The 144,179-nt window shown below is 40.6% G+C and overlaps 1 protein-coding gene across 1 annotated transcript; it reads left to right on the forward strand.

The window, feature by feature from the left end:
- Positions 1–28,285: 28,285 nt before the first annotated feature.
- On the forward strand, positions 28,286–95,182 carry LOC126418664 (rhomboid-related protein 2-like). The gene is made up of 8 exons (XM_050085549.1): positions 28,286–28,536; positions 28,682–28,756; positions 28,845–29,033; positions 34,318–34,497; positions 47,447–47,583; positions 58,420–58,633; positions 58,758–58,871; positions 84,401–95,182. Exons 2-8 carry the CDS (start codon positions 28,691–28,693, stop codon positions 84,599–84,601), a joined length of 1,101 nt encoding a protein of 366 aa, XP_049941506.1. The 5' UTR covers positions 28,286–28,536; positions 28,682–28,690; the 3' UTR covers positions 84,602–95,182.
- Positions 95,183–144,179: the final 48,997 nt, after the last annotated feature.

Here is a 144,179-nt window from a genome sequence, read left to right on the forward strand (position 1 = left end):
TTCTGAAACAACACCACGTTACTGAGCTGGGGGCGCAAGAACATTCATTATCATATGGCGGGAAAATTTTGCAAGTCTCCATCCCATCAATAGGCATTAAAATCCGAACTTTTCATAGATACACGAGTTTAACATGCATATTTTATGTAACTCACTTTATTATAAGAAAATCAAATAGTTATCATAGGGGGCGCAAGAAACATTTACTAATTATCACCTTGATGCTAGTTCACACACATGGCCAAGTTGGGATAGCCAACAGAAATGTAACAATTCTGACACACAAGATTATATCTTTCCTATCTTACACCCACTCAATACCGTATAATTATTCACTTGTACCTTATATCTATTGATGTGACCCACCGTTCTATTAACGACCATTGACACAGTTTCAGGCCAAAGTGAATACGCGCACATATCATGAATCAGAGTCCTTATTCTCCACACAAATTTACTACTTCGGAATAGAGCTGTATGAAACTGTAATGAAGGTACTGTACGTTTTTGGAATGAAAATGCACTTTACTAATGTAGTGGTGGCCCCAACCGACCACGGGGCGGGAAACCAAGTACACAAAGAAAACATATCAGAAATTAAAAAAATATATATCACTGTGAAAGAAACACCACATTAAAATACATTAAATGGCTTAAGACCCATGGTGCATACCTGAGCAAGGCATAAACGCAAAGTTCTTACTGAAATTTAATCAAATTACGAAAATAAACTCCCTTATGGGGGTTTCGTGGTCATCTCACACTTGATCTCAACGTCTGGACCGTAGTAACTATCAGATTTGAAACGTTCTAATACCTTTGATAATATTACCATAAAATCGCGAGCTAAGTCTTCAGTGTCTGCCCAGCGCCTCTACCCAGGAACGAGTGACCTGTGGGCCACATCGCCTAACCTTTGCACGTTGAAAAGCGGTGGTGGAGGGGTGTTTCGCCAACCTGCCGGAGCCTATACTCGTGCCTTCGCGACCTCTCTGACCTGACTTGCACACTTTGTCTTTGCCAAACATGTTCGCGTTTAGGGGTTGGTACTACACTACCACAGAACAAATCTACTCATGCAATGCTACAACCTCTGACTAAAGCTTTCTGCTACTTCAAATAATTTCTTATTCATACAGCCCAGGTTGCACAAGGGAAATGATGTAGGGAAACGTGGCACACACTAAATAAAATCAATAACTAAATAAACAAACGCCGTTTGGTCCATTCTCTCCTGCTTGTTACCAAATGATTTATTTCTGCAGATTAAAACACTCTCCCTATCGATTCCCTTGTACCAGAAATTTATTGAGAAAGTATGGAACGGTACAAGAAGTTCTGTTTCAATATAAAGGGGAAACAGAGCAAAAATCTCGAAAAGTACTCTACCGATTTACTTCAAATTTCTAAACGCGACTCTACATAAACGTTTGGATGGATATATAGCATGTCATTTTTAATACAAATGTTATACAGTGTGTCCCTTCCAAGAGTCGTCAGGCGAATTTCATCTGGGGTTTCAGTAGATATTAGCAATTTCGTTTTTGCATTGTCTAGCTTGAATCAACCCATACAAATTCTCCGATATTGGTTTTATCGAATTGTATTAAGAGGGATAAGAATAACCAGTGCTGTAGCAGCGACATCACCGCCCGACTACCGCCGCAGCGCTATTGTCAGTAAATCGCTCCTGGATTCCTTATTCTTCGTGTTTTACTCTCTCTGTTGACACATATCCACAAAAAGAAATATCGTACTAGATTAATTTGGGACCGCTCTATAATAGGCGTCAAAAAAATTCCGCTTTAAAGATCATTTTGTTTGTAACGGGAAAAAAAAAACGGCGCTTTCCGTTAACGCTGGGCTTCGTATGGAAGACATGATGATCAGTATTTGTTTCGACTGATACAAACTACACAGTAAAAAAACGAAATTGCAAATATCTGCTGAAGCACGACAGAAGATGCGCCTGACGACCCTTGGGAGAGGTACTCCATATACACTCCTGGAAATTGAAATAAGAACACCGTGAATTCATTGTCCCAGGAAGGGGAAACTTTATTGACACATTCCTGGGGTCAGATACATCACATGATCACACTGACAGAACCACAGGCACATAGACACAGGCAACAGAGCATGCACAATGTCGGCACTAGTACAGTGTATATCCACCTTTCGCAGCAATGCAGGCTGCTATTCTCCCATGGAGACGATCGTAGAGATGCTGAATGTAGTCCTGTGGAACGGCTTGCCATGCCATTTCCACCTGGTGCCTCAGTTGGACCAGCGTTCGTGCTGGACGTGCAGACCGCGTGAGACGACGCTTCATCCAGTCCCAAACATGCTCAATGGGAGACTGATCCGGAGATCTTGCTGGCCAGGGTAGTTGACTTACACCTTCTAGAGCACGTTGGGTGGCACGGGATACATGCGAACGTGCATTGTCCTTTTGGAACAGCAAGTTCCCTTGCCGGTCTAGGAATGGTAGAACGATGGGTTCGATGACGGTTTGGATGTACCGTGCACTATTCAGTGTCCCCTCGACGATCACCAGTGGTGTACGGCCAGTGTAGGAGATCGCTCCCCACACCATGATGCCGGGTGTTGGCCCTGTATGCCTCGGTCGTATGCAGTCCTGATTGTGGCACTCACCTGCACGGTGCCAAACATGCATACGACCATCATTGGCACCAAGGCAGAAGCGACTCTCATCGCTGAAGACGACACGTCTCCATTAGTCCCTCCATTCACGCCTGTCGCGACACCACTGGAGGCGGGCTGCACGATGTTGGGGCGTGAGCGGAAGACGGCCTAACGGTGTGCGGGACCGTAGCCCAGCTTCATGGAGACGGTTGCGAATGGTCCTCGCCGATACCCCAGGAGCAACAGTGTCCCTAATTTGCTGGGAAGTGGCGGTGCGGTCCCCTACGGCACTGCGTAGGATCCTACGGTCTTGGCGTGCATCCGTGCGCCGCTGCGGTCCGGTCCCAGGTCGACGGGCACGTGCACCTTCCGCCGACCACTGGCGACAACATCGATGTACTATGGAGACCTCACGCCCCACGTGTTGAGCAATTCGGCGGTACGTCCACCCGGCCTCCCGCATGCCCACTATACGCCCTCGCTCAAAGTCCGTCAACTGCACATACGGTTCACGTCCACGCTGTCGCGGCATGCTACCAGTGTTAAAGACTGCGATGGAGCTCCGTATGCCACGGCAAACTGGCTGACACTGACGGCGGCGGTGCACAAATGCTGCGTAGCTAGCGCCATTCGACGGCCAACACCGCGGTTCCTGGTGTGTCCGCTGTGCCGTGCGTGTGATCATTGCTTGTACAGCCCTCTCGCAGTGTCCGGAGCAAGTATGGTGGGTCTGACACACCGGTGTCAATGTGTTCTTTTTTCCATTTCCTGGAGTGTAATATGTATATTAAAAAAATTATATGTCCTATATTTCCTAACATTTGTTAGAGTAATGTTTAAAAATCTGAAGTAATTCAGTCGAATACTTTTTGAGATTTCTGCTAATGTTTCGCCATTGTATACACTGTTAAATTACACTGATTCGACCACCTGTCAAATGCCTAAATAACCACCTTCCGCAGCGCGGACCGCTGCGAAATGTGCAGGAAGAGAACCAATGATGTTCTGGAAGGTACTGACTACGACGTGCAGCCTGCAGACTCCAGTGCCATGCCGTGCTCCAGGTTTCTCGGTTGAGGGTCCATGGCACGACAGCCTGACCTTGATGGTCCGACAGATTCTCAGTTGGTTTTCCATTCGGGGAGTCTGGTGGCCAGGCGAGCACTGTAAACTCATCCTGGTGCTCTTCGAGCCATGCATACACACTGTGAGCTGTGACGCGTTGTATTGTCCTGTTCGTAGACGTCATCGTGCCGAGGAAAAGCAAACTGCATGCAGAGGTGGCATGTTCTTAAGAGTAAATGCACACTTGTGTTGATCCATTCTACCTTCTCGAATGACAAATCAGAATAATAGCTGGTTGACCAGGGAATGTCACGAAAGCATTCCATAGGCCAGAGAAGCTCAGCCTGTTGATCGAGATCAACCAGTCGATTGCTATACCTTTATGAGTCGATCTTTCAAACCGTTGACTTAAATCTGTGTAAATGAGTTGATTTTGTAAAATACTAGCTTACTGACTGTTAGTGTTTTGCAAAGTATTTGTAGGTGTTAAATCTTGCAATAATGTCTGAGCCTGTTTCTTCTCCATCTGCATTTCACTGGCTTTTAAAATCGCACCAAACAACAGTTTTCTCCTGCATGGCGAGGTTACTACTACAATCCGAAAGCAAAGTTACAGAAATTAGATGCAAAAATACTTTGCTCAAATACAGTCAGAACTGTCGGATCAAAAGACACCATTGGATCAAGTAGCTGCAAAGAAGAAAGAGAAGGCACAGTTAAGGCCTTTCTCATGCTAAAGACCTGAGCGTGAAGAGTAAGTATAAGGAGAAATAAGGATATCTGAAGATACAAAGCTAGTTCTTTTTGCTGATGATACAAATATAGTAATCACACCCAAGAAGCAAGAATCAGCTGAGGAAATTGCAAATAAAGTCTTTCAGAAAATTATTAAGTGGTTCTCTGCAAATGGACTCTCACTACATTTTGAGAAAACACAGTTTATAAAATTCTGTACAGTGACTGGCATAATACAATTGATAAATATAGACTATGAACGGAAATCTGTTGCTAAGGCAGAATACTCAAAATTTCTGGGTGTGTGCACAGACGAGAAATTGAATTGGAAGAAACACGTCGATGATCTGCTGAAACGGTTAGGTTCAGCTACTTATGCTATTAGGATTATTGCAAATTTTAGTGATAAACATATCAGTAAATTAGCCTACTATGCCTATTTTCATTCACTGCTTTCATATGACATCATATTTTGGGGCAATTCATCATTAAGAGAGAAAGTTTTCATTGCAGAAAAGCGTGTAATCAGAATAATAGCTGAAGCCCAACCAAGATCACCTTGCAGACATTTATTTAAGGAACTCGGGATATTCACAGGACCTTCGCAATACATATATTCACTAATTAAATTTGTCATTAATAAGTCATCCCAATTCAAAAATAACAGCAAAGTGCACAGTTACAGCACTAGAAGAAAGGATGATATTCACCATTCTGGATTAAATCTCACTTTGGCATAGAACGGGGTGAATTATGCTACCACGAAAAACTTTGGTCATTTGTCAAATAGTGTTAAACGTCTGACAGATAGTCAACCAACATTTAAAAGCAAATTAAAAGAATTTCTGAATCACAATTCCTTCTACTCAATAGACGAATTCTTAGATATGAAGTAGTAATTTAAAAAAAAATTAATTAATTAATTATTTTGTGTAAAGAAAACTTATGTTAAAGTGACACGTTTCATAACATTACGAAATATCGTATTCATGATCTATGGAACAAGGATTAGTGTATGTATGTATGTATGTATCATAAGCATATATAGATATACAAGTTATTGAAATTAGCAGAATATCACTTTGCAATCCCAAGCTATAATGCCAGGGTCTCTTTCATAAACGTCCAATGGACAAAGACTGCAATAAATTTGAAACCCTCACAATTACAAAGATGTTTTGACACTTAAAATTATCCTGCCAGTAGTTCCACATAGTGATTTCCAAGAGAAATAACTTTCTTGATAATGTGGATTCAAACGAGAAATATTAATACTTAAATACAGATTTATTTATTTCTTTATAAGTCCAATTGAAATGACAAAAATTGTTGAATATCTTTCTCTTCCTTCCCGAAGAATAGATAATTATTTTTGTTTAATGAAGCACTTGCCACCAAATCATAACGCTGTTTACCGGTCTTTTCTTAGCTTAGGCGTGTTTGAGGTAGTTCTCGCAAAAAACTGACTGTATCTGATTTTTAATAAACGACTAAAACATTATTTCTGTTTAAAAGAAGTAGATCGGCTTTTAGGGCAAAATGTCTGGCTAAATATAACGCCGAGCCAGGCTTCCGTATTTTTGGACGTGGCGACCCTACCTCGAACATCAGTTGTATTTCAGAGTGGTACCATTCCTCGTTTGGAAGCATTTTACGAAGTTCAGTCGATTTAATTATTGATGAGCTATAAACTTCGGTTTCTGTTGCTTAAAAAACTGATACCAACCGAAAATTACTATGCAGGGAAATTATCAACTTGTGACCTTGCGCTGTCGCTGTTGCCATACCTGTCTCCTTCACCTTCAGAATCTTCGCTGGCGACAGTGAGATCCAACTTCTGCTGCACCCGCAGCCTCATATCGATCGTGATCTCCTACTCCTTCACCTTCATTAGATTTTTTCAATATATGTCCGAAATAGACGTATATTATTGAAGGCAATAGCAATAAAAAAAACGAAAATCGGCGGTTTCAGAAACCGGTTGCCTTGCTGGTTGAAAAGTCAGGTTAAAATGGAGACGAAAAGAACCGGAGTAACCGAAAACTGGTTGTTTCAGTGATAACCGCCGTCCCTGACCCACTCCCCATGAGCATCAGTCAGCCATGTGTGTATGAACCAGGCGCCCGCTGCGGAGCCGTATACGTACCAACGTTCGCTGAGCGGTCGGCGAGGATGCGCTATCGGTAGCCCCTTGGTTCATCTGGGTGATCAGTTACTCAACAGTTGCACTCCTATTTGCTCACACACATCTCCACAGCCGTCGTTCACCCCTGTCATCTATGGCCCGTAGTGCACTTTAACTGCCTTGGCGCCGGTTTTGTACAGCTCCATTTTCACATTAACGGTATACCAAACATTAACCACGGTGGTACGCGAGTAGTTTACAAAGCTCGCCGTTTCGCAAATGCTTCTACCCTTGGCCCGAAAACCGATGATCATACGCTTTTTGGTAGATCGCTGCATATATACGAGGGCAGTTCAATAAGTAATGCAACACATTTTTTTTCTGAAACAGGGGTTGTTTTGTTCAGCATTGAAATACACCAGGTTATTCACCAATCTTTTAGCTACACAACACTATTTTTCAACGTAATCTCCATTCAATGCTACGGCCTTACGCCACCTTGAAATGAGGGCCTGTATGCCTGCACGGTACCATTCCACTGGTCGATGTCGGAGCCAACGTCGTACTGCATCAATAACTTCTTCATCATCCGCGTAGTGCGTCCCATGGATTGCGTCCTTCATTGGGCCAAACATATGGAAATCCGACGGTGCGAGATCGGGGCTGTACGGTGCATGAGGAAGAACAGTCCACTGAAGTTTTGTGAGGTCCTCTCGGGTGCGAAGACTTGTGTGAGGTGTTGCGTTGTCATGAAGAAGGAGAAGTTCGTTCTGATTTTTGTGCCTACGAACACGCTGAAGTCGTTTCTTCAATTTCTGAAGAGTAGCACAATACACTTCAGAGTTGATCGTTTGACCATGGGGAAGGACATCGAACAGAATAACTCCTTCAGCGTCCCAGAAGACTGTAACCATGACTTTACCGGCTGAGGGTATGGCTTTAAACTTTTTCTTGGTAGGGGAGTGGGTGTGGCGCCACTCCATTGATTGCCGTTTTGTTTCAGGTTCGAAGTGATGGACCCATGTTTCATCGCCTGTAACAATCTTTGACAAGAAATTGTCAACCTCAGCCACATGACGAGCAAGCAATTCCGCACAGATGGTTCTCCTTTGCTCTTTATGGTGTTCGGTTAGACAACGAGGGACCCAGCGGGAACAAACCTTTGAATATCCCAACTGGTGAACAATTGTGACAGCACTAGCAACAGAGATGTCAAGTTGAGCACTGAGTTGTTTGATGGTGATCCGTCGATCATCTCGAACGAGTGTGTTCGCACGCTCCGCCATTGCAGGAGTCACAGCTGTGCACAGCCGGCCCGCACGCGGGAGATCAGACAGTCTTGCTTGACCTTGCAGCGATGATGACACACGCTTTGCCCAACGACTCACCGTGCTTTTGTCCACTGCCAGATCACCGTAGACATTCTGCAAGCGCCTATGAATATCTGAGATGCCCTGGTTTTCCGCCAAAAGAAACTCGATCACTGCCCGTTGTTTGCAACGCACATCCGTTACAGACGCCATTTTAACAGCTCCGTACAGCGCTGCCACCTGTCGGAAGTCAATGAAACTATACGAGACGAAGCGGGAATGTTTGAAAATATTCCACAAGAAATTTCCGGTTTTTTCAACCAAAATTGGCCGAGAAAAAAAATGTGTTGCATTACTTATTGAACTGCCCTCGTATATATAACTGCAGCGCCAAAGAAACTGCTATTCAAAACTGCGTATTCAAATACAGAGACATGTACACAGGCAGAATACGGCGCTACGGTCGGCAACGCCTGTATGAGTCAACAAGTGTCTGGCGCAGTTGTTAGATCGGTTACAGCTGGTGTAACGGCAGGTTATCAAGATTTAAGTGAGTCTGAACGTGGTATTACAGTCGGGGCACGAGCGATGGGATACATCTCTGAGGTAGCGATTAAGTGGGGATTATCCCGTACGACCATTTCGCGAGTGTACAATGAACATCCAGAATCCGGTAAAACATCGAATGTCTGAGATCGCTTCGGCCGGAAAAAAATCTCTCAAGAATGGGGCCAACGACGTCTGAAGAGAATCATTCAAAGTGACAGATATGAATCCTTCCACAAATTGCTGCAGATTCCAATGCTGGGCCATCAATAAGGGCCAGTGTGCGAAACATTCAACGAAACATCATCGATATGGGCCTTCAGAGTCGAAGGCCCACTTGTGTACCCTTGATGACTGCACGACGCAAAGCTTTATGCCTCCCCTAAGCCCATCAACACCGACATTGGTCTGTTGACTGGAAACAAGTTGCCTGGTCCGACGAGTCTCATTTCAAATTGTATCAAGCGGATGGATGTGTACAGGTATGGAGACAACCTGATGAATCGATGGACCTGCATTCAGCAGCGGACTGTTCAAGCTGATCTGTAATGGTGTGGGGTGTGTGCGGTTGGAGTGATATAGGACCCCTGATACGTTTAAATACGACTGTGACAGGTGGCACGTACGAAAGCATCCTGTCTGATCACGTGTATCCATTCATGTCTAGTGTGCATTCCGACAGACTTGGGCAATTCCAGCAGGACAATGCGACATCCCACACATCCAGAACTGCTACAGAGTGGCTTCAGGAATCTTCTTCTGAGTTTAAACACTTCCGCTCGCCACCAAATTACTCAGACATGAACATTATTGAGTATATCTGGCATGCCTTGCAACGTGCTGCTCAGAAGAAATCTCCACCCCCTCGTACTCTTACTTATTTATGGTCAGCCCTGCAGGATACATGGTGATCTATACCAGCCATTTAGAAATATACTGTGGAAAACAAGTGGATGAGCCTTTTCCATTTCCGCGATATATATATATATATATACATATATATATATATAGGACGAATCACCTAAAACTAAAACTTGCACCACAAATATCGCGGTAATGGAAAGTGCTATTGATGAGCAGTTTCCACAGAATGGATTGGTAGTTATGGGCTCATATTCTTAGGCAATCAACAGAATGTCACAACAATAAAAAAGTTTATTTCTTGGAAAATGTGTGCAAATATACACTTTTTAAATGCAACAGTGCCTATTGACATTAATAAACCATAAGTAGTGTAAATTAGAATGTCAGTGGTGTGTTTTGCAGGATTGTAGTGTGAGTCGTGTATGAGGTATCGTATTTTGTGAAGTTCACCCAATGACACTTGTACGATACTTGTGGCAGCACACACTAAAGAACAACACAAATGTATACAATTGTTATGTGGATTATGACCAGTAATGAGTCAATTAACCATCAGAGGTTGTGTCCAAAATGATCACTGACAGAGACGGTTCACACATCCAATCTGTTAGGGAATGACTGCTGCACACATGCTAGCATTTCAGTGGGGATGTCTGACAGGCTGCAGTAATACGTCATTGCATATCATCGGGTGTAGTTGGTATGTCATTGTAGGTAGAGTCTTCCAGTTTTCCCCCCATAGAAATAAGTGAACAGACGTCAAATTCGGGGAACAGGCTGGCCAAGGTGCAGGTCCTCTGTATCTAATCCAACGATTTGGACACAATTGGTGAAGACATGCTGTAGTACTTCATACACTATGGGCTGGACAGCCATCAAGTTGGCACCATAGGTTCCTTCTAGTGTGCAGAGGATCTTCTTCTAGCATCTGTGGGAGATGGTCTTTTAGGAGGTTGCGACACTTCATGCACGTTCAGTGTTCAATCTTCGAAACACCGGCCTATGAACTGATGGTTCACTATCCCACACCACAGCTTTACACTCGATAGACAATGACGTTCCATCTCATGAAGTCAATGGGGATTGTCAACAGACCAATAGTGCTTGTTTTGGCAGTTTACCTGGTCATGATTAATAAATATGGCTCCATCACTATATGAGATACATGATACATCTGGAGTTCCTGTCTTAATGCCCATGAGGGGAAGTTAACACAATTCTCATAAGCGTTTCCATACAGTTCTAGATGGAGGGAGATTTGGTAGGGATGGAATCTACGTCGACGGAGAATGAATGGGACACTTGCCTGTCTCATACCACTTCCTCGTGTGGTAGCACGGCAGCTAATGTGCAGATCAACTGCAACAACAGCAAGAACATTAATTTCCCCCACTGTTATGTCGTCTAGTTGTTCCACTACCACTTCCATGTAATTGGTTGAAAAGGTTGATAAATAACTGCCGAGATGGTTGACGTCTACTGTGACATTTTGCCGCACAGATCGTACAAGAACGAACTGCATTCTTCCTACACTTAACCATACACCACGAGCATGTCCACTTTTTCTGCATTGGTAAATCACATTTCCAATCACGACCTACTGCTTGGACTGTCGCACACTAACTAAATAACAAGTCACAATGCACTCAAGGAAGCACTGTAAGCAAACATAACAAATGAGTGTGGGTGTGAGAACTTTTCAAAATATGATATCTCTTAAATGATTCGGACTAGAATTCTGCAGCAAACACCACTGCCATTCTAAAGTACCCTATTTTTAGTTTGTTGACATCAGTATGCATAGTTCCACTTAAAAAGTGTTCGTTTGCACAAAAAATACGCTTTTTATCACTACAACTGGTTTATAGGCTAGCAATAAGAGCTCCTGACCACCAATCCATCCTGTGAAAACCGCACTTCAGTAGCACTTTCCATTTCCACAATATTTGCAGAGAAAGGTTTGGATGATTCACCAATATATATATATATATATATATATATATATATATATATATATATATTGTACCCTCTACTGCTAGTGGAGCCACCTGGCGTCTGTGAGGGGTTATTGCATGTTGACGTCGAAAATAGGCAGTCGTCACATTATGGGATTGCATCGTGTGTTACATATATATTTTGGTATTATATACAAGTATATTATAAAAACATAGCCTGCTGTAGGTCTGAATGTTCATTAGAGTATTGTGTAAAATTTCGATTAAATCAGTCAAGAACGTTTCGAAATTTTTGGTAACAATAGTTCCGCTTTGCGTGTTACATATTTATTTAAAAATAAGTACATAAAAACATGCATTTATTCACATGAAAAACTGTAAAAAAATTTCAAAGCAATCTACCGAGTACTTGCATTTCTGCGAGCACAAACATACGCAGTCCCAACTTCTAAATACTCAATATAAAGAAAGATCACGGTCGGGCGGACACGCATCTCACCTGTTATTTCCGGCTCGACGTTTGCAACTAGTGGAAACTCAGAGTAATTGATTTTGTTATACTGTCAGGTTTTTTTCTTTACATTCTCCACCTCAAGTTGTGCAGCGGACTGTTTGAGGACCGACCAATTAATGACTGGCGGTTCCACGCAGCCAACACCTCATCAACCCTTTCGGTCATGGCGTCCTCATATAAGGACATACTAAATAAATGCTTAGTGTATTGAAATTCGTTAAATTATGATTGTTGTCCTCATATTGTCACACGCTGAGTGTTTATTTGAGAACAGTGTCGACATCTCCTGTTAATCTGTGGTACCACAAAACAAAACTGAATGTGCTCAGTCACATGGGTACTACGCAGTAATCTTTGTATCTCCAATCAGCCGGTTAATATCTTCTAAGTTTAGTTAAAAATATTTATATGTGCCTAGAAAGGTGTATTCTTGAACGAGAAAACTAAAGGTGCCTTTCAGAACGAAAGATAAGTGATATATTTATAACTTTATACTTGTCTCCAAATGAGGACATTGTGACTGAAAGGTTGTAATAGCATAGAAATTTAGGACATTATTTCACTGTATTTTTAGTCATCTTACGGTGATTTCACAACGCCCCGAGTCCAAGATACACGAAGGCCACTTACAGAAGAAGTTTTAGAGCTCCTTAATTCATCTGAAACTGACGATCTATTCGATGATCCTAGCGATAATTTTGAACAAGAGGACAATGAAGGAGATAATGTTAGACGTTTTATATCATACAGTATATTGTAAGCTGAGTAGCCTAGACGCAAAGCCCACTAACTAGATGATAAGTAACACTGAGATAATCACGAAACACTCGTCCCATTCAAACGACTATATATTGTCAGCGAGAATTTTATTGTTGTGTACGAATTTCTTTCAGCGCAGCCAACCTTAAGCTGAATAAGAAAAATATCCAGTATAATCCTAACAGACTGAAAGGTAACTTTGAATGTCCAGACTGGTAAGTCTATTGTCTGTTCACGTGCTTTGCATCCGGATATGGCAGGGCGACAGCCACGCCTACTGGGCATAGCGGGCTTTGCTCCCGAAGACAGCTGTCAGCTGCTTTTGAAACAGAACACGTTTTTCGACGGTTTATAGCCGGTTTTGCAACCTGAAACATATTCCATCACCTTCACGCTGAAAAAATTTATACGGCCGTGTGCCCACCTCAAAATCGACATAAAACGAATTTAGCGTCTTTCTCATCTGCGTTACCCAGATGTAGGTTTTTTATGAATTTTTCTTTTCGTAATAGTATTTTTTACTATAGGTTCTGGAAAATTGGTGTAATCGACAGGCCAGAAGTTATTCAAGTTTACACTCAGCATATGGGAGGGGTCGAAAAGATGGATCTTCCGATCACAATTTATCGCACAGTCATCAGATCTCGAAAGTGGAAGATTTGCATGTTTGCTCATGCAATTGATATTGCATGTGTAAATGCATGGATTAAGTACAAGATAAACGCATTAGAATCAGGTGTTCCTAAAAATAAGACCCTTGATTTGCTTCACTTTAGGTCATGTCTGGCCAAAGTACTGACAAAAATAGATAAGCCAACTGCCAGGAAAAGGGGGCGTCCCACTTGTGAGAGTCCAATGCCATCTCCAAGAGCCAGTGTGGAAGTTCGTCCAGAAACTGATGTTCGTTTGGACAACGTTGGGCATCTTCCAGTGGTCAGTGGCAAAAAATCATTTGACAGGTGCAGGAAACCGGGCTGCAGAGGCAAAACCACATTTTATTGTGTAACATGTAACATTCACTTATGTCTGGATAGAAAAAAAATTGTTTCTTTGATTATCATTCTTCACAATTGTAAAACCATAGTTTATGCATATAATCATTAAATGAGTTTTGTGTAATTTATGCATTTTGGTGAAATAAAATAAAATAAAATATTTTGACTTTTCGACTTATAGTGCACCCACTTGAACGCAATGTCCTCACTTAGCAACGCGTTGTATCCCCCCTTGGGGGGGGGGGGCACCTCGGAATATTTTATACAACTGAAAAATCATAATGTAATTCAAAGCATTGGATAGCAAAGCCATGATTTGTTTCAGCAAAAAAATAAATAAATAAATAAATAAATAAATCGTGACCGAAAGGGTTGATGAGTCATGGTTCTATTCAGCCAGTTATGAGATAAGCTTACAGTAGAGCAAATGGGGGATTCCAGTTTGGAATAAATGGAAGGGACTTAACAGTTCCGGCATTCACCTTAAAACCAAGGGAAACCTCCTGGAATCCTTTGTCGAAACTGGAGCATTGATACCATAATAATTTCTTTCTTTCGTTATGTTGTGTATGCATTAACTTTATTTATGTTGTATGTGTGTGTATACGTTGCTGAACGGTATGATGCGTGAGTTATACACTGATGGAAAAAATTGTAACACCAAGAGAGAGGTGTGCGACATAAACGAAAGTTGGTAAGCATGTTTCTACATCTGAAAAATGATGCCTATTCAAATTTCTCGCCAGTCGCATAACAGTGGCGCCACATTAAGGATGCAAATCAGGTTTTTTTCAATATATGTTGTAACGGTCGTCAACGTTAGTTACCTTTGAGTTTGGTCGTGGTGAGTTGATGTCAGTCAAGAAATGCCTTTAAGGCGACAAAGATGCCATTATCAACACTTCACTGAGTTTGGACGAGGTCGTGAATAGGGCTATGAGAAGTTGGATGTTCATTCTGCGCTATTGTAGAAGGACTTGGCAGGTATGTAGCCACTGTAAAAGATTGCCAGCAGCAGTGGTCATGAGAATGTTCGGCTGCTAGCAGATCAGGCTTTAGACAGCCATGTGGCACTACCGAGAGAGAAGACCATTGTGTTCGGAATATGGCTCTGGCACATCGTACTGCATCTGCAGCAGCAATGTGAACAGCATTTGGCACCACAGTGACACAAAGAAGTATCACAAATAGGTTACTTCAAGGTTCAAGGACAGCTCCAAGCCACATGCCCTGTACTGTGCATTCCACTGACTACAAACCACCGCCATTTGCGACTTCAGTGGTGTCAAGCGAGAGCTCATTGGGTGGGGGTGGGGTGGGGGGGGGGGGTAGGGTGGAGGTCTGTTGTATTTCCTGACAAAAGCTGGTTCTGCCTCGGTAGCACTCATGGCCATGTGTTGGTTAGAAGGAGGCCAGTTGAGGGCCTGTCTGCATGCTTGACATACTGGACCTACACCTGGAACTGTCGTCTGGGGTACAATTTCGTACGACAGCAGGTGCACTCTTGTGGTTATCCTATGCATTCTGAATGCAAATTTATACGTCATTCTGGTGATTCGACCTGCTGTACTGCCGTTCATGAACAACATACCAGGTGGTTTTTCCAACAAGATAACGCTCGCCCACATACTGCTCTTGTAACCCAATATGTCCTACTGAGTATCGACATTTTGCCTTTGGCCTTGTCAATCACAAAATCTGTCTTCAATCAAGAACATATGGAACATCATTGGACAACAACTCCAATGTCATCCACAGTCTGCCTTAACCGTCCCTGTATTGACTGACCAAGAGCAACAGGCATGAAAGTCCATCCCACAAACTGACATCTGGCACCTGTAAAAAACAATGCTTGCAAGTATGCATGCTTGGATTCAAAATTCAGACGGTTACTCAAGATATTAACCCCCTGCTACACGCGCGATTTTTCTACCTCTGCTACACGCGCGTGGACTGAGAGTCCGCATTGCGTTTTATACCATTTTCCTGAACAATTCTGACATTACAGTTGGCAAATATAATATATTCGAGTCTGGATAACATAAATAAAACAATTAATTCGTAAACACAATGTATTTTAGCAACAGTAGTGTACATAAAATATATTTAACTCATAATTTACCCGTAAGCCAAACAGAAAAATGATGGATTCCAAAGGACGATCTTTTGCTACTGTCATAAATGGAGGAATTTCACGTTTATTTTTTCGAATTGTTCCAACCATTGTCAGCTTGTCATTTTCCAACAAGTCAGCCGCAAGTGGAATTGATGTGAACCAATTATCACATGTTATATTTCTGCCAAATTTGGATATGCATTTCACCATTCTTTTGACAATAGCATGAGGTATGTTATCACAGAGATAAGGCTCATCCACTTGTTTTCCACAGTATATTTCTAAATGGCTGGTATAGAACATCCTTGCATCTGTAAGTGCAAACATTTTTATACCATATTCTGCCGGTTTTGATGGAATGTACTGTATTAATCCACATCTGCCCCTGAATGCATCCAACATTTCATCTACTGTAACTAGTTCTGATGAACTATAATGTTTCTTGCAGTTTTCATTGAACTGATCTATCAAGAAGCGGACAGCAGCTAATTTGTCTGTTTCCTTCCGATGAGCTCTGTTTCTGACGTTATCAAATCTCAGACATGTCAGCAAGAGACGAAAACGGTTTATGCACATTGAGAGTCTGATGTACTCCACTCCAGTACCATCTGCAGCCCAGAGATCTAGTAAATTTGTGTGTGACGTTCGTAGCGCACCCGCCAGGAAAAGGAGTCCTAAACAAGCTTTGATTTATGTAATGTTTCTGTCTGCAGTATCTCTTTCTCTGGAATATTTAGAACGGATGGTAGCAATGTTAATATTAGTGCAGCGAACAATTTCTTCTAAAATGTCGTATGTGAAGAAAAGTTGTAAACAATCAATTGAACGCTTGGCATTTTTTGCTTCGCCTATGACTCCAGGTAAATGCTTGACAATATTGTGTTGAGATCTTCTTACTCTTCTGTTTTGGATTAGAGGTCATGGCTCCATTGCATACCGTCTTTCCCAAAATACAAGTCAATTTTTTCGATAGAATCACTTTCGTCCAGCGACTGTTCACTATCTAAATAGTGATCGCTTTCGAATATTGACTCCAGATCACTACTACGTTCTTCATTACCAAGCTCTTCGTCCAACCACTGCAAACCTGATCGTCATCCACCGTTCTTCTGAAAAAAAGTGTGTAATTTGTTTCACTAATCGGTGTTGGTCAATGAAAAGGCTCATAATTGTATGACAGTGTGGATAATAAATAAATAAAAAAAGTTTATAAATCTAACTGTCTATGTTTTGTAATATTGTAAAGGAAGAAACCTCCTTACTTGCAATACATCGTAAAAGAACTGGTGATAGAACCGCGCCACACGAATGCACACACGCGGACTGACACTCCGCACCTCACGAGAATGCTGCTTCTGGCAACAATGACTAACTTCAATTGTTGCCAATAATTCGTTACGGAAGGAGGGTAAGGTAGAAAAAGCCGCTAATGGAAATCTTGAATTTATAAGTGATTGTTGATGGAAAGATAAAACTGCGGACTCAACAGTCCGCGGTGCGTGTATAGTCTGTCTGTAAACTGAAGAGCGAGCAGCGCCTTTGGTGGGGGAAGTGGCCTTTCCCGGAAGAACGCTGCCACTGGCCTACAGGGCCACCCAAAATCAGTTGCCCTGTTACCCGTCTAGCGGTGTAGTTCAGCGTGCAGTGATATACTGATATACGTCGTTTCTGTTTGTGGAATCTTTGTTGCCAGCGTCAGTCAGTTGACTTTGTGTACTCACTGATATACTTCAGTATCCCGAAGTGATGGATAATCGCCCTGCATTGCAAGAAAATGTGCGGAATACGAAGAAGAGGAGGTATTTGCGGAGTAACGAGCGTTCGATCGTCTCTAACGTTATTACAGCGTGTGTTAAGGAGGCAACACAAAAAGAACTGTTGGTTAACATTAACAGCCCCAATCAAAGGGCTGCAGTTTATGCAAACGTCAGCCTCGCCACTATAGGACGCATAAGGAAGGAACGTGAAAACAAGCCGCATGGTTTACTGGAATCGCCGCGAAGGAAAACTGATAATTTAGGGAGGAAACCCATCGTCATAGACAGTTTCACAAAATCAGTCATTCGACAAACGATGGAGGACTTTTACATAAACCAAAAAATAGTGCCGACATTACGGAAATTGCTTAATGCCGTGAAACAAAAAATACATTTTCCTTGGCAGAAAGATGTTTTACACAAGACATTGCGTGAAATGGGATTTACCTGGAAAAGATCTGTAAGTAAACGAAAGATTCTCGTAGAAAGAACGGATATAATTGACTGGCGATGTAAGTATCTGATCCAAGTGAGGAAATTAAGGGAGCTAGGCAGAAAATTCTTTTATATTGATGAAACTTGGGTGGACAATAACATTACTTACAGAAAATGTTGGCAGGGCCCTGGCGTTGAGGGCATTATGGACAATGTTAGCGGAAGCAATAGGATTATAGTGGTGAATATTGGATCAAAAGATGGGTTCTTACCCAACGCACAGTTGGTTTATAAAGCGGGTTGTGCAACAGGAGACTACCATGGGCAAATGAACTACGAAAATTTTTCTAATTGGATATCGAATAAAGTGATTCCGAATCTGCCACCGAACTGTGTTATTGTTATGGACAACGCTTCATATCACAACAAGGAACACAACAAAGCTCCAACTAGGTCCTCGAATAAAAGCGAAATGATTGAATGGTTATTAAAAAATAAGGTGGAAGCTGAGTTGACAATGAGAAAAACAAAATTATTTGATTTAATTAAACAACATAAGCCGGAAGACAAAGTATTTGAAATTAATAAAATACTTGAAGCCCATGGACACACTGTGCTGCGACTTCCACCATACAACTGTGACTTAAATCCAATCGAAATGGCGTGGGCAAAGCTCAAGAATTTCGTCAGAGGAAGAAATATTCTTGGAGATATTTGCATGACGAAGTTGCTGCAGTTGGTGAAAGAAGGTATGTAGACATTTTCTGAGCTTCCATGTTTTATTCCGAACTAAATTTTGCCGTAACCGAAAGAGAGCGTATACAAAAACTTGTCCCAATTGTTACAGGTTTTGAAACGATAAGTCAAGATGACTGGAGTGCATACTGCCTCCATGTGGAGAAACTTGAAAGAGAATATTGGGTTAAGGATGGGGTTATGGAAGACATAATAGACGCTATAGTTATTAATTTAGAAAGTGATGACGACGAGGACGACGACGACGACGACAGTAATGATAGTGACAATGTTGATGATGACCTCTAAAATACGATGTATGTAAACAGGCAATGAATATTTTTTTGAAAAATATGTTGTGTGTTCTTTCAAGCCTGACTCTGCTCATACACTATGAAATTTCTTTTGGTAGAAATGTAGTACATGGTAGTAAAAGATTTTCCAAGATAAATACAGTCAAATGTTGTCCAAAGCAATAAATACCATTATCACTTGTTGTACAAAACCAGGAATAACTTGAGAGCTTCATGGTAAAATCAATTAACGTTTCGCTAGCAGAACGTGATTCAATCACGTAATACATTTAATGCCTAGAGAACAGCAGCATTTGAATATACTCTGTCACTAAAACTCTATCTCGGTTACTATTCACATGATTCTAAGGAATATTGCTTAAAACATGTGTGCAATAGCTAATCTAAACACTACTGAAATTTCTTTCGAGACACGTATACCGATTCTGGACTTCTATGTAAAAAGCTTGACATACAAGGTGCGTTCACATATTAATTTTTATTTTTTGGTAAGAACTTTACTTGTTAATCTACAACAATGTTATCCTATTCAAAATATTCCCCAGTACATGCTATACACTTATGCCAGTGCTTTTTCCAATTCCCAAAACACTTTAGGAATTATTTCCTCGGGATAGTTCATAGGCCTTTTGACTGCATTTTTAATCTCACCCATTCTTGTAAAACTGCTGTCCTTTAAGGCCTGCTTTGAAATGTTTATACCACTTGTGTGTTCTGGGTTTACTCATAAGAGACTCACCAAAAGCAATATTTAACATTCCTAAAAATTTGATACACTTTATTCCATTCTTATAACAAAATTTAGTACAGATTCTCTAATCTATTTTTATACAAAACAAATAATAGTTGATGCTACCAAAACACATATAACTTTTTTGACAACTGAGAGCCGGCCGCGGTGGTCTAGCGGTTCTGGCGCTGCAGTTCGGAACCGCGGGACTGCTACGGTCGCAGGTTCGAATCCTGCCTCGGGCATGGGTGTGTGTGATGTCCTTAGGTTAGTTAGGTTTAAGTGGTTCTAAGTTCTAGGGGACTTATGACCTAAGATGTTGAGTCCCATAGTGCTCAGAGCCATTTGAACCATTTGACAACTGAGAACTGGGTAAATACCCAATATGCAAAACATTGCACAGATACTTTTCAGACATGTTTACGAAGAGAGTGGCAAAAAAAGCAGTGCAAACCGAACTAATACAAAACATGGAATTATAAATTTCTGCTTACTTTTTAAACACTCTTCGTGTTGCAAGAATTGTTAAGTTCCAATGCAGACCCTTTAAAGAAAACTTCTACATTTTAGTAAGAACAAGCCTTAAATTCTACAGGTTGATTGCACTATATCTGGTTCGTCTTACGAATAGAGGAACATACATTCACATGAAGAGGCATTCGGTTCTATGTTTGTAGTAGAATACTGACTTCCGTTCTTATCTTAATATTATTTACTCTATAATGTTTTGTTTCGAAGAAGCTATCGTCTTTTGTTTTCCTTATACTCTTAATGCATTTGTCTAAAAATAAACACAGCCGGGACGTATCTGTACGCGGCGTCGCCACAGATATGAAGCGCGCACCGCCGCAGGGCCGGTACTACGTTGTGAAACAGCCTGTAGAAGCGCCCTGTGACGTAGCAGGGTAGGCAGAGTGGGGACTCGCTCGCTCGCTCTTCAGTTTACAGACAGACTATAACGGAGGGTTAATGTGCCAGCATGTCACATTTGCATGGCTTATCTCTCTGTTACGTTAACCTGTGATTTTGCACTATCAACGAGAGGGACTTGCCAGTTCCAGCATTCGCCTTATAACCTAGGGAAACGTCCCAAAATCCTTTGTCGAAATCGGGGGATTGGAACCATATGCGAGGGTTGGAACTTTAATAGTGGCAACTATTTATTTACAGCTCGTACAAAATAGATACGTGTTTCAAAGTTTTACTGACCTTCAAATTAATCACCAGCATTGTTATAATCCATGGCCAGCGATGTGGAAGTCGTAGGGCACTCTTAGCAGTGCCAGTTGTGTTGACGGTTCTAGCAGCGCGGTCTATTGCCTGACGAATTTGTAGCAGTTCTGAAGCGAATGCCGTGAAGTGTTCCCTTCAGATTAGAAATCGAGTTGAACTCGCCAGAGCTTAAGTCAGGGGACTGCAGTAGGTGGTATAGCACTTAGCAGTCCCATCAGTCAATGAATCAGTAACAGCTTGCACTGTATGTGCTTGAGCATTGTCCTGCAAAATAATGGTCAGGTCCTGCAGAAAGTGTCATCACTTCTGTATCTATGCTGTTCATTTTTGGAACACAACCTAAGGCCAGCTTAGAGACAGAAGTATTGACATTATCTGAAGGACCTCACCACCATTTTGCACGACAGTGCTCAAGCACGTACAGTGCAGGCTGTTACTGATTTGTCTGACTAATGTGGCTGCTAAGTGCTATACCACCTACTGCAACTCGACTTCTAAACTGAAGGGAACGCTTCATGGCATTCGCTTCAGAACTGCTACAAATTCATCGGGCAACTGGCACTGCTAAGAGTATCCTACGACTTCCACATCTCTGGCAACAGGTTATACACAATGCTGGTGACTACTTTGAAGGTCAGTGAAACTTTGAAACACGTATCTATTTTGTACGATCTGTAAATAAATAGTTGCCACTGTTAAAGTTCCAACCCTCGTATGTTACCTAGACAAATGAACTCCTGAAATTGCATTGCTCTACATTATTTATTTTTTGGTGTCACGATTTTTGTCCTTCAATATATGTATGCGCCCATAAAAGTCCGCTTCTTGCATCACACACTGGTTATGCATAAGATTTTCTGACGCTGAACAAATAGGATTAATTAAGATTAATTATGACTAATTAAGATTAATCATAAGATATTTTGTAAAGAGCATGGCATTATTTGTTTTACTAATTACGCTGATCGCCGAATTGTGCTCGAAAACAATTCGCATCTGATGTCCTCATGCTTGCTTTGGTACACTGCTTTCAGCAGCAAATCTCGTGGTCGTGTTCTCGCTTCCCGAGCACAGGGTTCCGGGTTCGATTCCCGGCGGGGACAGGGATTTTCACCTGCCTCGAGATGACTGGGTGTTTGTGTTGTCCTCATCATTTCATCATCATTCATGAAAGTGGTGAGACTGGACTGAGCAAAGGTTGGGAATTTGTATCGGTGCTGATAACCGAGCAGTTGAGCGTCCCACAAACCACACATCATCACATCCAGCAGCAAAACAGAAAATAAAAGCTGTTTCTTCTTTCCAGGTATAGGCCTATAGTAAAATTCCAACCACATTTTGTTTTAATCACTGCTTCAATTCAGTATTAGAATTTTTAGATCTTTTCGAAAAACTTACAAGAAATAAGTGCAACATCAGCTAATCCAGTTAGACTAAGTTCTATTATTATTTGTATTATTATTATTATTAAATTTTCTATGCTTTATGTAATTTTAATTACGTGTATGCTCAATAGTTATAAAGAAACGATACATCCGACAAGCTGTAGATTTTTTGAACCAATAAAGAAATTAAACACATTGTGTAGCAGTATACATCTCTCCTGTAGACTGAGGTGCAAAAAGCTATGGGATACCTCAGAATATCATATCGGACCTGCTTTTGACTGATTTAGTGCAGCAGTGCGACGTAGCATGGACTCAATAGGTCGTTGGAAGTCCCCTGCAGAAATAATGACCCATGCTGCCTCTATAGCTGTCTATAATTGTGAAAGTAATTCCGGTGCAGGATTTTGTGCACGAACTAGCTTCTCGGTTATGTCCCATAACTGTGCAGTGGGATTCATGTTAGGCAGCGATCTCGGTGGCCAAATAATTCTCTCGTGTTGTCCAGAATGTTCTTCAAACTGGCCGTGAACAATAATGGCCCAGCGACATGGCGCATTGTCATCCATAAAAATTCCATTGTTGTTTGGGAACATGAAGTCCATGAATGGTTGCAAATGGTCTCCAATAATCCGAAAGTAAATATTTCCAGTCAATGATCGGTTCAGTTGGCCCAGAGGACCCAGTCAATTCCACGTAAACAGGGCGTTAGCATTATGGAGCCGCCACCAGCTCGCAAAGTGCCTTGTTGACAACTTGGGTCAACGGCTTCATGGGTCTGCATCACACTAGAACCTTACCATTAGCTCTTACCAACTGAAATCAGGACTCATCTGATCAGGTCACGGTTTTCCAGTCGTCTTGGTTCCAATCGATATGTTCACAAGCCCAGGAAGAGGCACTGCAGGTGATGTAGCGCTGTTAGCAAAAACACTCGTATCGATTGTCTGCTACCATAGCCCATTAACGCCAAATTTCGCTGCTCTGTGCTAATGGATACGTTCGTCATACGTCCCACTTTGATTTCTGCAGTTATTTCACGCACTGTTGCTTGTCTATTACCACTGACAACTCTATGCAAATGTCGCTGCTCTCAGTCGCTAAGTGAACACGGATTCAAACATGCATCTAATGCGGCGCCACTGCTTGTGGCCTTTTGTGGTGGCATCTTGAGCTACCATTCACACAGGACAACACAAATTCTATGTTGACAGCTTTCAACATGGCGCCAATTTTATCATTTGGTGGCATGAATGTTATAGTTCAGGTTACGGCATTGGAGCTGTGACAAGAGTTAAATACAAGGAAGATAAAACCCAAATGTAGTATCTGAAAACCGATTTTACACAAGGATAAATCAGAGGCTACAAACACATTTATTAAAAAAAGTAAAACATGGAGACAAAAATGCTGTCTGCAATTGCAAACTACCAACAGTTGGCATGTAAATATCATCTACAGACATGTCACTCTTCCAAGACTTTAGACTCTCATTGTATTCGCTGATTAGAGGCATTTTGAATAAATAATTTTTAGTTTAACAGCACCCACATCACACTCAGGAGCTATTTCCTGCATATAATACACAATTTATACAATGTTTGGTCTCACAAATCATGAAGTTTATACAACTTGCCTTTCTGATTATGGGTATTAAGTTGATTAATTTATTCATCCAAAAATCTTTCAAGGGTGTATGATAAGTCATTGATTTGCAAATATTGCACCTCCCTCCACCCCCCACCCCTCCCAACCAACCCACATTTGCTGGAGATAACCAACGTAAGTTGCTGTTCTTGTGATTCTAGAAGCTGCAAAAGTGTACATGCCAACCACTGCTTTCACTTTTTTCAGTAATAAAATGAAAACACATCGAAATCGAGTGGAGTACAGCAGCAATTACTACTCCATGATAACTGCGACAGAATGCCTGTGTTTTGAAATACTGCCGCCATGGAACAGTGGTAGATGGAAAGTGGCATAACCAAATAGAGTCTGTGGAGGATACAGTGGCTAATATTTAGTGACCAAATTTCGTCCAAAGCACTGGGTGAGTTCCAGGGCCGGCGCAAGAAGGCACGTGCGAAGCGTGTGGCCGCACGGGGCGGCGATTCTGCCGCTCCCCCCCCCCCCCTTTTTTTTAGGACAAACTCAACATTCATGCCCAAGAGGGGACTCGAAACCAAACCTCGGAGGGAGCGGCTTCGGGAACTGTGGCATGGCGCCTCGACTACCTACCGACCGCCCCTGTTGAACAAGGGCAGCACCGTCGTGTTTACGCCGGAGGGACAGAGAGGGGGAAGCAGTCTGGCGTAAACGCCAGTACTCTATTGAGTGGAGCGCTGCCAGCCTGTTACGCGCCGTGCGTTTACTCACAACTAATTTTGCTGAAGACGAAATCTAATTTGGAAATTCGAATGCACTGTTCGATACTGCGGTTACATGTTAAGCCTGAAGCAATTTTGCTAAGCCCTTCAATGGCAGTTTCCGAGTGTTTTATTCTTCCCGCATTATGGAAAAAAATGGTTGAACATTACTACGGTCAAACATGTCCAACACCTAAAATGGCTAGAAGTATTCCGAATGGGTAAATACGCTGCGAGTAATTACAAGGGACAAAGACATTGCTAATAAGCCTGGCAAAAGTTGGGTTTCGATTTATTTTTGAAAAATTTGCTATCTGTTCTTGAGTGATAGTCGGACGTTTTGGTTTTTGAGCCATGAAACACCTGTCTCCGCTTGCATGAACAACAATTAAACTCTGAAAGGCACTTTTGTTTGACAAAAAACTCGCACACTATCACTTTGTCAACATTTATTTACTGTATAATGCGTGTGAATACATGTTTCATCTTAGTCTTAGTAAACTACTGGTCGCTTTGATTCTGATGAAAACCTGAGAAAGTATGGTCTTTTAGCAACAATGTCCTCTCGTCCGCACAAAAAAAACGTTAATTTTGGCACCTTCTAAAATGAAAATCCATTGACAGAACATTGCTTCTAAGGGTTCCCTTGCTATCTTTGAATCTCTTTTCTGTTTGACAAAAGTTGTGCAGGTTTCGCAAATTTCGTATTTCTTTTATTGTTCGTAATGCCATAGAAATTGCTGCCTGATAATACATTTATCCATACCATCGGTCACATACTTATTGTGAACTTCTTGCTTCTTCTTCCTGGGCGCTAGTTTAACCGTAGCCTCGCTGTACCTCGTCAAGTGACCTAGTTCTTGGCACTGCCGCGTCACCACTTCGCCTTTCCAGACAATAGGTATTGTTGCGTTCTCTACAACGAAAACTACAGAATTCGTTTCCGTAGTTGGCCGAGGGAGTCAAGATTGATCAGAAGCACTTTCATTGCGTTTCGTAAGAAAAATTGGGACTGATTGCCGACATTTCCTACAGATTTGTTTAAATAAAAATCCACAAACGTTTTGTAAAAGAATTAATAAATAAAAGTATAAATAAAAAACGGGGGGGGGGGGGGCGGCAGCAATTTTGCAACTCGCACGGGGCGGCACTTAGGCTTGCGCCGGCCCTGGTGAGTTCATTGATTTGTTCTGAAGGAGAGGCCGCAGTGTTTGCCACCTTTCGGCAGGACCGTGATGACAGAATCGAGGTGCACAACCTACTATCAAACGCTTTTACGGGAACTATTTGCTGCAAAAATTTTGTTTTTGTATTACTGATAGCTTTATACATCAGGTTCATGATGTGGCCATCATTTCGTTAATGGCCATAGTTATAGTGATGTATTCACATGGAAGTAAGAGCCTGCGAGAAATTCGAAAAAGTTTGCAATGAAAAATAGGGATCGCTATGATTTTGTGTTTGGTGCATAATACATAATATATTGCTGCATATGTAATTTAGTTAACATACTTGATTTTTCTTTAGACTTGGGTGGAGGTCTCAACCTGTCACCAATCTCAAGAAAATTGATCTAATGTAGCACACTCATTTGCGATCGAGCCACGTCAGCAATAAAGCCAGTGTGAAATATCCACAACATTCCTCATATTTCATAAACAATTTGAGATATCGAAAAGAGATTTTGGCAAATGATAGCACACAAAGAAGCGAGTATTTTGCCGAATGTTTAGTATGCAAAGCTTCATTATCTGACATGTTATTCCACTAATTAAAGACTTTTTTAATGAAAGATTTAATTTTTAAGGGGCACCGAAAGCAGGTGAAACGAGAAATACTTTGGATATGGGAAAAACGTTTATTTTATGTGCCTTTTCTTAAGCTACTGACCTAACTTTTCCTCAGTTCCTCACTTAGTACACTGAATAAACTGCTGTTTCAGAATTCTCTCATTACTGTGTCTGCACAGATACTTCTGTGAAATCTACAAATGATTGACAAACCAGGCGAAAATAATCGCTGAATTTCCAACGGAATTCTTCTCAGATACTAATCAAAGTAGAGGTCATCATGCAAGTGTGGCCGTGGAAGGGCTGAATTACATATTTACAAAAAAATGTGAGCTTTACCTTAGAACGGCATTTCCCCTACAGCGCCTGCCCGTACCTGTCACCACTGCCGCTCACCCCACATGTGCCCTGCCGACTGCGCGTCTACTAGCCACGGTATTTTGCGCGGGCTCTACAATGTTGCTGAACTGTTTGTGGCATGACAAAAGTCGCGTCTCTTAAGTTAAGCCATTGAAAACTGGGAGTTCACATATGCAACTGCTCTACAACTGCGGTATGCCTCTATTGTGGCGACACTTTTATTGCGTGTGTGAACCCGGCTAGAAGGCCGTCGGCCACTACATTGTCTGTGGTGAAAGGTAATGCATGAATTTTTTGCATTCTCGGCACACGCTTGACTCTGTGGACCTCGGAATATTGAATTCTCCAAAGATTTCTGAAATGGAACGTCGCGTGCGCCTAGCTCCAACTACCGTTCCACGTGCCAAGTCTGTTAATTCCCGCCATGCAGATATAATCGCGGAGGAAACTTTTTCCGTGAACCACTTGAGTACAAACCACAGCTTCGCCAGTGCACTACCGTTTTATGCCTTGTGTACGCGATATTACCGCCTTTTGTATATGTGCATATCGCTATCCCATGACTTTTGTCATCTTATTGTAAATAACGTGTACAAGCTATCAGGTGCAACGACTTTGCATCCTGTATAATTCTGTGAACGGATTGTTGTAAGCTAATGCAAGCGTTGAGCCTGGTTCTCGTCACTGTGTACAGTTGCTATTGACTTAAATTGTTGCTATAAAATCTGATTTCTTTACGTCAATAAAAAACTTATTCTTTTTGATGATTAATTTCTTATGTCAAAGTACTCAACTTACAATCCTGTACCTAAAAGGTGGAATACTAGAATCTAACTGTGACCAATAATATCCACACGACATTTCTCTCAAAATAGCAGTTTGCCAAATGGGACTGAAGCTCAGAATTTTGTAGTCAGTATATTGGCCTAACTCAAATATTAGCTAGTATAGACTTATACGAGAATAGTTATATACATAACAGGTGCAACAACTGCTCACTTGCAGTATTATAAATCTGATGCAAATGACGAGAACCTTAATAGGCTTTCCCCTCTTTACGGAATACACAAACACTGCGCAGGGAAATTAGAAGACAAAACTGACTTTTTCACATAAATGAAGTAATTTAACTGCTGGATACTTCTGCAAACGCTTTCTTTTATTGATATTATTTTTACTGGAGTTCGTTTGTTTATTGTGTACTACTTCACTTAGCATTGCAAAAATCCCTTGCCTTTAGCCCCTTTATGAAGATAACGACGATACTCACGAAAAAGCGTGTAAGGCAAGTTTTACTGTGTGCAAGACCACCTACTAAAAGAAAAACCTACACACGCAAGTTGATACTCGTTACGATGGCTGTTGGGAGCGACCGTAAAGTCATTTCCCATTAGCAGTCGCTCCCTTCAACCACTGCGCCAGCCGCTGAATGTCAGCTTTGCGGCATACACTTCTCAAATCCTTGATTTCAAATAGGACGCGTGCGCAGCGCTGTCTGTAGGCGTATGTCAGTTTGTTTACTCAGCTGTTGGCGTCCTATTCAGTGAAGAGAAGACTGAGAGTGAAAGAAGAAGTGAGTCATCGGCTGAGTAGCGGTATTTCAGGGAATCGTGGTTACATTTTGTGACTGAGTAACGTGTAGTGGTCGCAGTAGTCAGTCATTATTTTCTTGGCTTTCAAGAGCAATCAGACCTACCGAGTAAGCGAATAATTTATCGTGCTTTGTTTCCTCCAAACGAAGGACTTTACTTTAAAGTACGGGACTCGAACGATTCGCCAAAGCATCATACTTCTTGTGCACGTGAGTGGCAACAATCTCTCGTTACTGTGGGTTGTCTCGATATACACAGAAATACTTCGTACATCCGCAGTGCAGTGCTAGTGTCAACACAACAGGTAGCTTACACGGTAGCTTTCAGAAATAATGGATACATTGTCTCTTTCAGTAAGCTGAAATGGCAGCTCTGCAAGGACCTGAACATAGACAGCATCCAGAACAGACAGTAGTTCCACTGTACCCGGTAAATATCCTTGTTAGTGTGTTCATAAGTCGGCTTACTGCCGACGACTCACAAGGAAATACTCATGCCCACAACGTTTCATTTCCAGCACTGGCGGGCAGTCTTCAACAAGTACGATCTGGATAACGATGGACGAATATCATTTTCAGAACTCAAGAATATCATCAATAGTGAATCATACGAGAAAGATATACCAGACTCTGCAGTCAGGGAAATCATGAGACGAGCGGATCAGGACCAGAGTGGATATCTGGAATGGAATGAATTTGAGAAGCTGGTAAAACTGCTTACATTTGTTTCATATTGTGTTGTGTGTACGAAAGTGACTTTTTGTGGCAATTTCATTGACTAGAATTGAAAGATGAAAACTCGAAATTATTAAGTAACCGTTGTACAGGTGACAATATATTCAAAAACATTATTGAGGGCTTTGGTATATGATGGTTGGTAGGAATAAATGGAGAAACTTGTGAATGTGCCATTCCCTCTTTTAGTTTATATACAGTTTACTGCTGTATATATCTGAGGAAAGGTTTTTGTTTTCATAAGTTCAGGAATCTGAATATATTTTCATTTTTTTCATAAAAATGCCTATTTCTCTTAACACCAGACTGTTTTGTGTGGGATGTGCACTGTAGTGGTGCTTGTTTACATTCATGTTTTCCTCTTTCTTCATCTGGCTTTTCCATCACTTCTCCAAGCATAGTGTGGCTACAGTGTCTGGCTATACTTGAGGACGTAGTGTTTTCTCATGTCTTCATATGTATTATTGCAAGAAAATGATTTACAGTTCCACTACATAAGAATTGTGAGGACAATAAGTTGTATTATGGCAATATATACATAGTGGTATTGATAATCAGGCGTGATTGTTAATATTAGTTTATGCATTCAAGGATCATTTTACAGTGCTATAGGATCTGTCAGATTAATACAATAAAATGTATTAGAGACATATGAATATTCAAACATCTTCAGTGAGTAGAGGGCAGATGTTCAACTAGGACCTTTTTGAAAGATCCATCCTGTCATTTGCCTGATGTGATTTAGGAAAACCTAAATCACAATGGCTGGTCACAGCATAAGCTTCTAGCCTTCTGAATCTAAGGTCGATGTCTGAACGAATGCACTACCTCATTTGGTTATGCCTAAAATAGATTTTTCATGTTTGTACATATGTGTAAAAGGTTTCTTAATGACAGGAAGTAATTATACACTGTTCGTATAGTCTCTGCACAATTTTGACTGCACACAACCAACACATTAACAGATGACTTAATGACCATGCATGCCATTCCTCTCTTACATTTCAATATCTTCCCCTGCACCTCTGAAAAACTGACTGATAATCCTTTAATGACGAGTGAGATATTGAACTCGGAAAAATGGCAGGGCATTACTGTAATCACCTAGTGATTACCTTTTTTTATATTGTTTTTAATAATCGCAGTTGTAAGCAATCTTTAACTATATTGTATGCAATATTTAAGAGGTACACGTTGACTATCAGTACCTTTTAAATAAATGTCTTTTAGTTATCTCTTTCATCTTATTTGGCAAATTATTATAAAATTTTAGTAATTGTAGAAATTGCTGTTTAGAGTTTTTAGTTTGTTTTTCTGTACTAAGTGTAAGACCTAACTGGCTCTTTGCCTGTAAACATGTGTAGAGCTCTTGAGCCCTACTTCTTTCTAATTTGGTAAGACTTTTATTTTAAATGAAGGTTGTTTTGAATAAATGATCTGTAGTACAGCCCAAGGTGTTACATGCAAGTTCGTAAAGCCAATAAATGTGTAAAGACAGTCTGCAGTGGAGTGTGTGCTGATATGAAACTTCCTGGCAGATTAAAGCTGTGTGCCAGACTGAGACTCTAACTCGGGACCTCTCTTTCTATCTAAGCAGATTTCCATTCCACAATTATGTGTCCTTAGAAAATTCGTATTTTCCCATTGTGTTAAGATACTGCTCAAGTTTTTAACATCTCTATAAGATAACACAGTCACTGTAGGGTCTATATACTGCTGAGAAACAGTGTTGTTGATAGTATTAATAGTTAAAGCTGTTGTTTTCTTTATTACTACCTCATACAGAGCTCCTGTTAGTGTGGCAAGGCTATGTATTACAACAATGTTAGCTGTGTGTGCAGGAAGGATATACCTTAGTTAAGGTTGTAGTCCATACTTTACGGTGGATGATGACATTTCATCTGTACTCATTACAACCTTTAACTGTACTTGCCCGAACCTTCTGGGTGCTGAACAACTAGTTACAAATGTTCTTCTGAACCTGTGAACAACAGAAGGATGAACTTTTAACTGCTTGCCCAATCTACCAAGTTTCTTGGACATGTGATGCCGCTGTTATATTAGCAGTTTTGTATGTTGGACCATAACTCGCATTCTTCTCTCAAGCATGTAGTTTTCTGCTATTTACATTGACACAACCAGACTGTGGCTGTGTGTGTTATTGAGAGGAAAGAACATTATAATTTAATTTAATGTGCCATTGACAGTGGTGTCATGAGCGGCGGAACACAAATTCAGATAAGAAAAAGGTAGAGAAAAAATTAGTGGTCCTCTTTATTCAGGTGTCACCTTAGCATTTGCAATAATTGATTTAGGGAAACCACAGAGAACCTAACTCTGAATTATCTGAACAGGATTTGAGCTCCTGAACATCTGTAGTCTTACATGTTGTACCACATCACTCAGCTGACTGTTTTAATTGTGATAGTGCAAAATTATTGTATTAATAACCTATACATTTAAATCTGTTCTTCACAAGCCAACTACCAGTGTGTGAGTGTGTGCCACTGCCGCCCCCCCTCCCCTTCCCCCCTTCCTGGTCCATTCATGAATGTTGCATGTGAAGGACAACTGTGAGATGCCTCTGTATGAGCTCAAATTTTTGTAATTTTCACCTTCTTGTTATTTTTAAGGAGCATGTAGAAGGAACTAACATGATGCCTAACTATCCTAGGGACGTATGTTCTCAGAATTTTAACAGTAAACCACATTGTGTTACAAGATGCTTCTTTTTGCAGCATATGCCGCTGCACTTGGATGAACATCTCCATTACATTTTCAGACTTTCTACATGAACCTGCGGTGAAAAGTGCTGCTCGTAATTGGACTGTATCTACCACTCAACTTTTTTGTTAGTTGCTTTTGGTTTCCAAAGTTATTGCTACTTTTGTTTTGTGAATACTAATTTACAGAACTCAGTTTATAAGTGTACTGAATAATCCCTGTGATTTTTCTGCTTTTGGCTTCAATACTGTTCGCCCAATGGTTCAAAGTAACTGGTGCTGCTGCAAAGCAGAATCATATATCTGCAGCTACTACAGATAAATGACACATTGTAATATTTATTTGTAGATATACATAGCGGTGGAAGCAGCCTGTATAAACAGGTTTATGTGTAAACTCTACAGTTACCTATTCTGTACCTAATCACTGTAATGTGCATGGCAGCAATAACTTTTTTTGCTAAAAGTTTAGAATAGGGCCAGTGACATACTTACGTGTTTCGTGCAGGAATGTTGTGCTTGCCGTCAAGTTTGATGGGAACAATATAGGTGTCAGCTGTTCATGTTAACCAGCCAATGAGAGAGCAGTCAGCAGACAACGTGTATTGAAGTAATACATTTGGAAGAAAGGCTGCAACATTCCTATAAATGAGGATTGTAAATGTAATTGTTCCTTGTTTGATTCACAGCTATTTAAACTGTGCTAATATCTGCAAACATATGACAGTGTCACAATCCATTATATATTCAAAAACACAGTGAAATATTTCTCTGCTCTATGTTGCTACCCAGTCGATCTGCGTGAACACACTAAGTGAGTGGATCAGTGTTTTTTAATTAAATCATGGGAGGAGGTCAGTGGATCAGTGTTTATTAATACATTGAGTGTGTGACTGCATTGTGCATAAACATTGATCCACCTGTCTTCTCCCACAATTTAATTAAAAAACATTGACCCACTTACGCAGTGTGCTCGTGCAGATCAATTGTGTATTCATTTCACCACCACATTTGATACATTTTCGTGTTTCTGCAATTATTCCATGAGGTATGGAGCAACGTCAGTCCACTTTATAGCACTTGCTGCAATAATCACAAAATATTTCTCTTGAGACTCACTAGTACACTGGAAAACAGAAAAGACGGTGGTTTCAATTTCGGCACTAGAAATATGTTGCCTCTCTTCTTGCCTATCATTGATTATGTCAAAGAATCATCCCATTGGCTACACAAAACTGACACATTTCCAATGTAAGAGCAATAGACAAGCACAGCAATGACTGCCGCTGGCCCTGACTAGACTTCAGCCAACTAAATTTATCTTATTTGATTTTTCCTTCATTGTAACTACAGATGGGACACAGGTAGAATTATTGAACATATTCCTTTTTGCTTGATACTATTAGTGTAAGATCTTCATGGACTATAGGGCTGTTACATGCGGGGCTGTGATATGTTCACATTCCTTCCTGGAAAGAAGTTTGTATTATTTCCCAAGTGAATTTTCATAAGAATATTTTTTTAATGATTTATTAAATTTATTGTATTGATCCACCTTAAGTAGTTTAATCATCCTCTGATATTGCTGCATGTATCAATGCTTAGCTGGGCACTACTTTAGACAACTGTTTTTGTCTTGGTTTCACAGTCCTGTTGAGTTTTTTGAAGACAATATTTTTGCTATTTATTATGATTTCCACATTTACAGTTTGAACTTAGTCATTTTCAAGTGGTTAAGGCATTGAAAATAAATGCAGCTCTCCCCCAACCTCTCCACATTGGGTCATAGGTTAATAGAGGAGTGTGCATGTGTGTTCTTTATTTTATTTCATTTTATTATTTTTTTTTTAAAAAAAGAAAGAAAAAACCACTTATCTTCAGGAGGTGAAGTTCCTAATACCACTGACAGATGTCAAAATCCAAGAAACTATCCTAGCTGTCAGAGCTGTTAATTCCTTCTTTGGGGAAGAAATAAAAGGTCAGGAAAGACTAGAAAGGAAAAACATATCACTTGGCTCCCAGGTTAAGAAAGATAAATGTGCTCGAAACAGTAGTTACTAAGGTATGTGGCTTTGGGAAAGAGGGAAACACAGCAAGAGGAAAACAGGTAGTTCTAGACGCTAGCATAGTGTCTTGTGATTTTGTATATGCGTATTAGCAATACTAAGAATTTTGCCTCCTCCTTGCCAGCAATTTCATCTTAGAATTCTGTAGTTTTCTCCAGTGAACTTCTCCATTGGTGCAATTACAATTACTGTGAAGAAAATGCATAAAACTAATGTAACAAAGTGGGAAGCAAGATGATTTCGCTAATGGAGTGTAAATACTAAGAAAACTTTATTCTTATGGTTTATTGTGAGGGGTTATACTATTAGTGAGCTTGTCTAATTTTGTATGCTTATTGTGCTGTAATAATTTTAACTTAGGTGGATTTCCTGTGCATGCTGTTAGCTAGGCCTTATGTGCAAAATAGGTTGATTTTTCTGGTACCATAAATTTGCAATGTCTGCAGCAGCATTATTTTTGTTTATAGGTGCACATGAAAGAGTTTCACAGCCTATTTGGTGTAGCCATTAACAAGTATATACATGCAACAGTGGTGCCACGATCCAGGCTATCTCAGGTGGATCAGGTGGATGGGACAGGGGAGTATGAGGAGCAGTACAGCTGCTGGCCCCCTGCTGTCTGCATGATCATCATCAGCATTGTAGAGGTTTGCAATAGTATATTTCCAAACTAGAACATGTTATTGAAAAATGTTTGCTGACAATGAAAGTGAAGTAATTTGACACAGCATGCAGTGTTAAGTATTCAGGTTTGTGTATGAATATGTATAGGATGATTAAGATGGTTGTGAACTGTATGAACCAGACATTATAGATAGCTACTCACCATATAGTGGAGATGTTGAGTCGCAGACAGGCACAAGAAAAATACTGGTAAACAAGTGAGCTTGTGGCCAAAAGTAATTCTTCTAAACACACACACACACACACACACACACACACACACGTGCGACCAATGCCTCTGGCTGCTGAGGACGGACTGTGAGCAACTGCACAAGATAGCAATCTGGGCAATGCGGGTAAGGAGGAGGTAGAGCGAGGAATGGGAGGAATAGCGAATAGCATAGTAGGGGTGGGGGTTGTAAAGTGTTGCTTTTGGGAGCATACAGAGACGTAGTGAGGATAGGGTAGGGCAGTTGAGTGCAGTCAGGAGATTTGATGTTGGATGGGAAGGGGTGGGGAGGTTGAGGAAAGGGAGCAGAAAAGAAGTAAGAGTCTGTGGTTGCATTTCTGGACTAGAAGGCTGTGTAGTGCTGGAATGGGAGCAGGGAAGGGGATAGGTGGGTGAACGGCAGAGACTAACAAAGGTTGAGGTCAGGGTGTTTACAGGAACACAAGATATGTTGCAGGGAGAGTTCCCACCTGTACAATTCAGAAAAGCTGGTGTTGGTAGGAAGGATCCAGATGTTGCAGGCTGTGAAGGAGTCATTGAAGTGGAAAACATTGTATTGGGCAACGTCCTCAGCAGCTGGATGGTCCAGCTGTCTCTTGGCCACAGTTTGTTGGTGGTCATTCAAGTGGACAGGTGGACTGTTTGATGTCATGCCCACATAGAATGCAGCACAATGACTGCAGTATAGTTTGTAGATTATAAGACTGCTTTCACAGGTGACAGGATAGGTGATGTTTGTGACCAGACTGGAGTAGGTGGTAGTGGAGGGAGAATGTATGGGACCGGTCTTTCATCTAGGTCTTTTACAGGGATATGAACCATGAGGCAGGGGGATTGGAAGCAAGGATTGAGTAGTTACAGACAAGAATCATAATATTACTTGTAGACAAAGGCTCCACCACTGCAGTTTTGAAGACAGGGATTACCTGGTGGAAGAATTCCACCAGCTGTCAGATATGTCCACCTACAAACTACACCATAGTGACCCCATTCCAGGAATCCAACAAGATGTCCAGTCTCTTCTCAAATCATTAGGCCCAGCTCAGAATCTCTCCCTGATCCTGACTGTCTCCTCACCTGTAACACTCTCCGCACTCCTATCTTCTACATCGTTCCTAAATTCCATAAACCCAACCGCCCAGTATACCCCCTTGTGGGTTGTTACTGGCCCCCACGGTGAGAATCTCTGCTTTCATAGGCCAACACCTTCAGGCTTTTCTTTTGCGTTACTACTTAGTGCCCCACTTCTCTTTATACCAATTTCCCTAATGCCCATGGCCTTGTTGCTATTGAACACTACTTTTACAAATGTCTGATGGATTCTGAGCCTACAACTTCCTTCCTGGTCACCATGACCAACTATGTCCTCACTAAAATGCCACTCTTTTATGTGTGAGAAGAGGGAAGCATTTTTAAATACCACTGATGCTGAGTGTGAATAAAATATACAGTTTTTAGTTCTATCTAATTAGACAGTGGTAATAGTAAATTCTCCATCACACCATCAGAGCAACTTAATAGTTTGAGCCTCCACCATTCACAAGTATGAACTTGAGTGAAAACTAGAAAATTTCAAGCACAGTTAAGAAAACTTCACATAATACAGTAAAACTTCATTTATATGTTTTTCTCACTTATACTTTTTTTTCCCTTCCCCTTTCATGTCCCGGCAAAATATCCACACTGTGCACAAGTTATAATGCAGTATTTCAGAGTGGGTTGCCAGGAAGTGGATTGGTAAGGCTGATATTAGACTATAATAAAATTTGATAGTGTAATAAGGAATTCTGTCAAAGTTAGGCATTGATCAAATTTTTTTGATCAAATCTAGCACCTCGCCTTAGACTTGATCAAAGGAAGCGTTCGTCTTATGTTTACTGCATGGATAAATAAACTGCTTGGAGTGCTAGCATTGCTGTAGCTGTCTGACACATAATGTTTATCAATATGACTCCCAGATTTACATGGTGCATCACATATATAACGAAATTGATAGAAATATTCGAGGTAGATGAAGCACTATGTAGCTTACAACATCTCGAATACAAAAAAAGAATTTACTTTCCATTTATTTCATGTGCTACTGGAGCCAAAGAACACTTCAAGAAATTATTAATTAATTTGTTTCTTCTGGTAGGCTGCTTTGCAGCTTCATGGCACAGTGTTTCAGACAAACCATTTTAATCTGTTTCTCAGAAGCCGTATTTGGAAATGAAGTCCATGATCATGGTGGAAATGATCATACTGATGATATTTCACCTAATGATGATGAATGGAATCGACTTGAAGAGCAGGCATCATTTGAGGATTACGTGAATGTTGATAAAAATCTCGTCACTACAGAACCCATGACTATCGCTGAGATAGTTCAGTGTGCATTGTGAGACATGGACGAGGAAGAAACTGACATTGAGGATGATACAGAAGAGCCTCAGAATTCCTCCATGGTGTTTAATGATGGAGTAAATGCAATAGAAATAATAAAACAATTTGTGAATAGAAATAATAAAACAATTTGTGATGTGCCACAGTGTTTCTGACAAAATAATGACAAGAGTTATCCCATTTTGAGGATATAGTATACGCTATTGCTGCATCAAAGAAAAAATAAGTAAGACTTATAAACCTTTTTGCAAAATGATGTTTTCTTCTGTGTAGAGGTTTACATTTTTCTTTATATCTTTGTTAAATATGGTACCCACCATATAGCGGAGATGCTGAATCACGACTCAGCATCTCCGCTATATGGTGAGTAGCAACTTTCCTTCTCTGGTATTGTTATATTCCATCCTGGATTTTCCATTGTTTGATTAAACAATTGAATACATTGTTAAATGTAAGATTTATGAAATAACAATTAGGGGAAAGTCATTAGATGATTTTCGTTACTTGCACCAAAAAGTGGGCCACATATTGCCCTACATGTTCTGATATGCAGTTTGGAAGAGTGTATTTAATTTCATATACACTTTCAGTGAGTGTTACAGTACAGAAATTTAAATTGCATTTTAGTTAATTATGAACAAATTACTTTGAATAAGATATTGTTATTGGTGTCTGTGATAGCTCTCAAGGAGAGCTATCATTTTAAATAATCATAATGAATAAATATAGTAGCTTTTCAGAAATAGGAAAGGAGAAAATAGTCAAGAATTTGTGGTGCTACATGACTCCACAGTTCACATAACAAAATTTCGAAGCTGAATTACTAAGAAATGGCTTACTCCCCTTAGTTGCTAATATAAATCAGGTAACAAACAGTAAACTCATTTGTAAAGGGCAGTTTACTACTACTAATATAAATCAGGTAATGTATTAATGTGAAATTTAATCTGAAATAGTAAACTCAATTGTACTAATTTTTTAAAGGGCAGTTTACTACTGGAACTAGATATAGACATAACAGTATAAAGTCCAGAAAGTTAGAAGTTCAAGCTAAAATGAGCTCTTCAGAGAATGTTGACATGAGGAAGGAATTTCAGATAGGAATGGGAAGGTAGTCCCATTTCACCACCAATATCACCTTACCTTTGAAGGCATCACCTACAAAGAAATACGGGGTACAGCAATGGGTACCCGCATGGCACTATCCTCTGCCAACATATTCATTGGCCGTCTAGAGAAATCCTTCCTAACCACCTCAACCTTTGTTATTCATTGTCCTTCACCCACCTATCCCCTTCCCTGCTCCCACTCCAGCCCTATACAGTGTTCTGTTCCACAAATACACACATAATCTCTGAACTTCTCTTCTTTTCTACTCCCTTCTCCCATCCTCCCCACCCTCTCCCACCCAAAATCTAACCTTCTGACTGCACCTAGTTGCCCTATCCTGTCTGCACTATGTCTCTTGCTCCAACAAGCAGCACTCTACTGTCCCTACCCCCAGTGCCCTACCCTGTCCCCACTATGTCTCTGTATGCTCCCACAAGTAGCACTTTACTGTCCTCCACCCCTACCCTACCATCCCTCCCCCTCTCCATCCCAGCATCTTCCTTATCCCAACCACATCCACTATATGTTGAGTAGCAATCTATCCTATTCATAATGTTGCACCACATATTAGAGTTTCTTCCTGTTCCATTCACATATGGAACACAAGAAGAAAGATTGCTTATAAATGCCTCTCCACTCACTCTAATCAGTCAGTTGTGTATGCCTGGTCCCTATGGGAACGATCGTAGGAGCTTCGGGATCTTCCTCATTCAATTACTGGTTCTCAAAACTTTGTAAGTAGCTCTTGCAATACAGTTGATAGTTATCTTCAAGCATTTGCCAGTCCTTGCTTTTCAGCATTTTGTGGAAGCTTTTCCATGAGGCAAAAAGCCTGTTACAGCTTGGTCTGGCCTTGGTGGTTATGTTTATATCTACTGTTAGTCGCATTTGACATGGGTCTCTCACACTTGAGAGTTTTGCAGATAGTCTTCTTTGTAGACTCACTGACTGACTATTTTATGACTTTCCTACCATGGAACTTAAGTCTGACACTTATTTCACCTATGACTGATCCTATATGATCATTCCATTCCATATCCAAACAAACTGTTTCAACCAGTTATTTTTACGAGTTGACTAATTCCAGTTTTGAGTAATTGATATTGTATTCATAGGGTAGCATGTTTGAGTGTTTTGTAACATTTAGAACATTTAGAGCAAGTTGCCAACTATAGCACTTTGAAACCTTACGAAGTTCTGATAGAATATTTGCATAGTTTTCTTTTTTCTATCTTCAGATAGTACTTCATTATAGATAACTGCAGCACATGCAAAAAAAGGCTGAGCTTAGTATTAATATTGTATGCCAGCCCATTAATTTACAGAGCATTGATTGTACACACTAGGATCAGCTACAATTTGATTTTGATTTACTTTATTAAAATAGCTGTGTTCCCATATTTGGATTGGTATGTTCATCTTCTAATGGCTTACATGCTTTTATCAAAACATGTAGAAGGTGGTTTAAAGTTTAACTGTCATGAAAAGATGACCAGGAACGTACTTCTTAATTGTTCTAACATCATTGGTTATAATTAACATCATTTACAAATTTAATGTTAGCAGTACTCATCAACACTGTAAAATTCCTTTTCACCAGATAGTTTTTTAGGTTCTTTGAAAAATTAGTGTCATGTATGTTGGCATGCAGTTTTTCAGGCAAACTTCTTAGTAATTTGATACCTGAGACTGGGGTCCTTTTTCAAGCATTGTCAGTCGGTGGGGTATGCTTTGTATGTCATTCTTCCTCCATGTGTTGTGGGTGTGTACACTAGCATTTGTAGTCCACTCTGCACTCTCTTTTGTGACATATAGTGTAGTTTTATATATGTACAAGGAGGTAAAAGTTGAGATGCCTAATCTTTTGAAGCAGTTTCTGCATGTTCAGAAGTCTTTCTTCTTAATATGATTCTGACTTTTTTTTAATTTTTTATTTTTTTTTATTTTTTTTAATGTGAACGTCCTTTTTATTTCTTGAATGTTTGAGTTTCTTCACACTATCACTCCATTCTGCAGGTATGGTTTGAAGAGTCCAAGGTGTACTGTGCACGGAAGTTGTTTGTCTGCATACTGTGCTAGCTGCCTCATTATAAATATGGTGGAGCAGAGTGAAGCAAAGCAAAAGCTGAAATCCTTAACTCTGTTTTCAAATGGTCCTTTAGAAAGGAAAATACAGGAGAACTATCCCTGTTTATACCTCGTATCTCTGAAAAGATGAGCAGTATAAGAATTAGTATCTGTCGTGTTGAGAAAGCTGATGTCATTAAAATTGAAAAAAGCTCCAGCACCCGATGGGATCCGTATCAGATTATATACTGAATTTGTGGCTGAGCTTGCCCCTCTTCTATCTATAATTTACCGTAGATCCCTTGAACAGAAAACCATACCCAGTTCTCAGAAAAAAGCACAGTTCACACCTATCTACAAGAACGGTAGTAGAAGTGATCCACAAAACAACTGCCCAGTATCCTTGATGTCAATTTGTTGTAGAATCTTAGTGCATATTCTGAGTTCAAACATAATAAGGTATCTGGGACAGAATGACTACCACAAAGCCAATCAGTATGGATTTCAAAAACGTCAGTTATGTAATATTCAACATGCCCACTCAGTGCCACACCTACGCTTAGTGTCAAAAGTACATCATATGGAGTATCAAGTGATACTGAGAACCTTTTGGTAGGCAGGATGTAGCCTGTTATCTTGGATAGTGTGTCGTCGTCAGATGTAGAAGCAGCTACGGGAGTACCCCAGGGAAGTGTGTTCACTTCACAAAATGATAAAAGACATAGTATCCTATGACTATGATATCAATATCACTGTTGGAATCGGCCAACTTGTACAAATACCTGGGTGTAACACTTTGTAGGGGCATGAAATGGAATGAACACACAGGCCCAGTCATGGGTAAAGTGGGTGATAGAATTCAGTTTATTGGTTGAATACTGGAGAAGTGCAATCCGTCTGTAAAGGAGATTGTGTAAAAATCACTTGTGTGATCGGCTTTAGAATACTGCGCAAGTGTGTGAGGAGCATATTGAATGTATACATAGAAGAGCAGCATGAATGGTCACAGGTTTGTTTGATTTGTTGGAGAATGTCATAGAGGTATGGAAGAAACTGAACTGGGAAACCATTGAAGACAGACATAAACTATTCTGAGAAAGTCTGTTAACAAAGTTTCAAGAACCGGCTTTAAATGATGACTCTGGGAATATACTACAGACCCTTACGTATTGCTCACATAGGTTCAAATGGCTGCTCTGAGCACTATGCGACTTAACTTCTGAGGTCATCAGTCGCCTGCTCACATAGGGATCATGGGGATAAGATTAGAATAATTACTGCATGCCAGAGGCATTCAGTCAGTCATTCTTCTCCTGCTCCATATGTGAATGGAACAGAAAGAAACCCTAATAACTAGTTCAATGAGAAATACCCTGTGCCAACTCCTCACAGTGGTTTGCAGAGTGTAGATGTAGATGCAGAAATGAAAACCAATAGGTTTCACTTGCTACGAGTCTGTACATGATGATGCAATGTGGTAATAAAATAGAAATATACAGTGTTTTAGAAAAAGAGCCCTTGTATTACTAGTAAGTCAAATTCAGACTGGTATTTCAGATTAAATATGGGGCATTAAACAGAGCAAAAGTGGCATACAGAGATTTTCTATGTTAGTAATGTTTTTTATTTGAACAGTGCTGTTGACAGTTCATACCAAATGTATTATATATTTAGTGCCAAAGAGTTAATTGAGTAGACAGAAAAGTTGCTCTGCAGGTTAGCCAACCAAGGGGCTAACAATTGTTTTGAGGGTGTGTGCATGCGAGGATGGCACCATGATCACTTTCAGTACTTCTTTCTTTTCTGTGCTGCTATCTTTACCTCAGACCATATGTTTTCTCAGACTTGGTCTGGATGATGGATTCCTTCACAACCAGGCTTGTCTACCAGGACACCAATTGTGGATTCAGTCACTTTATTTATTTATTTTCTTAAAACTTCACATTTGTTTTGTTTAACTCTTGTTTGGTCCCCACAAAGTTGAGCCCTCCATCTTTTCAAAAAAATTTCAGGCATGTGGGCTGCGTGGGGCAGGCTGCCCAAAGCCCTGTGTGGTAGTCAGTCCATGTGGTAGGGTGTAAAGTACTTGCATGGTGGTAGCCCCTCTCTACATAGGGATCTCACTGTTGATGTCAGAGCTGTTACCTCTCCACGCCTGCCAAGGATTAGGTATCTGTCTTTTCTGGGCACTGTAATTTTGAAGCAGTAGCACCACGCCAGATGGTCTCTGCTGTGGCTCAGTGGTGCCAATGGGGAGAGTCCTTGGCCAGAGTAGGTGGAATCGTGGTGGTTATCTCTGTCAGTTAAAAAATCCAAGTCACCAGTCAGTGACCATGATGGCAAGCACTGTTTCTTAACCCCAATGCAATGCTTTAAATGCCAATACTTTGAGTATATTTTCCTCATTGTATGAATAACCCACTTTGTGGTGGCTGTTTGGTTACGTCGTGAAAACTCATCATGTGAGCAATGATAATTCAGTGTCAATTGTGGATTCTGGTGACAGCCCCACTCCCTCCCACATATTTCCAATCCCTGAAATTTGCTGCCTTAGTATGGAATGGAAAGCCCACAAACTTAGGGTTTCTGATCACTTTTCACATTTTGAAGCCCAGGAAAACTAAGATCAGTTATATACTTTCCCAGTGGGTCCGAATTTTGTCACTACCTTGGACAAGGCATTAACAGTTCCTCTTGTACTTAAATACTGCTTCTCTCCATTCATTAAGTGTTGCTCTCTGTTAGGTGTGTAACTAAATTGTGTGCTTCCTCAGCACTGTACCTGGGGACCTCGACTCCCCGCATCCTGGCCAGAGAACAACATCAACCTCTAGCATCAAATGGTGACAGGGATCCCTTCTGAGTAGCACAGTTACTGATGTGGAAATGGCCATCTTCATTGATATCTTCATCAACAAGTCTCTGCCCCCTGCCTTTTTCATCTTTGGGATTTCAGTGTGCTGACCACCTGTGGTGAAGTACCCTGTTGTTTTGTAGGGACCTTATGTGTGCCTAACTTCTTTCTGTACCTGATCTTCGTAGGTACCCCAATTCCCTTTAGTACAGCCCGTTGCAGCTTTTCAGCTGTTGATCTTTTCCTCGAATCCTGTGGCCTCACTGCAATGAGTGCTAAACAGTAGTTTTTGTAACTGTGCAACATCTTAAGCCACATCCTTTGCAGACTGCCCTCGTCACTCTTAAGTGGGCCACTGGACAGGCTCACTGCCCAGCAAATGCAGTAAGAAGTGTTGCAGTGAGTGTTGCATCCCCTCGTGTTTACCGTGCACCTCTTCATCCCAGGTGTGGGGCCAGCTCTGGGATCTACTGGGCTGCCTAAGATAAATAACTGTTCTGAGCCTCCTCCTTCATTGTGTTATTTCTGCTGATGCATGGATTCTTGCTGAACACCTTGTGGCCCACTTCCTAGTGCATCACTTGCTACTATTCTTCTGGCCTTCTCACTTCAGTCAGTGTGCATGCTATTCAATGAACATCTTGGAGTTACTACATTGGGTGCTGTGGTGCTAATAGTGTGCAGTATACCCACACTGGATGCACTATAGAAACAGCGTACAAATGGGGGGTAACACTGTCCTTTATCACTTTTTTTCTGTCTAGATTTGTGAGAATATATTTAGGTGTGATAAAGGAATTACTGTAGATTTGTTTCATTATGAGAAGGTATGTAATTGTATCAGTTTACTATAGGAAACCATCACAAGGCCTGCATAAACCTGATATTAGTTTGTGTTTCACACTCCATTTTTAATTTTGTACTCGAATTATTTATTTCTTATGGTCTTGTCATACATTATGTTAACGCAGTAACATCATGTTATAGGTTTCAGTTTACCAATAGCAGTGGCATGTTGCTGTTTGTCTCTTTGCACGAGCCTAAGTGTTAAATTGAAAAGAGCTTCATTTTAAAAATTTCCCAGCCAAACATGTCTCAAGAACAATATCTTAAAGCAGTATCAAGAACAGATTTCACACCCAATGTAAACTCTAAATTGTATGTTGTGTGTAGGCTTTGTTTTCGAGAGTCCAATTGTCAGTCCAGATTAAAAAAATAAGAAATTGCAGGACGTGTAGTTCCCTCTGTTTCCCAATTTTATTCAACTGACAAAGTTGAACAAGTAAAACAAGAGTGTAGACCTGTTACAAACATTCAGTGAATGTGAAATAAAAAATTAAAATGTAAAAATACTGAGCAAACCTATGATATCAAAGCCATTACTTCAAGTGTCTCCTTGCATGACTATCATGACAGCAATAATTGTCTTTCTGATTGTTCGTCTGCTCCAAGAAAATGCTTTTTATTCTTGGATCTAATATTTTAAGCTGCAATCAGGATGCAGTTGTTGTATCTGGGGTGCTTCCCACTGCATGCTGAGTTAAGGTGGCCCTATACCCTACCTCGTCTGCCAGCCGCCTTAGTCATCCCCCTTCCACTCTGTTTTTAATTACATGTAGACTTGTTTATTTTTCTACTGTACCCTTTTTTACAATTTAAGAGTACCCCTTCATATGGCACTCTGATGAATGCAAGACCTGAGCGATTTCTTTTACTTCATACTAGTTGATGGGAAAACAACAGTTGAACAGGCATTTATGCTTTCTTTGAGAGAGTGAGAATTCTATTCCCATCTTTAGAGCAGTGTGACAGTACCAGACTGAGGGCAGAATTGTAGGAGGAGGAATGCCTCCTGTTTCATACTGAGCCATACTGCATAACATTATTGGAGAACCGCAGCTGTTATTTCACACAATACCATATTATTCAGCATGAACACTTAGCATCCCTGCGGCAGGTCTGAATCTTTGACGACACCTACTTTGACGACCAACCCATATCCTTAGTACCAAGAAATCCTCATATCAGTCACAGCATTCCATGTGAGAACTATGTAGCCCAACATTAATGCTTTTGGATGAACTATAACTGTTCCAATATGTTAGATTTTGGGCAATCTTTCAACAACATGCTTTTCACTCCATGAATGTTCTTAAGAAGGCAACATTTTCTTTATCACTTGTGAAAATTATTTTCACAAACACTGGACTTTAGAATAATAGTGTGTTGCAACATTACAGATAGTGCTGAAAATCATATAAATTTAAATACTGCTACCTACATCATCATTAAAGTGTATCACAGATTTGACATATTTATTAGTGACAGGTTTTAAAGAAATATCAGTCTTTGGAGTAACATGCCAACAAATACAGTGAACTTCCTGTAGATAGTGTGTGAACATAGTGGAAATTTCTGTAGTATCTTGCTATTTACGATGTAAAACTTTGAGGGCAATTGATGGATGTAACTAAAAGTAAATATTGATAACTGCTGTGACCTATGATGGGGTTTTAAGATGGTGGGGCAGCTGCAACAACAGCTGATTCCCAGTAACCAATAATGTAACAATAACATGATATGCATTCAATAATGGGTACAAATAAGTCTATGTTCGTAATGTAAATCAGTAGTTTTCAGAGCATTGCAAATAAAATTATCATATCTTGGTGATGTGTTACATATTTGTTTGTCACCTCAGCCAAGATTTAGTACTTCATACTAAATCATTAATAATTATTTCATCTGAGTGAACGTCGATACACAGCACGCATAGAAAGTCATGTAATGGTCATCCAGAAAATGTGAGCAGTTTTCAGTTGTATAGATGATATCAGTTTGTCACTGTCTACCCCCTCTTACATTGGCTATCTCCAACTTAAAATGATTATATATTGCCAACATTTTCTTTGTACTGCACATGAGTACCATGTGTCCCACAGATGTATTCAGCTACTTACTGCACTCAATTGTTTTCATACTACAGGTGTTGAAGTTAATCCGAAAACCAAATGTGTTGAATTTTGCAATGAGGGAGTTGGCAAGTTTGTGTGTGTGTGTGTGTGTGTGTGTGTGTGTGTGTGTGTGTGTGTGTGTGTTTTAGAGAGAGAGAGAGAGAGAGAGAGAGAGAGAGAGAGAGAGAGAAATTTCTATAAACTAATAAAATGATTATAAACTTTTTGGATGACTGAAAATAATTTAAATTGATGACTACAATAATTAAACATAATGAACACCTACAGCTTGTATAGGGCATACATTCAACAAGCTTGTGTGTGTGTGTGGGGGGGGGGGGGGCAGGAGGACTGGAAAATAGGGAAGAGGAGCTGGCAGAAGTGAAGCTGTGATGGTGGGTCATGAGTTATGCTTTGATAGCTTGGTGGGTGTGAGGATTGCGTATAAAAGGCATTCTTTCAGACTTGAGTGCCAGGCTTTTACACAGTTTCAGTCTGTCAGGAAGTTGTAATACTAGGCTATACTAACATCCATCATACAATCAGTTAAGCAGTTTCAGATTAGTGAAATTTTTCTATAAAAGTAAATATTTTGTGATGGTGTAGAATTGTGCGAAGCAAATGCCTGTGTGAAAGTGGGAACTATGCCCATCACATGTGGGATAGTGCATTAAATCTGTCTTGTTTTTAAGGACACACACACACGGCATGCACGCGCATCCCATTTCGCCAAGTCATGTTGGGTGTGGTGTCCACTGCTTATGGCCTAGTGGCTAGCGTTGCTGCCTCTGGGTTCGATTTCCAGCCAGGTTGGGGATTTTCTCTGCTGAGGGGATGGAGTGTTTATATTGTCCTCATCATTTCATCATAATCATGTGAGACAGTGGCTAGATTGGGCTGTGTAAAATATTGGACTGTATAAAAACTGGGACTTTGTGCAGGCGCTGATGACCTCGCAGTTGAGTGCCCCACAAACCAAACATCAATTCCATGTTAGGTGTGGCATTAGCATCTTAGTTGAAATGTATGTCCTGTGGTAATTCTCATTTGGTCATAGAAATTGTTCTTTCTTGTTGTTGTTTGTTTCATAGTATTCAGTATATAGCAGTCTTTTTGTTGATGCCCAAAGATTTCAGTTGTTTTGAGAAATACAAATGATGGAGGTGTATATGCCTAGGGAAAAGAACAATTTGTGGGAGATCAAATAAAATAAGTAGATACTCTTTTTTCTCTTCTTTCTTTTTTTTTCTGTAAGAAAAGGCAAACATTAGTAGGAGAGATGTTGAATATGAAGACTTTCCTACACAGTAATTTTATGTTTTATCTGTCTTCAGGTGATTACATTCCTGTTTGATGTTGTTACTATGGGAACAACAGCAGCAGACGGTCCTGCTGCAGTGGCACTTATGTATGATCCACATAAACGATACGAAGCCTGGCGCTACCTGACTTACATGTTTGTTCATGTTCGGTAAGTATTCCCAGAAGTAATAGTTATCTTAGTACTTCTTTTTCAATTCCATTTTTAACATTTAGTGCTACTTAGTTATTTGCTGGATTCAATACTTGTATTGCTATGCTTTTCAGAATATAGGGTCATTACAAATGATTTAAGTAGTTTTGTGTATGTATCCTAATTGTGTTTTTGGACAATACATTAAGCTTTGCAGTCATCCAGAGAAACTCTGTTTCTTTTTACAAATGCTCATTTCTGTCCCTTAAGTGCCAATTTTGCAAATATGACACTCAACCAATGACCCTCCCCTCTCCCATGTCCTGCCTGCACGCACACACAGTCACGTGGGACTAAGTTTAGTTAATGTGAAGAATGTGACAATAATTGTTGAACTCTTACTTCCAGCATAAGACTGATGCAAAAGTATTTTAGTGCAGAGTTTCAGATCTCATGAATGTAGGCAGAAGAGGGATGGAATCCATCCTGTTGATGGATGAAGTTTGTAATGTCTGCCCGCCTCTATCTCCAGCAGTAGTCAATTGTAGCAGCTTGCCTGGGTACCCATGTCATGGAATATTTTCCATTAATAAAATGGCACAGTAAACTTTAAGCTGTGATGCTTGTAGATAGAAGTTTGTGCAGATAAAAGAAATTGAATTCACATCTCCAAGTCACTTCTTCACATCCACAACTTTTTTATTTGCATTGAAAGATATTAAAGTCACCAGCAAAGTCTAAGTATTTCACATTTATTTTGCATTCAGAATTTCTAGTGTTTATTCTTTTGATTCTGTATTTGTAGGAGTTTGGTAGATGTGTTGTCTGGTCTTTCTGTCCACTTTGAGCTCTTTTGGAGTGTCAGAACACTGTCTGTTGAGTGATAGATCATCTTAAAGATCACAAGGGTGACAATTGTGCGAGGACATTGGAAGATCTTAAATATTCTCTTCAGATCCCACATCTGTTGTGTGTTCAGTTGACCTTTCCTGAGACCTGCTCCTAACTTTCACATTTCAGTGGCAGTGCTACCTTCAGCACAAGTGTTTTTATTTTTAAGTGATCTGATATTTGCTGTTTCCAGTATTGTTCGAGGTTCTGAAACTGGATTTGTTAAGTGTTTTCAATGTGCAGTCTTCCTTTTGGTGATTCACAGTTGAATATATGTAGGAAGTGGTTAGCCAGTATTGTGCAGTTCTCTTTGATATTCATCTCTAATGTGCCATTTACTCGGTGGAAACATATTGTTCATGGCTGGAAATGAGATGGGTTTGAAGGTTTTCTAAAAACATATCTTTATTTTTTAATTTTTAAAGCCACGTAGGCTACTTGATTTTAAATAAAAATTCATATGTGGAATAGATGATGTTGGCAAAAGAAAGGATTTATGACTAAATTTAAAATTACTTTAACATCTTTCAGACTTTTGTGTTATTGTGCAAGTAATTAATCAGTTTTTTGTGGCCATTTGTTGAACTACTTACTTTCAGTGCTATTCCATCCACTCAAAAACTCTATGGAAAAATTGCTAAGAATGTTTTTCGTTACTTTCTCCCAATTGGATTAGTTATAAAGCTTGTATCCTTTGCAAAAAGTTCTAATCTGCATCATATATTTAAAGTGGTTGGTTATTCACATATATTAGGAATGGGACAGGACCTAAAATTGAAGCTTGTGGATTTCCCTTTGTAATTTCTCCCCAGTCACTAAAATTGTCTCACTCCAGCATTGTAACAGTTATTCAGTGTAAATGTTTTTGTTCTTTTGTTAAGTGTGATTCAAAACATTTGTTTTTACAGTGATAAATTCTATAAGTCTTGATGTTGGACAGATTACAGATTGAGTAGGCATTTAATATTTGGTGGTTAAATATAGAAATTGAATTCAATCATACAGTTGTTACAGAATCCCGATTGTGATGCACAAAGTAAATTGCTTCTATTTTATTTTGACACTACTCTATAATATCTTCTCTTATATTTTGGTAAAAGCAGCTTGCAAATTATTGGTCACACCATAGTCTTTCAGTTTGTGATAGTATCTTGTGCACTGACTGATTGTCCTTTGTCTCATTTCACTGTATGTCATGTTTTATTTGTTATCTTTATTATTAATTTATGTAATGATGTATACATTCTTGGAAAGTAATACATTTAAATAGTTTTGGAAAGTAATACATTACATTTTGTAGAGTAGAAATAATACAGGATATTTACTTTTTAAAGTCTTTATACAAATTTCCATTTTCTTTTATGTGATATTTTAATCACTTTAGTTGTGTGGCTGACGTCATTCTTTCTTTTTTTGTTTAATGGCAACCCCCCCCCCCCCCCCTCCCCGTCCGCTTTTTTTTTTAGGAGAGGTACTTCAAAATACCAGGGGTCAAAATACTTTGAATTTCACATTAGTACCTAATATACACCTATTTTATCTAATCCCTAAAACACTGTATCCTGAAATCATTAATATATTTGCATTATGTGAATATGTTTAATAACTGTGTGGTTCTACATTGTCCTTTTCACTAGTTGTATGCTGTGGTCAGATAGTGCATCAACAATAGGTGAATCCCTAATTATGCAGCCTTGAGTGCTGTGTATGTAAATGTTCTCAATCAGGTTCCTGCTGCATATATCTTGGAAAGTTAACTACTGAATGCAAATTGTGACATCAAAATAATATTTACAGCCAATTTTCCTGACAGCATCTCTTGAGAAATTCGTATTGATCTCAATAAGCTGTACACCATATAAATACCTGAGATTTTTGTAATGGATCTCTCTGGACTGTAATAATTATGAGAGAAGTATACTAAAGTGACAGCTCACAAACTCGTGCTCTGATCCTCCCATAAACTGTTTGTTTCAATATTTTTGACTTCTTGTTTAACTTGTAATACCACTGATCTGCATTGCTTTGATCAGAATTTAAAGTGGAAGTTTTTAAAAATAGTAATTTAACTAAGCAGAAAATAACATTTAGTCACTATGAAAACCAGTGTAATAATACAGTTAATGACTATGTTAAACCTAAACACCAAAACATCCTACAGTGACTGGCTTAGGTATTTCTTTGCCCTCACCAATTCAGAATCAAATACAGTCAAGTTTAATTATAGGTAACAGTAACTGTAATATGTGATAGTGGGTGTAATTAGTAATAGTCAATAATTTTGCAACTCGGTGAATAGTTGTAAAAGCGTCAAAACCAAAACTAGTAAAATATTATCAAATCCCATGTTCTTCAATTCCAAACAGGCCATTACCAAATTGATTTGGCTGTCAGCAAGTGCTGGTTGTTATTGTGATCAACAGCGTCTGTTGTGAAAACAGTTCTCCTCCTCCAGCACACAAACAAGTGGAGAGAAGTGTCTGGTCTCTGCATAATCCAACTATAGGTTGGTATTCTGACCCAACCTGGTAGTTTTCAAAGGCGAGTGTTTAACACATTTTCAGTTCGAATTTATTAAAACTTTCTTGAGACTGAGAAGCTTTTATTCATGAATCAGCATGGTTTTAGAAAGCATCACTTGGGCGAAACTCAGGTTGCCCGTTTCTCACATGACACACTGCGAACTATGAATGAACGGCAACAGGCAGATTCCAATTTCTAAATTTCTGGAAAGCATTTGACACAGTGCCCCATTGCAGGCTGTTAATGAAGGAATAAGTTCATAGATATGTGAGTGGCATGAAGACTTCTTAAGTAATAGAACGCAGTATGTTGTCTTCAACAGTGAGTGTTCATCAGAGACGAGGGCATCCTCAGGAGTACCCAGAGAAAGTGTGATAGGACCACTGTTGTTCTCTGTATACATAACGGATTTGGCAGTGGGGTGCACAGCAATCTGCACTTGTTTGCTGATGGTGCTGTAATGTGTGGTAAGGTGTTGAAGTTGACTGGCTGTGGGAAGATACAAGATGACTTGGACAAAATTCCTAGTTGGTGTGATGAATGTCAGCTAGTTGTGAATGTGGAAAGATTTAAGTTAATGCAGATGAGTAGGAAGAACAAACTTGTAGTGTTTGGATAGAATATTACTAGTGTCCTGCATAACACAGTCAAGTTGTGTGAACATCTGGGCGTAATGTTGCAGAGTAATGTGGAATGGAATGGGCATGTGACAATTGTGGTAGGGAAGGCTAATAGTCAATTTCAACTTACTGGGACAATTTTAAGAAAGAATGGTTCACCTGTAAAGGAGACTACATATAGTACACTGGTGCAACCTATTCTTGAATACTGCTCGAATGTTTGGGATCCATATCGGGTTGTATTGAAGGAAGACATGGAAGCAATTCAGAGGCAGGCTACTAGATTTGTTACCAGTAGGTCTGAACAACACGTGTTACAGAAATGCTTCTGGAGCCCAAATGGGAATCCCTGGAGGTAAGGCAAAGTTCTTTTTTGAGAAGGACTATTAAGAAAATTTAAAGATCCAGCATTTGAAGCTGACTGCGGAAAGATTCTACTGCCACCAACTTACATTGCATGCAAGCACCACAAAGATAAGATAGAAGAAATAAGGACTTGTACAGAGGCATGTAGACAGTTGTTTTACCTCTCACTCTATTCGCAAGTGGCACAGGAAAGGGAATGACCAGTAGTGGTATAGAATACACCCCCCCCCCCCCCCCCCCCGCCTCCCCCTGTGGGTTAGAATAGGCCCGAGGTATTCCTGCCTGTCGTAAGAGGCCTTTATGTGATGGTCCCCTGTAGGATTTAATCTCCATTTTCAAAATTTACCCGAAGAATGAGCCAATTGAGTTAGGGCGCCTTACACGGTGCATAGTGTCCGTCATGTGCTGAGACCTCTTATGTCCTTCGTCGATGTGGATCTGCACTTCCGCTCGTCCTCCAGCTGTTGGACGAGGTCACCCTCCTGGGTGCATTTTCCTCCATCCTCTGTGCATTATCACTTTATGCACTGTCAACGATAATGGACCTCTTAGCTCGTTTGCGCCTGATGTCCAGCATGGTAGCCAGTCCATCGTGGTGGGGCTGCCGTGTACCCTGTTGGGTGTAGCCCCTTGACCACTCACGGATTGCTCTGCTGATGCCTGCACCGTTAACTCCCCAGGTATGCCTGTCACCCTGGGGCATTGGGACTCCCAGCAATGGCCATACTGCCAGGTGGCCTTTGCTGTGGCTGGGTGGCACCCTTGGGGAGGGCCCCTGGCCGGAGTTGGTGGCATCAGGGTGAATGACACGTCTTGAAGCGTAGTATGTCATCTCTTGCTGGTGGTCAAACACCAGCAGTCTCTAAGCAGTCCAAGTCTGACTTCAATGCTAAAAAACACGACTCTAAATCGTCCCCCCCCCCTTCCCCCCTCTGGCCACAGCATGGGAGGAATGCCAGGCTAAGGATGGCAGCGAATCTTATTCACCCCGGTACCTTTTATGTACGAGAGTTGATGGGGAATCTTTCTTGTCAATGAAACCTCAGTTTTTTGTGGAGCATTTAGAGGACAAGTTTGGGAAGGTGGAGGGCTTGTCCAAAATGCGGTCAGGGTCGGTCTTGATCAAAACAGCATCTTCTGCCCAGCCACGGGCACTACTCACCTGTGACAAGCTGGGGGATTTTTCTGTTCCCATCATGCCCCATAAGATCTTAAATACAGTCCAGGGTTTCATATGTCACAAGGGCCTTCTTTTGCAGTCTGATGATGAGCTGCACACCAATTTAGAGTGGTGAGGTGTCCATTTTGTCTTGTGCGTCCACTGGGGTCTGAGGGATAATCAGGTTGCCACTGATGCCTTCATTTACACATTACCCAAGAAAGTCAAGGTGATGATCTAGCACTGTGATGTAAAGCCGTATATCCCTCCCCCAATTCGGTGTTTTAAGTGTTGGAAGTTCGATCAATGTCTTCCCGCTGTTCTTCCAGAGTCACCTGTCAGGATTGTGGACGTCCTTCACATCCCAATACTCCTTGTGCCCCGCCTCCCATCTGTGTCAACTGCGGAGAGCACCATTCACCTTGCTCGCCAGACTGCAGGTTTCTCCAGAAAGAAAGAAAAATACTGGAATACAAGATCCTGGACCGACTAACCTACACTGAGGCTAAGAGAAAATATGAGAGGCTACATCCTATGCATATGACGTCAACCTACACCGCTGCTACAACAATGGTTCTACCATCTTCCGTTTCGCCGTGTACAGTTGCCTCTCTGAGCTGTCAGACTCCACCTGTCCCCTTGATGGTGGGGGGCACCTCCCTCCCTGTTGCTTCTGCACAACCTACTTCAGGAGCAACGCCCCCCCCCCCCCCCTCAACTATCCAGGACTTTGGTCCCCACTTCTCAGCTGGAGTAGCGTAAGTCTTTTTTGGCTCCTCTTGCCTGGAAGGGATCCCTTGCATCACTCCCTTCCCAGGTTCCTACCAGTGGCAAAGCTGAGACCCGCCAGTGGCTGAAGCAACCATGGTTAGATGGTTGTAGGGCTTCATGGTCCTCCTCAGTTCCTGAGATAGAATCAGTGAAGCCCTCGCAGCCGGACAAACCTAAGCATCAGTGAGAGAAACCTAAAAAAGAAAAAGACCCCCAAGAACCAAGGCACTGCGGTGGCACCCACACCACCAATACCTACGAGCTCTGTGTCTGAGGATGAGGTGCAGATTCTGGCATCTGCTGAGGACCTAGATCTCACTGGACCCTCAGGCACAATGGATGTCGATCGCACGGGTACTCATCTGGTGGCAGCAGGTGACCCTGAGGTGTAGACTGCCTCATTGAGAGTTTCATGCCTTTCCAGTCTCAAGATCATAATCCTCCAGTGGAACTGTGGTGGTTTTTTCCACCACCTGGCTGAGCTATGGCAACTGTTAAGCTTTACACTTGCTTTCTGCATTGCCGTCCAGGAAACCTGGTTCCCGGAAATTCGGACCCCTGCCCTCCGCAGCTATAAGGGATATTACAGGAACTGTGCTGACTATAATAGTGCGTCAGGTGGAGTTCGCGTCTATGTCCTGAACTCAGTTTGTAGTAAACTTGTGCCCCTTCAAACCCCTCTTGAAGCTGTGGCTGTCAGGATAAGGACGACACAGGAAATAGCTGTCTGCAATGTATATTTTCCTCTGGATGGTGCAGAACTCCTGAACATATTGGCTGCACTGATTAATCAACTTCCTAAACCTTTCACCCCTTGTGGGGTGGCACCATGCTTACTGGCTGAGGTAGGGAGGTCGAAAATTTACTGTCACAACTCGACCTCTGCCTGTTAAATACAGGTGCCCCCTTGGCACTTATTCGGCCATTGATCTATTGGTTTGCAGTCTTGAACTTTTCCCATCTATCCACTGGAGAGCACATGACAACCTGTGTTGTAGTGACCATTTCCCCATCTTCCTGTCACTCCCTGGTGTCATGCCCACAGATGCCTACCCAGATGGGGTTTAAACAAGACAGAGTGGGAAGCCTTCACCTTTGCTGTCACCACTGAAACTCCCCAACATCATGCCATCGATGTTGTCATTGGGCAAGTCACTACAACGATCGTTTCTGCAGCGGAAAAAGCGATCCCTCGTTCTTTAGGGTGCCCCCGGCGAAAGACAGTCCCTTGGTGGTCACCAGAAGACACTGAGGGAATTAAAGAGCATCGGCGAGCTCTACAGTGATATAAGTGGCACCCTTCCCTACAGCACGTAATAGCCTTTAAGCAGCACTGTGTCCACATTCGCCAGCTTGTAACACGATGGAAACACAGGAGTGTTGCGAGAAGTATGTGTCAACCATTGAGTGCCATACATCACCTTCCCAAGTCTGGACGAAGATCAGACATCTTTTTGGGTACCAGATCCCAACAGGTGTCCCTGGCATTAACATCAATAACATGTTCTCTACCGACGAAAACGCGATTGCCGAGCACATTGCTGAGCACTATGCTGGAGCCTCTGCATCAGAGAACTCTCCCCCAGCCAATCGCGTCCTCAAACGGCGGATGGAAAGGAAAGTCCTCTTGTTCACAATACGCCACAGTGAACCCTATAACGCCCCATTTATAGAATGGCTGCTCCTCAGCGCCCTTGCACATTGTCCCGACACAGCTCCTGGGCCAGATCGGATCCACAATCAGATGATCAAACATCTCTTGTCTGACTACAAGCGACATCACCTCGTCACCTTCAACCGGATCTGGTGCGATGGCGTCTTTCTGTCACAATGGCTCAAACCCAGTCAAGACCCACTTGATGTGGATAGCTACTGGCCCATCAGCCTCACCAATTTTCTTTGCAAGCTGCTGGAACATATGGTGTGTCAGCGATTGGGTTGGGTCCTGGTGTTGTGTGACTTACTGGCTCCATGTCAGAGTGGCTTCTGCCAGGGTCGCTCTACCACTGATAATCTTGTGTTCCTCGAGTCTGCCATCCGAACAGCCTTTTCCAGACGCCAGCATCTGATTGCCGTTTTCTTAGACTTATGCAAAGTGTACGACATGACCTGGCAACATCATATCCTTGCCACATTGTATGAATCGGGTCTCTGGGACCCGCTCCCAATTAGTATCCAAAATTTCCTGTCACTCTGTACTTTCCATGTCCAAGTCGGTGCCTTCCATAGTTCCCCTGACATTCAGGTGAATGGCATTCCACAGGGCTCCGTATTGTGTGTGTCTCTATTTTTGGTTGGTATTCACGGTCTAGCAGTAGCTGTAGGGCTGTTGGTCTCTTCTTCTCTGTATGCGGATGACTTCTGCATATCCTACTGCTCCTCCAGGAATAGTGTTGCTGAGTGGCGCCTACAGGGAGCCAGTCACAAGGCGCAGTCACAGGCTCTAGCCCACAGCTTTCAGTTTTCAGCCACGGATTCTCGTGTCATGCATTTCTTTCGGCATCGCACCGTTCATTCAGAACCAGAACTTTACCTTAATGATGATCCACTTTGTAGTGGAGACATATCGATTCTTAGGACTGGTTTTTGAAGCCCAGTTGACTTGGCTACCTCTCCTTCATCAGCTTAAGTGAAAGTGCTGGCAGCACCTCAATGTCCTCCGCTGCCTCAGCGTCACCAACTGGGTTGCAGATCGCTCCATGCTGCCGCAGCTCTGCAGAGCCCTTGTTCAATGCCGCCTTGACTATGGGAGTCTGGTTTACAGTTCGGCAGTGCCCTCAGCATTGCGTGTACTTGACACAGTGCACCACTGTCATGTTTGCCTAGTGACTGAAGCTTTTAGAATGAGTCCGGTGACCAGTGTCCTGGTGGAGGCCGGAGTCCCTCCATTGAAGGCTAGGTGTGCACGACTGCTCGCCAGTTACATTTCACATGTTCATAGTTCTCCTGCGCATCCGAATTACCATCTCCTTTTCCCACCCACGGTGGTTCATCTCTCGCATTTGTGGCCCAGGTCAGGGCTTACGATTGTGGTTCACTTCCAGTCCCGTCTGTCTGAACTGGAGTCCTTCACGTTACCACTTCTCCTCGAGGTCCCTTCACATACACTTCCATGGTGTACATCTATGCTGAATATTCTTCTGTACCTTTCGCATGGCCCTAAGGACTCCATTAACCCTGCGGCTCTTCACTATCACTTCCTATCGATTCTCAACATGTACCGTGGCCATGAAGTGGTTTACACATAGACTTTGTGTATATTCATGGCGGACATACTGAACAGCCCTCCTTGTCACATGACTCCAGTGTTTTCACTGCAGAGCTGGTGGCCATATCTCATGCTCTTTAGCACATCTGCTCATGCCATGGCGAGTCATTTCTCCTGTGTACTGACTCCTTGAGCAGCCTCCAAGCTATTGACCAGTGCTTTCCTCGCCATCCTTTGGTAGCATCCATTCAGGAGTCCATCTACACCCTGGAATGGCCCCATTGTTCAGTGGTGTTTGTGTGGACCACAGGACACGTCAGAATCCCAGGCTACGAATTTGCCAACGGGCTGTCCAAACATGCTATGTGGGAACTGCTTCTGGAGATGGGCATCTCCAAAACTGACCTGCGTTCTGTCTTATGCCGCATTAGCAAAAGAACATTTCTGTCTTGGAAGAAAATTCTTTACAGTAAGAAGTGTACCTTCTTTCAAATCAGACTGATGCTTCTGTGATGCAATGACATCAATAAACTCTTCAGCAGTAAACAACACTCTCAGCAAAGCAAATTAACATATCAACAACTTGGAAAGCAAGGTTGTGAAGTTCAAATGTATTTCACCAGCACTAACATGATCAAATATTCTATGTTCACAACTATGATGTACTATTCACTTCAAAGTCCGCAGCTCGTGGTCTCACGGTCGAGTTTTCGCTTCCCGAGCCATGGGGTCCCAGGTTTGATTCCCAGCAGGGTCAGGAATTTTCACCTGCCTCGAGATGACTGGGTTTTTGTGTTGTCCTCATCATTTCATCATCAGTCATGAAAGTGGTGAGATTGGTCTGAGAAAAGGTTGGGAATTTGTACGGGCACTGATACTGCACAGTTGAGTGCCCCACAAACCAAACATCATCATTATCATCTAATCACTTCAACTTTAAACTCCCTGGTATCTTAGAACATTATTCATGCAGTAACAGCTTCACTGTAATTATGTGAAGGTTGCTTTAAGGTTGCATGGAACCTGTTTATGCTTTTCTCTCTCTCTCTCTCTCTCTCTCTCTCTCTCTCTCTCTCTCTCCTCTCTGACTCTACGTGTCTGTATGCAGCCCCCCCTCCACCCCACCCCCCCACTCCCCACCCCCCACACCCACACCCACATACACCCACCTGTGTGGGCAACGGTTATTATTTCCAGCGCACACATACATTATTATACACTATTTGCATGTTAAAATCAGCCTAGAAAGTACTCATTTTTTTAAAAATTACCTCATATGTTCTGGTTGCTCTAATGGATAATTGTCTTCTTTTCAGTCCATTCCACTTGATTGCAAATCTTCTAGTCCAGATACTTCTTGGGATACCATTAGAAATGGTGCATCATGGATGGAGAGTTCTGATAGTTTATTTTGCTGGAGTAATTGCTGGTTCATTGGGGACCTCTGTGTCTGATCCAAGTGTTTACTTAGCAGGTGCATCAGGTGGTGTATACGCTCTAATTACAGCACATGTGGCCACAATAATAATGGTTAGTAAACTTGTCTCAGAAACCTTCAGTAGTATTTATACACCAGTTAATGTGAATATATTGCTTTGTGAGTTTGTATGTTTGAAAATAGATAGATTAATTGTATGTCTTGTATTTTTGCCAGAACTGGAATGAGATGAAGTTTGCGATTCTGCAGGCTCTTGTATTTTTTATCCTTGCTGGTAGTGATATTGGATCTGCTGTCTACAATCGTTATGTCCTTAAGGAAAAAACACAGGTAAGTAGTAATTTTTTAGTACAATACAGACATTAATTTTTCTGTTATTACATCCTAATGATGTCTGATTATCAATTTTTTTTATTTCTTGTGTGTTCGTTATGTCCTTAAGGAAAAAACACAGGTAAGTAGTAATTTTTTAGTACAATACAGACATTAATTTTTCTGTTATTACATCCTAATGATGTCTGATTATCAATTTTTTTTATTTCTTGTGTGTTAGGTTTGTTGAATGGGCGATAAAATATATGAAGACATATGTTACATGCTAGCATACTTTTACAGTATCACTAAAAACAATACGGCACATAAGTACAGGCAGTTGCTTAAGTAGACAGTGATAATGTCTTCGTGTATTACTTCAGATTTTCTGTTCTTGTTGATGAACCTTTTACTAACTGCAGGGATTTCCCTTTTGCTTGAATTTATGGTGTACATTTCTTTAGTCTTCATAGCCGGGAATGATGTTGGATCCAGTACATACTATAAATTGTCAGAGATGCTCAGTTGGATTGAGATTAGTCATCTGTACCAACCATTAGGTTTAATTAACTTCTGATATTGAAAACACATGGGTGTACTGTTGTGTGATTTACAGCAGCCTAATGATGTTAAAGAAAAGAATTAATCATAAAATTATTGTCCTTGAGCCTGGAGAACTGTCATATTATATAATGTCGGCCAACACAAGCTGTATGTTCTGCTACTGGTTTTCAGTCCACTCATGAAATTATGTCAACCACTGCAACTAATGTGTTAATCTAGGGGTCTCCAAAATACACACTGCATCAAGCTCACAAAGAGATTTAATCTGGCCTGTGCTACAGTGAAAGTCTTTTTAAAGCAGTGCATGATTCTTCCTGCTTGTTTGACTCTTAAGAGAAGTCACTAACTGTAGATGTATTTCACCTTTGGCCTCTTGCTCATAGTTCTTGTGTCAGATCATTTTTATGGCAATGAAACTTCAGGGTGAAAAAACAACAAAAGCTTAGGAAAGCCACTCTGTCAACTGCAGCTGATTAATAGGTGGCACATACATACTTAACACCCCAGAAAATTGCACTATAGTTCAAATAAAATAACTTTCCAGTTGACAAATGAATGTGGCAAGGGCAGTGATGCTGGCTAGTATGTAACATTCCATGAACTCATGAGGGATCAACAAAAAGCACTGTATAGCTTGACTGCCTCCCTCCCCCCCTCCCCCCCCCCCCTCCTCCTTGCCGCTTCCCCACTTCCCCACATAACCCACTTCGTGTAGCAAGGCTCTGCATCTGCCTATAGAAAAAGCAATACAGTGAGCATGTGAAGTTCAAGAAAGTGCTACAGTTTGCAGAAACCTTGTCCCTTCCATTCAGCTTGTTAAATCAATCACATAGATTTTTAAATAAAAATATAGGTAGCTTTCTAGGAATAATTTTTCCTTAGTCTAAGTTATCTTTCTCCATTGCAATCTCTTGTGCAGTAACTTGTGTGTAACATCTTTTAGAACTGTTACTGTTCTATTGCACTGTCTTATTGCATACTGCTTCTTCTAATAGCATATCATGCAGCACAATGCCTACATTGTTTGTTCACCCTCTTTTCCAAAAAATCCCTCCCCCCATCTCCCCCCCCCCCCCCCTCTCTCTCTCTCTCTCTCTCTCTCTCTCTCTCTCTCTCTCTCTCTCTCTCTCTCTCTCTCTGTTCTCTTCTCCCCCTACCCAAGCCTGACTTCTCTGTTCCAGAGATGTTTATTTCTATGTTATATCTTCCAAGAGCCTTTCTTAAACTATGTGTCTGCTTGCAGCAATCCCATCAGTGTTTTAAAGTGTTTTTACCTTGCCCAAACTCAGTTTATCTGTACCCAATGTAATTTGTCAACTTGTTTCCACACATTATAGCCTCTGCCTATAAGTAATATGGTAATAATGTTTTTCACCTCTGCATGGCGCTGTTCTTAAGTTCATTCAGTATTGTAGTAACAGAACAAATGTTTGAAAAAATAATAGTCCTTAACTTAATCATCTTGACTGTAACATTCCACTCCCTGTTGTCCTCCAATCCTTCATGTTCTTTCTAGCAGTCACCATACCTCTCCTGCCCTTCAAGCAGTGTTAAATGTCCCTTCATTTACTTGCAACATAACAACTGATAACTGTACAATTTTGAATATCTGTTTTCACAAATTTATTGCTTTATTTTTCTGTATTGTCCTAGACATCACTTTCAGACCTAATATAAACTGACCTTGAAACTTCAGGGTGAAAACAACAATAAAAGATTAGGAAAGGCACTCTCCCAATTGCAGTTGATTAATAGGTGGTACATACACACTTACCACCCTGTGTCTGATTTTCATCATACCGGAAGTGGAAGTCCCACTTTGTGGACCATTCATGGAATTGTACTAATAAATTCTATACAAGGCAATGTCTCTATGAATGAGAGACAAGTGGTTTACTTTCTTAACAGATCCTGGCAGATTGGACTAAAATGATCTTTTTCCGTTATGCTTTCCCTACTAGTTTCACATGAATGGAACTAAAATTCTTAAAACTGTTGGATTACTCACATCTTTTAAGAAACTTAGCCTTCATGAGGATGCTAGTTTAAGGGAGAACTTTTTAGTACTACTAATTAGTTTAAATATGGTACCTACTCTCAGTTACACATTGGTTGTGGACCAAACATCCTTCCAAGTAGTAGAAAACAGATATCTCATGCTTTTCACAGTTATGTATGGCACTGTAATCAATGGACATGACATAAGTATCCACAAACTAGGCATACACAGCTAGCTAGTGGTGCTTAATAAAGTAGTCATTTAAACTAACAGGGTCAGGAAGTTGAAGCTGGGGTGCCTACTAAAAAGAGAAACTCACATCTTTGTATAAAGATTGTCACTTTTAGTTCTTTTGAACTGTCAGGATGCCCAATGCCCTGGAAAACAAGAAAAATTTAGGGAATTTTTGACTTTTCCTGAAAACCTGGGAAAAGGCATGGGCCCAATTTGCTTTTGGGCAGAGGCTTTTGTTTGTAGTCTGCTTAGCACGGTTCAACACCTTGATTATCATTCTCCGTTAACTCAGTGCTTTGCAAATGCCCGCTATTGGTGTTTTGATATGCCCTCAGTCCAGTGCAACAGAGGACATTGTAGTATGTTGAGAAATCAAAAGTGTGACATCATTATGACATCTACACAGTGTACTGAAGATGACACAATCTGTGTATATACTTTTTTAAATATGGTAGCCACTTTAGCAGATGAATTAAAGGAGCAGCTCATTATATCTTCAATGACTGTATTCATTGCAATTTTGAGAGCTACTGTTGTCTCTTCTTTCATTGGAAGTGAGAAGCTGTGAACTTTATGGAAAGGATGTAAGAATACGGCTTGTTCATGATGATGTAACAGTTTCAGGTGTTACGTCATTGAGTCTCAGTTGGTAAAATGATGTTGTATGACGGTCAATGTTCTATGTTAGAAACTACTGAGAATCTGATTTTTTAAAAATTTTTATTTATAACATACCATGCATTTGCACTGTGGTAGGGAGTCTACGTTAAAGTTGATGAGGATCAAATATAGGTTCCAGGCTCCAGAGCAAGTATGTGCACTAGTGCCTTCTTCTCAAGTATCTGCAGCTGCATTACCTAAGACAACTGAAAGCACATGTGGCGGTTGAGATTAATAATTCCTACTTTATGATAACTATTATAGATTAGTTTTTTTTTTGTTATAGTTGAAGCACAGGTAAATTAAAACATTCCTACATTTTATGACCAATGTATACTCTGCGCTGACAGCTGAGAATGGTAACCATGGAATGTTGCTATTCGAAGTGTGTGATAATATTTTATCCTTGTAAGCACTCTGCCTACCTACTGCAATGCTTACTGTAATGAAATCAAAATCATGAAAGTTTGTAAATTGCATATGATGTGTAAAATGACTTATATGCAGTATTGATGATAGTCTTATCCTAGAGGTGATTAAAAAATAAACAAAAGCTACTTATCTTGATTCTGACAGCAGCAGATAGAAGATACATGTGCAGAATAACTTTGAAATAATCAGGTCTGGGTTGTACTTTCATGATTGAAGCACCATTTCATTATTCCACTTTAAATTTTATTTTGACAACATTCCTTCATAACTACATTAAAAAATTAGTTTTTGCAGTCACAGAGCAAAATTTACGTAATCTTGTAACTGGATTTTTAAAACTGTTATATGTAGCTCTTAATATGACACAACAGCCTTCTTCCAGAAGAGAAAACCAACCCTGTTACTAACCTGTCATAGTCAGTTTTTGAAAATGTAGTGTAATTGGATGGATAAAAAATTACTAATTAAGCAGTGTTAGGAGATCACACTTATAAAGGCAGTGAAATTTGGAAGCTTTCAGAGCCAGTGACTCCTTCTGGTGGAAGGGTTGAAGGGGAAGGAAGGAAGTGAAAGAAAAGGGCTAACAAGGTTTAGGAAATAATATATTGTTTACAATATACATAAATGACTTAGTTGACAACATCGGTAGCTCCGTGAGGCTATTTGCAGATGACACGGTTGTCTACAAGAAAGTAGCAACATCAGAAGACTCGTACGTACTCCAGGAGGACCTGCAGAGGATTAATGCGTGGTGCGACAGCTGGCAGCTTTCCCTAAACGTAGATAAATGTAATATAATGCGCATACATAGGGGCAGAAATCCATTCCAGTACGATTATGCCATAGGTGGTAAATCATTGGAAGCGGTAACGACCGTAAAATACTTAGGAGTTACTATCCGGAGCGATCTGAAGTGGAATGATCACATAAAACAAATAGTGGGAAAAGCAGGCGCCAGGTTGAGATTCATAGGAAGAATTCTAAGAAAATGTGACTCATCGACGAAAGAAGTAGCTTACAAAACGCTTGTTCGTCCGATTCTTGAGTATTGCTCATCAGTATGGGACCCTTACCAGGTTGGATTAATAGAAGAGATAGACATGATCCAGCGAAAAGCAGCGCGATTCGTCATGGGGACATTTAGTCAGCGCGAGAGCGTTACGGAGATGCTGAACAAGCTCCAGTGGCGGACACTTCAAGAAAGGCGTTACGCAATACGGAGAGGTTTCTTATCGAAATTACGAGAGAGCACATTCCGGGAAGAGATGGGCAACATATTACTACCGTCCACATATATCTCGCGTAATGATCACAACGAAAAGATCCGAGAAATTAGAGCAAATACGGAGACTTACAAGCAGTCGTTCTTCCCACGCACAATTCGTGAATGGAACAGGGAAGGGGGGATCAGATAGTGGTACAATAAGTACCCTCCGCCACACACCGTAAGGTGGCTCGCGGAGTATAGATGTAGATGTAGAAAAGTCATCCAGAACCTAGGATCATGGGATACACCCTGACCTGAGCTTTTGGGCAACTTCCCCGAGCTCCCTTCATTTTCTAAACCTTGCCAGTCCCTCTTTTTTGTCATCCAGTTCCTTCCCCTTCAACCCTTCTGCCAGAAGGAGCCACCATTGACTGAAAAATTTCAAAAATTGATTTCCACTCACAGAATGTTGTATGAGATATATGCATCACATTTTGTGACCCTAAGACACGTATTATCTCCAGAAAATATGGTCACCCTGTATAGTTGTGAGAGAACGTATTTTATGAGAAGAATTGTTTCACAATGTAGATTTTTGCATACAATCAGTCATGGTACTGTGATATGTGAAAAAAGACAAATGTATTAATTAACAAACCATATTATAAACTGAGCATTTATTTCCTGGTGTAACTTGTTACGTATGCAAAGTAACAAATGTTGTAAAATTTTTTATTGTTTGTGTCTACAATAGAAGCAAAATACAAAACAACCAACTAAATAAAATTTTGAATTTTTGATCATTTGAAATGCACAAAGTCACCACTGTTTAGTAAATTGCAAATGTGTGAATATATACAAGATATGATTAGAATTTATCTCCGAATGAATATGCAAAATATTAATAATCCAGGATGACCCTACAGGTGATCTATAAGTGATAATTTTGTTTCTTTGTTTAGCCAAGTGAAGTTTCAAAATTGGTGTTGTATTTTAATTAACTTGAACTTAAAAAGGTTGAAAACTAAAATGAAGTACTGATAACTTTTCACAAGTAACTTGACTATTTGCTAATTAACATTTAAGTACCAAAAGAATAAAGACAGTATGGTAAAATTATAAGTGTAATCCAATATAGTACAGAATGATACATACGTGATGAGAGAAAACATCAGATAATAGCTGTTGATTTAAAACTTAAGCCATTTTTGTATGTTGACTATATTAACACACAGTCTTGAGATAACAGTCATATAAACAATAAATAGTCTCTGCATGCACTTTCTTACATCAGTTCACTTAAGAAACATCTCTAAGAAAACACAAATGAAAATGCTGAAATGTCTTGCAGGTCGTTCCACAACAAGGTTAGTAGTAATAGTTTGTTTATAGTCCATGGGGCATTTTATATAAAAGTACATTCCTGTTTTTACTACATAGATTTTGTTTGAAAAATATTAAGCAGTTTCTCTTTTGTCTACATACTTTTCCACTGTTTTAATTATTAGCTCTTTTATCAGTCATCTTTTGGTTTAATGTTGCTCTCATTCTCAAATCAAAATCTGTCTTGCAATGTCCTCTAGTTTACATTTCCATACATCTTATACACCATTATCTCTGTAATACTAGTTGATCATGGCTTACATAAAAAATGGTTAAAGGGGATTCATAAAATTAACGTGTAGAAAGTAAATGTAGCTTCTACAGTGAGAATATATAAATGTGGTGTTATAAAAGTACTCTACGCAAAAATAATGATTTGGAAATAGAGCTAAAAATTAATATTTATATAAAATCCCAATTAATACATTGATTATACACCTCATTTTGTCATTGAAACAGAGGAATTATCAAACCATGGAAAATCCAGAATGGAATAATGGACAGTATTATGAGAAGGATAGAGTGCTGCTCACCATATAGAAGAGACACTGAGGCACAGACAGGGAGAACAAAGAGACTGCTATACATTTGAGCTTTTGGATAAAAGGTCTTACTTACACACACACACACACACACACACACACACACACACACACACACACACACACACACACACACACACACACACACACACACTCACTCTGTCTCTAGCCACTAAGATTGGATTGCTAGCAACTGTGTCTAAAGGAAGAAGCAATCTGTGGGTGGTGGTGTGGAGGAAGTTGGGTTGGGGAGGGGAAGGGTTACTGGGTAGGCAAAGGGGGGTGGTATAGTGCTGCTTGTAGGGGCATGCAAGGCCCCTTGATGGGGAAAGGGTAGAGTAGCTGAGTTTAGTTGAAAGGTTATTTCCCCTTTTTTTGGGGGGGGGGGATGAAAAGGAGAGAATTAGAGGAGGGGAAAAAGACCAGTGGGTGCATTGATGTAATAGAAGACTGCGTAGTGCTGGAGTGGGAGCAGAGAAAGGGATTAGTTGGGTGAAGCATAGGGACTTGTGAAGGTTGAAGCCAGGGAGGTTGTGGGAATGTAGGATTTATTGCAGTGTGTTCATACCTGCACAATTCAGAAAAGCTGGAATTTACGATATTGATATTCCTCAGTGCAAATCAGTTAGAATAATTAATGACTCCAGAACAAATGTTTTTAAGAATAGTTTGAGGGATGGTCTAGGATGAAATATATAATGAACCAGACAGTGTCATTTAATCTGTTTCATGATAAATTCATATCATTATTTGAAAGTAGCTTTCCACATAAGGTAATCATAGAAGACGTTAAACAGCCATGTAAAAAATCACTAGAGGGATTAAAGTATGTTAGGAAGGGAAATGCATCTGCTGGCAAGAACAAGTCAAGATCCTGCAGTAGTTGCACATTACAAAAACTACTCAAAATTACTAAGAAAAGTTAGTAAAAAATCAAGGAACATGCACATCATCAGAAATCAGTAATTTCAACAACAGATTTATTGCTGTACGGAATGCAGTGAAACAAGAGGCAGGACAACCAGCCAGAGAACAGGGTAACATCAGTATTGAATTGAGTGGAAGGGCCATAAATGATCAGTCACAGGCGGCAAATAGTAGAAAGCATAGGGACAAACACTTCAAGCGAAAAATCACAGAAGTACATTGAAAAAGCAACTCTTGTAAAAGCAGCCATATGAATGTATCATGAATTTCTCCATCTGAAATTAAGAAAATTACATATTCTCTCAAAAATAAATGCTCTTTTGGATTTGATGGTGTATGGTGTTTTCAACAGAGTGCTAAAGCTTTGTTACTGAATCATAAGTCTTATCTTAAATATATAATGCATCATAAATAAATGCATTTTTCCAATGAGATTCAAATATTCCATTGGTAAACCCCTCTATAACAAATATGGTGGGAAAGGTGATGATAAACACTGACCCATTTCACTACGGACATAATTTTTCAAAATTTTTGAGGTGATGTATTATAAAGTAGTATCCTGCCTAGGAACAATAATATCCTCAATAAATCACAATTTGGGTTTCAGAAGAGATGCTGTACTAAGAATGACATTTACATCATCACTCACTAAATTTTACAAGCACCAAAAAACAAAACCGCTTTGGTTGGTATTTTCTGTGATGTATCTAAAGCATATGACTGTGTGAACACAACATTCTTCTTGGATAAACTGAGGTTTTTATGGAATTGATGGTATAGACAAAATGGACAATGTCATATCTAACCAAAAGAATGCAGAAAGTTGAACCTAGTAATTCAACTAATGTAATCATGGGAGTTTCTTCTGACTGTGGAAAAATCACATACATGGTTCCCCAAAGCTCAATCTCAGTTCCTACATTGTTCCTCATATATGTAAACTATCTTCTTTCTAATATGCAACAAGCAAAATTGGTTGTTTTTGTGGATAAAGGCTGGCCAGAGTGGCCGAGCAGTTCTAGGCGCTTCAGTCTGGAACCACACGACTGCTACGGTTGCAGGTTCGAATCCTGCCTTGGGCATGGATGTGTGTGATGTCCTTGGGGACTGATGACATCAGAAGTTAAGTCGCATATGTGCAGCAACAGAAGAAATAGTAAACAATGTTCTGAAATGTATCATTGACTGTTTTTCTGTGAATGTTCACATTCTGGTTTAAAAAGACACAATATGTTCAGTTCAAATCAAACAATGGAAAATCCAGGATGGAATGTAACAATATTATGAAAAGGAAAGTTGCCACTCACCATATAGTGGAGATGCTGAGTCGCAGATCATTTCTCAAAAATGTGCTGTAAGAATAACTGTGGTGCTCACCCACTGTCAGAAATCTGTTTAAAGAGTTAGGCGTTTTGATTACAGAATCACAGTATATTCTTTCTCCCCCATGAAGTTCATTGTAAATAATCTGCTACTGTTAAAAAAGAACAGTTATGTACATAATTACAATACCTGAAGGGAAAATGACATTAATTAGTACACATTAGGATTGTGTTGAGCATGAAAGAGGGGCACAATGGCTGTGTCCTAAATATATGATCATGCAATCGGAGACACAAAATGTCTGGAAGAAAGCAAAGTAAAATTTGAAAACAAACTGGAAAAGTTACTTCTTGACAACTACTTCAATTCTGTAGAAGAATGTCTGTTGTTGTAATGTGTAAAAAGGGGTGGGTACTAATTGCTAACTCACATCTATAAAATAAAATAAAATGCTTACGAATATTCAGTGTGAGACCACATTTTCAAATTAATTTGTGACGTGAATGTAAAATGACTCACTCCACATCATTATGATTTATTATGCAAATGATCCATCAAACTTGTAACTATCTAACTCGGATTAGCCGTAAAACTTGAAGGGGAGTTTTCACTCTGAGAAATAAAAGCAATGCAAAGTAGAAAATAATGATGACATTTCCTTATATGTACAGGCAGGAAAAGCAATGTGTTATTCAAAATTACTCTCACAGTAGTCTCAGAAATTTGCTTTTAATTTATGTTTACCAGAACTAGGTATGCTTTGTTCATCTAAATTACAATGTTCTAATATCTAAAATCTCTCATTTTATTTGATCTATTTTTCTAATTTTTAATTTCCCCCTTTACCTTTTATGCTCAGTTGTACTTCCATTTTATCTCAAATATGTCAAACAATTATTTTGAGAAACTAAATCAGTTACAATATTAATATATTCAACATTAGCTGTCATCCTTCACTTCCTTGCCATTTTGGGTAAGCATAGCTCGTGATGTCTGACCCTCCCTGTGGATGGGTGTGGGTAACAACGTGCATCTTTGCATTGTGCTACTGAAGTATTATACGTTGTACTGTATATAAATTATACAACAAATTCAGTAAATTTTAACATGGTTTATGTTCGGGGATGTATAAAAAGATGATCCATTCCTACTTCACCTGCTTAGTGGTCGATTTTTCTTTTTTACTTTCTAAAGTTGCCCTTGTTCCTCTCATGGTGCAAGTTATCTCCATACTGGTATGTGCAATACGTATCCTTAGCAAAAAGGGTGACTGATTGATTGAGTTCAGGTTAACAGTAAAACATTCATCCATCTACTGATAATGTCAGTAAATATCATTATACAGGTGTAAATATTATTTGTTCTGAACAATAAGTTACTGACATTAAACTGATTTCAATTGAATAGTATGCTTCCTGGCTTACATATTGCTTAAAAAATGTGATAAAAAAGGAATGATAAGACAATATTTATTTTAATTTAGCACCATGGCCAGTATGTTATAACATAGAACAACATGCCTGTGCAAGCAAATTCAGAATTATGAAGAGTCCAAATAAATCTAAAATTTACTATGTGTAAAATTGACACCAATTAAAGAAGATAAATACAATATACAACAATCTTTTGCAGGAGTTTGGTGTCTTTCATCTGAAAACTGCCATTACATACTCCTTGGTACATGAACCTCAGTTGACTGGCACATTCATTGCACAAGAAGTACCTCAGAAACTAACCTAAAATGGCTCAGTATTAGAAACAGAAAACAATTCTAGTAGTAACAGCGACTACTGCTGGTGCAACTGACCAGTAAGACAGTGGTGCTAATCAGAATACACACAATCTAGAAGGCCAACTCTCCACTGACAATATACTCTTGTTTAAGGTCTATAAAATTATACAGTAAACACAAACCACTGTGGACCACCAGTTCATTAGAAGCAATTACTAACACAGTCTATTGATGCACTGCACATTAGTAGTTGTCAGATAATACTGGTTACAGCACCCATTAGATTACAATTAGTGTTCAGAATTGAATGCTGCTTGCCACAGTCAGTTATGCACACATCATGGCTGCATTCAAACTCCATATGTTTGATGTATGTGGAAATATATGCTATTGGCAAATTCATAAGCCACAGGTTGCAGTGCCTCCAGATTCCTCAGCTGTGCTGGCCCACAATAACTCAATGTGTGCACTTTAACAAGTCAGTTTTTACAGTCAAAGAGTAAAATTCACATAATCTTTTAAATACATTCATAAAACTGTTATATGTAACTCTTAATCATCAGAACAGGCTTCTTCCAGAACAGAAAACTGTTACAAACCTACTGTAATGCCATCAAAGCAGTGACAATGTTTAAGTATTCATATTAGTAAGTATGTGCTGTGATTCTGAATGTTGAGAAGAAAATTACTACTTATTTATTGATTTGTTGCATTGGATTATTTTTTTAATGAAATATAACCATTTTTATTTGAACTGGATCTAAAAAAGTATTGAGATGACTTAACTTTTTGTAGTTCTTGTATTTCTGCACAAAAACCTAGCAGATGTTCTCATTAACCTAAACACAATAAATGAATATTAATAACTGAAAAACTTGTTAGTAAACCAAACTCCCCTGCAAAAACCAAGAATTGCAGAAATATAGCCAAAAGTGGTATCAGAAATATAACCAAAAGTGGTATTGGACTCACAAATATACAAACATCTATTAATCATTTCAGTTATGTAAGATACATTGTTCAGAGCTTTCATTGATGCTAACTATATTTGAGCACTGAAATGTATTCATGCTAACATGTAAAAATGTGTGACTCAAAACTGGATCTCCCACTTTACATGAGTGGTCGTTCTAACTACCTTAACATCCTAGCAAACTTCCATCCACCATGACTCAAATTGCCTGCCTGTTACATACTACTGACAGTGCCACATACCCATGAACCCCTTACTCGTGTATCCTGGTTCCCTTAAGAGATCGGGCTTGCTGTGCATCCGCACTGAAAGAAAGGATCATTACTCATTTTCACTGTATTGATACGAGTAAGGGTTTCATTTCATGGGTACATGATACTATGTCATTAGTGTGTAACAGGCTGGGACTTCAGCACTGTGGGGGGGGGGGGGGGGGGGGGAGAGGGAGTGTGTTCGGATGGCAGAGGCAGTTTAAGGCAACAGATCATGTAAAGTGGGAGATCTGGGTTGGAGTCTTGGTCCAGCACCAATTTTCAGCTGTTACCATTGATACATTTAAATTCCCAAATGCAACTAATGTAAGTGAAAACTTTGAACAATATTTTTAAATGGCTGCTGGATCAATCAAGGTGTCCATTCTTTTAGTCATATATTTACTCATTAACAACTTGATTTTCACTTATTATCAGTAATTGATGTGAATTAACTCATTAGCCATTCCAGTACTACATTGACAGCAGTGCTATATTCAGGGATATTTATGGGAGAAATATTGTACAATTATTAGACAAGCACAGTGTGTGTCTTTTGCCACCAAGCAGAAGTGTTCACAGAATCGTTATCCCCTATCAAAAGCTGTTATCTCATAGCCAGGTCATTGGGGCAACAAATAGCCCATCTTGGTGAGAAAACATTCATGTCATGATCACCTCACTCAGTACTGTAACAGTGAAGCTTGCTGATAGTACATTCCACAGAACAGCTAAAATTTGGCTGTCAGAAACAGAAAACAATATATTCAAAACTTTACAAAAATTGTCCTGTGATCAGGACCTATTGGAAACTGGGAACTTGAAGTTGTTATTGTGCACCCAATTATTTCACTCATTAGAATGAAGAGTTAAACTGTGATAGTAGGTCAACTTACTGTATGCCTTTCTTTATGCTCTTGAGTCTGTAGTGGAATTGACTTGCTTCTCTTTGCTTTTGTTTGGTGTCGCCACTCTTGATCACTGTGAAGTTGAAAGTCTAAATGAGTGTGGGATGGTGTTTGATGAAAGACGCTGGTGACACCGTAATTTAGATTGCATTAACACGCACATTTATTCTTCACGAAGTTCGATTATTAGGAATGGTGATCAGCTTGTTAACTACAAAAATTTATAAGCACATTGACCTATATCATCCCTACAGCTACTGTGGCAAAATTAATTGTTCAATTGTGGAACAAAAACAGTTCACCCTTTACTTGTGCCAATGTAATGATTCAAACTTAACACTGTCCTGTGGCAGTTTATTAAAGAAAAGATTACACTTTGATAGTTAAATTAATCAAGTCCACATATCAGCAACACAGTTCAGTTAAAATTTTCCTTAATTTGAAGTACTAAAATTGTTCAAAAGCTATTAAACATAAAAATTATTTAGTTTCATGGATGTCCCGTGCACATATTTTTGTCTACAGAATGTGCATGACTATGGTATGAGCCAAAACTGAGAGTGCATGCAGCGTAGGTCTTAACTTATGAGCTTTTTAATCACAAACTGCCAATTTTGTGTGATGGGAAAAAACACCATGGACAATACGATTCTTATGCAATTTGAATATCCTTATTTGCATGTAAGAGTGCCATGTTGAAAATACATTAAATTACATGAAATTATTAATTGGTGAATTAATTAATCAGTGCTGTATGTAATTCTGTACAGTAACATTAAGGCAACAAAAATATGTAGTCAAAGATCAGAATGTAACAGTGGTTATGCTGAAATCAGTGAAGGAAAATGGGGCTGTTTGACTTTGATGTTAATTATTACATAAGATATAAAATATGTCACTGTAAAGTTGGGATACTTAGTTTTTGAAGGGTATTTGTCATTATATAGAACGACGCTGATTATCTCGCAAAATTCTACAAGTGTTGAACTGTAATGTTAATTTTATTTAATTGTAACCTTTAATTACCATGCTATAAAGCCAAACTATTGTTACTCCTGGAATCAGTGCAGCGAGAAGAATAAAATGAATAATAAATCTAAATGAGGGGGAAACTTGATTACACTTCTGTATTATCAGTGCGTACACCTCATATTACTTATAAAACAGTATTGGAAACATACCAGAATATTAGGGAAAATAAAGTAGAATTAATTATTGTCATGGATTGATAACATAACAGATGGGGAGAATTCACCATGCTCTGTCACAGACCATTTCAAATATTCATCACCTACTTAGATACATTTTTGGCACATTGTGTTTTGACTCCCATTAATTAATGTATTTGGTGTATTCTTGTTCCAGACATTTCCAGGTTGTGTGCCTTTACCTACTGTTGCTGTGTGTCATCTAGTGTCATGTAGTAGTTATAATCACTGACTGGTAACGTGCAGGTCATTTGTTTGATTCTTGCCTCATACAGTTATTTATCTTTAAACACCTACGATATATAATGACATAATTTCAGAACTGTAGTGGTCTTGTACAAATGTGATTTTATGTTTATAGACTGAAGCAGTGAGTGAAAATTTCTACCAAGGCCGGGAATCAAACTTGGGTCTGCTGCTTACTACACAGTTGCATTAGCGACTAAGTCACCTTGGCACAGCGGTTCACACAACTGCACTGATCGTGTGTAAGGGGTAATTTCGAGTAGACTGGGATGGCAGTGGGAATTTAGATTTGAGGGAGGCACACTAGAGTAATCCATGCAGTTGTGTGAACCACTGTTTTGATTCCTGGCTTTGGTACAAATTTTCACTTGTCGCTTTATTCTATTTCCATAAGATCGTATATGTAGAAGACCAGTAAAGTCTCTGAAATTGTGTCATTTCATTTGGGTAAGTACCTGGACCTGGGTTTGGACTGGATTCTCGATTTATGTTTGGTGTTGATGTACTATACTTCAGATAGTGACACCACCACGACTCTAATGCTGCTTCTCACAACTGTTACTCTCACAGGCAGGAACCTGAGTACAGACACTGAGGGTCATACTGAGGGTCATGAACAATCCATTGATAAAATTGAAATAACAACAATGTAACAAAGACAACTGCAGGCTTCTAATTTACAGTCTTTACACCACATGCTGTCATATTGTGACATTGTTACCGTCTATTGTGTGATCACACGCAGTACTTCCAAAATAGCAGTCATCGATGTTTTGTTTCAACAGTGCGCTATCATTGAATTCCTTGTTAAAGAGGGAAAATCTGCTGATGAAACTTACTCAGATTTCAATGTGTCTATAGAGATGCCTGCATGGGTGCTAGCGGTGTTAGATGGGTGAAGCATTCCCAAGTTGGGAAAACGAGTATCCAAGATGAGTCTCGTAGCAGTTGTTTGCGAACTGCCTTCAAGGAATTCAACAAGGAAAGCTCATTAGAGAAGACAGTTGTGTTGCAGTAGATGAAATCGCCACATTGGAAGCTCTGTCATGCATTGTGCAATAAGCACCCTGAAAAAGATCGTTCTGTAACAGGATAATGTACATCCTGTCCTCACACTGCCTGTGTCACAATGAGGGAGATCGAAACATTTAGGTGGGGAAACTCTTCTGCATTGTCCCTACAGTCATGATTTGACACCCTCTGACTGCCATCTTTTTGATTCCGTAACAGGACAGTTGTGAGGCCAACAATACAAAACTGTGGAGGATATTCCCAAAGAAGTGCATCCATGTATTCATACAGCAGAATGTTCTATCAGAAGGCTGTTTTTAAACTTGCAGAATGATGGGGAAAATGTGTGCAAAGAAATGAGACTGGGTTGAAAAGTGTGAGAAAAGTCTGTAGATTATGATGGTGTACTTGGCTTCTCTAAAAAGTAAGAGATCTGAAAATTGATTGTCACTACTTTCAGTTTGACTTCCTACAGTCTTATTACTGCCTACATTGTTAAGATGCCAGTTGATGCAAAAGCATTGCTGAGTTAGTTGAACATCACGCATCCAGCTGTTTCGAGAAGATGCCGGCAAGGATCCAATGAAATGAATATAAGAATTAAACTGTTGTTGTTGTTGTTGTTGTTGTTGTGGTCTTCAGTCCTGAAACTGGTTTGATGCAGCTCTCCATGTTACTCTATCCTGTGCAAGCTTCTTCATCTCCCAGTACCTACCGCAACCTACATCCTTCTGAATCTGCTCAGTGTATTCATCTCTTGGTCTCCCTCTACGATTTTTACCCTCCACACTGCCCTCCAATACTAAATTGGTGATCCCTTGATGCCTCAGAACATGTCCTACCAACCGATCCCTTCTTCTAGTCAAGTTGTGCCACAAACTTCTCTTCTCCCCAATCCTATTCAATACTCCCTCATTAGTTGTGTGATCTACCCATCTAATCTTCAGCATTCTTCTGTAGCACCACATTTAAAAAGCTTCTATTCTCTTCTCGTCCAAATTATTTACCGTCCATGTTTCACTTCATATAAATACTTTCAGAAATGACGTCCTGACACGTAAATCTATACTCGATGTTAACAAATTTCTCTTCTTCAGAAACACTTTCCTTGCCATTGCCAGTCTACATTTTATATCCTCTCTACGTCGACCATCATCAGTTATTTTGCTCCCCAAATAGCAAAACTCCTTTACTACTTTAAGGGTCTCATTTCCTAATCTAATTCCCTCAGCATCACCCGACTTAATTCGCTACATTCCATTATCCTCGTTCTGCTTTTGTTGATGTTCATCTTATACCCTCCTTTCAAGACACTGTCCATTCCGTTCAGGTGCTCTTCCAAGTCCTTTGCTGTCTCTGACAGAATTACAATGTCATAGGCGAACCTCAAAGTTTTTATTTCTTCTCCATTGATTTTAATACCTACTCCGAATTTTTCTTTTGTTTCCTTCACTGCTTGCTCAATATACAGATTGAATAGCATCGGGGAGAGACTACAACCATGTCTCACTCCCTTCCCAACCACTGCTTCCCTTTCATGTCCTTCGACTCATATAACTGCCGTCTGGTTTCTGTACAAATTGTAAATAGCCTTTCGCTCCCTGTATTTTACCCCTGGCACCTTCAGAATTTGAAAGAGAGTATTCCATCAACATTGTCAAAAGCTTTCTCCAAGTCTACAAATGCTAGAAACTTAGGTTTGCCCTTCCTTAATCTAGCTTCTAAGATAAGTCACAGGGTTAGTATTGCCTCACGTGTTCCAACATTTCTACGGAATCCAAACTGATCTTCCCCGAGGTCGGCTTCTACCAGTTTTTCCATTCGTCTGTAAAGAATTCGCGTTAGTATTTTGCAGCTGTGACTCATTAAACTGATAGTTCGGTTATTTTCACGTCTGTCAACACCTGCTTTCTTTGTGATTGGAATTATTATATTCTTCTTGAAGTCTGAGGGTATTTCGCCTGTTTCATACATCTTGCTCACCAGATGGTAGAGTTTTGTCAGGACTGGCTCTCCCAAGGCCGTCAGTAGTTCTAATGGAATGTTGTCTACTCCGGGGGCCTTGTTTCGACTCAGGTCTTTCAGTCCTCTGTCAAACTCTTCATGCAGTATCGTATCTCCCATTTCATCTTCATCTACATCCTCTTCCATTTCCATAATATTGTCCTCAAGTACATCGCCCTTGTATAGACCCTCTATATACTCCTTCCACCTTTCTGCTTTCCCTTCTTTGATTAGAACTGGGTTTCCGTCTGAGCTCTTGATGTTCATGCAAGTGGTTCTCTTATCTGCAAAGGTCTCTTTAATTTTCCTGTAGGCAGTAACTATCTTACCCCTAGTGAGATAAGCCTCTACATCCTTACATTTGCCCTCTAGCCATCCGTGCTTAGCCATTTTGCACTTCCTGTCGATCTCATTTTTGAGACGTCTGTATTCCTTTTTGCCTGCTTCATTTACTGCATTTTTATATGTTCTCCTTTCATCAATTAAATTCAATATCTCTTCTGTTACCCAAGGATTTCTGTTAGCCCTTGTCTTTTTACCTACTTGATCCTCTGCTGCCTTCACTACTTCATCCCTCAAAGCTACTCATTCTTCTTCTACTGTATTTCTTTCCCCCATTCCTGTCAATTGTTCCCTTATGTTCTCCCAGAAACTCTGTACAACCTCTGGTTCTTTCAGTTTATCCAGGTCCCATCTCCTTAAATTCCCACCTTTTTGCAGTTTCTTCAGTTTTAATCTACAGGTCATAACCAATAGATTGTGGTCAGAGTCCACATCTGCCCCTGGAAATGTCTTACAATTTAAAACCTGGTTCTTAAATCTCTGTCTTACCATTATATAATCTATCTGAAGCCTGTCAGTATCTCCAGGCTTCTTCCATGTATACAGCCTTCTTTTATGATTCTTGAACCAAGTGTTAGCTATGATTAAGTTGTACTCTGTGCAAAACTCTACCAGGCGGCTTCCTCTTTCATTTCTTAGCCCCAATCCATTTTCACCTACTACGTTCCCTTCTCTCCCTTTTCCTACTACTGAATTCCAGTCACCCATGACTATTAAATTTTCGTCACCCTTCACTATCTGAATAATTTCTTTTATTTCATCTTACATTTCTTCAATTTCTTCGTCATCTGCAGATCTAGTTGGCATATAAACTTGTACTACTGCAGTAGGCATGGGCTTCGTGTCTATCTTGGCCACAATAATGCATTCACTACGCTGTTTGTAGTAACTTACCCGCATTCATATTTTCCTATTCATTATTAAACCTACTCCTGCATTACCCCTATTTGATTTTGTGTTTATAACCCTGTAGTCACCTGATCAGAAGTCTTGTTCCTCTTGCCACCGAACTTCACTAATTCCCACTATATCTAACTTTAACCTATCCGTTTCCCTTTTTAAATTTTCTAACTTATGTGCCCGATTAAGGGATCTGACATTCCATGCTCCGATCCGTAGAACGCCAGTTTTCTTTCTCCTGATAACGACATCCTCTTGAGTAGTTCCCGCCTGGAGATCCAAATGCAGGACTATTTTACCTCCGGAATATTTTATCCAAGAGGACGCCATCATCATTCAACCATACAGTAAAGCTGCATGTCCTCAGGAAAAATTACGGCTGTAGTTTCCCCTTGCTTTCAGCTGTTCGCAGTACCAGCACAGCAAGGCCATTTTGGTTAATGTTACAAAGCCAGATCAGTCAATCATCCAGATTGTTGCCCCTGCAACTACTGAAAAGGCTGCTGCCCCTCTTCAGGAACCACACGTTTGTCTGGCCTCTCAACAGATACCCCTCCGTGGTTGGTTGCACCTACGGTACGGCTATCTGTATCCAAATTATGACGTGTGTCTTTCTAATGTCTACTTTTACTTGGTTGGTACAGCCCCACAGTGATTTGAGAAACATTAAAACTCAAAAGCTTAGACAAATTTTAGATGGATTTTGAGAAAAAAATTTGGTGAGTACACAACCAAAGACCAAGTGAACCAACGCCATGGGGAAACAACATACTGTATTTCATGGACTATAAGACACACTTTTTTTTTCAAAAAATTGCCTCCAAAATTCAGATGCATCTTATGCTACAAATTATTTAATTGTATCTAAAAACAAAGATGATGTAACCTACCAAACGAAAGGCAAAGAGTTTGGGCAGTTGCCTTTACAATGTCTGCTTGTGTCTGTATATGTGCGGATGGACGTGTGTGGCTGTTTGTTACATCATCTTTGTTTTTAGATATATTTTTCCCATGTGGAATGTTTCCCTCCATTATATTCATATCATAAATTATTTAATTGGATAGATAAAAAATCTATTTACTAAGCAGCAGCAGAATACACACATAAGACTGTTGTGATTGGCAAGCTTTCTTGGCCAATGACTCCTTCAGGCAGAAGGGATGAAGGGCAAGGAAGAAGGGTGAAGGAAAAGAACTGGAGAGGTCTAGGAAAAGTGGAGATTTTGGGAAAGTCACCCAGAACTGCGGGTCAGGGGAGACTTACGATATGGGATGAGAAGGAAAGTCTTTCCTTCTCATTCCATATGGTAAGTGTCCCCTGACCCGCTTCCCCTCCAGCCCTTCTGCCTGAAGAAGGAGCCACTGGCTCCAAAAACTTGCCAATCACAACAGTTGTTTATGTGTGTGTTCTGCTGCCACTTGCTGAGTAGATTTTTTTATCTATGCAATTAAATAATTTCATCAGTAATTGATTGTTTTTGTTGTTATACTAGAAATTAATATAAAAATGTCCAGTATTTGATTGAAAATTCCTGCCAGTCTTAAAAAATGTCCATATATTCGATGCTGCGGGAAACCTATCTCTATATAGTAATTTTGGATTCAACTGGTAGCAGCAGTGCACAGATGTGACGAACATGAGCTGCGGTGATTCACAAGCTTGCTAACACTGTCTCCCTCCTGCCCCACCTTCACAGACATGGAACGCTGTCTAGCCTATGATGTGTTGCTGCAGTCTACGGTGCCAGTGAACTTGAATTGAAAGTGATTTGTATTATCGGTAACAATACAATATTTTTATTAAGAGCTAGTTTCATAATCGAAAAAAAATGAAGGGTATTAATATGATACGGGCTATAAATTGAAGGTAATAGAAGACTAAATGTTCAAATAGAGAATTGAATGTAAAATGGCCAAAACTAGGTGATGAGGTATTGAAATGGATTCAAGGACACGGTCAAAATGGCATCGGAGTTAATACAAAAATGATTCAAATACACGATCATTAAGCCAGTGCTATAGTGGAGGGTGGAGTTGGTTGGTGCTACAATTTATCAAGCATCATGGACTTAGCGTGCGAACCAAAACCAAAATATCTTAGAAAATGCCACAAAAGTACGAAGAAAAAATATTACCTTTCCATCACTTTACTATTCAGCAATGAAAGAAAACCAGCATGGAACTAAGCCAAATAGCAATTATGGATGAAACTCCTCTGACATTTGGTGTGCCGAATAACAGAACTGTTGCCATGAAAGGTGCTAAAACAGTAACTATAAAAACAAGTGGACATGGGAGAAAAAAAAAAACACTGCTGCTGTTCTTTCATGTTGTGCTGGTGGTACTAAACTTAATCCAGTGATCATTTTCAAGCCCAAAACAGTGCCAAAACTTCTGTAGTTCTGCCAGGTGTTGTTCATGTACATGACAAGGGTTGGATGGAGAAAGCTGGTATGAAAGCATGGATTAACAGAGTGTGGGATATAAGGAAAGGTGATTTATTGAAGGAGAGTTCTCTTCCTTTGATAGATCAGTTTAGTAGTAACTTGAAAAATTCTGTGAAAGAGAAATTGAGACAGTGAAATACAGAGCCTGCTGTTATTCTGGGAGGACTTACTTCACAATTGCAACATTCTGGTGTATCAATAAATACACCATTTGAGTATTTACAAGAGAGGAATGTAACAAATGGCTGATGAGTGAAACTCAACATTAATTGACACTGAAGAGAGCTTTAAAATGACCTACAAACAAACAAATACGTCAGTGGATAAACAGTCATGCTGTAGAGTGAGAGAAGACTTTGTTGAATCTTTCAAGAAAAGTGGCATAAGAAATGGTCTCTATGGCAGTGAAGACCATCTTATATATATACAAAGAGGACAACGATGATGAATAGGAGGAAGAAGAAAGTTCGAATGAAAATTTTCAGGGAATATGAAGGTCAGTTTGGTTTTGTAAACTAAGGATTTTTGTAGTCTAGATTTGCAGTCTAATAATAAAAATAGTAAAAAGTCATTTTAAAAAATTGTTTAAAAATTAAGGTCCATAAAATACTGTAGTCATGTATGTGAAGTGTTTTTGGCACTGTCATAGTGAACCTAAAAATCACGAAAGCCAACAAAGTTTCTCAGAGAATGAAAGGTGTGCCAGAGAACATCTATCAATGTGTCATTCTGAAGTATGTTAACATGGGCTAGCAACATGGACAGAATGCGTTTTTGCTCATTGTGACCACTGACAGCGAGATAGGCTGCTGACATTGTCAAACAAGAAACGTCCAGTCAACTGGCACTTAATTGAGCCACATTGACAACAGCGAACAGTTCATGTGTGATGCTGCAATCTCTGACTGGGGGGACATAAGTTTGTGGGCATGAAATGCCAAGTAATTTTAATCAAACCGTAACAGCTGATAGATGAGAGGCATGCATAATAGCACACAAAATTTCATTAGCTTTTAGGCTACATTTATTTTTCCAATTCATTTGCTTTAAGCACAAATAAAGCAGTTTAATGATAGTTTATTCTTAGTGCAGTGTATATAACTGATAGTAATTTCTAACAATGGAAAATCCAGGATGGAATGTAACAATATTGTGAAAAGGAAAGTTGCTACTCACCATATAGTGGAGATGCTGAGTCGCAGATAGGCACAACAAAAAGACTGTCACAAATTAGCTTTCAGCCAGTAAGGCCTTTATCAGAATTGGAAGGCAAACACATACATACACACTCACGCAAACGCAACTCACACACACGAGTACTGTCTCAGTCAACTGAGGCCACACTGTGAGCAGCAGCACCGTTGCATGATGGGAGTGGTGAATGGGTGGGGGTAAGGAGGAGGCTGGGATGGGAAGGGGGAGGGATAATAGGATAGGCATGACGGACAGTGACATGATGTTGGGGAGCACAGAGGGACGAGGTGGAAAGAGGGTAGGGCAGCTGTGTGCAGTTGGCAGGTTAGATGACTGCACACAACTGCTCTACCCTCTTTCCACCTCGTCCCTCTGCCCTCCCCAACATCACGTCACTGTCCACCATGCCTACCCTACTATCCCTCCTCCACCCCACCTCAGCCTCCTCCTCTCCTTACTCCCTCCCAGTTGCCATTCCCACCATGCACCAGTGCTGCTGCTCGCATTGTGGCCACAGTTGCCTAAAATTGCAGCCGTTTGTGTGAGTTGCGTTTGCTTGAGTGTGTATTTGTGTGTTTGCTGTCTAATTCTAACGAAGGTCTTACTGGCTGAAAGCTAATTTGTGACAGACCTTTTGTTGTGCCTAGCTGTGACTCAGCATCTCCACTATATGGTGAGTAGCATCTTTCCTTTTCATAATATTGATGGTAATTTCTATCTTTTAATGGACGTTGTCAATGGCTCTTTCTCCATCCATCAAGGTTCTCCATCATGTTGGGTTCTGCAGAACATGATTGATTGAATGAAATACCAACCAGCCATCCTGATTTAGGTTTCCTCTGGTCTTTCATAAATCACTTTGAGCTGAATCATTCCCTGAACAAGTCCATAACTAATTTCCTTCACCACTCATCTCCAATTTGAACTTTGTTCCCATCTCTGATCCATTCTGTGAGTTGTTTAAACTTTGTTCTTGCTTAGGTAGAATTTTTCATTCAGAATTGTACTTTATTACACAGTGCATCTTTCACCTTTTTATGTTAATTATCAGAGATAAAATATTTTAAATACCTAGTAATTTTGACCCTAGTCTGGTAGAAGTGTGTGTGGATGTGTGGGTCAGTTCACATTGGTGTCATACAAGATGTACAACTTTGCTTCCGCCATTTTTTCCCCAACATTTGCGGCTTTAACGAAACGAATTGGTTACATGTGTATCATTAAAAATATTTTTCATCACTGGCCACTACTTTTTCCCATCTTTTGGGCAGTGTATGAATCCCGCGTCGAAAAAATTGTTCATCTTTTGAAGCGATCCACGAACCGATTGAACTTGTGACTTCTTCATGAGATCAGGAGTGTTGGTCAGCCAGGCCATGCACCATTGATCTAAACAGGTCATAGTCAGAGGGAGCAATGTCTGGAGAATACGGCGGGTGGGGTAGAACTTCCCATTTTAATGTTTCCAAGTACGTTTTGACCTCTTTTGCAACGTGGGGTCGAGCGTTGTCTTGCTGCAGAATCACTTTATTGTACCTCTTGCTGTATTGTGGTCATTTGTCTTTTAACGCTCTGCTCAAATGCATTAATTGTGTTTGATAATGAGCACGTGTGACCGTTTCTCTTGGTTTTAACACGTCATAGTATACGACGCCAAGCTGGTCCCACCAAATGCAGAGCATGATCTTGGAGCTGTGAATATTCAGGCCGTCGATGTGGAAGCATGGCTGGGATATCCCCATGATTTTTTACGTTTAGGGTTATCGTAATGAACTTATTTTTCGTCCCCGGTCACAATGCTATGCAGAAATCCCTTCTGTTTTTGCCTCTGAAGCAACAAAAACGCCATTCAACGTCTCTTGGTTTCAGCTCACACAGGACCCAAGTTCCTTGTTTCTTTAACATGCCCATAGCCTTGAGACATTTTGAAATGGTTTGCTGTGTCACTCCCACTAATCGTGCCAATTCTTCTTGAGTTTGACGCGAGTCTTCACTCAGCAATGTCTCCAATTCAGCATCTTCGAAAACGTTCTCTGTTCCACCACTATGCCAGTGTACAATGTTAAAATCACTGTCTTGAAGCATTGAAACAACACATTCTTTCACTAATAGTGTCCTTATCATATGTACTTGAGAGTATTTGATGAGACTCGTCCTTTGTTTTCTTCATATTGAAATGAGAATTAGGCTCGTAAACTGACATTTTCAATCAAGAACAACTTTATGATGCAGACACAAATTGACTAATGTTTGAATGAGGTTACGTTGACCGTGGTCCAAGCTAACTGCCTGATGTCTGCGATCAGTTTCTTTCGACTGCTGCTTACCGTTGTCGCCACCTATTGGCAAATGGCGGAAGCAAAGTTGTACACCTTTTATTTATTGTTTGGTGCTATCCATGTATTATATTTTGAAAATAGGCTGACCACTTTACCCTCATCAACTTCAAGAGACTTTAAAATATGAAGGTTTGACTCTTCATAATACCTAATGGCCATTATCTTTAAAACTTTGTGCTTTGCTTATTCAGTTTTAATTGCTTTCTACAAATATAGTGCTCTTAGTTTTTCATGTGTGTTAGTACTCTGTCACTGCTAGGTTTCCCAATTTTAAAACTGTTTGTGTGTTGATCTGCCAGTCTCACAGGCACAGCAGGGGGCGGGGGGTTGAGGAGATAAGATATTTACAAAAATTTTCTGTATTAACATCCCACTTCCATCCATTTGTCATTTTCTCCATCAGAATGCACTCTCATTTTTATTCATTCTCTGCTTAAGTGTCAGTTCCATTGCCTACCCTGTGTGTCTTTAACCAAGTTTTTCTTCATATGGTTAATCAATACCCAGGTTCTTAATTTGAATGTATGTCTGTGGGCATGCGAAAGCTGGTGAAAAATAAAAGTATATTCAGAATTTTTCATGCACTATACGTGATATAATGTATTTGAGTTGTTTTTTAGTAAGGAAATCTCGCAAATACAATAAAATATTTTTTTCTTTCTGTATTTAATGTGAAGGGATGCACCAATTTTAATATTCTCATTTTCTTTTTCACCAGATTGGGTATGCTGCCCACCTTGCTGGTGCTGTCGCTGGATTGCTTGTCGGAATCAATGTTCTGCGCAATCTACAGGTGAAATACTGGGAGAAAGTGTTGCGTTGGACTTGCATAATCCTATATGTTGCACTGATGCTTGCTGCCATAATCTGGAATGTAGGATTCCCTGAATATTTTCCAGAGTCTGCGTACAGCACATAGTGCTTTATAGCTGTGACTGAGACAGAAACATCAGCTGATGCAAGCAGTAAGTCAGAAGCGTAAAGTTTTTTCCTTTCAGACAGTGCACAAGACGACTGTCCACCCTGGTTTCTCTCACTATGTCTAGCATTTTAGGTGATGTTCCGGCCAATTGGCAGACATTTTGATTAAAAATATATTGGACATAATTTCTAATTGTTGGTGATTATGATTAACTCACGTTGGTTGTGAAAATAGTGCCCATTGGAATTTATGTGAAAGAACTCAAGTTAGGAAGACAAGAAGAAGAAAAGCTGGATGCAAGTATGATGAAGAGACCCTGTGGTGATAAAATCATGGGGATGGGTACTTTGGGTGAGTCTAAGATGCATCAGATAACTAGGCGATCAAAACCACTGCCTATAGAAGTTGGTATTCACAGTTAAAGGTGTATAAGATATACCCATTGTTTAGAATACAGATTTAAAATTTTTTACATGTCCAGCACAGATAGAGCTTCTAAAAACTAGTTGAATAGTAGTTAAATTTATTACATTCAGTGGATGTACTCTCTTGTTTGCAAAGAAAATAAGAGACAATGTATTACAGACCCCAGAAAGGAAAAGAAAAATAAGAAGAAGAGCAGCACTTATTTTTAGTTTTATAACAGGTATGTCATGATTCAAAATACAGCTCCAATGGTGTAAGTCCAATTTTGGAATGTCGTCAGTGAAACTACCCACCAAAGAATATAATATTCAGCATACACACACAACAATAGTAACATGTTTAATTTTGTGTGCTGAATCTATAATTCAGATTAGTTGTCCATTTTTTCCAATTTTGCAGACTCAATTTTAATAGCTGCCTAATGTTTCTTGTTCTATATTGTGTAATCAGTGTTGCTATATTTTTACTCTTATATATTTTTGATACTGTTATTTGTATACAAGCTAACAAATGTTGTGTAATTTATGAGGAAAACATTGAATATGTGCACTTAACAGTTGATGCGTGTTATTTACAATGTTTGTAATGCGTATATACACAATAGCACTTAAATGAAACTGCTTATTTTTTATGAATCTCTTCTTTATTTATATATTCTTTTTTACATATGTATATTCTTCTACATAGCATTGAATCTATTTACAGTATTAACTGCCTCAGACATCAAAGATGTTTGAAAATGTGTGAAGCATGTATTGTAACTTCAAATTTTTGTGTGCGCTTCATGTTGTATTGAGTTGTACCTACAGTCTTCGCTGAAATGTCAGTGCCTTGTCTTAATACTTGTCTGTATAAATCTGTTTTACATAAAAGATTGTAGTATTTTAAGTATTGAACAGAAATATGCAATGTAAAGAAATGTATTTCCCCAGCTGCATAATTTGGGCTACTATTTCTTTTAAAATTTTGTATTGAATGTGCCTTCTTAAAGTACCATTCTGTGATAAAAGTCTTTGCAGTATTGTCAACAATATTCTTATGTGTTGCAATCTTAAAGATTTAAGAATATTTTTCAAACTATAAAATAAGTACAAACTATAAACAATGGATAAATGTATTTTTATTGTATGTAAGTTATGGCTTAGCTTTTTCAGGCCTTTCAGGACACGAAATATTTTTATATATGATGATCCATGGCTAACATTGTATATGAGAGTCTTGTTGGAAACACACACACACACACACACACACACACACACACACACACACACACACACACACACACACAATCACACCATGTGACACCCTTTATTGTGCTATCCCAGTTCCAGTCTAAAATATCATCATCAGGACACAAAACATAACTGTAACATATTTGTGTACAATCCGTGGTGATTTTGATAAGCATTCTGTTTCGAGTTTACAATCTGTAAAGTCTAATTGGTGTCCAAGTTTGAATCTGTGTCTAAGTTTGAATCTTCGAAATGTCAGCTATGAACAAAACTACATGTAACTAAAAAGCTTGATTTTAGAAGGCATCACCTACTGATACATTTCTTTGTTGTTGTCAGATATTATTTGCATATATTACTGTCTAAGAGCAAGATCTACATGTCACCTGTGCTGTTATGTGGAATGTATTATGCTCAAATCTAATTATTAGTGCAACTGTTCTCAGTATTAGATTTTCTCACATCATGTGATAGGAATTTAGAAGCAGATCTGACCATACACATTTCACACTTGAAACAGAATGGTAGTCTTCAAAATCATGTTATGTGTACATGTAGTTAAGTGATGATGTTTTGTTACCTGGTGATCTTACAGATTGAAACTGATAGCACCAAAGAGACATTTATTCAGCAGATGTCAGTAAGTTTTCCAACAGGATTTTCTTTTCAAACCTGTTGTAAGGCTATAACAGTTATAAGGCTATGATGACAGTCTAAGCAAGTTGTTAGTTGTTGTTGTTGTTTTATTATTATTATTATTATTATTATTTCTGTTGATGTTTATTATTATGTTATAAATTCTTACTTTTTGCTCATGTTTATACCTATTTTATTACAAATGTTGGAATTATCATCCAGAAACTTAGTTTTTATGAACACTTAGAGAGATTGTTGCCAAGTCTTTAAAATACTTTGTGCTCTCTTAGTTTTGATTGTAGAATTTACTGTACTAGTACTTGCAATGCTTGGAACAGTGCAGTGACTACTGGTCCTATTTTGCTTTTCTTCCTGAGAGTGGTTAGTTACTTTCTTGTTCCCTTTTATTAAGAGAATTGTAGTTAGTGTGCATGAAGCTCAACCCTCATTTTTAGGTTTGTATAGGTATATATGTTAATTGTCACACTGGCTTGATTGGAGTACCTTCTCCCAAACCCTTCTTTGTCATGATAGATTGTACTCAAAAGAAGCCAGTTTGAAGATTTCTTGTATTGGATGACTAATAATTGCAGTGTTGAAGGACATATTGTAATAGTTATTGTGTCAGAAGGCAAGATGCATTTTGTCTTCTTCAGGTGCCCACATTTAGGGAAGGTGTGTTTTTTCTATTGCGTTGAGTGTATGGTGTCTTTTGATGCAAGATTTTTGAAAAACCTATGATGTACACAAATACCCAGGACAGCATGTGTTATATTTACTTGTCATTATTGCTTTCCCCTCTTCCTGTGGTTGTGTGACTTGAAGTTTGTGTATTAAAGTTTAATTATTAGGTCAAAAATAGTAGGAAATATGTGATGCAGTTTTACAATCTAATGCAGTAGGATATATTTTTATGGTCATTATAGAATATTTGTGTTGAAGCTAATGTGCACTTTCATTTTTCAACACTCATCTCATGAAGAGCAAAAGCTATCCTTAAAATATTTCTCATTATGCTAAACAGTCCATTCAAAATACAGGCTCTCTTATCAAACTTATATTCATTTTGTATCATATGCACAAGCTGCCACAACCCCCCCCCCACCCTCTTACCCCACGTACACACACACATGTGCAGAGAGAGATAGAGAGTGAATTTTGGTGAATTGGTTTCAACCAAACAATTTCTAACTTAATATGGTTCTTTAATTAGATTGAATTTTGTTGTGCGGGTAAGTGAGGTAAAAGATCTGAAGATGATTTTTTAAGAGAACCAAAAGTAGTCATAACAAAAAAATGTGCTTTGTGATTCAAATGGAGAAGAACTGTTATATCTTTATTTTGAGTAACATAGAAATTGAAAGCAGACTGAAGTACTCTACTGATTTTACAACATTTTGTAGTGATGAAAGCTTAATAAAGAGTTCTTTCTATCTTCTGCAGAGTACAGTATTTAATGTAAGTATTTAGAATATATGACTGAGTTTAAATTTTCTGTCTCCTCTAGAATTCTATTCTGAGATGTATCACTTGACCTTTGACCAGGAAATACGGTGATGAACACTTAAAATTTAGTGAGTCATCCTGTTTCTGTGGCATCATAGTAGAATCGGGAAAGACGAGGGTGAAGTATTCCCCATTTATTACTGTGGGAGCATTGACTGTTCTCCTTGGGGCTTGAATTTTATTTGCACACTGTTTATTTGAGTGTTTGATCTGTCATATTGGTATTGTTCAGTTGAATTTATTCTACTTTTGCTTCTTCTTGCTTGTACACACTAGTTTTTGTTAAGGGGAAGCAAAACTATCTCTCTTACTTGCACTGTTAGCTATCTCTTCTGTCACGTACATATCATAAAAATGCATTCATTGTGTTCTTATTGTTAGTGCTCTGTCCCTCACATATCCAACACATGACAAAGGCTGACAGATTTTGACTTTTAGGCTGAGGCTTGCATGAAAATACGAGTGTCTGACTAAATAGATGGCACTGATCACAAGCTGAAGCTTGTTTTTCTACAGCACATTGGGTTTTGGCACCACCATCATCATCATCAAAATCTGTGCCCAGTGAAATCAGGAATCAATTACAGGAAGCTGTAGGCAAAATGGAACACAAAAATGGTAATAAAGTAACGTGAGAGACGTGTGACCTTTAAGAAGCAAATATGGTGATTTGGACTCTCACTGGATGGAGGTTTTGCTTCTGTTAATCCTTGATGACCTTCCTTGTGGATGTCGCTTCTTCTTCATGTGTGATACACCATCGGTAGTCAGACATGTTTATTCTGCAACAACCTTGGTAACAACATTCCAGAGTTTTAAGTTCCCAATGGAACCATTCACCATGTTCCTATGATGTGTCGGCCAATTTGGCCTGAAATTTCTAGTTGTGACATTCAAAAAATTATTTTCAGGAGACCTTGTGTCCTACCTGTTTAAATGACTAGCATATCTTCCATCATTTCCTTGTAATAAAGCTGCTTATTTTGGCCAAGGAAATGATCCACAAAAATTTTTAAACTTCTACAAAGTTGCTATTCTATTTCCAACATTATACCGTCAACGTGTTCATCAGACATCAACTTGCATGTATCTGGTCCAATAGATATCCTTTCTTTCACATACTACTTCATCAGTCCTAATTTGATGTGTAGCTTAGGCAATAAAATTTGATCTGGATTAACCAGATGCTTGTTAACAATATTCTTCGATCCCATTCTCAAGTTTTTCCTTTTAAGTCACTCTCTCATACTCCAATGGTTATGATATCCTTTCCAGCCCCATTCACACACATAGTGGGCATCTTGGTGAAGCCTGTTCACTGACTGAGAAGAATGCCAATCACTTTAAAGTCACTGCATACAACCCACTAGTGTTTTTCATACTTCAGATTTTGAAGGATTACGTGTATAGTAATGTATGACCCTCTTCCGTGTACCGAATACACAATCGAAATTGAAGTTAACTCATTGCCAGTATGTAGAAATATTGCTTTCAAACTTTTTAAAAATCTGTACATAACCTCCATTGCTTACTGCCATACATTTGAGCCCCCACTTTCATCAGTAATCTGGTGATGTCTGCAGAATACAATTAAACCATTTAAAACAAAAGATTCTCTAAAGTCTTTATCACAATATATGTACACAGAATATGACATATTGTGCGCAAGTGAATTATTTTCACTGAGACGTGATCCTAGAAGTTGTGTTATGTCTTTTCAAGAGTCCCAAGACTTACACCAAATTGTTAATTTCTGTTTGAGGAAGAGATTTTGGATTACTATCAGTACCACCCTCAGAACAGTTAGATTCATTACTTTCTTGACTTGCCTTCAGTTTAGATAATTTTCAAATGATGATGGTGGAGAGAGGATCGGTAGCCCTGGACCGAAAGGTGTAATCACTGAAAATGTATCCGGGCTATTCACACATTCTCTTTCTGACATATTAGACACTGCACTGATGAAATAATGCAACTCAGTGCACATAATCACCTTTTAGCTCTCACACTCGCTCAACTGTTGATTTCTGCAGTGACAACATAACATCTGCTTCAAATTTCATTCTCCCCCCCTACTTCTACTTCACCATCTTGTAATACAGATATACAATGTTGGCACATTTATATAAATTACACTACACAACATAGATTTAGCAACCAGTAGTAAATAATAAATAACCCACAGTAGCTTGGGAGGAGGGGCAGCTGTGCAGAGAAAACTGAGAGTGATGGGGAAAAAACTGATATCATTTTCATGTTCAGGGGTGCCAGATTAGTGGAGAACACCACTTATGTTCTAGGCTTCAGTATCCTTGTCGACCTCTGATGATTGTCCCACAATTATTTCTGCTGCTGTTTCAGTTTGGTGCTCATTGCAGTGGTGTCTTACTGCAATCATCTCACTGTGCGATGTATTCATCAGCAGTTGCTGTAACTTACTTGACACATTCTTTATTTATTGAATTTATCTTTCTTTAGTTTATATTTAATTATAATATTCTGTTGTGGCAATGGCCTCATCTAGTCAATTAAATGCTGAATGGTGTGTAGTTTTCTTGCAGCATGTTACAATTGGTCTGAAATTATTTGAATTTAATTCTCTTCTGGAACAGCATGTGTAGGAGAAACCAAGTGGCAACATGAAATACTCATATTTTCTGAGATGTTTTTCTTAAAACTTTTTACACTTTTAGATTTTATTGTCCTTTAAATTGTAGTTTTTTTGTTATGTGAATAGTCAACATTTTCATATAGGCCGTACTCTCATGCACTGAGATGTTCCACAGTATGTTACAAATCACATAGTTGCGTTTTACACTAAGTTGATTTTTGTTTCTATGTGAATGATGGGGTAAGAGTAGCAGTTGGGTGCCACTAAATTTTATGTATTATTGTGTGTGGTGGCACTATGTGCAATAAACATGGATGAGGATGATTGTGAACAAATTTGGAACAATTTGTGAATGAATGATACAATGAATCATAACTGTCTTTTTTGTTTTACGGCATCTTTCCTGCAGTCACAATTATACAGTTTATATAGATTAACACCATCTTTTCAACTATAATAAAAGCCTTTTTAGACCAAACCCGTTTTGCATTATTTTAAAGCAGCTTCAGTGGTCAGGCTTTTTCGTTTCTTAATTTATTCTTAATGTTCTTGTACATATAAGTGTTAGATTTTTGTGTGCAGCACTTTCACTGTCATGAAACATATTTGTCCCTTTTATTGTGTAGGTCAACTGCCATCTTGCCATTTGTGTACTTCGTTTTGTAGTACATGAAATGGTGAGAAGGCTATGTTCCTACACAACATACAATTTTAATTATATTTCGTATTAATTTCGTATTAGTGAAAGTGCAGTGTATAAAAAATCTTACCTATTTGTGTAAAAGTGTATAAAAAATCTTACCCATTTGTGTAGAAGATCATTAAAACAAATCTTACCATTGAAGATGCTTTAAAATAAAGCGAAATATTTTTAGTCTTAATAAGACTTTTATTACAGTTCCAAAAGACAGTATTAACCTACATGAATTGAATCATAATTGTTCCATAAACACCTCTCAATTAAAATGTGCCCCTCATTGAATTCTAGTATCAGAGTGGAAAGTGCTCCTATCGTAGCACAAAAAAATGTGAATATGTCCTGCACAGATTTAGGGATGTAAAAAAATGGAACTAACTTTTTGACTAATCTGGCAGCTTTAAAGACATATAAATGAAAACATCTTGATGTATTACCACTTTTTAGAGTTAGTACCTATGTCATTTAATGCAATGCTCTGTGTCAATTAAAGTAACATGATACACGATATCGTGTCGTATAACATGACACGTGCCATCATGTCACCCAGCATGGCATTTGTCATGTCGTGCAATATGATACATGTTGTTAAAGTTTAGGAGTACTTCCTATTACAGTTGCACCCCACATTCATATATGTTCTCTTGTAGATGCAGCCCACTCTCTAGATGCACATAAGTTTGTGTCTATTCATTCTTACTCCCCTCACCATATATGTAACAAGATGTGGGTCTAAGAGAACTCACTGGCTGGGGAAGTAGGTTTAACTCATAAACGAGCATGAATATGTCACAGTGTTTTGATTTAAATGTCTTTAAACCTCCCTGGTAAGTCGAAAAGCTAGTTCTCTTCTCTTACATTCCTAACTTTGCCCAGGACATATTCACCCTTTTTTGTGCTTTGGCAGGAGCATTTTTTAGTTTGGTATTCAACTTTTACGCTACCATAATTTTGAGATTAGAAGCCATAGCTTGGCAACCATGGTAGATTTTTTTTTTATGACTCATGCGATGACTGATCCAGTATAGGTTTTTTAATTGTCATTCAAACCACGTTGCTTAAAATTGTGGCAACTCTTTTACAAAACAACAGGATTACAAATAATTACTTGTATTTGTCCATTTTATTACAAAATTTGAACAGAATGAGATTTTCACTCTGCAGCAGAGTGTGCGCTGATATGAAACTTCCTGGCAGATTAAAACTGTGTGCCAGACCGAGACTCGAACTTGGGACCTTTGCTTTCGCGGGCAAGTGCTCTACCAACTGAGCTACCCAAGCACGACTCGCGCCCCGTCCTCACAGCTTTACTTCTGCCAGTACCTCATCTCCTATCTTCCAAACTCTACAAAAGCTCTCCTGCGAACCTTGCAGAACTAGCACTCCTGAAAGAAAGGATATTGCGGAGACATGGCTTATCCACAGCCTGGGGGATGTTTCCAGAATGAGATTTTCAGTCTGCAGCGGAGTGTGCGCTGATATGAAACTTCCTGGCCGAATAAAACTGTGTGCCAGACCGTGATTCGAACTCTGGACCTTTGCCTTTTGCGGGAAAGTGCTCTACCAACTGAGCTACCCAAGCACAGGAAGGTAGGAGACGAGGTACTGGCAGAAGTAAAGCTGTGAGGACGGGGCGTGAGCTGTGCTTGGGTAGCTCTGTTGGTAGAGCACTTGCCCGCGAAAGGCAAAGGTCCCAAGTTCGAGTCTTGGTCTGGCACACAGTTTTAATCTTCCAGGAAGTTTCAAAATTTGAACAGATTCACACAAGTTTGAAAAACAGGAATGGCACATGTAAAAAAACTAAAAAAAGAAATTTTTTTGCACATAAAATCCAAATAAAGCTAGATTTTTGAAAGTGAGTTTTCAGTTTTATTGTAAGAATGCATTTTTTATTTATTTGATTCACTTTAAACTGTTCTGCATATTCAGTTAATGTAAGAACGAATCTTATGTGCTACATTTAGCTCGACTTTAAACCACCATGTCTTGACAATGGATAAAGATTATTGGATTAAAAAATTTGTCTTAACCTTTGTGCAAAGCTTCAACCAGTACATACAAGTTTAAAGTATAGAAGTGATGCGCTTCAAAAACCTCCCAGAAAAATGTATTTTTTGTGTATAAAATCCAAATGCAGCAAAATTTTTGTAAACAGTTGGAACTTACTTTAGATCGAGATCCAATACACTGGTGGCTCAAATCTGAACTATCTGTCTTGGTTCAGTATGGAGTTATTTAAAGGTGTCTGTTTTTGCACACAAAATGTGAATGAGGGTGACCGTTTTTGCATGTAAAATCCGAATGGTGCACGTAAAATCTTTTGCAAAACGAATTAATCAGTTCGCATAATTTGCCGCATGCCATCTCTGGTTCATCGTTCAAACCTTGCTTGGTGTACTATAACATAGCTACAGTAAGAAAGACATATTCAAATGGCTATATTAATGGCTGCTGGTTCAGGCTAAATAAAAAAGTTTTCACTCCATGTTCCTAGCTCAAATTGGAACCAAGTACTAGGAACACCTCCCCCAAATCACGATTCTGTGCACAGACTTTTCAGATGTACTTGTATTTGTTACAGTGCTTGTAGATGCGACACAGGTCATTTTCAAAGTTTATATTAGACATGTGAATGCAGTTTGTTTAAAAATTTTGTCTAATTACCTGGCAGTTAGTGTTTGTCTCTTTTTCCCTACTTTATAGCAATTAATCTGACTGCATGAGAGATTAACTTGCCAGTGTACAGAAGTAAAAGTTTTCAATAAGATTATTTCATCCAGTGTGTGGTGTGGTGTGCCACCTTTATACGAGTAGTATACACTGTGCAGGTAATGTTCCACATGTCTTATATCTCTAAAAATGACATCTTTATTGATAACTAGGTCTAATCAGTCCTCATCTGTTTACTCTAATATTATTAGTGTTTACATTGATAGTATTAGGTCAAACAAAGGTACTCCCAGAGATAGAGACTATTTGTCAGTGAAGAATGTTGTGAATATTTCTTATTTGTAGAAATTTTGTTGACCATATTGTGTAAAGAAATGAAAAGAGAGGTGTGTGTGTGTGTGTGTGTGTGTGTGTGTGTGTGTGTGTGTGTGTGTGTGTGTGTGTGCGCGCGCGCGCACGCGTGTGCACGCTGAAACTATTCTTCAGGCATCTATTACTTTTATGTGGAAAGTGGGTTATTTTTTATATTAGATGAACACTCTTTTGTGTTCATTGTCCTTTTGTATGATTCAAAATATTGCGTTAAAATAAATTTTGTGACTAAATTGTTCATAACTTTTATACACTGTATTCATTTTGTACAAATGTATACTGTATGTATTGTACCTTTTTCCAGTGTAATGCTTTTGCACAAATTATATTTATATCATAGTTTAGGTATTGTGTGGTGCACTGTACTTTTATCATTCTCCATCCATGTACGCTTTAATAGTCTGAATAAAACCTTGTATTTCTTTAAAGATTTGTAATTTTTTAATGTTCTAATGGTACCCTTGACTACATGCAGAAATGAAAATCAAAATTATTGTTGTTGTTGTTGTTGTGGTCTTCAGTCCTGAGACTGGTTTGATGCAGCTCTCCATGCTACCCTATCCTGTGCAAGTTTCTTCATCTCCCAGTAAGTACTGCAGCCTACATCCTTTTGAATCAAAATTATTACAGTGTGTTAAATAAATGAAATGTTTATAATGCTGGAAAAATAATTCTCACTTTCAATTGAAATGTTTGTGATAATAGTATCAAACTCCTTCTATTAAATGAAAACTATTACAATATTTCAACTGTTGGTCTTCTGGCTGAATATGCTTTTCAGTTACTTTGACTTCAATGTGCATACTAAGTTATCTTTACATGTCGCTGGCATCTCCCAAGCAGAAAAATAATCATCTAATCGAAATTTTTAACATCTCATTCGCTAGAGTTCAAAATGAAGCACATTTCCCAATGACTTTTGGATTTTGCAGTAGTGTGTATCCTGTTATAAACTCATCGACAAATTAAATTTGATTGGTGTACTGGATTCTTTGAAGTAGGGAAGAGGTGTTCTTAAAAATGTTTGTTGTGAATGTGATTTTGAGCTCAGTCAGTAGAAAGCATTGATAATGAAAGGAAATGGTTCAGGTTTGAGTCCCAAACCCCTCACAATTTGGTCAGAAAGCTTTAGAAACTTGTGATTTTCACAGAGGTTGAAGGAGATACAATCTACTTCTCAGTTTAAGAACTGAAATCTCTAGCTTTTCAACAGTTCTACACTTGCCAAAATTGTCTACTATTAACTGCATTTGATGATGAAAAGCGTGCTGTTACTGAAAAAAAAAACAGCAAATGAACTGCCGTGATTGGCTTTATGTTCATACTTTTTGTAGTGTGATACTGTAATTACTAGAAAGACAGTGCTGTATGTGAGCATGTAAGTATATTAACTTGTTCATTGATACACTTTATTGAAACAGCTCCCAATAGTAGTTTTTTGTCATCAATTACTTTTGAGACATAAGGCTACTATTGAAATGGAATCGTTGGGTCCACAATGAAAATTTATTGTTGTTTGTGGGTTTAAGACACTGAATAGCACCGTCAATTGTGCTCTTACTATAACGCTATGAAACAAAAATGGTTAAAATCTTTAAAACACTTAAATTGGGGGTAAAATTCATTCAAAAAAGGCCATTCCTCAACTCCCATCCAGTATAAAACGGATACACACACAAATTTACATTCTTGAACACTAACATTAAAACTATTCCCATGAATTTTTCTTGCTCTGTACTGGTAAAATACAAATTAACTAACAGAAGGGATAATAATTCAGGATATTGTGGCTTAAAAAAGTAAGCCAACAACACTGAGAACACACTAAAATCTGTCCAACAGTTTGGTTAATCTGACAAAACAAAACCTTATAACCTCATTGTCACCTAAAATAGAGGGTAGATCAAATGATTTTTTTCCTGTCTTGTCATAAAACACAGGTAGGGGCATGGGTACCTATAGATGAGTCAGTGCTTCTGCTTTTCAGTGATTGGTCTCCTTTGCTCCTAAAGCATATTCAGCTAAAATATGTCAGATCAGAATATAAAATACCACGAGCTTTTTGCTCTGGTGGTCATCTTGCCAGAGATGGGATTCATGCGTCATAACTCAGTCTGTATCACTTAATCATCCCGTCACTGGATAATAAGTTTTGCTGCATATGCTGGTTCCAAACTTAGTCACTCTTCCTCTCTCAACACTTGGCCCTGTGTCTCAACATTAAGATGACTGCACACAGGAGAGCTGCAACTGTAAATACTATGAATGCCCACTTGGCTGCTTCATCTTCATCTTCATCATCATCATCATCATCATCATCATAGTTATCAGTGTCCCAAATTTCCATGTGTTTCTGTGTGTGTGCCTAGCATCTACATTTATACTCCATGAGCACCCTATGGTGCATGGCAGAGAGTACTTTCTGTACCACTGTCACTTTCCCCTAATGGTTCATGGGAAGAACGATTAATAGTGAGCCTCTGTGTGGGCTCAAATCTCCCTCATTTTATCTCTGTTGTCTTGTCTTGAGGTATATGTAGGAGGACCAGACAGTTGGTGGGATAGGTTGTATGCGTCAGCGATACAGATAGCTGTACCGTAGGCACAACCACAACCAAGGGGTATCTGTTGAGAGGCCCCAAGGTTCCTGAAGAGGAGCAGCAGCCTTTTCGGCAGTTGCAGGGGCCACAGTCTGGATGATTGAGTGACCTGGTATTGTAACACCAACCAAAACAGCTTTGCAGTGCTGGTATTGTGAACAGCTGAAAGTGAGGTGAAAACACAGCCGTAATTTTTTTGGTCATTCGGCTCTACTGTATGGCTAAATGATGATCTCCTCTAGGGTGAAACATTCTGGAGGTCAAATAGTCCGCCATTGGATCAGGGTGAGGAAGACTAGCTTTCTACAGACCAGAGTGTAGAATGTTGGATCTCTTAATCAGGCAGGCAGGTAGGTTAGAAAATTTAAAAAGTGAAATGGATAGGCTGAAGTTCGATATAGTGGGAATTAATGAAGTTCGGTGGCAGGTGGAACAGGATCTCTGGTCATGTGAATGTGGGGTTATAAATACAAAATAAATAGGGGTAATGCAGGAATGGGTTTAATAAAGAATAAGAAAATGGGAATGCGGGTAACCCACTACGAGCAGCATAGCGAGTGCATTGTCATAGCCAAGATAAGACATAAAACCCACACCTAATGCAGTAACACAAGTTTATATATAACAACTAGCTCTGCAGATTATGAAAAAATTGAAGAAATGTATGATGAGATAAAAGAAATTAAGATGTTAAGGGAGACAGAGAATTTAGTTGTGATGGGGGACTGGAATTCAATAGTAGAAAAAGGAAGAGAAGGGAATGTTTGTTTTTTTTTTTTTTTTTTTTTTTTTTTTGGGGGAGGGGACCAAACAGCGAGGTTGTCGGTCCCGTCAGATTAGGGAAGGATGATGAAGGAAATCAGCTGCGCCCTTTCAAAGGAACCATTCTGGCATTTGCGTGAAGTCATTTATGAAAATCACAGAAAACATAAATCAGGATGGCTGGATGTGGGTTTGAACCCTTGTCATCCCAAATGCGAGCCCGGTGTGTTAACCACTGTGCCACCTCGCTCAGTGAAAAATAGATGAATATAGAGTGGGGGAAAGGAATGCAAGAGGAAGCCACTTGGTAGAATTTTGCACAGAGCATAATTTAATTATTGCTAACACTTGGTTTAAGAACTGTGAAAGAAGATTGATTCTTGGAAGAGATCTGGAGACAATGGAAAGTTTCAGATTGATTATACGAGGGTTATTCCAAAAGTAAGGTCCGATTGATTGCCAAATTGAAACCACAGTGAACATCAGAAATGTTTTACTTGTAACAATTAGCTACACCTTTCAGCTACTTCTCTACGTAGTCGCCGTTCTGACTTAGACTTTTGTCATAGCGTTGTACCAACTTTTCAATAGCCTCATCATAGAAGGCAGCCGCCAGTGCTTTCCGCCAATTCTCCACGCTGGCCTACACCTCGTTGTCTGTGTCAAAATGTTGTCTTCAAAGACAGCGGTTCATGTGACCAGAGATGAAACTCAGGGGGAGACAATTGCGGACTGTATTGTGGGTAATCTAACGTTTCCATTTGAAAACGATGCAGGAGCATCTTCATTGCCCCTGCAGAATGCGGCTGAGAATTGTCGTGAAGACGAAACAGCACGACAGTTATGTAATGTTGGCTGCATAGCTTCAGGCGAAATTTCTCACCAGGCCCTTGTACTTGGCGGCAGACACTATTTTCTAGACATCTTTACGCACTCACTGCGAGCTCAGAAATGAGAAGAGCGACGTGATGCTAACTGGGGTTATACTAGAGACACTACCCAACACATCTGTGCAAAGCTTTATCGGATTTTCATAGTCGTTTCCATTTCGCGACCGATCGGACCTTACTTTTGGAATAACCCTCGTACAAGGGTTGTCCATAAAATAATACACCACATTTTTTTTTTTCCTCAGCCTAAAACAATGCTACGAATGCAAAACATTATGTATGTATTATTCAAAGTGTCCTGAGTGAGCGCTCTAAGTTTCCGTCTCTTCTGATAGATAGAATAGCTGTGGAACACTTTCAAAATGTTGTCTGTAGATTATGTATTTTACAAGCAACATACCGTCATTGAATTTCTCACTGCAGAGAAAGAAACTGTTTGGAATATTCACAAATGCTTGTGCAATGTCTATGGAGCATCTGCTGTCGACAGAAGTACAGTTAGTCGCTAGGCATGGAGGGTGAGGTCATCAGAAGGTGGTTCAGCAGTGCTCCACAATTTGCAGCAGTCAGGGAGACCATCCATGGCTGTCACACGTGACATGTTGCAGCGAGCTGATGTCATTTGTGAGAACAGATGCATTACGAGCTGGCAGTTGGCACTGCATCTGTCAATCAGCAAAGGAAGTGTGGATGCAATTATCTGCACTCTTGGATATTCAAAAGTGTGTGCAAGATGGGTCCCACAGTATCTAACAGTGGGTGACAAATCACACAGAAAAACCATTTGTCTTGATTTGTTGCTACGTTTTGAAGCTAAAGGGGAGGCCTTCTCCTTCTGGTTTGTGACAGGTGATGAAACTTGGTTCACCATTCTGACCCCAGAACAAAAGGACAGTTAATGGACTGGCACCATTCCCATTCACCACAGAAGAATAAATTCAAAGCAACTGGTAACATTGTGATCACAGTCTTCTGTGACTTTGAAGATGTGATTCTCATTGATGTGATGCCAAGAAGTGGTACCATTAATTCAGAAGGATATGTCAACACATTAACAAAACTCAAGATGTGATTCCAGTAACTTCATCACCACAGCAACCCCCAGGAGATGTTTTGCTGCAACACAATAATTCTCCGCCCACAAGAGTCTGAGGACTGCTGCACACATTGCAAAACAGGGTTGGACAGTGTTACCCCAACCACCCTACAGACCTGACCTAAGCCCCTCAGGCTTCCACTTGTTTGTGCCATTAAAGGACACCATTCATGGAAGACATTTTGAGGACAATGAGGTGGTGATTCACAAAGTGAAACACTGGTTCTGCCACAAGGACAATTATTGGTACCGACAGGGCATACATGCCCTTGCTTCGCGCTGGAGGAAGACCATAGAACGGGATGGAGATTACGTCTAAAAATATGGTGTGCAGATAAAATACCATTCTTTCATGTGTTTAATTCTCATTATGTTCAATAAAGAGTTGCTGAAGAAAAAAATGTGGTGTATTATTTTCTGGGTAACCCTTGTATGATAAGACAGAGATTTGGGAACACGCTTGTATGATGATGAGACAGAGATTTAGGAACCGGATTTGAAATTGCTAGACATTTGAAGAGGCAGATGTGGACTTTGCCTGCAATTTATTGGTTATGAACTGTAGATCAAAACTAAAGAAACTGCAAAAAGATATGAAATTAAGGAGATGGGATATGGATAAACTGAAAGAACCAGAGGCTGCTGAGAGTTTCAGAGGGAGCATTAGGCAGCAGTTGACTAGACGAGGGGAAAGGAATAAAGCAGAAGAGAAATGGGTGGTTTTGAGAGATGAAATAGTGAAGTAAGCAGGTGATCAAACAGGGAAAAAGACAAGCCCTAGTAGAAATCTACTGGGTGGATATTCCATTAATTGTCTTCATTGAACACATGATATGGCCGGTGCTTGATAAGGCTTTTGTCGCGCATCAATGCGTTTAACTGTACTGTACTATTATTGTTAACCTGCACTGCACCCTCATGATAGCATGTACAGTTTCCGAATTCGGCCTATGTTGTGGCGTAACCTGTTGCAGTACAACACTTTGACTGCCGTAACTCCGTTCCCTAGGTGTCTCTGAATAGCTCGCAGGTGAATTTGATACATTGCGTGGATTCTCAATTTGTGTTGTTTCATTACACCGCATTGCTGGCCTTTTGATATTCTGGTTTTCTAAACATAACGCTTGAGCCTCTTCCTTACAAAATTGGAATTCGATACCTTTTTGCATATTGCCCTGTATAGAATACACAGTAATGCCCAAGCTCTTAAACTGCTTACGGTATCTAAGTTATTAATTTCCTGTTGCATAGTATCAAACCGAATTGGAACATCTTCCAGAGGTATAATAGTACTTTTGACAATATCAATTTCTTTGTTAAACTGTTCGACAGTAGCCTTGTCCCGTTCAACCAAGATTTGACGGAATTTGTTTACTAGATCTTTGTCTCTCTCAACAAATGTTTTATTTATTAAATCCAGAAATTTTCTTTCTCGTTCTTGCTCTTTGAACTCACATTGTTGTTCCCTTAATATCTCTTCCTCCTTTCGCTTTTGCTCTGTTAGAGTCCTAGCTTCCCTATGTTCTTGTTCCATAACATTAAGTCTTCGGAACAGAAATTTTATTAAGTTACTGTCAGACGGGGTTGTAGTTGGCAAAGTAACAAGGTCCACCCCCTGCTCTGCTACATTACCCTCAATAATATCGGCAACTTTTGTCTGAGGATTGTCTGTTATTTCAGACTGATCCTCAACTTCATTTTCGTTTGGTAATTTTGTTAAAATTTTGTCATTAATTCCTGACATATGTCCTAATAATTGCACAGAAGTGTGTTCTATTTGTTCGCTTTGACTCTCTGATACTGCATCAGTATCTACATTAACATCAGTAAATTCAGTGGCCTTAATCTGTTTCTTTGGCCTAACCATTTCAAAAAATTTCTTTACTCACAATGGCAATGAGATAAGCACTACTTTATGATATTAGCAGTTCTAGTTTAATTATCATTTTAACTCACAGCAGCTATGTAATGGTAGCTACTCATAAGGCTGCAGCACATGCTGAATGAAGTTAAGATTTATTTGTACATCCCTGTTTGTGGTCTCTCTTCTAGATAACTGGTTTTATCATTTGCCCTCCAATCAGTATACATGAAATAAAGTAACACAATCCATTAATATATTTCAGTGGTGTGATACACCTAAAAACATTTAATACATATATTAATTCAATATGGTGATGTTAAATATTCTTTATACATATATTTTTACATCGCACTACGCATTGCTCGCCAGTGTGCTGTCTTTTAAACCATGTTCTGAATGCGTAAATTTAGCAGCGTCCAACACAAATATTTAAATATGTCTACAGTTCTAAATTGTCATTTAGTTACTGCATTACCCGGCTAGAATATGACATGAGCATGAATGTGAACTAAGTTGAAAAACACAACCGTTTTCATATGTTGTCTGTAAAGAAATCTATCTGTTTAAAATTATTCAATTAGGTTCGTTGACTACTTTCACACAAACCCAGTTCACTCTTGAATATCACTTCACTTTTATAACTCAGAGACACACAACACTGGAATCGGCGAATTTTACTGAAAAGATTTCCGAGCTTTAGCTGAGAAAATTTTATGCTCCCGACACCAGCAAATAATGGTAGAAGTTAAAATAGTTTCTCATAGCATAGATTTTGATTTACAATCAAGCTACCTTTACGCAGATTCTTTGTACAATGGCAAATATATATGTCTGAATTATTCGGTAATTTAAACTCGCCGTGTAAAGCTTTCCTGATATGGCGGTAGATAAATGAACATCGATCTGTTCTGATAACATGAAAATAACTTCAGAATTCGATTTGGAAAAAAAAAAAGAAAAGAAATTAATCAGCATTAAATAGTCCATCCCCGGTAGCTGGGTGGTCCGCGCGACAGAATGTCAATATGTCAATCCTAAGGGCCCGGGTTCGATTCCCGACTGTTTCGGAGATTTTCTCCGCTCAGGGACTGAGTGTTGTGTTGTCCTAATCATCATCATTTCATCCCCATTGACGAGCAAGTTGCCAAAGTGGCATCAAATCGAAAGACTTGCACCCGGCGTACAGTCTACCCGACCGGAGGCCCTATTCACACATTTACATTTAGCGTTAAATAATTGTTCTCAGCATTTGCAGTCTGAAATAAAACTGTAACTCTTGCCAATAAGATCATATAAATATATTACCGCTAACGGCGGCGTTGCAGCTTGTCCGCAGTGAAGCAAAGATAGAATGCAAAGTATGAAGATAAGTAGTATTCTTACAGAAAATATGAGACAAACTTGAATAACATTATTGTCTATTTTTCTCCAATAATTTACAACAGGTAGTTTACATAACAGTAATAATACCAGACCTTATCATGGGCAGCAGATTAAAGTGCATCTTGCTAGCATCATGGCTACTCGAACAAGAATAAAGAATGCAACAAAAAGTCAGTGATGAAAATAACTGTTCTTATAATTAAATGATATCATTGTTTTCAGTCTATTTTCTGTGGCTTGTGAAGATACTGTTACACCATCTCTGCACTAGCAAAACCAAACTGTTCCTCTGACAACACACTTGTCTCTCATGATATCACATATTTAAAAAATAATAATAAATGTTTTCATCAACTATAAAATAAGGGCATGGCTGCTATAGGGGCCACCAATAATGTTGTGTTACTTCAGAACAGTTAAGCTGAGTCTTGTGAACAACAAAATGATGCACAGTATCAGTCCAAACTGACTGTTGCATCCTTTGTGGAGTGAACATGTATGAGCAGATGCTCGTTGTATGTGTTCCATTAACAAAAAGACAGGATGGCACTGGACAAAATAGGGAAAAAATACATTTTGGAGGGGGTTCATTTACAATGACAGTGTTTGTTTATGTGACAAATGCAATTCAGTGTTAATTATGCTAACTGATGTGTTTGTATTTAGAGAAAATGCAAAACTGTCCTACTGTTGACACAAAAGTCTCGATACTATGTTGACAGATTGATGTTGTGAGAAGGAATCCACACTGATGAAAATACAAATGTACTCATCACCTGTAAACAATTCTCTGCAGATAGAGAGATAAGAACACCCAACCTTTAATTCTTCGCTAACCTACTACCACTCACAACTCTTTTCAACAGACAGCTGTACCCATTCAGACAACATGCTACAAATAGAAGAGTTGGGGTCTTTGATGAGGCCATTGGGGGTTGAGAACAAGGTTAGAATGGGGAATGAAATGGGCTGTCTCATTTAATAGAAACCATCCCGACATTTTCCTTAATTGATAAAGGTTAAGTATAGGCCAGACAGGTATCTGGAACTCACTTCTCTGAATGTGAATCCAGGTTGTGAGGGTATCACTCGTTTGCTAAAACCAGCATGCTCCCCAGACTTGAATGCTGTTGCATTTTCCAACACCTCCGATGACTGTTTCATAGTTGGGGATTTCTCTACTTGTTGACTGATAAATGTTCGTTTGGGACTAACAAATAATGTCATTCAGTTTGTGCCGACCATGTGGAAACCAGGGTTGTTGACTTTTTCTAGTGGAGTCACACCACGTTAGGAGACAACAATTGTGGTTGCTTTATTTTTCTTCTAGTGCTGTGAAAATGGAGTCACATATACACAACAGTTACATTAGGCACTGTAGTCGAAGTCATGATATGTCATAACACAATCAAGTCTTAATACGAATGTACAGTCATCAATGGAACACAACACTTAGCACTGAAAGCACATTTATTATGGATACTAATATAGAGCAGAGTAGAACTGTCTCCTGGACAGAGAGTGCTGCTATTTATACAAACGTCAAATATTCCACAATATACAAACATTACTAAAATAATAAATTTTGATAATCTTTAAAAATGGTAAACACTAAATAGGGTAATAAATAGTTGTTGGTGATCAAATCTGAGCTGGTGCCAGATTGCAATGCTTACTGCAGCACAGCTTGTGGCATTGCTCCCTCTCCCAGAGAAGTTCTTATTGGAACTAAGACAGTATCTTGACAGTGATTCTCTCTATGGAAGTGCTAGAGGATCCTTGCATTTGGCTTGTGTTGTCACATCCTAGCCGGCCGGTGTGGCCGAGTGGCTCTAGGTGCTTCAGTCTGCAATGGCGCGACCACCACGGTCGCAGGTTTGAATCCTGCTTCAGGCATGGATGTGTGTGATGTCCTTTGGTTAGTTAGGTTTAAATAGTTCTAAGTTCTAGGGGACTGATGACCTCAGATGTTAAGTCCCATAGGGCTCAGAGCCATTTTTTGTCATTTAGTGTGCATCATAGGCGGCCCCTTCTGTCATACCTTTGTGATCATCGAGCGGGGCTTCAGTTTTCTTGAACGAGGAGGTCCTATCATCGATAGGTCTTCATATGGAAGACGTGGACGACATCTTTGCGCTTTTGTCTTTTTGATGTAGGGTCATAACAGTCGACTTCGTATGTGATGTTAGACAACAATGAAGGAAATATTACGACCAAAATAGTGTTTTAGTAATTTCTCTGATAGTCCTGCTTTCTGCACTGGCTTAAAAATCCATACCAACCTTCAGCCTGTATCTTACAGATCAACATTTGGCGTTGTAGCGCTATTGGTCCTTCTTCTGGGCGTCTAGGGACTGTATGCGAGCCAGCTCTTTGCTCTTGGCGAAAAGATGTTTCACATAACCATCCTTAGTATAGTCCACTTGCAACGGGAACAGTGCATCCATTGTCGTTTTGGCCATGTGACTGTGGAGCAGAAAGAACAGTGTGAAATCTGTAGAGCCTTGCTTCGTTGGGATGTGTATAAACATCACAACAGGTAGTATTGTATTCCAATCTCTCTGTTTGACATCAATGTATATCGAGCATATCTGAAAATGCCTTGTTAAAGCGTTCTGTTTGTAGCGTTAGTTTGTAGGTGGTAGGCAGCTGTCACCCTGTGGGCGATGTTGCAACATGAAACTACCTCTGACACTAGTCTTGACTGGGAAACTTTTCCATAGTAATCACACACGGTGCTCTCTGCTTCAAAATGACGTATTCTACGAGAAACCTTGCAGTTTTCAGAGCTTCAGCTTTGTGACAGCATAGCAGATAAAGTAGACTGTGCAGACTATTATCCATCGATTCTCGTTTGTTGACGCCCCAAGGAGTCGATTTCAATCCAGTGGAATAGCGCTGCTGCAGAAGAATTGGTATAAGATACCCCGAAGGTAGGCTAACTGCGGCATGGTCTTCGCCATTGCCATTCCTTACAGTGGCTCACATAGTCTCAAACTGATCGCTAGAGACCTCGCCAGCAGTGTGCGATTTGTGCTTTTACCAGTGTGTGTGTGTGTGGGGGGGGGATGTCCTAGGGGGTTAGTATAATTATATATGTTACTATCTTGGATCGTGGCGTTACCCATGGTTAACCAGTTATTTATAAATAGATGTTAATGCCGAAACTCACTATTCACGCGTATGCACTATCAGAAAAGCCATCCCTTGTTATACACTCCTGGAAATGGAAAAAAGAACACATTGACACCGGTGTGTCAGACCCACCATACTTGCTCCGGACACTGCGAGAGGGCTGTACAAGCAATGATCACACGCACGGCACAGCGGACACACCAGGAACCGCGGTGTTGGCCGTCGAATGGCGCTAGCTGCGCAGCATTTGTGCACCGCCGCCGTCAGTGTCAGCCAGTTTGCCGTGGCATACGGAGCTCCATCGCAGTCTTTAACACTGGTAGCATGCCGCGACAGCGTGGACGTGAACCGTATGTGCAGTTGACGGACTTTGAGCGAGGGCGTATAGTGGGCATGCGGGAGGCCGGGTGGACGTACCGCCGAATTGCTCAGCACGTGGCGCGTGAGGTCTCCACAGTACATCGATGTTGTCGCCAGTGGTCGGCGGAAGGTGTACGTGCCCGTCGACCTGGGACCGGACCGCAGCGACGCACGGATGCACGCCTAGACCGTAGGATCCTACGCAGTGCCGTAGGGGACCGCACCGCCACTTCCCAGCAAATTAGGGACACTGTTGCTCCTGGGGTATCGGCGAGGACCATTCGCAACCGTCTCCATGAAGCTGGGCTACGGTCCCGCACACCGTTAGGCCGTCTTCCGCTCACGCCCCAACATCGTGCAGCCCGCCTCCAGTGGTGTCGCGACAGGCGTGAATGGAGGGACGAATGGAGACGTGTCGTCTTCAGCGATGAGAGTCGCTTCTGCCTTGGTGCCAATGATGGTCGTATGCGTGTTTGGCGCCGTGCAGGTGAGCGCCACAATCAGGACTGCATACGACCAAGGCACACAGGGCCAACACCCGGCATCATGGTGTGGGGAGCGATCTCCTACACTGGCCGTACACCACTGGTGATCGTCGAGGGGACACTGAATAGTGCACGGTACATCCAAACCGTCATCGAACCCATCGTTCTACCATTCCTAGACCGGCAAGGGAACTTGCTGTTCCAACAGGACAATGCACGTCCGCATGTATCCCGTGCCACCCAACGTGCTCTAGAAGGTGTAAGTCAACTACCCTGGCCAGCAAAATCTCCGGATCTGTCCCCCATTGAGCATGTTTGGGACTGGATGAAGCGTCGTCTCACGCGGTCTGCACGTCCAGCACGAACGCTGGTCCAACTGAGGCGCCAGGTGGAAATGGCATGGCAAGCCGTTCCACAGGACTACATCCAGCATCTCTACGATCGTCTCCATGGGAGAATAGCAGCCTGCATTGCTGCGAAAGGTGGATATTCACTGTACTAGTGCCGACATTGTGCATGCTCTGTTGCCTGTGTCTATGTGCCTGTGGTTCTTTCAGTGTGATCATGTGATGTATCTGACCCCAGGAATGTGTCAATAAAGTTTCCCCTTCCTGGGACAATGAATTCACGGTGTTCTTATTTCAATTTCCAGGAGTGTATCTTTAAAAGTACATTATAGGTAAAGCTTATTTACAAAATCATCTACATACAGGTATACGAGGGGAATTCAAAAAGTAAAGGTACATTTGTGAATAGCTGTACTAATTCTGATGATAGAAAACTGAAACATGCGTTATTTTTCTACGTAACATCCCTCGACTTCAATGCAGTTTTCCCGACGTTTTACGAGTTTTTTTTATTTCATCAGAAAATACGTTTATGGGTTGCATCTGTAACCAATTTTGCACCGCAGCAATGACGTCTTCATCACTTTTAAATTTTCTTCCCTGTAGTGCTTCCGTTAATGGACCAAACATGTGAAAATCGCTTGGAGCCAGGTCTGGACTGTATGGTGGATGTTCCAGCACCTCGAATCTCAACTCCTTTATTGCTTCGGCTGTCCGTTTGGCAGAATGTGGGCGAACGTTATCTTGCTGCAGGATGACACCTCTTCACAGTTTTCCACGACGTTTGGATTTGATTACAGGTTTTACTTTCGTACGCAACACATCACATCCACCATACGATACAGACCTGGCTCTAAAGCCTCGTTTACGCTGGGTTGACGTCTTGCAACATTGTGGCATGCTACGGAAATGTGGCGTGCGTCGTCTTGTCATTTAGTTCTAAGTGTTTTGAAATGCTTACCTACTACATAACACTTTTTCAAAATTAATAAGCAAACATATTAATAGTACGACTGTATTAAAAACTTTCAGTGTTCGGCTCGACAAATTTAATTATATGTAAAGTTTTACTCCAGCGCGTGGGAAATAAACATCCCAGGGTGGGATGCATAAACTAAAACCAGAGGAGGGGATGGTCTGATGCAGAGGGGGGGGGGGGGGAAATCCCCCCCATCCCCCCTGCAAATCGCACACTGCTCGCCAGTGATATCTGCGTCTGATTCTCTCTAGAATCTTCATGAATCCAATGTGGCCATGTGTTGGAACACCGTGCAAATAGCTGCCCATAGATGAACTGGGATGAGGAACAATCATTTATGACCCGTCAGATGATAGTTCCTCTTATATAATATTTTTGTTTATTAATTTGAACTCTCCTTTGATTGGTTCGTCCTCCTTCAAGGTCTCTAGGGTTTTCATCAGTGCTGGATCTTCTCATTGTTCAGCACCAACGTCATTTAATGCAGTTGTGAGTGAAATTTCATGCACTGTGCTATGTTCTGCTAAAAGATTTCTTTAAAGACAGTAGGCGTCCTTGTGTTTTCGTCCGATTTTGTAAACCACTGTTGCCTCATCCCGCCAATCAGTCGACCTAGCGGATCCTTCAGGCTAGTCAGCCAGCTTAGAGAATGATACTCCGTAACAAGTGTGAATGCTTCGCCAAATTAGTATAGATTGAATATGTTGGTGGCCAAACCAGGTGCAAGGCAATCTTTACCGATTGTAGAGTAGTTCATCTCTGACTTGGAAAGTACTCTGGAAGCATAAGCTTAAGCACCTCCCTGAATTTGTGCTAGGAAAGCACCTATCCCACAAATACTAGCACCGACGTGAAGTTCTGTCTTGGAATTATCGTTGTACAATGCTAAGACTGGAGAAGAAGTTAGGACCCTCTTAAGGACAAGAAAAGATCTTTCTTGCGCCTCGTTCCGGGAAAATTTGGTATCTCTCTATAGTAGTTTTTGCGTGGAACATTTATCGGTACAAAAGCCCTTTATGAATAGCTGGCAATACGAGTACATTTCGAATTTGCTATGAGTCGGAAAGTCAGTGACTTCTTTTTTCGGGATCGAGGCAGAAACCACCGCTATTATCGAGGTTTACCGAGATTTTTATTACTGGGTGACGAAGGGTCATTTTTTGGGACTGAAGCAGTGGTATGCGGCCTGAACACACTCCAGCATGTTTTTCAGGCGACTTCGATGTTCTTTAAGCGTCTAAAGACAATATCATCCCGGCAGCAAAGATACGTCTTCCATTTGTGTCGAAATAGGATGTCCAACGTATGCTCGAAGGAGACTGGAGCTAACTTTGAACTCATAATGGCTGTCAACTGTTAAGAATGCAGTCTTTTTCCCAGGTAGCCTAATCAACCTTAGCTGCAACACCTATGATCGTCACTGGAATGTCAATTTCTTTTGTGAGCCAGAGTAGCTGTTACAACCGACAAAAGATTCACAGTTTATCGAAGCGCCAGGTCGATGACTGTAACTTGTATCATTGATGACAGCGGGATGATGACGTCCTCAACGGTAAACAACAAGTCACAGCCATCTTTGTTATGTGTGCTTTTTGGAATAGCTTCTGCAGTCTGGAGTTCTGGCCTTCCACAGTGTATGACTGCTTGCGATTTGCGATGCCTGCAAGAAGTTACATCCGAGAATAAAATGACATTATGAAACATAACAACATAATGACTGCATACTGTTCAAACGTCAAGTTAAAAGGGCTGTTTTCTGTCATTTATAGTTACTTTTGGAATGCATGCTGCTGTCAGCTGGATGTATTTCCCATTTTTGACCTCTATCAAAATCGCTTTCATATCATTGAACACAGTCTTCTGTAGGAGGTGTTTGATAAACATTTGACATTACAGGAAAAGAAGCCTCTGAATTGACTAGTGTCGGGACAGGGTGGCCTTTGATGATGACATCGATGATATTGCCTGGCATATTGATAACAGTCGTCAATGGAGGATTCACTTCTGTGGTGGCACCACCTCCATTGATGATCGTCTGGCTTAGTTTTTCTGAATTCGGCGGGTATGCGAGTGGCTAGTACCTCTGCACAGCGACGGAGAATGGCTTCAGCGTATTGGAGAGGAAACTCGTCCAGGGTATCATGATGGGCTTCGTCCCACACCTCAAATATAAACGTCTGCAGTTGATTGGCATGAGCAGAATTGCAATGATGTTTGACGTATGGTGGCATAGTAGTCGCCGAAAAGTCGCCTTCTTTCCCTGCAGTAGCATACAAAGTGTCCAGGGCGTTCGTGGTGGAAACATACAGGCATGTCCTCCGTGTTGGTTCTTCAGGTGGGTGTTGCACTCGGCGGAGGAGTTGGTTATGCCTCTGTTGGTCGGACGCTGGGTTGTCATCTGACACCTGCGGCATAACCGGAGTTGACCACGTCCATTCTTCTTGATATATCTGACTGGTAGCAGAGATTAGTGCTAACTCTCGATACACCTCTTCTTGCACATTCTCTGTTATCTCCTGACAGCCGGCCGAGGTGGCCGAGCGGTTCTAGGCGCTACAGTCTGGAACCGCGCGACCGCTGCGGTCGCCGGTTCGAATCCTGCCTCGGGCATGGATGTGTGTGTTGTCCTTAGATTAGTTAGGTTTAAGTAGTTCTAAGTTCTAGGGGACTGATGACCTCAGAAGTTAAGTCCCATAGTGCTCAGAGCCCTTTGAACCATCTCCTGACATATGGGGGTCGACATTCATGACTGCTGTCTTTTGTGTACTCGGTCCGACATTTCTGGCTATTATAAACTGCGATGTCTCTTCTTTTACCTATTGTATGAGAGAAGTGATGTCATTGTGGTCTTCCAAAATTGTCATAGGGACCACTTTGCGTTGCATTTCCTCTCTGTACTGACATCACTTGATGAATTTCTTTGTTGTGATATCCTTTACCAGAAGAGCTTGTATTTGTGCCATGATGTGGGATTTTGTTTTTCAATTGTTCATGTGCTGTGTGGACTTGCTGCTGATTTTCACCAAATATTTTCTTCAGTTTTGCCTGAAATTTGTCCCATCTATAGGTAAAATTATAAAAGCCAGCCAAGAGAATGAACATGGGACAACATATGACATTAGGTTTCTAAGACAGAGTCATAAAATTGTATTGAAAAGTTACTGGCCTAAAGTAGCAGTTGAAAGAACTGTTACTAAAAAAAGGTACTGTGAGGTCACTGAGTGGTCTAAGTAAGGCTAGGAGAGCATTTCCAATATTTGTCGAGAAGGAGCTAAAACGTATTAGAAGAATCGCTAATAGAAACAACATTTCTGGTGCATGCTGTTCTGTAGCCTCAACAAATTGTATGAAATGCATAATATCGTAATAATAATCCACCAGAGCTGCGTTTTTATATTTTATTTGGAACAAGAAATGTTTATTATAAATTTCCAAAGAGTTTAAATTAATTGTTAAACTGTCTTGTTGTTATTATATATTTGTGCACGTGCATGTTTAATTTATTTTGTGTATTTTTGTATCTAAAATGTCACTAATATTTGTAGTTACCCATTTCCTTTGCAACTTTGAACATCAGTATGTTCAAAGGTACCATTATCACAGAAAAAGACTGAACAGTACGTTTTTATTATTTTAACATAAACAATTGTTACATGAGATCTATTGACCCTTATTATCATTTCACCTCCATAGAGCCTACAACCCCCCCCCCCCTCCTCCCCTCCCCCCATCACCCCAGATGCCCGTACTTTGATGAAATAAGGGAGATGAATGCACACATAATGAGCTTCAAATTGTTGTTAAGAGTCTAAAAATGTCCAAAGGCCTTCTTATTTACGGAACGTTATCCCACCTGTGACATCTTGTTACTCGGTCGAATCCTCTGAGCCATTTCATTGTGACCTGATGAGCGTCTTCGAGGAATGCTAATGAATGCCTGTTGTGCAACTGACTACTGTTTTGGAATCCACTGGCCTCCTGAATCAGACCTTAGGAACGATGTACTGCCTATGTTCTGGTTCCTGTCCGTGTAGGCGACAGCTTTTACTTCGCCTAGCTGGAGCTATGGTGATGTAGATGCTCCGAATCACCCGGCGTCGCCGCGCGGGATTAGCTGAGCGGTCTGATGCGCTGCAGTCATGGACTGTGCGGCTGGTCCCGGCGGAGGTTCGAGTCCTCCCTCGGGCATGGGTGTGTGTGTTTGTCCTTAGGATAATTTAGGTTAAGTAGTGTGTAAGCTTAGGGACTGATGACCTTAGCAGTTAAGTCCCATAAGATTTCACACACATTTGAACACCTGGCGTCTTCACCAAACAATGTCACACTGTAACCGTAATCTAGTCCAAAACAAAACCAACGTTTGATTTAAACTGGGTGACATTGCCACAGACACTTTTGAAGTGATACAAACTGTTTGAGGTAGTGAAGCAATGCGTTTTTAAGTGATATGCAAGGTTTCCTGATAGTAGATGATCCACGTTCGATCGTCGACTGTTCGAGTCTATGAAATTTTTCAAAAAAATGTAGAAAAGTCTTCTAAATTATAGTTGAGCACTTAACTGGTTAATGGAGAAGCTAAGTCTAATTCCTAAAACAATTGTGCTTCGCATTTTAACTGGCGATTGGATTAAAGAAAATCTGCTGTCGCTTTGTGCTCCACTTAAAAGATTGTAGAGTGGAACACTGTAGAGACGTGAAAAGATCGGTCGCTAGAGAAACAGACTTTATGAGCAGGTGATAAACACTGTTTTTTTATATTTTTTATGGTGTTTGTTGGACGACAATACGCATGCGCACAAAAGCAGATTGCACGTATTCTTGGCTCAAAAATGTGTCATGGTGCTTGAACACTCTCCTTATTCGCCTGATTTGTCTCCGTGCGGCTTCCAGTTATTTCCAAAACTGAAAATGGTAATGAAAGAAAAGCGTTTCGGTCTGATTTCAGGTAACCAGAACGCTACGACGATGGAAGTAAATAAATCTGTACGACCTTCGAACGTAGGAACTGCAATGTAATCTTCGAAGAAGCAGTTTGGGGATACAGAATTTAGAATTTCAGCCTTCATTTTAGCATATTTAGTTATGGCACCATCATGACTAGCCAGCATTTAGACAACGTCTTCCATGCCTTTAGCCACTCGTGTATCGCCATGTACCTTACCTATAGTACATCGCTAGCATTCAGTTTAGCCTCTCCCAACTTATTCTCGCTAGTGATGATGTAGCTTTGTCAAATACCAGTGGTCTACGAGCACGTCGGTTCAGATAGTGGCGGCGTTAATGTTGCCAACTGTGTGTAGTGTAGGACTATAGACAACGTGGAGGTTAAGCATCTGCTGTCTGGTACCGTGCGGCCTGGGACATCAGCCGAACGAATTAATCGGCTTATTTATTTCCCACCATAACAATGAGAGTGTGCCGTGCAAATGACAAGTGAAATGTGTGAACTATTATGTCTGATGCTGAGTTTTACGATCTTTATTGGCCGACGATCGGAAAAGCATTATAGATTATGTGGCAAGCAGTTAGAGGCAGGCTGTAGAATTGTCGCCTGCAGAAGAGACTATAATTTCGGGAAAAGTTAGCGCTAGAAATTCTGAGAATATGTTTTGTTTAGAATGAACGAAGAGTAATAAGTCGGTTTCTAGCAAATCCTTTCCCGTCCTTCTAGTTATGAAATGTAAACTACTCGAACATGTAATGGTACAGAGGACACCTCACAAATAATGTAAGCACATTTTTTAAATATAATAATGGCATATCTCATCTTCAGATCCAAATCTAGCAAAAAAAGTAGAAAGGGAGAACCTAGTACAAAGTACGTAGGCAATTTCAAAGGTTAATATTTATATAGGCCCCTGTTCTAGAGTCAGTTTCCCACTGAAACAAGGGAGCGTGCCATGTAACTGCACAAAGGAGCAGGTCAATGCAGTTTACAAGAAATGTTGCAAGACGGACGCGCTAAAGTATCTCCCTCACTGGCGTCATGAACGTCACGTAATTCCCGTAAATGAACGAAGATATTGTTTGACTACGCATTGTGTGATGAGCCGCTAGAACCAATCACAACCTTCAAGTAAGTAAAGTTTCCGTCTGGAGCCGTAAATATCGCCATCGAGAAAGAAGATTTCAGACTCAGTCAGATTCATTGAAGGCATCCCACAGAAAGTTAATTCACGCATGGAAGACATCGGTTACAAAACACTCATTCGACCAATTCTGAAGTATTGATGGTCGATTTGAGATCATTACGAAGTTAGAGTAATGGAATTGAAAGTAAAAAGAAGGGTTGCGCAATTCGTCATTAGACTGCTTAGTCAGTATGTTAATGTCACAGAGACATTCAACACACAGTAAACACGTGATCAAAAAATACGGTGAATTAATTTTTTAGCAACAACTGCTGACATTACGACCATTTTATATAATTTATCCGACAGTCTGATCTGTTGAGACAGGGAGCGTCATGATGGAACGCTTTCTGACTTGTCTGTGAGTGTCCAGAGACGTTAGAGTGAGGTTGCGTTTAACGTGTCTCACCCGAATTAATGGATTTCGAGCAACATGTGAACATTAAGTTCTGCTTCAAGCTACAAAAAAGTGCCAAAGACACTTATGAAATGTTGAAACTGGTCTATTGCGATAATTCTGTAGCTATGGAGACTGTTTACAGGTTGTATTATCGATTTAAAAGCGGAAATGAGTCGGTAGAAGGCGAGCAACGTTCAGGAGTCCCTTAACCTCAAAAACAAAAGAAAACGTGCAAAGAGTGGCAAAAATTGTTCATTAGTATCTCACATAGTCAATGCAAAGCATTTTAACCGATAATTTGCAAATGAATGATTGATTGCGTTGTTCCCAGACTTTTGATTGTTGAACAGAAAGAAAATCGTGTGTCAGTTTGCACATAGTTGAAGGACAAATCCGGACTTCATGTCCAAAATTGTAACTGTAGTTGAAAATGGGGTCTGTGGGTATGACTGAGAGACGAACATTTAGAGTTTCCAATGAAAACCCAGTGAATCTCTTAGCCCTGAAACAGCACATCAGTCAAAATCGAATATCAAACTCATGCTTATTGGTTTTTTAAATATTGAGGGATTGATTAGTGCGATCAGAGTTTGTTCCAAGGGAAACAAATTTAAACGCCGAATTTTACAAGGGCATACTGCAACACTTGTGGAACGATGTACGAAGAATGAGACAAGAAAAATGAGCCAATGGCTCCCTTCTTCATTATGACAATGCATCGTCCCAGACCTCGCTTTTGGTTTGCGGGATTTTGGCCGGAAAAAGCCTTCCTGTCTGTCCACAACTGCCTTATTACTAGATTTAGCATCATGGGGTATCTGGCGCTTGACAAAAATTAAAATTGTGCTTAGAGGATACCGTTTTGACACCATTTCTGCCACTGAAAGGGTCACGACAGAGCAGCTGAATGCCCTTCCAAAAGAAGCCTGTAAGAAATACTTCCAGTTATGGATTCAACACTTAGGATAAGTGCATTGCTAGCAAAGGACAGTGCGTTGAAGGACATTAAATAAAATTCCATGTAAGTTTGTCATTTTGTTTCTAAGAAAATTGTTGACCGTATTTTTGTATCACAACTCGTAAATGTCTATGGCATTATTGGTTGGAATATCCCAAAGCGCTGGTTCAGCTGTGTAACGAAAAGAGTGTTATTCCTCCACGCTCATTGGCCCCTTTCCTTGCTGGTGTGTGAGTGGTGTCTTACATGTATTTGCGAAATGTAGGTGAGCATAATGGATAAGTGTGTAGTGTTATGTATGTGTTGTATGATGGGAGAAGGGAGAGGGTGTAACCTGGTGCCGACAAACACCCAACTTCTCTCGAATAGCACCAAGGGGGCTAATGACCCCAACTGACAGTTGTGTCACCATCAACCGTGTCGCAGTCCATCACCTCATGAGACACTGTGGAGATTTTTGGAATTTAATCCAGGACGTTGCCACAAAGACTTATGATCAGGAACTTTACACCATCACTTCTCTTCCCCTTGCTGCCCAAATACTGGCAGTCCAAATTTCATCCGAATCGGCTTACTTCAGAGTCAAGTGCCATCTCGGATAAGAAGCTGACAGGAAGTAGCGGAAGACGTTACAAGAAAGACGTTGTGTGTCTCGGAGAGCCTTATTCACACCATCCCAAGGGCCTACAATCCAGACGTGGGCATGAAACCTACTGTTTCCTCCGAAATGTAATGACCACGACAAATGGGAGAAAATCAGACCGATACGAGGGGGATGGAGCGGGGTAGCAACAGTTTTTCTTTCCTTATACTACTCACGAATGGAACAAGAAGGAGGGAAAGTTATACAGGTAAACATGAACACTGCGCTATACAACTTACTGTGGTTTATGGAGAACACACGTAAATATTATTTCTGACTTTGACAATTCAATAAAATGAGGAGTCCATAGAGCATACGGATGTGGTGGCATGAGATCAGAAGGGATCTGGGTATGTCAAAGGGATGTCTCCATGGGTGGTTTTTGTATGCGATATCGCAAAGCTCAGCAGTGACTACCAGAGGCCCTGGAGACAACTTACCAACCAACCACATCCCACAAATGCGTGACGGGCGATGTGTCAGGCAGACATGCAGGCCAGGGAAGCAGAGGCGCTTGTCATTAATTCAGGAAGGTTTTACCATTGCACACGTTGGAAATGGTCCACCTGAAAAATAGAGCATAAAGTTGCCAGGGTCAGAGGCAATATCTTACGCCAAAAGACCTTCCTGTTGTAGAGGCTGCGTGTCTGATTGCTTTCAAAATGGTGCAATCGAGATTGGATGTTGTATCCCATTGCGCTCCGAGCCTTTACAGTTGGCATTTGCGCACTAGATCTTCAGCAACGCATGCTGCCAGATTGTGTCCACCACGCTAGTGAGTAACACGTGTGCAACATATGTTCAAGCACAACTCGTCCCAGTACTCGGCATTTTGTGACTCAGCAAGTTCCGTCGAATTTGATGTGTGCCCATTGCGATCGGAGGAATCTGTTAATTCTGAACACCAGGGCTGGCACGGTGGTGAGACTGCACTTATCGCCTGTCTATAATACAACAGATAATGTCGAACCATCAACACATGTTCGCTCAAACCTGTTTTAGTGCTCTGCATGCTCGGTCTGATTTGGAGTGTCTCAGTATGAAAAAGTCATTTCTTGACGAACAGAGTCGTTAGATTGTAGATCGGCAGAAGTACAGCCAAAATCGCCACCTGACTATTCAGTTTTAGATTTCTTATGGTCAATACCAGGATGGTTTCTTTGAAAAGGACATAACCAGTTTCCTTCCCTATTCTTACCTAATCCAATCTTGTTCTCTCTCTCTCTCTGATGACAATGTCGTCTTCCGAACGTTAAAATATAGAATCCCTCCTTTTCTTACAGTAACCGATTAATTAGCTTTTGTTAGCTGCCTCAAGTGGAAGAAGTGATATGCTTTTCGCTGTTTTTAGTGAGATAAACTGGTGCTATGTGGTCCTTCTTTGGCATGCTATAATAGTCGGTATCACAAAAGCAGATATTGGCAAAATCTGCTCATTTCGAATGATGATTGACATACGAGGGTTGGTCAAATGCAAACCTTAAATATTTTAAAAAAAAATATTATTTATTGTGCAGAAGTGGTACAAAGCTGTATCACTTTTCAACATAATCTCCCCCACGCTCAATGCAAGTCCTCCAGCGCTTACAAAGTGCATAAATTCCTTTAGAAAAAAATTCTTTTGGTAGTCCGCGCAACCACTCATGCACCGCGTGGCGTACCTCTTCATCAGAACGGAACTTCTTTCCTCCCGTTGCGTCTTTGAGTGGTCCAAACATATGGAAATCACTTGGGGCAAGGTCTGGTGAGTATGGTGGATGAGGAAGACACTCAAAATGCAGGTCTGTGATTGCTACAACTGTTGTACGGGCAGTGTGGGGCCTTGCATTGTCATGTTGCAAAAGGATACCTGCTGACAGCAATCCACGTTGCTTTGATTTGATTGCAGGCCGCAGATGAGATTTTAGGAGATCTGTGTATGATGCACTGGTGACAGTGGTCCCTCTAGGCACGTAATGCTCCAAAATGACGCCTTTTTCGCCCCAAAAGAGAGTCAGCATAACGTTCCCTGCTAATGGTTCTGTTCGAAACTTCTTTGGTTTTGGTGAAGAGGAATGGCGCCATTCCTCGCTCGCTCTCTTCGTTTCCGGTTGGTCGAAGTGAACCCAGGTTTCGTCCCAGTAACGATTCTTGCAACGAAGCCATCACCTTCTCGTTCAAAGCGCCATAGAAGTTCTTCACAAACATCAACACGTCGTTCTCTTATTTCAGGAGTCAGCTGCCGTGGCACCCATCTTGCAGACATTTTGTGAAACTGGAGCACATCATGCACAATGTGGTGTGCTGACCCATTACTAATCTGTAAACATGCTGCAATGTCATTCAGTGTCACTAGGCGGTTTTCCTTCACTATGGCTTCAACTGCTGCAATGTTCTGTGGAGTCACAACTCATTGTGCCTGACCTGGACGAGGAGCATCTTTCACTGAAGTCACACCATTTGCGAACTTCCTACTCCATTCGTAGACTTGCTGCTGTAACAAACATACATCACCGTACTGAACCTTCATTTGTCGATGAATTTCAATAGGTTTCACACTTTTACTACGCAAAAACCTAATAACAGAACGCTGTTCTTCCCTGGTGCAAGTCGCAAGTGGGGCGGCCATCTTTATACTGATACTGCGACGGTATGTGTGCATCTGCACTATGTTGCCACCTACAGGCCATTCTGCACTCTGTTTGTAGCACGCTTACCAACATACAGGATAACGGCGTGAACTTTCGATTTGTTATTACAAATTTAAGGTTTTCATTTAAGTCTCCCTCGTACATCAGTTGAGTGTGCGTGGGAGAGAGGACACGTGCATCAGAGAAATTCGCGTCGAAATTTCAGATTTTTAACATTTCACTTACGTAATGCACATGATTTTCATGCCATTTACCGACGATCTTTCACTGATCGTATCAACAGCTGTGCATTTGTCGTAATATGTAAGGTGTTTTCGAAGTGCCACAAGAAACGTAATTCGTACTACAGTGATGAGCCAAAACATTGTGACCACTGCCTACTGCGAGACGGAATGCCGCCTGGAGGTGTTTCGAACAGGTGACGCGGTAATGAAAATACATAAGCAGAGCAAGACGGATGGGGAAATCCACTGACATAAGCGACAGTCATAAAAGGCAGACTTTTATGGCCTTGCGCCTGGAAACGAGCATCTCGGAAACGGCGAATTTGCTCATCTGTTCGTGAGCATCTGTGGAAAGTGGTTGAAGTATTGTCCAGAACACGAGTAGGCGACAAGGTGCTGGACGACCACGGGGCACCACAGAAATATAGTCTGTAGGCTTGCCTGTTCTGTAAAGCAGGCTAGATCGTGATCTGACAACTGAGTGCAAAGCTGATGCAGGCACATGTGTTTTGAAGCATGCCGTTCAGTGCATGGGGCTCCACAGTAGACGACCCCAACGTGTTCCCATTTTGAACCAGTGACATCCACAATTACGACTGCAGTAGCCACAGGATCATAGCGACTGGACCGAGGATCAATGGAAACTTGTCGCCTGGTCGAGTGAATTACGTTCCTTGTTACACCAGGTCGGTGGCAGTGTCCAGATACGCCATTGTCCAGGCGAGTGGTTCCTAGAAATATGCTTTACACCACAGATGCAGGCTAATGGGGACAGTTTCATGCTATGGGGGATATTCGTTTGAGCTTTCATGAGACATGTGGTGGTAATCGAAGGCACCATGACTTCTGTGGAACACATGAACAGTTTTGTGGACTGCCTGCGTCCTGGCATGCTTGATGACTTACCTGATGGTGATGCCATCTTCCACGGGATAGCTCTCTGCTTCACAAGGCCAGAATCGTGTTAGTGTGGTTTGAGGAGCGTGATAATGAAGGCACATTGACGTCTTGGCCACCAAATTGGCCAGATCTTAATACGGTGGAATACATCAGGAACGCTGTCAGGAGACACTTCCGCTCCCACAAACCACCGGCCAGTAATTTAGTGAAACTGTGTGACCTGTGCAGAGATATCTCGTGACGCCAGCCTCCATAAATCTACTAAGGGCCTGTCAAATCCATGCCACGCAGATTCGCTGCTTAATTGCGTTCCAAAGGTGGATCAACACGGCGTTAAGCAGCTGGTCATAACAGTTTGGCTTATCTCTGTATATCGTCAGTTCTAAACTACATTGTGCTTTCAGCAAACTTTGTTTCGTAACACTGTGGCATCTACGTTTCTGCTTTCCTTGCTCGAAGGTTATGTGACAGTACTCGTCTTGTGCCTCACCGTTCGCTACAGTTTTGCTCTGCTGTCAGCCTGGAATCACTAGGGACTGTTAAAAACCATTCGACGAAATCCGAAGTGATCCCGATCAGGAAAGGTTTCACACTCTTTTTCATCCCTCCTTTACGCGCCGTTCTATGGCGTGATGACGATGAGGTGGAGGGGGGGGGGGTTGTAACATTACGATCTACGTACGGGCAAAAGGTCCCTCTGAGACATCCCCCCCCCCCCCCCAGTTCGGCCATTCACGCACCTTAGTTGCAGATATACCTGTTACAAAATTCGGCACACATTCAGCATCGTAGCTGCTCTAGCGCCTGAGGGTCAGGCAAGCCTTTCAACACCCCTCAGCTACTGTTTGCCTGCCTCAGGGGCTAGAGTAGCCACGAAGCAGAATGTGTGTCAAAGTTGCAGACAGGTACATTCGCGATAACTAAAGTGCGTGGGTCAGATCGAGGATGTTGCCGAACTGGTGGATTTTCGAGGGAACCTTTGCCGTTCTATTCACACAAATCTTGATGTTGCACCCCTCCCCCATCTCCGTAATCACGGCATAGGAAGGTGCGAAAAGGGAGGAATGTAAAAAGCATGTGAGTCCTTCCTTGCTTCGGATGAAGTTACGATTTCGTCAAATGGTTTTTAAGAGTCCCTAGTGACTCCAAACTCTACAGTATGGCAAAAACTGCGGTCGCGTTACTTTCCAAAGGGGTCATATTACGTTGAATGGGGCTACTGCTCACGACGCCCTTAGAGTAGGGTTGAAACGCCTGGGGGGGGGGGGGGGGGGGAGGCGGGGGGGGGGGGAGGCAGCATTGTTGAACGTTGTCAAGAAAGTCATTCTGTTGCTCATTGCACTGCAAATAGCCATTGTGTGTCTGAAATTATCTCTTCAGCCACCCATAAAAAACCGTTTGATTTCAACGCTGGGCGTCGAGTTTCTGACCTGCATCGCTGAGACGTCAGAAGAAGGGGAGAATAGGAGTAAGAGGGGCTGTAACGTCCTTCCCATCGTGTGATATGTGCACGGAGGCGTTTGTCAGGATTGTGGTGAAGTTTAGTGCCAATTTTTGTGGCATCATTAACCCGCATTTCACTTCACATAAACTTCTGAGCTGTGGCCTTTTTTTCTGCCTGTGCCGAAAGCTTTCTATTTGAAGCGCCGCCGAGCTCTAGAGTGCCGTTGCTGAGCTCCACCTTTTTTGCATCATTACAGAGGAAGGTTGCAGGAATATTTGAGACAAATATCAAACTTATGCGTTGTAATGGGAGACAATTACGGCGTTTCGAAAAAGTGATCCTTTAATTTCGTTGCACAGTGTAGATACAGATTTTCATCTTTACCAATACGTCATAAGACGTACACAAAAACACCAAAAACACTTCAGATATGAATAGAAAGATAGTCCACATCACTGAGACCCCCTCCACCCCCCTGGTCCTAGACCCCCATTAAATTTGATTGGGTTTCAACCTTAGGTTATCGATTTCCTTTGTCAGACAGTCAGCAACATTCTTCTCGCTTGCAATACTATTCATGCCTTGATTATCGGCGAAAATCTTCATTGGCTGTGACAAAAAAACAATCTTGACCATTCTGATAAAGCTGTTCATCCACTTCGCTTCTGTTACAGATTCACTAATAGCAGCAAACTGCGCTTCAACAGCACTTAGCGCCACAGTTCGTTGCTCCAGTTCATAGCCACATTCCCAAAAACTGTCAAATGAGGAGCTTAGTACCAAAGGTGGCCAAGTCCCCAATTTCATTTTAGTGTCTAGGTCTTGTTCTTGTTCCAGCTTTGACTTTGTGGCAGCATCTTCTCAGCCCATTAAGAAGTGCCTGTTTATGCTCTTCGGACAAAGGTCCTCTCAGTCTTTTGGACGTTGATGCCATTTTAAAACCTTGGTAGTTGTTCACCAATTTTTAAATTTGTTCCATTCAGGATACCAATCCGCCTAAGATCTTTTTCACATTCTTCGAACCATCTCGGCCTTGTTTTCTTAGATTGGATGAACTCCATATTCTTTTTGTTAGTCGATCACCGTCCATCCTCATGAGATGACCATAAAATAACAATCGTCTTAATGGATGCTGTGGTAGGTTCTGTCTTGCTGTACAAGTCCTCATTTGCTCTCATTCGCCATTGTCTATCAACCCATCTTTTACCTAGGATTTTCCTTAATATCCTACGCTCTCGCTTTTCCAGGCGCTCAGCTTGACCTTGTCCATTCATGGTCAAAGTTTCAGACGCATATAAGACCTCAGGCTTTACAACTGTATTATAATGTCGGAACTTGGCCCCTATATTCATACACTTTTTGTTTTAGGCATTCTGTGTCAGTTGGTATGCCTGGTCTGACTTCCTCATCCTGACATTAATTGCTTCTTCTTCTAATCCAGTCTCCTAGATGACTTCACCGAGACACCTGAAATTCTTAACTCGTCCGATATAGACGTTTTCTTATAGCATTTTCCTCGCTGAATCGGATGGTAGCCTCACTGAGTGTGAAAAACGGATGAAGATGGTTTAAAAAGCCGTTAAAAGTGTGACTTTGCTTCAAACACGGCCAAGCGCAAGCAGGTGTTGCTTCAGAGGTGGCCAGATACATTAGTAGCCAATAATAACACAGGACTCGGTACGCGGTATCCATCCTGCTCTGTTTACTTGCGTGCTGTTTGTTTTTTAGCGTTGTTTATTATTGTGTTTTTGTTCAATTTCGAATAGGGTTTTTCTTGTGGAAATTGACATGAATGTGTCAGAAGCCCCTCCAAATTAGGCACGCGAAAGAATGATAAACGAAGCTGAATGCCAATGCTCCAAAGAAAAAGTTAGCAAGGTAAAAGAGACGACCTAACTTTTTCATGTGGTGTCTATTCAGATTTTCTGAGTGTTTAGTTCTAACAATCATAATTAAGTTATTTTATCGTAATATTTTACTAGTAATTAAATATTGAAGATCTGGGATCCTGTTTACTCCAGATTCTCGCCTAAATCTCCCCCTACCTTTCCAAGTTACAGCCACTGAGGACGTAAAGATCTGTGCCGACTTCTAACAGTGGAGGACGTTCAGAGTTTTCGTACAGCTTTCTACAGCACAAAAGATAAACGTTTCAACTAAAAGTTGATCTAAGAAGCACGTGGATACTCTTTGGTTTAGTTTCAGAAACGGTCAAATCCAATAGTTAGTATCATAGCCGGCAAAGTCCAGCATTTAACCCATTTGTAACTGAGTTTTACGTAAAAAGTCATTTGTTCGCCAAAAAGGGAACAGACAAATATTTTACAAGCCTGGGTATTTCGCTAATACGGTTTTCAGTTTACTGCCTCTCCTGTAAACAACTTCGAAAGCAGGCACGGCCGTCTTTAACATTAGGCTCCTCAGTTTTCCGTGAAGGGGTTTACGTTGATTTGGTACAGATTTCAAGTATGCATGGAAACACATTTCAATCTTCTTGCCAGGTAAGCGAGCGGGCGCCTCATTTCTTGTGCCTCGCAAATAAAATAGAGTGTGATTGACGGCAAGCAGTTGCTCCTCGCTTGGACTGCTACTGAACTGGCTTAAATAAGTCGCTGGGTATGCTTAGAGTGGACTTGCACTCGTTACCAAGGATGGAAGACTTGCAAATGCAGCCGTATGTTTTGATGCATAGTGTTCGCTAAGTCGTATTCTTCCGTCGCATTTTGTATCTTAACATTTATGACGAGAGGTGTTTTCACAGGTTTGCAGTTCCCCTTTCGGAATTCTTTTAAGATTTCTTTTATGTGCTCTCTGTGGTCTAAAATCAGTGCTCGATATTCTCTCGTAACTTGAATTGACTGTAAATGTCGTGCTAATCCCAGGTCCTTAACTTCAAATCTAGTGTTTAAAATATTATTCATTTTCATTATTTCTCTTTTCTCTCCATACAGTGTTACATCGTCCACATATACAGCTACTATGAGTTCACACACTTGATTAGCTATTACACGGGTCTGCTACTGACCGCAGCATCCCTTGTTTGCTCAGGAACTTGTCGAGTGTTTCATTCAGTATTCTGCCGGAATGATGCAACCTACAAGTGCACTTTTCAAGTCTGCAGATCCACTCGTCATTGCTCAATTGACCTTGCTCTGGTATTCCACTCAAGCGTCTTTGTAGGTTGTCAGTATCATCTATTCCAAATCTCGTTCAGCTGCTGTTCCCATAAGTAGTCATAGTTTTCATTTATCGAAATCAATTCCAGGTTCTTTGCTCATTAGCTAGAGCCACCACTCGTGTGCTGTGTCTGGCATTTCTTTCATGCTCATCATATTTCCGCCTGAAAGCTCATTTTGTTCGGATCGTCTTTGTGTTGTTAGTACGTGGCACAAACCTCCAGCTTCAGTTTTTCAGTTCTTCTGTCATTGTTTCTGTTCATTTCTGACACAGCTTCTAGTACACTTCCTGGATCTTCTTCTCTTGGTGTATTCTCCTTTTCGACTGCACAAGCCTTCTCCTTCCATTTGTCTTGTAGTCCATCAGCCATTTCAATGGTTTGACTTGTCGCCCAGAAACTGTTTTCTAGTTTTCATTTATTGTGGGTACTTGTATTTCATAGTTGTTATCATTCGTTGTGGAGTATGCATTCTCAACAATCTCAGTCTCTCCTTCAGTCTCCTTTTACACGTTGATGATTTGAGAAGGCACGCATGTTTCCGGATCTTCATTTTGTTCAACATCAGTTGATTTCTATTCTGGTTATGATCTTCAAATCGATCACTTTGGTAAAATCTCTGTTCAATTTTGCAGGAAAGATTATTTCATGAAACGCATTGTCTCTGGCAACTGTTACATTTCTTATTCCAGGATGCGACAGTCTGTAATCTTTCATGATTTCCGAATATCCGATCATTACATGATGTTGTCCTTCCGGTTTAAATTTTCCACATGGGCTTTTCCATTTTTGCCCATCTAAGACATCAGCATAATCGCAGATGATCAATGATTTGTTCTCTCTTTTTCTACAACTTGTTTTATGTTGTCACTACAGTTTGAGAAGTTCCGGATTGTTACTACCAGATATTTCACAGTCTTCGAGATGTGGTGCTACCGCAGAATTCTCAAGATTTGATGGAAATGCCGTGTGGCTAGGGCATCCCGTCGGATAGACCGTTCTCTTGGTGCAAGTATTTCGAGTTGACGCCACTTCGGCGACTTTCGTGTCGATGTTATGTGACTGGATTTGTGATTTCCTGTCAGAGAGGTCACAGTTCGTGGTAATTGACGGAAAGTCATCGAATAAAACAGAAGTGATTTCTGGGGTTCCCCAAGGTAGTGTTATAGGCCCTTTGCTGTTCCTTATCTATATAAACGATTTGGGAGACAATCTGAGCAGCCGTCTTCGTTTGTTTGCAGGTGACACAGTCGTTTATCGACTAATAAAGTCATCAGAAGATCAAAACAAACAGCAAAACGATTTAGAAAAGATATCTGAATGGTGCGAAAAGTGGCATTTGACCCTAAGTAACTAAAAGTGTGAGGTCATCCACATGAGTGCTGAAAGGAACTCATTAAACTTCGGCTACACGATAAATCAGTCTAACTTAAAAGCCGTAAATTCAACTAAATACCTAGGTATTAAAATTACGAACAACTTAAATTGGAAGGAACACATAGAAAATATTGTGGAGAAGGCTAACCAAAGACTGCATTTTATTGGCAGGACACTTAGAAAATGTAATAGACCTACCAAGGAGACTGCCTACACTACGCTTGTCCGTCCTCCTTTAGAATACTGCCCCGCGTTGTGGGATCCTTACCAGATAGGACTGGCGGAGTATATCGAAAATGTTCAAAGAAAGGCAGCACGTTTTGTATTATCGCGAAATATGGGAGAGAGTGTCACAGAAATGATACAAGATTTGGGCTGGACATCATTAAAAGAAAGGCGTTTTTCGTTGCGACGGAATCTTCTCTCGAAATTCCAATCACCAACTTTCTCCTCCGAATGCGAAAATATTTTTTTGACACCGACCTACATAGAGAGAAACGATCACCACGAAAAAATAAGAGAAATCAGAGCTCGTACGGAAAGATATACGTGTTCATTCTTTCCGCGAGCTATACGAGATTGGAATAATAGAGAATTGTGAAGGTGTTTCGGTGAACCCTGTGCCAGGCACTTAAATGTGATTTGCAGAGCATCCATGTAGATGTAGATGGAGATGAAGTGATGATGATAAGGACAACACAACATCCAGTCCCTGAGCGGAGAAAATCTCCGACCCAGCCGGGAATCGAACCCGGGCCGTTACGTATGACATTCCGTCGCGCTGACCACTCAGCTACCAGGGGCGGACCTCAAGATTTGATAGGTAGGCAAAATATCAAACAAAGAGGTGCTCCACAGAGTGGAGGAAGAGAAGCCTTGTCTCCTGAAAGTAGTCGAATACAGAAGGGACACATGGGTCGCCCATCTCCTGAGACATGATGGTATCATTAAAAGTATCACTGGAGGGACGATAGAGCGGAAAAACAGAGGTAGACAGATACTAGAATACATCAACCAAACTATGGAGCATGTCAGCTGCACTGTCTACACCGCTCTCAAAAGGAAGACCGAAGACAGAAATATGTGGCATACTGCTGCTAACCAACCTGTTGGCTGAAGACCTAAGAAGAAGAAGTGTTTCTAGTGATTTATTAATCGAATAGCAACGGCTCTCTTCGCCTGTTTATGCAAAAATTTTACATTTACGTACATTCAGTGTCAACTGCCAGTTGCTGCACCAGTAGTTGATCCTATGCCGGTCTTCCTGCATTTCGCTTCAGTCTTCCATCGTTGTAGCCTTCCTATTGCCAACAGCGTCGTCCGCGGATAGCCTCTCGGAACTTCTTGCGTTATCCACTTGATCATCCATGTACATGGAGTACCAGACACGTTTCGACAAACTTCAAGGCGAGTTAGTGCACATCGTAAGGACTGAGAATTGCAGGGCAGTCCATGGCCGCAAACGTCAGGGGTCCAAGATCGAAAAGGAAACGAGAGAGTGATTCACCTGAAACATTTATTGGACTTAACGGTGTGCGATATGAATACAGCTCTAACGTTGCAACAGATGTTCGAAGTTAGCACCATCAGACACCGTGCGTATCTAACACCGACAGCAGCTGCACAGACGATTCTTGCCACCAGATCTGTTTCAGACTCCACGGGATCGCGATACGTGAAAGATTTCATGGCTCACCACAGAAGGAAAACGAGGCTCGGTAAATCTGGTGAGTGGGTGGCCATGGGACCGGTCCACCACGCCCAATCGATTGATGGGCTAATGAACTGTTCAAATGCCTACAAACAGCCACTCCAAAATGAGCAGGGGTCCCGCCATGTTGGAACCACATACTGCGCCTCACTTTTTCTGGAATCACCACCTAGCGGCTTTCCCCTCTAGTACTCTCGTGTACATGACTACCCAGCGGCGTGCGACGACGTTTGCGGCAATGTGTTGCTATACAATTCTCAACCCTTATGATGAGCCCGACCTTCAACTGAAATTTGTCAGCACATTTCTGGGACATCACGTATACTGTAAACGGCAATGGCCCTATGCTTCTACCGACCGAGGTGACCCGGTGGTAAGCGCTCTGGACTCGCATTTGGAAGGATGACGGTGCAAACCCACGTCCGGCCATCCTCATTTAGTTTTTCCGTGATTTTCCAAAATCGCTTCCGCCAAATGCCGGGACGGTTCCTCTGAAAGGGTACGGCCGACTTCTTTCCCCATCCTTCCCCAATCCGATGGGGCCGATGACCAGGCTGTTTGGTTCCCTCCCCCAAAATCAATCAACCAACTCTATACTTCTCCCTTGGCGAACTCTGTAGTTACTTTCACATCTGTCGACTTTATCCCATTAAGAACAACTTGTTCAGTCTGTCAGGCAGCCCTGGATCCCGTCACAAACCCGGGTACTTGGTAAGCTCCTGTTTCGTTTATTAAAAATCAGTACGAGACTGTTTCGAATGCGTTCGGGAAGTCAATGAAAACGGCATCAAGCAAGGTGCTGTTGTATGCGGCACTATAGATGTAGTTGATGAACAGTTAAACCTAGCTTCACAAGGTATCTGTTTGCTGAATTCGTACTGATTTTTCTTCAACAGTCTGAGGTAAGCACAAAGGCCTATAAGTACGTATGTATGTCTGTACAACAATCCTTGCTGAAAATAGGAATCAATTGCGCTTCTTTCCAATGGTTTAATACCTTCGTTCCTCCAGTGACAGCCACTAGAAGGGCAACAAGTTGTTTCACGTAATCTCTGTAGGAACGCACAGGTTTCTCGTCCTGCCCACACTGTTCATCCTGGTGCTGTGTCTGGATTCACACGTTACTACAAAGACAATTCTGCCCACGGCTATGATGCAGTATCTAGACTGAATTTGCTTTAACCAAGAAATAATAAGTATACAATTTAAAATAGCATTTTCCACCAAAAAATAATGTTGTTGTTGTTGTTGTGGTCTTCAGTCCTGAGACTGGTTTGATGCAGCTCTCCATGCTACTCTATCCTGTGCAAGCTTTTTCATCTCCCAGTACCTACTGCAACCTACATCCTTCTGAATCTGCTTAGTGTATTCATCTCTTGGTCTCCCTCTACGATTTTTACCCTCCACGCTGCCCTCCAATACTAAATTGGTGATCCCTTGATGCCTCAGAACATGTCCTACCAACCGATCCCTTCTTCTGGTCAAGTTGTGCCACAAACTTCTCTTCTCCCCAATCCTATTCAATACTTCCTCATTAGTTATGTGATCTACCCATCTAATCTTCAGCATTCTTCTGTAGCACCACATTTCGAAAGCTTCTATTCTCTTCTTGTCCAAACTATTTATCGTCCATGTTTCACTTCCATACATGGCTACACTCCATACGAATACTTTCAGAAATGACTTCCTGACACTTAAATCAATACTGGATGTTAACAAATTTCTCTTCTTCAGAAACGCTTTCCTTGCCATTGCCAGCCTACATTTTATATCCTCTCTACTTCGACCATCATCAGTTATTTTGCTCCCCAAATAGCAAAACTCCTTTACTACTTTAAGTGCCTCATTTCCTAATCTAATTCCCTCAGCATCACCCGACTTAATTAGACTACATTCCATTATCCTTGTTTTGCTTTTGTTGATGTTCATTTTATATCCTCCTTTCAAGACACTGTCCATTCCATTCAACTGCTCTTCCAAGTCCTTTGCTGTCTCTGACAGAATTACAATGTCATCGGCGAACCTCAAAGTTTTTATTTCTTCTCCATGAATTTTAATACCTACCCCGAATTTTTCTTTTGTTTCCTTTACTGCTTGCTCAATATACAGATTGAACAACATCGGGGAGAGGCTACAACCCTGTCTTACTCCCTTCCCAACCACTGCTTCCCTTTCATGTCCCTCGACTCTTATAACTGCCATCTGGTTTCTGTACAAATTGTAAATAGCCTTTCGCTCCCTGTATTTTACCCCTGCCACCTTTAGAATTTGAAAGAGAGTATTCCAGTCAACATTGTCAAAAGCTTTCTCTAAGTCTACAAATGCTAGAAACGTAGGTTTGCCTTTCCTTAATCTTTCTTCTAAGATAAGTCGTAAGGTCAGTATTGCCTCACGTGTTCCAGTGTTTCTACGGAATCCAAACTGATCTTCCCCGAGGTTGGCTTCTACTAGTTTTTCCATTCGTCTGTAAAGAATTCGTGTTAGTATTTTGCAGCTGTGACTTATTAAGCTGATAGTTCGGTAATTTTCACATCTGTCAACACCTGCTTTCTTCGGGATTGGAATTATTATATTCTTCTTGAAGTCTGAGGGTATTTCGCCTGTTTCATACATCTTGCTCACCAGATGGTAGAGTTTTGTCAGGACTGGCTCTCCCACGGCCGTCAGTATTTCCAATGGAATATTGTCTACTCCGGGGGCCTTGTTTCGACTCAGGTCTTTCAGTGCTCTGTCAAACTCTTCACGCAGTATCGTATCTCCCATTTCAACTTCATCTACATCCTCTTCCATTTCCATAATATTGTCCTCAAGTACATTGCCCTTGTATAGACCCTCTATATACTCCTTCCACCTTTCTGCTTTCCCTTCTTTGCTTAGAACTGGGTTTCCATCTGAGCTCTTGATATTCATACAAGTCGTTCTCTGATCTCCAAAGGTCTCTTTAATTTTCCTGTAGGCGGTATCTATCTTACCCCTAGTGAGATAGGCCTCTACATCCTTACATTTGTCCTCTAGCCATCCCTGCTTAGCCATTTTGCACTTCCTGTCGATCTCATTTTTGAGACGTTTGTATTCCTTTTTGCCTGTTTCACTTACTACATTTTTATATTTTCTCCTTTCATCAATTAAATTCAATATTTCTTCTGTTACCCAAGGATTTCTACTAGCCCTCGTCTTTTTACCTACTTGATCCTCTGCTGCCTTCACTACTTCATCCCTCAAAGCTACCCATTCTTCTTCTACTGTATTTATTTCCCCCATTCCTGTCAATTGCTCCCTTATGCTCTCCCTGAATCTCTGTACAACCTCTGGTTCTTTCAGTTTATCCAGGTCCCATCTCCTTAAATTCCCACCTTTTTGCAGTTTCTTCAGTTTTAATCTACAGGTCATAACCAATAGATTGTGGTCAGAGTCCACATCTGCCCCTGGAAATGTCTTACAATTTAAAACCTGGTTCCTAAATCTCTGTCTTACCATTATATAATCTGATACCTTTTAGTATCTCCAGGGTTCTTCCAAAAATAATAGAGTGTAATAAATAGTTCAAGGATAGAAGGCATTTAAAAGTACATGTTACACATCACATACTATACAGTGAAAGGTCACTTCGATAGCACATTGTTGACATTTGGTAACTAATGTGAAAGTAAATAATAATAATAAATCATCTCTCTCGTTTCACAACACACTTCAGCTTTGCAATGTTCATTTTTTTATTTTTTGGAAAACCTTACACTCAGATATTGCTGTGGATAATAGTGAAATGTTATCCTCTTTCTGCGCTCAACGTTTCATTTTTTTATAATTGGGTGTTGTCACTATTTTTCAGGCAAAATGGAAACCAACGTCTTCATTCTGGTCTTGATGTCGGCTGATATTGCGTATGGTGATACATTGTGAAATAATTTGTGTGTAGTGTGTGCAGTGAAAATGAAATGATCGTATGGCATAGTTGGCCGGGAGGCCCCATGTGGGGGAGTTCGGCCGCTGTAGTGCAAGTCCTCTTTAGTTGACGCCACATCGGTGACTGGCGAGTCAATGATGATGAAGGACATCCAGTCCCCTGCTTGGAGTCGAACCCGGGCCCCCTGTGTGGTTGGCAGTAACGCTACCGCTACGCTACGGAGACGGACAGTGTGTGCAGTGATCCTTACTGAGAAAATGAATGAACTGTGTAGCACAACCTTTTTGCACATGAAACAATTTATTTGCAAGATTTTATAAACAACGCAGTGTTAAAGACTAGGATAAAACAAATGAGTACGTGCTGTTTTACCCAGAAGGAAGACTAAACTGTAACATCCCCTCAGCAGTGCGATCATTAGATACTGAGGACAAACTCGGATAACAAAAGGATGGGAAAGGAAATCCGCTGTGCTCTTTTCAAAGGAATCATTTCGGCATCTGCCTGGAGCGATAAAGGGAAATCACGGAAAACCTAAATTTGGATGGCCAGACAGGGGTTTTTAAGAGGAAATTTCGGATAATTTTTCAGTTTTGTAAGTACTACAGCTCAAAAAATAATAGACATAGGTTCATGTCCTGCTTACCATTTTGTAACAGAACTTTTGCAGATATTTTGATGCATGAACTATAACATTTCGCCACACACATTTTTCTGAATTGCATTTTGTGTTGAAATGAAGTGTTACGTACAGCATAGGCACACATAACTGGAAGTAAGTACAATTAGAAGCTTGATTTTTTTGGTAGTTCTCAACACTATTATCTCTAAACTAGACCTGTAGAAAGATGTTGTGGTCATTAATTAAGTTTCAGATTTTAAAAAATTACATTTATAAAAAATTTCAGTTATTAACTCGAAGTTTTTCTTTAAAAATCCCTAATTTTTCGAATTTAAGTCATAAGAATGGTATACTTTTTAGTTAAATACGCTTTAAGACAGTATACCAATTTTCAGCTCTCTACCTTTAATAGTTTTTAACCAATACATACTAGAACAAAAAATTTGAACTATGGGAAATTCAAGTTAAAAATAAAGAAAATTTCTCTATCAAACCTGCACAACACTAATACATCCCAAGTCCATATTCATCTTGTTCTTGACGTTGTTCTCCTCTCTTTTATTTTTCAGTATTCTTATTCTTATTATTGCCGCTCTGGAGGATTTCACTTCTGATTTATCTGCTTCAAAGATTCCCCTGTGCTGAATAGCAATTAAAGCTCTCTGCGTATTTAGTCTACCAGGCACTCCCACGAATTAAAAACTTATACCTTGACATTGTACCTTATACACTGACACTGCACCATCAATGAGAGGTGGGGCCCCTCCACGCCCGCACCAACGTGGTGACCAAACCAAACGTTCTACTGTCAGCTCCGTAAACATGTTAGTTATCTAGTATGTGGATCACAGGATGCTGGGCTGTGATGTTATCCGTGCGTCTGGGTAAGACCACACATTAACATGGTCCATCAGGTGATAGATAGTGGAAGAAACGCGAGTGAGGGTAGCGATTTGAAGAGCAGAGGGAAAAAAGTGCCAAGGCTCGTGCCGTGGGAAAAAAACCTCTGTGACAGTCGGATGGGTAGTAAGAGCAGTAGTGGCTTACTAGCTGCGATAGTTCATGCAAGGTTGGATTTGTTAGTATGGGTATCATGCATCATTACCGTGGCAAGCGATGGCGATGTATCCCAGTTGCTGCAGCCGCTACATTCCTGGAACAATCAAGATCGTTATACAGTAGTGGGAGATCAGCCACAGATCATCTCACTGTGTGGGGGATGTGTGGAGCTTGTCTGCATACAGTGTACGGTACGGCTTCCCTGCGTGTTGCCAGTTATTCGGCAGTGTATTCCAGCTGGATATCCAGTAATGGCGTCTGATTAACAGGGGCTCACCTGTACCGTTGTGTTTGCGTGTGCTTGGCCATAGATGTTAGGTCCTTACAAGTATGTCTTTTGGTCTTTAATGTTTCCATCTATGGTTGTGGTCGTAGTTCCCCAGATTCAGAATAAACGGGTTCTGCGAATGTCTGGAGTTTCTGTATAGTCTTGTGGTGAGTTTGTGGATTACCTCCGTGAGAGTCTCAAGTCGGTATTCCCGGTGAAGGTCCGCGATGCGTGTGTATCATGGAGCATTGCTTATGATTTTGAGTACTTTGTTTTGTATGAGCTGCAGACGGCACAGGCGTGTAGGCGCAGCGTATCCCCAGACAGGAGCTGCTTACGTCATCAGGGGTCGGATAAGTGTCATGTACATGGACCTTGACACCCTTCTGTTCAGTGTGCTACGCCTGTTGAGCATAGGGTAGAGCTGTTTGAGCCTCGCGCTAGCTCGGTTGGTCATGTGTTGTATGTGGTCCCCCCAGAGTAATTTCCGGTCCAGCCAGACACCGAGGTATTTGACTTTCTCACGGAAACGTATTGGGCGTGCATGTAGAGTTATTGGTCTGCAGTCTCGGTGTTTGCGCAGTTGCTTCGGTCTTCTAGTGAACAGAACGGCTTCGCACTTGTCGACGTTTACTCTAACACGCCATTTCTCCAACCAAGGCTCAGCCACTCTGAGTGCAGTCTGCAGGCGTGACGTAATGTTTGATGGTTTCCAATCTTGCGCGAGGATGGCTGTGTCATCCGCGTAGATTGCCATCGTTGTGTTGTGTGTGGTTGGGAGATCGTTTATGTAGAGGTTAAACAGTAGGGGCCCTAGGATGCTTCCCTGGGGTACTCCCGCGTGTATACCGTGTCGTGTTTATTGTTTTCCCTGCACGTCAGTGTTGAAACTCCTGTCTGTGAGGTATGAGTGTATTAGACGCACCAGCCCGTCGGGGAATCCCGCGTCGCTGAGTTTGCGAATGAGGCCGTTGTGCCATAGACGGTCGAAAGCCTTTTCGATGTCCAGGAACACCGCCCCTGTAGCTTTGTTTATGTTGAAGCCATGTGTTATATATTCAACGGCCCGTAAGAGTTGTTGCGTTGTGGAGTGGTGATTCCTGAAGCCGAATTGCTCCGGTCTCAGGATGTCAATTGTTATGCAGTGTCTAATGATGCGTTTGAGAATCACCTTCTCAACAATCTTACTGAGCGAGTTCAGAAGGCTGATGGGTCGGTAATTTTGTGGGAGGCTGTGGTATTTCCCCGGCTTCCTGAACATCAGGACCTTGGCCACCTTCCAAAAGACGGGGAAGTGTTGGTGTTTTAGTATGGCATTCGTTATGTGTGTTAGGTACTTAGTTGCTTTATCCATGAACTCCTGGAGGACACGGTTTTGAATGCCATCATGACCAGGGACTTTCCTAGCAGCGAAATGCATTATAGCCCAGGAGACTTCGGCTGTGTTAGCATGTCGAATGTCGTCGCGCGGTGATTGGGCTAGAATACGTGTAACCTCTTGGTCAGTAGCATGTGTGAACACTGGATCTGATGGTACCAGGTTCGGTGTGAATGACGCTGCGAGTGTGCGGGCCATTAGTTCTGCTTTCTCTTCCGCTGAGTATGCAGGTCCAACAGGCCCTTGAAGCGTTGGGGTGTATATTTTCTCCCTGGTGAAGTATCGGTCTAGTTGCCACACGCAAGGTCGTGCGGTGTCCAGCCCTTCGAGTTTTTGGTTCCACTGTTGTGTTCTATGTGTTTGTATTTTATCGTGTATGATGCCCTGTAGCCTGTTAATGTGCCGTTTGAAGTACTGACGCCTGGTGCGCTACCATTGTCTTCTGAGGCGATTCCTCATTGAGATTAGGCCCAGGATTTCCTGGGGCAGGGCCGCACTGTGTTGTTGTGAAGTGCGATCAGGTGTGGTGCCTGCCATTGCGTCCTGGACGGCGTTAGTGACTGTTTATACTGCCTCGTCAATTTGTGCTGTTTCATTAATTTCGTGTATGGGTGGGATGTGGCTATCGAGTGTTTCCTTGAACAATGTCCAATTCGCACGCCCGTAGTACAACATCTTGCGTTGTTCCATGTGCTGCAGTGTTTCCTCAATGTATAGTATTACAGGTTAGTGGTTTGAGGGCAGATCGTTTTCAACGGCAACGTTGAGTGTCGCTGTAATGCCCTTGATGAGGGCCATGTCTATCACGTCTGGCCTGTGTCCCCTCTGATAGGGAATGTGCGTCGGTTCAGTCGGCGCTAGTATAATGTAGTTTCTGCCTAGTGAATGTTCATACAGCCATCAGTGAAACGTAGCGGAGCATCCAGCACACCTATTTTCCAAATATTTAGTCCTACCAGAACAGTTTTGGTATCCATCCCCATATACAATTGTTAAAATCTGTGTTTTGAGTCCTACCATGTACACACTTCTCTAATAATCTTGTGTCATTGAGATCACTTCATATAAGTTTTACAACTTCCAATATGGCAAACAGCAAAGAATGTTTATGGCTGTAGGTCTCTCTGATAGCCGCACCTGACTCACAGTCACATGGACGGCATGCACGACACAGGTTGTTATCTGTGGATTTTTGTGGAAGAATATATAAAATTTGATGAAGTTTTGGTAAGGGCTCGGCTCATACACAACTAATGGAAATATACGATTAATTCACTGTAAACACAAATGTAAGTGGCAAAAAATGACTGAACACTCTTCTATAAACAAAAACGAAGCAACCACGGTGCTTTCAAGGTTAGCCAACGTTACAGACAAAAAATGCATAAAAAACAATCAAGTGTTTTCAACAGAGCTGTCTGCATGACATGAGGGCGTTGTCACGTCTGTAGCAACTATTAAATTCCTTTAATTTTGGGGCTTCCTTCTGTCAAAATTCCTCGAAGTAAACATTTTCCTTATTCAGAAAACTGCGGAGAAATTTTAACAAAAATATTTAAAAATCGCTTTCAGGCACTTTTACACATACTAGTCCCTTTAACCAGACTGACATTGTTTTTGGGAGGATGGGGCTGCAAACTCCATCTTGCTATTCTGATTTATATTTTCCATGGTTTCGCTAAATTACTTCAGACTAAGAATGGAATTGTTACTACTATAAGGTCACATCTAAAAACGTACCCCATTCTTATCTAACTAGTCCTGTAAATGTCTAAATGTCTGCAGATATGACCTACGATTTTTATTCTTAAACTGTAATGTTATTTCATGTCCAGTCTCCCTGTAAAAGTTACCTACAGATGAATAAAGCTACTACTAACAAGCACACCATACAAAGATAATTTTTCTCCATGATAAATCATGCTAATGTCGTGGAACATCGGCTGTAACCTTGAGAATGGCTTCAATTCGGCAAAGAAGGGAGTTCAAAATTTGCTCATCTGAAGCCAATCTATTAAATTGTAGAGAAGTTGATTGCTACGTTCCTCCAGCTGTTACAAACCGCTGCAAACAGTTTGTATAGTATTAAGATTTGTTGATTTAGCGGACCAGTCGAAGCATGATGCGGTGTCTGAGTGTTCGTCAAACCAAGAACGTATACGCGCACTCTATGACCACGGCTGTTGTCTTGGGAATGTCCACAGCATCTACATCATGAGGATGTAGAAAAAAGGCCAACACTTGGTTAATACATCCTGGTTCATGTTCATGGTAACGTGGATAAGTGGGCCTAAGTTCTGTTACAAGATACTCCTCTCCACTCCCTCCCCCTCCAATCCCCCCCCTCATCCCGAAAAACCATTGTACAGTCACGACTGACCTGAACCTCATCCTTCACTCACTGCCAGATCAACGCCTCACTGGCGTGTCAGTGCACTCGACGCTTACTTCATTTGGAAAAATGAAAAAAAAACAGCAAATTCGCAACTCGTTGGACCACAGTACACACCTTCTGCCTACTACAGTCCGTTTCCTGTGTTGCTTTGTTCAGGGACTCCAGATGTCCACTGAATCCAATTGCCTTTGCAACGGTCACTCGGAAACTCAGATAGGCCTGCATTAATTGCCAGCAGCAATTCATGTCAGGCTAGAAACGGATCGCTACTGAAACAGCGTGACGCTAGCCTCTGGTCGATGTGGGGTAGGATCTTTGTACGATCACTGTCACCACAGTTAGATGACTGCGATTGGTACACCATTCCTTGGAGACAAACTGGAAAGTCTACACTGATACACCAGCGAATGACAATACCGTCATGGGCACGTCAAGAAGGAGTTGTGCGACATAAACAAAAGTTTGTAGGCGTATTTCTACATCTGAAAGACGATGTATATTCAAATTTCTCTCCAGTTGCATAATAATGGGGCTAGTGGCACTGCTACGAGGATGCAAATCAGGTTCGCTTTAAATACACGCTGTAACGGTCGTGAGCGTTAGTTACGCTTTGAGACTGGAAGTTGGGAGCCAATGTTAGTTAAGAAAGCCTTTAAGGCGACAAAGACGCCATTATCAATACCTCACCGTGTTTGAACGAGGTCGTGTAAAAGGGTTAGGAGAAGCTGGATGTTCCTTGTGCGATACTCCAGAAAGACTCGGCAGAAATGTAGCCACTGCACAGGATTGCTGGCATCGGTGCTCTCAAGAAGCTAAGCTCGCAAGGAGACCGGATCCAGATGGGCACGTGGTACTACCGAGAGGGAAGACCGTCGTGTTCGGCATATGGCTCTGGCGCATCGTAATGCATTTGCAGCAGCAATTTGAGCAGTAGTTGGCACTACTGTGACACAACGAATTGTTATATATCGGTTACTTCAGGGACAGCTCCGAGCCAGACATCCTATACCGCGCATTCAACTGACCCCAGATCACCGGCATTGGTCACTTTAAGGATGTCAAGCGATAGTTCATTGGAGGACAGGGTGCAGGTCTGTTGTGTTTTCCTATGAAAACCGGGTCTGTCTCAGTGCCAGTGATGACTGTGCGTTGGTTAGGAGGAGGCCAGTTGAGGCCTGCAACCAGTCTGTCAGCGTGCTAGACACACTGGACCTACACCTGGAGATACTGTCTGGGGTGCGATTTCGTACGACAACTGGAGCACTTTCGTGGTTATCCCAAGCACCCTGATTGCAGATTTGTATGTCAGTCTGGTGATTCAACCTGTTGTGCTGCCATTCATGAACAGCATTCCATCAGGTGTTTTCCTGCAGGATAACGATCGCTCACGTACCGTTGTTGTAATCCAACATGTTGTACGAAGTGTCTACATGTTGCCTTGACCTGCTCGATTAACAGATATGTTTCCAGTCGGGCATATAGGTGACATCATCGGATGACAATACCAACGTCATCCACAACCAGCATTAACCGCCCCTGTATTGACCGACCAAGTGGAACAGGTATGAAATACTGTCCCAGAAACTGACATCCGGTATCCATATGACACAATGCATGAACGTCCCGTGATCTTGCAATGCTAATCACTTAAATATGTTACCTAGACAAATGTATTCCCGCAATTGAATTATTCTATATTGATGATTTTTTGGTTTTTCGATTTTTTTCCCGTCAGTGTAGTTAACTGGCAGATACACAACACTTTACAACTATGACTTACGTCACAGATGGAAGGCCACATAACGATCTGGTACCAGATCTAAAGAGATCACTTTGTTCTTTTAAGAGAATGACTAATATCTGAACTTCCATATTGTCCCAGAATTAAATTAAAAATAATATCCTTCCCCGTTCTGACGGGGTTTTCGAGAGGTTTCTCTTGGTTGTAAGGCAAGTGCCGGAACTGGAAATGCCCACTCATATATTCCCAATTATGACTCCCTTTTCCCCTCTTACAGATTCCAGCTCATCCGAAAGCTGCTTGACTCTAAAATGGGTCATCGGTCGAACAGCTCACTCTACCTAGTCAAGTAAAAGCGTATAAAAGACGCTAGCAGTGTCTGAAGCAGGTAACAATACTACAGTGCTTCAGTGAACGACTCTCTCAAGGATGGCTAACTTATTTTTTCACATAAGTTAGAATTTTGCAATAATGATTTTGTCCCTGCAAAGCATAAGCCGAAATTATTTCTAACACACTAAATTAAAAATTAAAAATATTTCTAATTCTAATGTGAAGGTGCATACTGTGTTGTGTCCTGTGGAAACTGTCAATCGTTTACAAAATTGTTTCCAAAATCCATTACCTTCTGGTACTTCACTCCTTTTCTCTTTCGTCAGAATTCAGCAGAAAAAATCTTTGAGTGCTTTAACGTCTACTGAATAAATGACTGGGGTAAGGAGTGGACCCTTATTCTATTACAGAGCACAACGGTGTTTAAGCTGTAAACAAATGGGTTTTTAATGCTAATTTTTTCACCGAAATACACGAATTTACACAGTTTGCAAAGTGACAATGTTAGGACAGTTGTCAAACGAACGAATCTCGTCCTCACAAAGTAAAATAATCCTAAACACAACAATGATAAATTTTAGCTAGAATTTTGTTTATAAAATTACTCTTACGACAACGTCATGAAGTTGGCCAGTATTACGATAAATAATCCGATTCCGGTTCTAAGTTCGGTACTATTTAGGGTGACAATGAAGTCTATGGAGGATAGTTAGTTTTGTGACAAGCTGAGCAAAATATTACCCAAGGTTGCTTGAGTTTACAGTGGTTGCAAGCTGGTGAACCAACAAGTTACGCCTCTGCTCGCGGTATTTACCTTAGCTGCGATGAGCTGTCGTCTGCATGGCTGCTCTCGTCCTCTGAAATTCCTGTAAAAGCTATTCAAAACCGTTGCTGATTTTATCAGGAGAAACTCTCCTATGTTTCTTGTGAGGCGAGAAAGCATGCACTCGTCCCTAGTCTTGGAATATGGCGGTATGTACGCACATGGCTGGAGCAGCATGCATATTACATTGCCCTCTCAGTTCTCGCAAGAACAATTAACTAAGCGGCTGGTTCGTTTCTCCGCAATTGCAGCTCAACGACGCTACAGCTAATATCTAGATGAATGTCAGCCATAGTGAACGCAGTGTTCACACAAATTTCTCCTCTGCGTTGTACAGAGCGGTATGCACCCCGTTCTGCAATTTACGCCAGTTCAGAGGAGAGTGCCCTCCAAATTATCCGTCTTGTCTTTCTCGTAGCAAAACTGTCCCCCACCTGGGTCCTTTCGTCCTCCACGTCACGGCTTCTTCCGACCAATAGGAGCGTTCCTCTTATTTTGTGGAAACTTTCTCTGCCAATCGCAAAGGCCCTACCATTAAACTGCATCGAAATCTTGGCATTTTATTCCTTCCTAGTTCGTTTCCGCCAAACGGACATTTTGTGATGGCTCCAGACGCCTAAAAGTTACATACATCCAGCATGAGGGTACCACTCGCTGTTCACATGATCAACTGCGTCATTGGTTTGTTCGTATCCATTTGGAAATTTCGAAACACAGTTTTCTAAAGCTTCTTTCTGTCCCACTCCAGTGGCCCGTTACTTGTTCTCCTGCATGAGTCACCTGGTGCCCGTTCGTTGACTCGCACCATGGGATGCCCCCCAAGAACTTTCCATTTTACTGCCCGTGGTGTGCTCTTCGCACCCACTCGTGCCTGCTTCCAAACAAAACGTTTCCTCTAGCTGCTTGTTTCACCTCTTGCTCACTGACATACAGTGTGTTAATACCGTCGATTGAGTATCATCCCTTTGTATTACATGCTTTAGGCAAATCAGCTCATTTTCGCCGAAGTAAGTTAGGTGTCATATTCACTTTCCAGTTACGATGTATAAAAACTCCCATGTAAGATGCGAAATTGACCTTCATTTAATCTCCCACCTTACAACCTGTCACATTGTACTCATCTCTCTGTTGTTAAAATAAATACATCTATGACTAAAAAATACAGAATATATTCCCGAAAGTCTAAATTTAGTGTACTACTGAGAAAAAGACATTACCACATTTACACTACATGTCTGCACGACAATGAATGTCAATATAAATTTAGATACACAGTAGAACAATTCAGACACCAAGTATGTAAAGATGTGTTTAATTTGAGATGCATTTACCACGTACATGTTAATGTAAGAATCAGTTTAAAAAGTACTTACTTAGTTCTTTCGTTTTTTCTATCATCGTATTCGAGAAAGTGTTGCCTACTTGGTTGAAGATATGCTGGCATTGTTTAGGACACTTTATTTCACGAATTACTTATTGTTCAAATTTTGACTAGCAAATCATCTGACCTGTCAACTGCATCTCGCGTCGTTGTTTCGCACAACAGTGGAATGAATGAGTAATGAACAAGTAAGAATAAATCAGAAATACTTTTCTGATCAGTCTTCCAATGTTTGTGTGACATTCAAATTTTGAAATGATACAGCAGAACTGTTTTTGCACTAGTTTTGAAGCATCACGCTTTGTTGTTCCCTGAAAATATGGAAAACCGATGTAAAAGCATTTTGTTCTGCATTCTAGTGAGACTTCGTAAGCGCTAAGTTGCACTCAGGCGTGAAGGGAGGTACAAGGAACTTTGGTCGACACGCTGAAACAACTGCAGTTCTATCTATGAAGCAAGATTACACGGGGTGGCTGAAACAAGAAAGGTATCGGATGTAGACTGGTACAGGCGAAGAAAGCCTTCTTCAATAATAAAAGTCTATTGGTATCAATATCGATATGAAACTGAAGAAGTCTCTGAAAGAGGGAGTGAAATGTAGATCAGCAGAAATTTGGGGAAGAAAAAACTCGAAGCATTTGAAATGTTCTGATATTGAAAAAAGTTCAAAATTAAGTGGACAGATAAAGTACCAAATGATAAAGTACTAACAAGAATAGATATACAAAGAAATATTTCGAAGACCCTGACCATCAGAAGGGATGCGTTAGTGAGACATCTGCTAAGCCATCCAGGAAAATTTTACTTGGCGATAGAATGAGGAAAACAAAGACTAAACATGAAAAAGAGATTGCAGAGGATGTCGGAAGTAATAGCTACGTAGACAAGAAACACACTGACTCAAAAAGAGAGTGAAGCACACATAACGGGAGGAGGAAACGAAATGAAACTTCACCGGTAGAGAGGATATGTGATGGTATTTCAGTGATTATAATATCGTGTCAAATTTAAAAAGAACTTGGCAGTATGAGCCTGCCTACCAGTATGACACCTTCTGAGCTGATGTATATGCTGGCTCGTTTGGGAAGGTTATCATAAAGCTGTTGTATCTTCTCTTGAGACAAGCTGACCCAAAGCTGTTGTAACTGGTCTATGATACCCTGGACACTGACACTGGGATGGAGTTGACATCCGGACTGATTCCACACATGTTCTGTCGTGAACAGATCTCGGGATTTTGTTGTCCATGGGAGTACCTCAACACCACACACACACACACTTCATAGACACAAAAGCCTTGTGTGGAAAAGCGCTATCCTGTTGAAAAATGGCACCACAATACTATTGTATGAGAAATAACATGGGAGGATGCAGGATGCCTGTGACGTATCATTGGACCAATAGAGTCTCCTCAGTCACTATCAGTCATGACCTGAAGTCATGCCTGATGACTCCCTATATTAACACGCCAGGAGTAACACGTCTGTGCCTCTCCATAACATTGACAGAATGGGACCTCTCCCAAGGCTGCCCTAATACTTTCCAATGATGGTCATCCACGGTAGTGTAGAATCGCGATTCATCACTGAACACAATGCTATGCCATTCGTTGGATGTCAATGCTTCGTCATAGCACACTCCAAACACTGCTGTTTGTTTTATGGTGTTAACGGTAGTCTACTCATGGGATGGTAATTCTATAGTTCAGTTGCTTGTAGTCTCTGATCAATTGTGTCGGATCACAGAGTCCACTACTTGTTCTTGGGTAGCAGGCACAGATGTCAAAAGGTTATGATGTGCTTGGTGCACAATTCAGCGATTGGTGGTGGTCACTTGTAAACAACTAGAAAATTGACAATGAGTTTGCTTTCCCTCGAGTTTACATGCCGTCAAAAAGCGGATCACTAAATGCATCGCAATTCTGGATATTGTATGATTTGACCAGTTGGTCAAGTAGAGACCCACAATGTGGCCCTTTTCAAGTTGATGTCAAGTACCTTCTCTATCGAGTAAGCCGCATTTGCGCG

The sequence above is a fragment of the Schistocerca serialis genome, chromosome 9 (assembly GCF_023864345.2).
Source record: "Schistocerca serialis cubense isolate TAMUIC-IGC-003099 chromosome 9, iqSchSeri2.2, whole genome shotgun sequence".
NCBI lineage: Eukaryota > Metazoa > Arthropoda > Insecta > Orthoptera > Acrididae > Schistocerca > Schistocerca serialis.

Coding starts and splice junctions, on each gene's coding strand:
- LOC126418664 (XM_050085549.1), top strand. CDS start 28,691: ATGGCAGCTCTGCAAGGACCTGAACATAGACAGCATCCAGAACAGACA. Junction 28,757..28,844: donor CAGTAGTTCCACTGTACCCG/GTAAATATCCTT, acceptor TTTCATTTCCAG/CACTGGCGGGCAGTCTTCAA. Junction 47,584..58,419: donor TACATGTTTGTTCATGTTCG/GTAAGTATTCCC, acceptor TCTTCTTTTCAG/TCCATTCCACTTGATTGCAA.